This window comes from Bombus vosnesenskii, unplaced genomic scaffold, assembly GCF_011952255.1.
Source record: "Bombus vosnesenskii isolate JDL3184/JDL3185 unplaced genomic scaffold, Bvos_JDL3184-5_v1.1 scf7180000013263, whole genome shotgun sequence".
Taxonomy (NCBI): Eukaryota; Metazoa; Arthropoda; class Insecta; order Hymenoptera; family Apidae; genus Bombus; species Bombus vosnesenskii.
In genome coordinates, this window is record NW_022882923.1 from 7,996,870 (window position 1) to 8,107,481 (window position 110,612).

Here is a 110,612-nt window from a genome sequence, read left to right on the forward strand (position 1 = left end):
CTTTCGATAAAAATGTTGTAAGTTGCGGATAGTACATTTTCAGATCTATTTCGAATTTAACCAATACAATATGTATAATCACGATAGCCGTGTTTCGGTATTATAGCATTTAGGCATTATAATGTTAATGAGTGCTCGGACACTTTTCTGTGCCGCTGTATTTATATGTACATACATATTTGCAATTAAAAATACGGAAGGTCGCCGCTTCCGTAAACGTTAGAAGTTGGACGAGCATTCCTCTGGTATGCCAACCAGTGGTCGGTAACGTCGAATCGCGTGGTTCTCCATGGCGCGGCGCTATTGTCGTAAACGTGGCGAAGCACGCGCTGCGTCAGTATTTCGCGAGCCTCCATCGCGTACCGTCGCAGTTGATCGTAGGGGAAGGAGCTGTCCTGTTCGATAGTGAACTGCGGAGTACGATAAAAAAGTGCCTTTCGTCTAAACTAAGGAAGTACGATCGTAAGGATGGCGGACGACAGCCACGAGAACGGCACGAGCAACGGCGACGTTCCCGAGATCGAGTTGATCATCAAGGTGAGTTTATACTACGCGTGGAACGAAGACGAGGAAGGAGGAAGAGATAGGGAAAAAAGGCGATCGTTTCGTGCACGATATGGGCGTGGATCGAATGACTGGTTTTCTTCCTGTACTTTCTTCTTCTTCCTCCCGAGGTTTCTTCCTCTTCTATCCGGTGACGAGGAGTCGCCGTCGAAACGACCGTTTCCGACCAAGATACGTGTGCATCGTTTATAGTTTATGGTATGGAAAATAGAGAAGCTGCTTCGAGTGAGCATCGACCGTTTACCGAGTAGCGTCGAACCGCTTCTTTTGCCTCTTTGTTTTCTTCACCCTTTCTACAGTTTAGTCAATTAATTGGCTGATCGATAAGATGTGTCGAAAATCGAACGAATGACAATAAATTGAACTTTGCTACGTTACTGGAATATGGTGGCAGAGCGTGAGCTGCGTTATTTCAAAAGCTTTTCGTATTCGTCGATTGCTAGTTGCAAGCACAAGGGACATCTGCGAATATGGTAAGTATACGAAACTATTTCCTGCGACGTAACGCTATGCGAAGAAGTACAGACATAAATACATATGTACGAACGGTGATTCTGGTTGGCCGCGTTTTCTACGTCATTGACTCCTCTCTAGAAAAAGGAAACCCTTGGCTCTTATCTCATACGTACGATACATTTTGACGATAATGTATTTTTCCTTTATTTCTCTCCCTCTCTCTTTCTCTCTTTCTTTTTTCCTCTTTCCTTTTTTCTTTTCTTTCTTTTTTATTTTTTTCTCTTTTTTTTTTTTTTGGAGTCTGTTCGCTTTTAATGGGCGCTTCCAGTGGACCAACTTTTCTTCCTCCCCGCCTCTCCCTTTTTCCCGCCTAATTCGTCAGTCGAAAATGCAAACTCGCTCGACCACGACGACGCATTTGCACCGGCTATATATCAATTTAACGAGATTAGAAGCATTTATATGTATGTAGCCATCGCTATACAAAGGATAAGAAAACAACTGGAAGGTTCCGGTCTATTCTTATACTAATTAGAGTACCGCGAAAATAAAGAATCTTCTACTTTGCGATCTCGATGTCATACTTTTCGTTTACAATCGGTAGATAATATCGAAAGATAACGATCGAAATTAATTTGGCAAATGTGTACGAACGTCAGTGGTAAAGTTATTCGATGACTCGACGATTCTTTTTACCGGTTTCTTGCGTTATTCTATCGCGTTATATCGGCAATATTACATGTAACTGCAAACAATGCGTGTACATATTAAAAGATGAATTTTGTTTCTCGATATGGACAATCGAGGTAGACTCGCGCGGCAATCGATTTAATCGAGAACGAACTCGATTCCATTTCTCGGAATGCTCTTTCACCATATTTTCTAGAAAAACGTCCCCATAGAAGGAAAGAGGCTTCCTTCGATTGTCCAATTACGAATTGTCGATTAAACTTTCGCCGATCGAATCTATCAGTTGGTTATTTCAGGCAATGGGTAACGCTAATCTTATCGTATCTGTTCGATGGGGAGTTTGACGCGAATTTCCTCGTAAACAGCTCTCCTTCTTATCGTTGTCAGCATCTCAATAAATAAATAATCAAGCGAACGTATTGGAATCGATTTCGTCGCACACGTCTCACGAGACAATCGGCGAACAAGATTCGTTACATTTCAATTTTCGAATTTTCATCCGAGATACGACTCTCGTTCTCTTTTCTCGTTTAATGGATCTCTTTCGCGGAATGATTCGAAAGTTTTCATGAATTTAGATTGTCTGAAAGCTTTAGATTAAAGTTCTTTAAATATTTTAGATTAGATTAGATAGATAGATAGATAGATAGATAGATAGATAGATAGATAGATAGATAGATAGATAGATAGATAGATAGAGTGGGGGGGGGGCGAGGTTAGAGTTTAAAGAGATCCGATAGCCGATATCAGAGATTTGGAACGTTCAAGGTTTATAACCTGTTAATCGAATTAAAACCGCTGAAGTAAAAAATTGCACACAACAGAATCTAGTAAGTAATGGAATTTATATCGTAAATATTACAAAAAATTCGTGTTAAAAATTCCTATTATATATATTATGTTATAAGAGTTTAAGAATCCAAATATCTCGATACCTCGTCTTAGCTGGTTAACAGGTATCCAAAAGAAAGATTTTCAAGCTGAATACTCTTCCATGGACCTAATTTTCATGCTTCGAATGCTGTGAATTTTTGTAATTACACACTGACCAAGAGAGAGAGAGAGAGGGGGAGAGAGAGAGAGAGAGAAATAGCGATGCGGATATTTCATTTACCAAGGCTCAAACGAATACGACGGAACAAATGGAACCTAGATTGGGCATAGATTTCTGTTACCTATTAAATGTTATGGCGAGTACGAGTACTACTTTGAATATTTTATCTACTTTTGCACGTTACGAATGTTTCGCGAATATACATATGTCGCGTGCATTGTGCGAAACGTTTTGAAACTTTGTTAGCGCCCCAATGAAACTCGAGTTATCGTAAGTATATCGGTAAAGTGTGAAACGTGTCGGGAAATCCGTTTAACTCAAGTATTCGTTTCTGAAAAATCAAATGTTACGCCGACGATAGTCAGAGGCAACGACATACCATATAAGAATCGCGTCTCTGAGCTAAGATGAAACGCCTAAATGTTTCATAATATAAGCGTAATTGACTTGTACGATGTGTGTTCAAATACCGTGTGTATGTATCCCGTGCGAATCGACACGTTCGAACTTGGACCCGTAAACGCATAAAAATTCACAGTCTAGCGACGAGGGAGCAGAGACGGACAGCCTTATAAGTAGAATCCTACAGGAGCGAGAGCCTACTCGACGACGGCGTTCGTTACAAGAAGAGATTTAATGGTAACTGGCCGACCTTGCACTCGGAAGGCGATCGTGCGAGGTCTTCGTAAAGTGTGTCAAACGGGATGAAACGACGGGGAGCTCGGCGAGGTCCTCGAGATTCTACCGTTAAACGATGAACTCCTTTACCTTCCGCTTTCCTCGCTCTTCTGGCTTTCCCCCGTGCGTAAACACCTCCCCTTCCCTCCTTTTCTCTTTATCGTCCGTCATAGTTCTCTCTTCGCCTTGCTCATCGAACGTTACTTCTCATCGGTCCTCGCGGATCCGCCGCGAATCCTTTAACCGTTAATCCCGTGCCCATCTCGAGGATGAGTCATCTTTGCCTTCTTATTTGCATACAGGGTATCTTGATGCGTGGGCTAAAATGCTCTAATGTGATAAATAAAGTGGGGTAAAATGGTCTGCGTGCAACGTATTCCGTTGTACGTACTGTGCGTCATTATAAAGAATCGATCGGACGTCGCGGCTTCATCTTCCTTTTAAGGTCGTTACGAGGGTTGTCGATGTCAAAAGTAATATATAAAATTCTGTGTAACTGGCGTGTTGGAGCAGGCTCGCCGCCGATCTCTGCACCGAGACCCGGCAGAGATACGTCAATGCAAATTTTCCCACGAAAGAAGAGGAATTTTTATTGAAGCCGATGCGAGAAGCAGCTGAATCCAGCTTAAGCGTTAATCGTTTTACAGTTGATCGTCCATTTTTATTCATAGTGATGCATCAGCTAAAAGGTTGTACTAAAGAGAGAGAGAGAGAGAGAAGAACGATATGACGGTCGTCGTATCCTTAGAATACGGAAAAAACCTACGACATACATAGTATGTGCGTCATACAACTGTATTTATTATGCACGTACATGTACCGCTGTTAGACGTTGGTTCGCGATAGCGAATATTCGCCTATTTACCGTATGCCGTGCATTATACAGCAAGTTGTTCGATGACGTGTTGCATCCGTGAGCATTGTTCCCTTCCTTTTTGCATCTTGTCCTCTTCTATGCCAATATGCCGAAGCCAAGCATTCTAATCGCGTGTGCATCGCAGGTAAAAGCCGCGAGAGAGCATGGAAAACCGCTCGATGCGTTCTATAATTCTGTTCGTCGGTCAAGTTGAAACGGGAATCCCGTGTAGTTGCAGCGATGCGCGTAGAAACGCGCTTATTTCAAAAGAAATGAGGAATTTGCTTCGATAGACTATCGGCACGCGCGTTTCGTGTTCGGCTCGTCCACGTTTCAGGCAGCTTGCTGGGCAAAAATTCGAGGATCGTGTTACCCGAGACTTTGTCGTTGCAAAATGATACGATATATACGATGATAGACGTACCGTGCATCGATCACGATTGAATTTTCAAGCGGCGAGAGCGAGAGAAAGGAAGCAACGGCAGGCACGCGGTCGAGCGAAAGATTACTCTTGCGCGTTCCGATCGAAGACGTTCGATGCCTCGTGACATTTGATTCGGCGTCGACGCTTTCCGCGCCACTGGTATTTCGTGACACGGATACCCACGTTACCCATTTCCAAAGTCGATCGAAATCTAGCTTATGTTTATTCTTCGCCTTTTCTATCCAGAAAATGTCCTTTCTATTATTTTTCAGTACGATTCTTGCGTAATATAATTGGCACGCCTGTTACGTAATCGGCAAGCGATCGGTGTCCGCCGATTCGCTGCTCGTTGTATTCTCGAAAACACGGAACTGACCAGGCACAAAACCGCCGCGTTTTAGCCTTGGCCGAAAAGTTGCCGAGCTTCGAAGATGAGAGGCCACGTTCGTTTCTTGGGAATCGGGATTTCTCGCGTCATTTTCGCTCTTAAAACTCGCGGGTCGAACTTGCGTCATCGTGAAAAAAAGAAAAAAAAGAAAAAAAAGGAAAAGAAAATAATCAGTTTCTTTTTCTCGTTCAACACCAGGCTACCATAGTCGTCGACTAATATCTTGAACAGCCAAAGTGTACGATCAGAGGCTGGAGCGAGATGATCGTTGAAACGAAATGAAAATAGAAACCGTGTTCTTGGTAAAAGCTGGCACGCTGCCCACCTTTAATTTATCCGAAATGCATCGATACCATCGCGCCAATCTTTTTCCCTTCTTTTCTTTTTCTTTTTTTTTCTTTTTTCTAATAATTGAAGCAAACATACACACGCAGAATTCGGGTAGCGAATTTCGTGACAGTTACGATAGATACGTAGATGGAATACGGGTATACTCGAAATAAAACGCGTTTTTGCTCATATGGCTATATACGCGAACCGAAGCTTTTAGTTAGCTGCGAGCGTATCTTTTGGTAAGGAATAAAGCAAGCTGCGTCATCGAGGGAAATAAATAAACCGTGACATGGAGAAAATGAGAGCGGAGCGAGTATGCTAGATATACGTACTCTCGGTTTGCTCGATCAACTGGAGAAAACAGATATCGTTTCGTGTTTGCGTGGCTCGAGGGATTCTTTCGAGTTCGAACAGACTATTTTAGATCAGAGAGACTGTGAAAGTGAGCATCGATTAATTTTTTCTTCGTTACACGCGGCTATCGTGGATTGACGCGCTGTATACGATAAATTGACAATGGGAATATATTTTTGCAGGCATCTACGATCGATGGTCGCCGAAAGGGTGCGTGCCTCTTCTGCCAGGAATACTTTATGGACCTGTATCTCCTCGCCGAATTGAAAACCATCTCTCTAAAAGTGACCACGGTCGACATGCAGAAACCGCCGCCCGATTTCCGTACCAATTTCCAGGCAACGCCGCCGCCGATCCTAATCGATAACGGCGATGCGATATTGGAAAACGAGAAAATCGAACGGCACATAATGAAGAACATTCCCGGTGGACACAATCTCTTCGTGCAGGACAAAGAAGTGGCCACGCTCGTTGAAAACTTGTTCAGTGTATGTATAACTGGTAAAGCCGCTCCGCCGAGAAACCGCTACTTTCTCGCCTCGAGACTAGCCGCTAAGCGGTTTTTAAATACGCTATTTTTGTTCTAGAAATTGAAACTGTTACTACTGAACGCGAAGGATAAGGATAAAGATCCGAAATCATCGTCCCTGATGGCACACTTGCGCAAAATCGACGAGCATCTAGGTCGTAAGGGTACTCGTTTCCTCACAGGCGACACGATGTGCTGTTTCGACTGTGAACTTATGCCACGACTCCAACATATCAGGGTGGCCGGCAAATACTTCGCGGACTTTGAGATTCCGGAGACTTTGGTGCATCTCTGGCGATATATGCACCATATGTACAGGCTGGATGCCTTCTTACAAAGTTGCCCAGCCGATCAGGATATCATCAACCATTACAAATTACAACAGGTCTGATATATACGCTGAAGCAACCAGGCACCTTTTCCTTTCTTTTATTTATTATTCTGTAACACCTTGTCAAAGTTACGTTATCGTTGCAGAGCATGAAAATGAAGAAGCACGAAGAGCTAGAGACCCCGACATTCACCACTAGTATTCCAATCGAGGTCAACGACGACTAGGCTGGACCTCTGCCGTCGGGTCTACGATCTCGTTACTTTGATGCAGAAAAGTCGTCGACATCGCGGTGTAGACACGAGCAGTGTGAACAAAGTGGCACACAGTCGTATACATTTTCGATCAGAGTTTTGTTGGTTCTTCCAATGGACGAGATTCCTTGGGAAAGATTTTCTTTGGGAAAGCGGAGTCCGCTATTTGTAAAAAGCATATAATAGGGTCCGAGTACTCTTGTGAAAAAAATCTCCATCGTCTAGGTTTCACCGCGCCGATCCCGCTACACCGATTTATATAACACTTTTGCTACCTATATTTGACAAATTATCGTCGACGCTTTTATGGCCTAAACCGATGCAGAACAAGTAGCTTTTTTACCGCAGGAGGCAGAAGAAGATACCGTATATGAATGTATTAAGGCTTTCGAGAACGACCTGTAAGCGTATCCAGAAAACTTGAACGATATTTTCCTTTCCTTTCTTTCCATTTTCTTTTTCTCGTTTCTCCGCTACGTATGCGAAACCGTACGTAACCTTCGTTTGAGTAGCATTATTCTTAGAAAAGGCATTTTAATCTTTTACGTATACTTTAGATCGAAGCTAATGTATTTTTTGTTCTCCCCGCCACCCCTCCCCTTTCCTTCTCTTTTTTTTTTCTTCGAGTAAAGAGAAACTAGGTATTCGATCGTCATCTTTCGATGGCGAATGATCTTAACGCAAGTAGAAAATGCAAAAGGGACGTATGCATTTGAATTACGATTAACAATCGATTAGGTTGATATATTTCTTTATTGTTTCTTCTCTTTTTTTCTTTTTTTCTTTCTTTCTTTCTTTCTTTCTTTCTTTCTTTCTTTAAAATCCGTATTGTATTTATCACCCATCTAACGACTAATCAATAAATTGACTTATTGATGGTTATTCTTCAACAGCCACCCGCATTGACCATTATAATCCTCCATTGTATCGAGCTGTCCGAATGTAAGAAAAGATATTCTAGTCTCACGTACCACGTATAATATCAAAGCTCTGAACACTTGCTTCCAAGGTATTTTTTCTATATACAACGGAATCCTAGGAAATCGTAGTGCATACGTTTCTTCCAACCTCTACGTTATAATGAATTCGAACTTGCTTGCAGATGCCGACTTTATAAAGATGGAAAAAACTGGTCGTTCGAAAACAGTGCATATTTTTCATCGATATCGTTCGACGATTTAACAAACTCGGTACTTTGTATTCGTAATTGTATTATGACCATTGTATTGTAAATCGTTATTATTACTGCTATTGTACTATTTTGGTTTACACTTGTAGAGACGAATATATTAATATCTACATTGACTTTTAGATTCGTAGGTGCGTTTGTTCGTCTTATTTCTTATCGGCAAGAATTCGAGAAATATCGAGTTTTCATAAAAATGTCGAGTAGATAAAAATTTGTCGTTGAAACGAGTCTGATAAAAACGAAAAAAAAGTACGCCTCTCTCTCTCTCTCTCGCTCTCTCCCTCCCTCTCTCTCTCTCTCTGCCTTAACGACACCGTTGGTCCATTCTGGCACGAGTTTTAAAATAGCACGCGGATTCCCCTTGCTTGTGATTGCGACTGACTATTACGACGTGTTTTCCATTCATAAATAGGGAAGCACTTGCTGCGTGAGCGGCCATCTTGACTATGTAGTCAATAGAGCTCCTTTTATTTTCATCGTCTAAACCATAAACTATCGTTCGAATCTTCGAGAATGGGTAAATAATTGGTTAGACGGAAATATTTCGAATGCATTGAGGTATTTTTCTAAATAAAATGTACTTGAAAGCATATGTGGTTTCTCTATTGATTAATGTCGTTTCAGTACGCAGTGCACAGCTGATCAGTGGTCTTAGCGGACGGTCGCCGCTTGTTCGTGCTTTAAAATATTGGAAAACGACAGAAAAGTTACTGTTATCCGCGTGTCTATACGGTGGCAGTTGAAATTTCACTTTGCAGCAAATGAATAAAATCGCGACGTTTACCAAGTGTCTTTATCGAGTGCTGGAAGTGAGCTGTTAACTGATTCCTCGTTCGTTGGACGTTTCCAATGGTTGCCGTCCGGTGAGTTTCAAGCTTACGATTTCAAACCGGATTGTACGTTGAGATGGTACGATTGAAATTCGAATAGACTGTGACAAATTCTTGGGTTATGCAAATGTTTTCGATATTGGCACTGTAGAAAGGGTAAAATGAACGGAAACGAAGAGGGAAGTATAGTTGAATTTCTAATTGCATTTACTTCACGCGATACGAAATATATTTACGTGCGAACGTGTTGGAAACTACGATAATACGTTAACGACAGATTTCTATCGATAGATACTGCCGTCGATAGATAAGTAGACGATAGATGGAACAGCGAAATACTTCTCTGTTAACCGCTTTCTATCTTTATCGCGGATTTCTACGTGATTTTCAAGGCGCTGATTTTCAAATCGTGTTACAGTAATGTAGTAATTTTTATACTTTGCCCGACATATATCAGTTGATATCGGTAGTCTAACGTCAATCTTCTTATCGACCGATGTAACATGCATCTCGTTAACTGTTTTTCATCAGACTTCTATTTCTATATGTTATCGCGGTTCTTCTATTTACGTACAGTGTCCTGTGAATCAAAGTTTCCCGTGAACTGATCTTTCTTTATCTCGTATTCAAAGAAGGAAATGTCGTTGCTCCTTTCGGCAAGCTATTGGTATTTTCAAAAGCGAAGGATCTTTGTAGTTTTATTTTTTTGAAGCGTGTCATAGACATAAGAGGAACCAGGGTCAATCGGTGCTACGAATTCTAAACTTTGTCGACGATTTTAGCTGCTCCGACGTGCCTCTCGATTTAAAAACTACGCTAATCAGTTGGAAAGTGTTGTTTCGAGCGGCCATTACGACAGTAAACACTGTATGTGTGTATTTTATTTTTATTCGTAAATATGTACCCTAGGGATAATAAACTTTTGGCCAATACTTTGTCCAACGATTTACTATGTACTTCGAGTTATGTAACTGTTCGTTAATTACCGTCGATCTTTTCTAATTCGATAGGATTTCTCGATGTTAGTTGTCCGATAATTGTGCGGATCATCGAGGCGTTCCAACCGAGAGGTCTACATTCAAATTTTTTGGCACATGCGGAAACAGAATTTAAAGGTCAACGATATTTATAATAGCGTGAAAAAGCTGTTTAGAGAATTAACGACGAACTTTACGGATGCGTGTGAATTATCGAAATCGTAAAGAGAGCTGGCGTCATATCGAGCACATACGCGTGTACAGTGTACGCTGTTAAAGTCACGTTCGTACTGCCGACGACAATCGCGCGTCTCTCTCCGTGTCGTCGCTTCTACCTTGACGAATAGTAAATATATAATAATCCGTGATTGATCTGTGAGACGAATTACCGTGACGAATCATGTGGCAGTCGTCGACCAGTCTTTACTCCTTTAGTCGAAAGGTTTGCACAGTGACGAACGCTGACTGACGTTTCTCTACGCGAAAAATGTGTAACATTATTTTCAGGATAGCGTATATTTTTGCCTGGAGGCGTAACTTATCGTAGCTCTGCTTAACGTTAGCGTCGCGTCCCCGTCAATTATTATTCTTGGTTCCTTATTTTTGTCTGCCACTAGGCTCGACGCGTTTTTCTTCTTTTTTCCTTGCTGTAGTTTCACTTGGCCATGATATTGGGCCGCGGTTTCATGCAGTTTTGAAATATTGCGCGTAAAACGGCGAGTTATCGCCGGTGCCGAGTAGTTTGCATCTGGTGTTCGCGCGAGTGGAAACGTAAATAATTATACCAGCGGAGGAGATCTACCGGCTCTTCTTCTTGCGAACAATATCAATTATCGCTGTTGTTCTATCGTTAGAGATTCGTCGCGTTTTCTTAACGTACTTTACTTACTAACTACTACTAACGTAACGTACGTAGGCGCATTACTTCCGGCCGATGGGTGCGCGCGGCTTTACGAAGCAACAGGTGTCGACTGAACTTAAACGGAATAATTTTCTATATTTCGTATAATATAGTTTAACATTATCGTGTTAGAATGTGATTTTTCTTTTCTTGAAACGTTTAGATCACATGGTGTATGACATTCGGTCGCAGACAGAACCTTTTTATTAATTTACATGTATATTACGGTTATAGGAGGAAGAGGAATCGTTTGGCAGAGTGACGTTCGAGCAAAGTTGTTGGAAGGTTTTCGAACCATGGCGAAACTAGGATGAAAGAATCGGACAGTCGAAAGAGTAATAATAAAGAGTTGAAAATTACTGGAAACGCGTGAAAATTGCCGTGGAATTTACTTTTGCCCGTATTGCCAGGAGTAGACGAAAACGGCCACGCTGTGTCTCCTGGGTATTTCATGACACAAATATCTTCCCGGCATGTTGGAATTCCGCTTTTCCTTTTTCGCCTGTCCCGACGAACGGCGTTCTCGCCGTCGCCCCCTCCCCCTCCCCCTCCCCCTCCCCTCCTCCTCGGCCCGCTCTTAAAATCCCGTCTGTGTCACCGATAGAAACATGCTGCGTGTCTGGTGCAATTAAAAGATGCTGCTCCTTTGCTGTCAGACCGAGGGGAAAGTATATTGGGTCCGCTGGCGATAAGCGACAAGACCGCGAAACCGTCGTATCCATCGGATCGAGTCTAACCGAGTAGTCGCTAATAGCAGCAAGTAGTAAGTAAAGTATCGGTGGTCGAAGAGAATCGCGCGTGTCTCTCTTATTTTGTCGCTTGTTTCGCAGGATTCCGTTTGGCAGAGGGAAGCGAGTTCGCCAGAGATTTGCACAATCCACGGCGGAACAAATTCGATTCGCTGTTACGTTTCCGCATCGAGTACCTGCCCACACACACGTTTATTTGCATTTTCGTCATTTGTGTGTCGAACGGCCGACACCGTTTGGCAGGCACTGCCAGTAGGACCAGTAAAAACTGCCTGTGACAGATTCAGACGGATACAGAGTGGCGCGAAAGTAACTTTGCAACTCTAAGTTTACAACTCTAAGTTTATACCGTCGAAACGGAAATACACTAGGTAAAAGAACGATAAAAGACTATCGCTATTTTGTAACGTCGACGTGCGAATGGAATATTTCATTGCGAATATATTTGATTTTAGTTGCATCGGACGTTTTGTATGACGTTGCGTGCTTCGATCTCGTTGACGAGGAACGCGTCGGATCGTGAGATTTTAAAGCGGTTTAGTTCGTCGTCTCATCCGGGACACGGTCGGCAAAAGACGTCTCATGCGTGAGCGTTAGAAAGTAGCGGCGTTTAAAAGAAGACACGCCGGTTAGGGCGAACGCTCTCTGACCAGTGGCCCGAACGCAGGGCTACGTGCCAATAAACAGTTTTCCCTCTGATTGATGCCTCACTCACCTGACACACCGGGGCCTGCCAGGTGCGAGGCGACGGAAGAAAGAGAGCCGAATTATTAATTCTATCTAGCACTTTATTCTCTCCCATGGCCCGGTGCCAAGTGCGAATTGCACGCGTACAGCTTCTAACCTCTTAGTTTCTTCCGATCGACCGAACGACCCTGTGCTCGCCTCTCTCTTTCTCTCTCTCTCTCTCTCTCTCTCTCTGCTCCCCCTTCCTCTCTACTCTTTTTTTCGATTTTTGTGGATTTTCGACTATCCGGATCTAGACCCGAACGCATCTAGACGTAAAAATGAACAGGAGTTGCTGCGAATCGGACGGTACGTCGATTTCTAAAGTCTCACGATTCTAACCGTGACTCGTAAACGATGGTCGAATTTCGATGCGAATAGAGCATGTCGTCGATGTTTAAATATCGTCTTTTTATATCGTTTTCTTTTTTCTCTTCTCTCGTCTTTCTCCCATACTCGGGCATACAAATGTCGTAACTGTTGTTGGTTTATACGAGAAGGGAGTCGACGGTAGAATCGAAATTGCTAGGAAGTGAATTTTTCCAACTGTCTACTTTGTTTGGGAACTGTGATAAAAGTTGCAAGTTTCTCGATACGACGATACGACGATACGACGATACGACGATACGACGATACGACGATACGACGATACGACGATACGACGATACGATGCAAGGAGGATTGCAGGAGCATAGGCGCATGCGTATACGCGTGGGAGCGTGGCACGCGCAGTGCCGGCTAATTATGTGGCACTCCTACGTGCCACGCGGCACAGGTGTCCACCGTTTCTCTATTCGCTGCCAATTCCCTAACGTAACGGGTGTATCGAAGTTATCGAGCCATGAAACGTTGCGGAGACGCGGCAAGTGGAACGTTAGACACACCGCAAACATCGCACGAACCTGGTGTCTCCGTCCAACTCTAGATTTATTAAAAAATCGGCGACGAACGTAGTTGTGAAAGAATCGAAATCGGATTGCGCCGTGTTATACGATACGATAGCGTAGATCGAAAGCGAAGCAGAAAGTAAAAAAAGTCTAGAAAAATGATAAGATTTCCATGGAACATCGGGTAGGCAGCTATAGACAAATTCATGCGATTTTCGTTTCTCTTGAAAAATGGGTCAAACAGTCGCAGGTTTAAATAAAGAACGTGGTGTCGTGTCGTGTCGTGTCGTGTCGCGTCGTGTCGCGTCTTGTCGCGTTTCTTCCTTTTGCCGCGGTAAAAAGTAGGTGGTCGTGGTGGCCGAGAGGCACGTTGCGAGCGTGGTCGAAACGATGAAAAATAACGACACGATGCAATGATTTAACGGTCGTCCCGTTAGCAGGAAGATTAGCAAAGATGGGAGGAGTGGCGTTCACTGGTCGAAGTTTGGTGTGACCTTCGTTATAATTAAGAGGCCGTAACGCACGATCGCGCGATATTTCAGTGCGTCTGTAACAAGCGAAACGATTTGCCCCACGGCAGGTTCCACGGTCTTTTCCTTTTCATTTTCTCACGACTTTGTCTTCATTAATCGCATCCCCGTCCGCTCATCCGTGGTTGAATAATTTGAAACACTTTCGCGCACCGACACGAAACTGCACGAAACGTCGTATTTGGAGGCCATCCAAATCGTTTATCCACTAAACTACAAAATTTCGACCATCTTGCCGAATTCCTGCTTCTCTCGCTCTCGTTCCGTTCGTCTGCAACACCTCGTGCTCTTTCGGTACTCGCAATCAGACACCGAGAACCGATAACCAACGTCGTTCCGCAGAAAATACGCTGTTCTCATCTTCGCATCTCGCGCTCTGTCTCCATCGACTGACAGCAACGACGATAGTTTATCAGCCGTGGGCGTATTTGTTCTTTCGACCAATCATATTCGATCAAAGGATGGTGTAACGAGAGACCCTGGCACCCACAGGTAGGCCTGCCAGGAGGATGGGGGCCCACGATGGGGGAGTGCCATTGCTCTAACATCGCTATCATGCAGCTGTTCCATGAGCTGAAGCAGCAGTTCCCTGCGCTCCCTGATCACGTCGTTTCCCAGTGCATCGCCCAGGTATAGGTGCTCTTTGTCCGCCAGATATTCTGCTCCTATGCTGGTCTCTCGGAAAATTCGATCTACAGTGCAGTAGCGAAGAGAGTTTGGTAAGATACGGCGTCGTTGGCTGGCACCGCTGTGAAACCACCGCGCTGGATCGAGTTTTCCGAGATGGGCTCCTTGAGTGTGCACACGGTGTGCCGCGTAAACCACTTTACGGAGATTTGTTCTTATCGCTCATCCGTCATGGCTAAAACGATCGTCGCAATAACGACTAACCATTCGCGTACACCACGAGTATACCATAATCTCTGGCATTGCAAATTAACGGCACAGAATTTCTCTCCTCTCTCTCTCTCTCTCTCTCTCTCTCTCATTGCACGAGCGTGGAACCTGTGTGTATAGACGTCCTTTGTGTTGGCCATTTGGTTTTCTTTACTTTTTCTTTTTCCTGTCTTTTATTCCTTTCTTTTTTTTTCCTTTCTGATTGCGCATTCGGAACATGTCCCTTAATCAGCAAAGATTGACCGCACTAAACAATAATATTTACGTTTTGTATCCGCGTTGGGATTTCTGGGTTTTTCCCAGTCACCGTAACAATCATCGTCTTTCCAATTGCGGTGCTCTGCTCTCCTTAGTTCAAACGTTGTCGACAATGTCGAAACCAAGTTTTATCGCTCTTCTTTCTCTTTCTTTTCCTTTTTCTTTTTTCCTTTTTTTGTTTGGCGCCATTTTTGCGTACCTTTGCTCGATCGAAAATATCTAATCGTTGTTTTCTAACTCGTATCAGTATTTACGACAGCGCGTATTTTGTAGCCTGTATAACGCAATATCTGCTTGAAAGGTGAAAAGCCAGGGGAACCTGATACGTGATTTCGACGTGTCTCGAAAGATGAAAATGCACTAGATAAGTGCAAGCGATGACTAAGGAGCCAGTGACATACGTTACGTGCCAGTGACATACAGAGGTTTTCAACGTTTTGTCAGTACGAATAGACTAGAAAGTCCCAGAATTTCACGCTATCCGGCAAAGTACGAAGGATAGGCGGGCGAAAGGCTGGCACTGTTTAACCTTTTGCGGTCTATCGTTCTCGCGCCAGCAAACTCCGCTTACGACGATCTGTACCACGGAATTGAAAAGCAGATGCAAATCCGTCCTTCGTACCTGGGTAACCCAATCGGACCGCAAACGGTTAACTCCTCCTAATCGACTCCTGTCTAATCGACGAATCTGCCAGCAACGTGTAACATCGTGCGTTAGGATCCGGCAGAGGCAAGACAATTTTCCAGTCGAGAAGCAAAAAAAAAAAAAAAAACCGAAAAAAGAAATAGAAACAAAAGGAAAAAAAGAAAAAGAAAGATAACATTTTGAAACGCCCTGCCAGCGGGCTCGCTCGCGATGACCGGAAATCGGCTGACCCAAGGTGCATCTGTGCGTTGCAGAATAGCCACGATCGGGAGACATGCGCGAGAAGCCTTCGTGCCACTCAAGAGTCACGTCAGTCTCCGGGCGCGTTCCCACCGGCGGCACTTTGCGCCATCCTCCAGCAGCAGCAGCAGCAGCAACAGCAACAGCAGCAACATCATCAACATCATCAACGAGCGAACCATCTGGCCACGCAGCAGCAACGTTTCTGCACGATGAGCCAGTTGCAACGCGCCAGCAACAGCACGAACAACAATACGCGACCACACAGACCAGCCTCGCTGGACATTGGTATGGCACGGCGCTGTCCCGTTAGCTGCACACGAGCAGCCGCGATATCAGCCTCGTCGCCGATAGCTGCCGACTCAGCCAGCACCCCTTCTTCAGCGCCTGCCGTCTGCACGACCGCGTCGCGCGGTTTCTTCGACGACTGCACCGGACCGAGCGACGCGAACTGCCTTAACAAAGTCCAGAACGCGGGAAACGAGCCAGCCGGATTCGAGCTGAACGTGAACGTTGCCTGCAGCCCTGCTGGCAATCGCGGTACGCATCTACCTGAGGTTTCGTTGGCCGAGCGACGGGGCAAGTCGAAACGAACGATCGGAATAACGTAATATCACGTAGAAGGATAGGCGCTTCACGGTGAATAGCGGCGGATACTCGTGATGTATTTTTAGTTCCTTATCTTCGATACGACAAAGTAGCAACAAGCATGTACTTGTACGTATGAGAGTATGCATACAGGAAGCAATAATCGCTTCTCGTAGATTCGCTGACGGTAGATCGCAACGTTGTCGCAAAGTGTACGTAGTCTGCGCCGATATCGTCTCTGGATTGCAGCGGTTTCGCGCCTATTATATTCCGACTTTGCTATATTCGGAGAAGAGTTAAACGGGTTCGTTTGCGGGTGCAGCGATGCCAGCAAAATTCAATTTTGATCGTAACGAGCGTAACGCGACGCCGTGGCTCTGTGCGACGGAGATTTATCTGTTTGCCTGTTAGTCGAAAGAAAACGTTTAACCCTTGGTTACGGTGGTTGATTACGGTACCGTCGACTTCTTTTCATTTTGCACGTCGTACCGTCGATCGTCTGATTTATTCCACCTTCGCTCGTTACTTACTCTTAACGGAACACCCATTTTTCTTTTTTATTTCCACCGACGACCGTTTAGACTTTCGAACGGTGCCTACGATCGCTGGTGCCTGTAAACGAAGCGATCTGCTGCTCGACCCACGGACTCATTACGCCGAGCCGTTACTCAACGTGGAGAACACGGGCCCGCAGATCGATCACACTCGAAGCTACACCTCGGTTAGTCTGACGCTGAGGCCGCCATCCTCGGAACCGCAGCCTCCGATCGACATCAGATCTCAGGGCTCGAGCCTGACTTACTCGAGCTCCTCCCTGGATCCCCGGGGCTTTCAAAGCCGTCTTCAGATCAGCATCGGCGCGGGAGCCGTTGGCGGTGTGGCGGCTGCGAGAATCAGACCTCCGATGGGCCCTATCAGACCCAACAGCTTGATACCGCCGGTACAAACCGGTCCTCAGAGACCACCAGGTCTGTATTTCTGTATTTCTGTATTTCTGTATTTCTCTATGCTTTCAACTGTTTCACATCTGTCGTACGTGCAACTGTCGCCTGAGTTTTCAGACTGTGCAACAATTGTGACCTTGGCTCGAGGCGAACGATCAGAGAGATCGGATCGTCTGACTAAAAAAGTGTGAAAGTTGCAGGTCTTCCAGCAGGACCACCTAGTCAGTTACCGAGGCCCACGACGACAATGAGCGCCCCAACCACACCTTCTGTACCATCCACGACAAACATCGCCCCCTCCATTAGCCTTCCGACAACACCGTCAGGACCGACCACGACCTCGCCGCCCTCCAGTCCCATTGGCGAACGAATACCGGCCAATTCCGATCAGAACCGATCGCCGTTGAATCAAGGTGAAGTCCGCCGTCGTGGCTACGTTTCTCGCCGAGCCATGAAAATAACCTTTCAGCCCGGCTATTTTTATTTTTCGCCATATACGTACTCGCTACCGATACCATAAAGGCGGCTCTCGCTTTGTTTTCCCAATTCTCGTATTATAGGAATCGCGTACACGTATATTTACCTGCGAAAACCACTCCGTCGCACATGCTACGCCCACGCATGTAACACTGAGAACGATATTTACGCATTCCTGACCCCACGCTCCGTCTATACATAGCCACGCTTGCGGTTACTCTACGTGGACCACCTGATCCGCTATTCCCTCTCACGAGCAGCCTCGCCTCCATGTTGACGCGTTTCCCGAACGCTACGATTCGCATTTCGTCTTTACCATTTGATCGTTCGCACGCGGTGAAATAATATGTCGACAGGGATCGAGTCGAGTCGACCTAATTTGTACCGATGCATCTCGTGCTTGGTTAACAACGCGTATAACCGTACATTTGTTAAACTACTCGAGAATCCACTAACAAACTTCTTAAATCGAACAACTTCTATTCCATCTACCGATTACATCTATTTATCTCTTATCCGATACGATCAATTAATTACTCGATTGTTGGAACGCAGTGGCGGAGCATCAAAGGGAATTGGTCGCCGAGCAGTTAGCAAGAAAAGATAGACTCGCCAGGGAATTGAGAGCCGAGAAAGGACGACTCGAAGCTATGAAGAAAGAATTGCAGTCCCTCACGAGGCCCTTTGATTCTTCGATGCCTCCTCAGGTATGCCCTGTGTCGGTCATTCGCTCGTTTAACGTGCCATTATAACGTGCCCAACGTAAATAAAATCACGTTATCTAACGACCACTTTGCAGGAACTGAAAAAAAAATTGAGGAGCGAGATCTATCAGCTACAAGTTGAATGCGACAGACTTGCGGATGAGGTAGATCAGTGGTCTGACCCAAGAGGTAATAATTTTATTGCTAGTAAACGATTTCCCTTCCTCGCTCTTCCTCGCACGAAATTCTCTTCTTTCGTTCGTCTTCACAGTACCTTTGGGCGAAACGAACGAAAAGTTTTATCAGCGTATTTACACGGGTCAGCCCCTACCATCGAGATCTGTCAGCGCCGACCCACCGCCTCTGCCGAGTCAGCCACCCGCCTGGCAACCGGAACCGAGCGGTAACAACGTTGATAGAGAGGAACGAGACGGACCTTCTTGGGTCTGTAGAATGTGCACCTTCGACAATCATCCATTGATGAATAAATGCGAACAGTGCGACATGCCGAGGCTGTTGGATCACGGAAACACAGGTACGACTTCTGGAAAATCGATAGACGACCTTACGGCCTCGTTAACACGCTTGAACATCGATTCGTCACCTCCGCCGCCGCCGCCTCCAGCACCTCTGGGAAAATAAAATCCAGTACCTTAACAGCATGTCCCTTTTTTACTATGACGTTTTTGTCAATTGACGAATTTGTTTCGAACAATGATATTTTGTGAAATACCGGATACGTACGGTCCTCTATACTTGACTACTGTGATCGAATGTCTTACAAGAGGTGGCGTTTCTTATTGTAAAATATTTGCTCGTGAGCGAGAAAATTGTTTTACGACCACCGCAAGCATTGATGCGACATCAATAAAACATGACTATCCGACGCACTTAAACGTAACGCATGGACGTCGTGTGCTATCCTCTTCCTTCTTTTTTTTTCTTTTTTTTTCTTTTTTTTTTTTAAATAAACTCAATTGAATTAAACATTCGAATTGATCTTAACCAAAGGCATGTTTAATTTAGCATATGTTACAGTGTCATTTTTCCCTAATTATTAATAGTTTAATCTGTTTAATCGTTTCGACGGGTCGGTAACCGTAAATTGGTAAGTAACTAATATCTTTAAACGTTAAGTAAAATTATGTTGCGAGAAAAAGATTATCCGTAGATAAATACCAGCCATAAATGTATAATGTACGATTTGTAGGCGAAACTCAAGATATTCATATACGAGTTACACATCATCACAACTTCTCTCCGAGCCGTGAGTATATTTCCCTTCGTTTTTATCTTTCTCGGATGCGATTTCTACTACGAGACCAAAGATATCAGACTGTGTGTGATATAAAAAATGTATGCTTCTTTTCAGGGATAGTGCATAGTTGGGTGGTATGATGTGAACTGCGTTAAAAACGTGAAAACTGTATATAAAATCATTATTTAAGTTAAATAAAAAGTAGCAGCCAACAGATCGGGAAAGGAGAACCAGAAATTTAAATAACTCGATTGACTTCAATTTTTCGTTTATTCAAGAGATCAGTGTATAACTCGATTTTTGATAACGATGGATTCAGGTGTAAGATTGGAATACAACGTACCGCAAAATGTACCATTCTCACTTCTGATTACTAAATAATCAACGACTTATCAGTAGTCTGACTTCTATTTGTATGAGTTTTGAAATACTATTTAAAATACAAGATATTTGTAGTAAGTCCTTTAGCACGATATTCACTTATTATATAGCTGTACCCCGTTCCAAGTTTAGCTTCGTTTCGCGCGTATATTCCCCGTAGAACCTCTCTAATTTCTGGTTGAATTTAGCATTGCGTTCGTTGATGTAATCGATGTCAGCGTCGTCATTGTGCATTCTTCTTCTACTATACCTCTCTCTCTTCGCGATCCTGAAAACAGAGACATGCGGAGAATGACGATGCACCGACGATGTAATAAACATTAGGCTGCTAAATACTAACTGTTTCTCCAAGTCTTCCACCATTTTGTCAACAGCTTCTTTCTTATCTTCGTGAAGACCGTGTAATATAGTGTTTCTATCACCGTAGAAGGCCGGGCCTAATTTTTCTTTAGCCTCGTCATACGAATCCATGTTTGGTTTGATATTTTTTACCAGCCTGTTGTATTGCCGAATAGCTGCTTGTTCGTAGTCTGAAAAACCTGGATCTGGATTCTTTCTGTTTTTTTTCTTTCTTGCTATACGTTCTGCCTCTGTCGCATCGATGTGAAGTAATTTCGTTCTCTCGTAGTCTTCTCCCTATAAAACGCACCGTACGTATAAATTTGATCGACACACCCTATAACGTACAACCTGTAAAAATTGTTTTTTTTTATAGATTACCTTCTCTTGAGCAGCTTTTCTCGCAGCTTCGTCCTGTACGATCCATTCGGCTTGCCTTTTACGCGATTCCCAGTTCGAAGGAAGCTTGCTCCTTTTATCTTCCTCTATAACTTCTTTGTGATTTTGCTGTCTGGCCTCGTTCTACGAAATCAACATTCCGTAAGAAACGGCTACATTCGAAAACAAGGAAGAGACAAATTGAAATTACAGGTTAAGGTGGAATTACTCTGTTCTTTTACCGACCCTTTTCACGTGCAGTTCCCGCAAACGTTTCATTCTCTCGGCATGTTTCTCCGCCAATGATTTCTCATTGTTCGCATTCTCGTTATCCATCCCGAGCCTCGATATCAACTCCGATAATTGCCAACGAGTAATTCGGTGTCGATCGCGCTCGTCGAAAGGTTAGAACGCAGTTTGGTGGTGCGACGTTACCGACACGTAGGTCGTGCCCCGTGTAATACGTGTATACCGAAAGCCGCGACAGATGTCAGTAAGCTACGATTCGTCGACGAAAAAGGCGAACTCCGTTTGCCCGACTTCTGTGGGTGGTGGATCGATTGAAATTGATCTGCTCTGTGGAGCGAGCGGAGAGAGAGAGCAATAAACGGATCCTGTCGTTCAATCCTAGGAGCGCGGTGATACCGTGGTGACAGGCATCGAGGGAGAAGTCAGGTGATTTTTCGTCCGCCGGTAGAAGGTTTTGAGAGGCGGTACCGGTCGATCACAACTTGTCGTCGAGTTAGCAGCACTTGTGAAGGTTCGCGTTTGCGCGAACCCCGACGGTGAAACGTGACGCAGAATTGTACGCTGGCGGCGGTTGGGCCGCAGAAGAAAGTTCGCGCTCTGCGGGGCTTTTGGGGATTACCCGCGAAGCGCGGTCACAGGGTGCCGCGAAAGCTCTCCTTGAGGCGATCACGACAAGGATAGAAGAGGCACGCACGCGGCTCCTCACTCGCCACTCACGACATTCTCCCGGACAAATTAATTCTCCCTATACCGTTATGGAGACCCTCGAATCTAGTCGCGTCTGCCGCCTTTGCGGCAAGCAATCCGGTATCTCGATTAATATTTTTGACAAGAATGAGAACCACGTGAAGAAAATCAACGCCATTCTCCCGATCATGGTACGTGTCATATCACTCTTCTCCCTTCTACACTCGTATCGTTTCGTTATGAATTTCACGTGTACCGTGTAAGTATGTATGTACTTGGCTGCTCTTTCCTGACATCATTCACGCCCCCTCCTAAACCACCTTTTTGCCACAAAATCTATTATCAAAACGCAACGATGTTTCCTTTTAATAAAAATTCATTCGTGTACCAGATCCGCGTATTTTTGCACGTATCTTTGTAACTGGTTGTATCACGTTTACCAAAAGTTGAAACTTTTCCGTAAATAGGTTTATTGGTTGTATTTATGATACTAAAAGTGAGGTTATTGTTACTTCGCGCCAATGAGCCTCATAAACACTTTTAACGTATTGCATAACTTTAAATCGTAATCGTTTCTTTTAACTCGTTATTATCGATAAAATCGCGAGTTTAAAGCGAACTATTTCCAAGTAGAATTTCTCTTAGATATGGAAAATAGGGAATATTCCGTCGTGGAAACGAACATTGCTTTAGAGTTTCGTCTCTATTAGCTTCTGCTGTTAGTTAGGAGAGTACGTGATAATTTAAGAGAATTAAATATAATATATATTTAGAACTTTGTATAAATACATGTAACTCGTATTCCAACGATATTAACGGGAATATTATTGTGTAAATAGAAAGAAAGATACCGTACACGCGTTGTTGGGATCGAAATATTGTTTTATTATATAACCTGTTTTCTTTTTTTCAATAGAAAACGCAACTAATCACATTTAAAAACGTTGTCTTACGTTTCGTTCCAACAATGTTATGCAGTTTTTTTGCCATTTTTACTTCGTGCAAAACGTTTTTATGTGTGGAACGTGGATCCCTTGAATTTCTCGCCCTTTAACTTCCTCCGCGTATTTGTAGAGCACGTGTAGTGTGTCCCCACCTCGTATCCTATAAGCGACCACGTGAACTTAACAAACACTGGCATTCGCATCGGCTGTGTATCCTGCAGGTGCACGAAATGGACCTGTTGCCGAAGCACATGTGTCATCGGTGCAGTTACAAGCTAGAGGAGTTTCACAAATTCTACATGGACTGTCTGAAGACAGACGCGGGTTTGAAGAATCAGTTATCATGGATGCGAAAGGAGGACTCGAAGGAGAGTGTCGGTGTGCCGATGGTGCACATAGAGAACATCAAGATCAAAGTAGAGCCACCGGATTACGACCTGTACGACGATAACGACTACATAAATTCGATGAGTTCGGTAACTTATCCGGTGAACAGTGTCCGATCCGATAATATTCCAGATCCTATAACGTATACTTCGTACGCGCGTTGCGGTTGTTACTGTGATAAAGCGGACCAAAGTAATCAAACTGTACCTACGAACTATGGCAACGAAATATCGAGATGTAGTGGAATAAACGCCATGAGGCAGGACAACGACGGCTGCGCTAACGTATCGCCAGCTGTCCAGCAGGGGAATTTGTCGGCGCATCGAGCACTCAGGGAACGATCGAATTTAGTTAAGCTTGTCAACGAGGTTAAAGATTCGCGAAGAACTACTTTTTCGAATTTCAGTCCATCGACGGATAAATCTAGTAGCGGGAAGAAAGAAACTTCGAAAGACGCGATAGTTCGTAATTTGAGGCCTAGAAAAGGTTCTGTAGATTACGCGGGAATTAGGAAAAAGCTTTCCACTCGCTCGTCATTGAACAATGAGAATGGGTCAACGATCGTGGAGACAAAATTCGACGTGTCGCAGATTAAGATTGAGAAATTCGATTTCGAAGGACGCGTCTTAAGACCGAGAAAAGGGACCATTGATTATAGAGAACCAATACGGAAATATTCTAGATCCGCGAATAAGAACCAAAGATCGCAAAGTGATCAACATGGAGCGGATAAGACGAAAGTTTGGAATATTGCAAGCAAATTAAAATTACCGTTGAAAAAGATGTCGAAACAAATGCGAAATAAAGTAAAGTCAGATATAAAGACGGAACAGCTGTCAGATCTCGAGGATCTGGTACTGGACGGATCGGTATCGGCCGCTATGTTATCCCTAACCGATGAGATTGATGCACTGCCTAACAATTACAATGTAAACGTACGAAACGATAGAGTTAATTGCGATGTACGAGTAAACCGTGCGCAGCATACCGATAATTTTAGTATAGCAAATTGGAACCCATTGCGAAATCTATCCAAGGATAAATTCAAGTCGGGGAAAGTCGGTTTGCATCGGATCGGAGGGATAAATTATTCGACGAGATATTTGAGAAGTCAAGACGTTTGTCTGAGAAATGGTAAGATACGAAAACCCGATAGCACGAATGTGTCGATTAAGAAATTGCGAAGAAGTTTTCGAAATTTTATGCACAGAAATAAAACATCTGGTAAAGCTTTAATGAAGGCAATCGGAGGTAGTGTCACAAGCAAAATGTCCGCCGCGATGAAAGTGCTAGATATCAAGCACTACTGCGACGAATGTAACACGAGTTTCGCTAACAAAGAATTATTCAAACTGCACGTGTGCTATGGACATTGATCATTTTACGAAATCGCCGGTAACGTGACATCGCGTAAATTTTTATTTTTTAAGCCTTGAGCAGTCAGTCGCGTTACTTGTATTCGTACCAATACGGCCATGATTACATAGATTTTGTTGATAATTAATCATACATACATACATACATACATACATACATACAAAGTATATGCATACTTTTTTTTTTTTTTAATCTTCTAGGGAAGAACATGTACCTATGAAATTATTTTGAGCATACGCTATTGATACGTTAATATTGTAATACTATTTTTATGAGCGAAAATGTATACAGTATAAATAATGGTCGATTGTTGATAGGGAAAAAGTAATATAAGGCAATGTTGCGATGTACGCTTAAGAATTTATGTAGATAAAGGATTCACGGATCGCCTTCGTATTTTAAAATAAGATGATATATTATGTGTATATATGTATATCTTTTCATATAGAATATATCATATATGTATATCTTTTCATATAGAATATATCATATATGTATATCTTTTCATATAGAATATATCATATATGATCGATATTTCATATAGAATATATATATATATATATACACACACACACACACACATATATATATTTTAACAGATATTAGATATTCATATACACGAAATTGTGATATATAGTTGAAAAGATGTTAGGTTTGTATTCATCTTGTATGTAATTAACTCATCTCTTTTTTTATTTCACGTCTTGCTCTTATAGTGTAATAAATGCCAGTTTTCGTAATCGTTAACATCGATCGAACGAATATGTACGAACGAACATAAACGAATATGTTATTTGCGTTACGATCGACAACGTGATACTGTTGATACTGTTACGAAGAACGATGATTGTTGGATTTGCGCGGAATAATCGTGGATAATGTTTAACGCTTTCTACATTAAAAATGTTATTAAACTTTGATTCTATTATTCATTGTTATTGGATATTAAATGCACTCGTCATCCCTTTGTACAGAATTCTTTATTAAATAAGAAATGTTCTCTACAACTGTCTAACAATTTTAACGATTAAAAAGTTGCAATCGTTGCACAACAATAAAAAAGAAATAAATTCTAAATAGAGAGCAGTAATAAAACGTATTTTCCTATTAATTGCTACCCTGTTATCTCCTTTAACTATTTATTTCATTGTATAATCGTTGCATATTTATCCTCTCTCTCTCTCTCTCTCTTTTTGACGTTTTGAAATTTAAAAAGTACTTTACGTTATTGGATAGGTGAGGTCGCTACGAGACGACCATCGAGCGAGTTAAAATTATCAAACAAACAAAAAGTACGCCAAGTGTCAAACGACTTCGAAAAGATGATTTATTATTTGGATTACATTCTTCAGAGGTGTTATTAGTGAAAAATCCGAATGTCTTCGAACCCTCAAAAGTCCCCTCGTTATGAGGATGTAAGTGTTTAGAATACTTCTCTGTAGTTATGTTAACCTATTTTACTTTCCAAAAGACGTTTTACGGTTTAGTCGTTTTTGGATGATTTATCGGTAAATTCGTGCCAGTTAATGTAATATATTCAAACTAAGAGATTGAAATACGTCAAGTTTTGTGTCTACTTGCATTAATTAAGATCGTATGCATTTTTAATTCATCAACAGTTGATCTCGACCGAAGATGATACTCTGGGTACGTCCATTAGCCTTAGCGTAGGTGAAAATTCAATTAGAATAAAGGAAAAATCCAAGGTGGTTGTTAAAAGATCAGAGCCGGAAGATAAGCACGAAGAGGAGAAATGGTGGTTGAAGAAGCCAGATACTTGGCTGGATATTTCTCGTGCTGTTCCAATAGATGTGAAAACGAAGCAATCTCCATCCCCTTCACCGGATGTTAGTTCCTCGATGAAAGAATTTCTTGAAAAGGAGAAGATGTGCAAGGTAATTACGGTTATCGTATCGATCGTAGAATACATATCTAAGTAACCAATAAGATGTATTTATCTATAATTTGTTCCTTTATTCTGCATAGGCTATGCATAAGAGCGAAGTCGAGACGAAAGACAGGGATGATACTTTGTGCGACATTCTGGCTTCTGCTGCGTTCGATAAATATCCCTCTGATTTTGAAAGTAAGTAAGAATTTTTGTACAAGTTTCTTAGCGCAGCTGAATTAGAATTTTCTTTGTTTCGTGCAGATGCAACCGACGAGGATATAGGTAGTATTTTAGAAGAAATGAGTAAGATAGCTGGGGCTCTTAGTCCTAATTCAGCTACGGATCGTTCAAAGTCTCGCCAAAACTCTGCCAAAAATCCTACAGAGGAGGAGAAATCGGTGGAAGAATTATTAGAGGAGGCTGAGAAACTCGTAAGAAAAAATAGTAATAGTCTATCTAAAAGCGGATCAAAATCTGATACTTTAGTACCTGAGAATATTCCGGAAGATATAGAAAGCTTTAGCAGGGTTAGACAATTAGAAGCTGATATATTTCAACTAATAGAGGAGGAGGTGCACAAAGAGACTGAGAAAATCAAAAAGAGTCCAAAGAATGAAAAGAAGAGAGACGGTAGTCCTGGATTTGAGGTTATATACGAAAATTTGAATGGTCTGAAAGCTCCGAAATCTTTAGAACTTCAGAGAAGAAAATTTGAAGAGCAGAAAGTAGAGGTGTCGAGCAGTTCTGATTTAGACGATCCTATTGAAAGACATTCCAAGTCGGAAGAATTAAAGAGTACAAGAAAACTGGAGTCGGATAAGGATAACTTGCAAAAAGAAATAACGGACGTAGATAAGGATTTTTTTGAAGATTTGCTGAGAAAGTCGAAGGAAAAAGCAGAGGGTGGTGGTATGTCGGGTAGTTCAAGTTTTGGACAGGAAGATTTTTCCCATTTTTTGAAACTCTTGCAAGGACAGTCTAATAAAAAGGAACAAGAATCAAAGCAGTCCAATTCAAAGCCTACAGACGGAAAATTATGTATGTTGGATGGGGAAACCACGAATGACAAAAGTCCTGAATTTCCCGAGAAGGAAATTTCCGATATATTGGAGAAGGAACTACCTCGGACAAATGAAATTATCGGAACGGACACGAGCGACCATAGTGGTGAACAAAAACAATCTGAGAACGTTAATAATAGCGGTAAGAATGAATGTGAGGAAGTATCTGAGAGAACGGATCAAGTATCTCCTAGAAACGTAGCTGTGACAAAGGACGACAAAAAAGCGTTGAATTCTAAGGAAGAACTATATACCGTTGATCTGACACCGAGATTAGAATTATTCGCGGATGCAATCCCGAAGTTATTAGCCGAAAAGTCGACGGAAGATACAACGCAACAAAGCAAAGAACCCACAGACGAATCAAAAGCAGCCGTACATAAAACGATCTCAAGTTCCGAGATTAAATTTAACGTTAATGTTCCAAGTTGTGAACGTAGCAGTGTAGAACGCAAAGCCACTCATCCGTTTAGCGCGTCGAGTAATAAAACGCAAAAGAAAGAATTAAAGTTTTCCAAGTGTAAGAGTTACGACCAGATTTGTAAGCCATTGTCATCTAGAAGTTCTGTAGAAAATCTAAGAGTAAGCAAACCTTCGGATGCAGCGAAGAAACCTAGCAACACCTTGATCGGACGATCGCCAACGTTGAAGCCAAAATTGCAGCCTACGGTTAAACCGATCACGAAAATTCCGCCCAAGACCAAGGCCATAACTTCAAAGCCAAAGAAAAATTCCGTTAAGACTGGTTCCAATCTCACTTTGTCTTCCACGTACAAATCGTACCAAGCTACTAAATCGCCGGACAGTCAGACAAAGACGATGGCCGGCGGTGACACGAAGCAACATGTAACAAAAACAAATTGGGAATTATTATGTCGCGAAGAAAGGCATAAGAACGGTCTTTTGAAACAGCAGCTGGAGTCAGAAGTGAAAATGCACAAGAATCAAATGGACAGTATGCGCGTATCGTTCGAGGAAGAACTGTTCGCGTTAAAGAAGCAGAACATGGTTCTAAAGGCGAAGGTAGACGAGCTTTCGTTAAACGAGAAACGTTCGGAATCACAGCCAAAGAAAGACACGAAGATCGTGCTTCTGGAAAAGGAACTGGAGAGGCAAGAGGATTTAATTCGGGCTTATGAAAGGGAAAACAAAAAGTTGATGCAAGGTACGAAGGAAATGCAAGAAGAAATGAAACAGCTGCAAAAGCAAAAGAGTACAGCATTAGAATCTGGTAAGATACAGGAACTTGCGGATAGAGTTAAGGATCTCGAGGAAGAGACCGTGAAACTGAATCTCGAAGTCTCCGAGCTGCGAGATAAGAACGCAGACTACGCCTTGAAAAACGAAGATCTGATTCAACAGAATAGTCTTTTGAACGACGAATTGGAGATGTTTAAGGAACAGTTGAGAACGAAGAATGACTTTATCACGGATCGATTACAAGCAATGACCACGGCAGAGCTGCAACTGAAGAAGCAAGTGGAGGACTTGACGGTAAAACTAAGCTCTAAAACGGAACAATTACGAATAGCGAAGCAAGAGTTGGACAAGATGCAACAAAACGTTCTGCCGTTGGAGAAAGAATTGTTAGAATTAAGAGTGAAGGAAGGTAATTTGCTGGAGAAATTGCAAATATCTAAGAGTCATGTGGAACGTGAGAAACAGTTAACACAGAAACTGAAGGACCAAGTGATTCTCGATAGTAAAAAGATCACGGACTTGAACAGACAAGTTCGTGAAATGGAGAGGATACTTAAGAGGAAGAATCCTGATTCGGTATCTGCTCTAATATTGACCGCGAATTCTGAACAGGAAAAGGTCGGCGCCGAGAAGGTTAAGCTGTTAGAAGATAGGATCGCGAGCCTGGAAAATGAAATTAAAGCGAAAGATGATTTAGCTCAAGAGAAAATGGTGGAATTCCAGAGGAAGTTCTCGGATATGAGGGAGAAGTATACTAGTCAAGTAATGGAATTGGACGGCAAACTGTTGGAGGCTAACGCGAAGAATCGTAAGATATGCAATGATATGTTTACGCAGACAGCATCGAAACCTGTAGAGAACAAGAGTGTGGAGACTATTAGGAAGGAGGAGAGGGCAGGCTCGTTCGACAAGGAAGATGTAGGGAAGAAAGACATTGGAAAATCTTCTGCGAAAGGTAGTTTGAAATGTCAGAATTCTAAAGAGGACGCTTATCTGATGGCCACGATACGTGGATTGAAACTGGAACTCGCGAACAAAGATAAAACGATTTCGAAGCTGACGAAAGAATTGCAAGATTTACAAAAGACGAACGCAAGACTGCAGAAGGAGAGAGAGAAGTTGTTGAACGATAGGAGATCCGTGAAGACTATGAACTTTGAGAGGAATCGCGGCATGGTATCGTCGGATTCCAAGTTGCTGACTTTGAGGTGTATCGAAGGGAACGATCAGAATTCGAACGTCTACCAAAATGGCCACGTGTCCGACACAAACGCTCAACGATTGTCCGCTTCCGTACAAAAGCTTTACGATCCGATGCAGTACACCGAGAACGGAGATAGTAATCTGGTGAAGAGATTGGCCGATGAGAATGATATTCTGAAAGAGGAACTAAGCAAGATGAACAAGGATTTCATGGCTTTGAAGAACAAACGGCTTCACGATCTGAATCTCTTGCAAGAGGAACATGAACGCGAGATGGCCTCTTTGTTGAAGGAGTATAGCGTGAAATTCGGAGATTCTAAAGTGGTAAAGTTACAGGTTCGTAGTATTACGTGCAGTGTTTATTTCGCTTTCTCGTTTATTTATTAGTAGAGTGCGAATATTTGTCGGTGGAAGATTCGCCTACTAAACATTAGAGGCATGTTCGTCGTGTGTATTTTTTAGCTTGCGATAAATGCGTAAAAGTCCGTAGTCTACCCGTTAGATCAGCATGATAAAGCGTTTGCACGTAGTACTCTCGTCACCTTTCTGCGACCAATCTGATCGATAAAAGCTCTGTTTCTGTCAACAGGGCCAGATAAATACTCAAGTGGCTGTGATATCTCACTTGAAGCAGCAAATTGAGAAGCTTAGAGACTACAAGGAACAGGTGATTGTTCTGCAGGCTGAACGGCAGCATTTGGAGACTAAAGTGAAAACGTTGAATGAAAAAGTGAAGTACTTATCAACACCGGTATGTAATAAGAGATAGGCGTTGCACAGCATTCGTTTTATGCATCTCTTTGCGATCTAATCTGTTTATCTAATCTACTCTGTTTCAGAGTACAGAACAGCTGCAGCTGTTGCAGGATAAGATAACGATTCTCCAACAACGACACGAAAGCCGCGAGATGACGTTGCAGAGTTTAGTGCGCGATTTGCTAAGAAATAGAACCCAGTGCAAAGACTGTAAAAACGAGAAGGGTAAAAATCGACAATTGTGCTATTTCCGACAAGAGCTTGACCATATTCTTGGAATGCTTCAAGAGATCGCCAATGTTCATTGATTCTAGATGAACTAGATTAGATATGCGCGTAAAGTGGTGCTGATGAAATATCGAGAAATCGACGGATTGCAATTTCTCGATTCGATATCGGGCATTGTGATAATTCGCATGTTCGTATCTGTACTGAAACGAATCATAGGTATCTGTTAGGAGAAGCTATCACGTTGTTAGGCACTTTATACATATGTGAGCGAAAGTACAGCCAAAAAGGTTTGGTCGGTGCTTTTTTTTATCGACCTTGCCAGGAACGCGACACGATCAGTTGTTCGTGATCGCGTCTGCAATATATTTAGTTATTCTTGCGTCACAAGATACGGATATTTAGTGAAATCATATCGATCCTGGGGAAGCTCGCGCGTAATGATCGACTGCGATCACTGCCAAAGTTAGAGGAAGAAAAACGAAAAGGAAAGGAAGGAAGGAAGGAAGGAAGGAAGGAAGAAAGAGAGACGGACAAATAACGAAGTTACAGTTTTATCGTAACTTCTCGTCGACGTTCCTTCTTGCCATTGTGCGTGTATTACGCATGGACAACGTCCACAGTCGGAGTAATAAAACTAATAGTGAAATATCAAATGAGAACATAGAGATATTTTGATCTATATTTACTAAAAGCAGACTTTTTATTTATTTAATAACGTAGGTAGTAACGATTGTTGAGGAAAGAAAAGAACCTGTGACTGCTTCCAATTGGGAACTAGCTTTAGCCTTCTATTTGTCGTCGTTCTGGAATTCGAATAAATAGACCATATAAACATAGGGGAAACGTCTTGGGAAAACAAGAGATCTCTTCCAAAGTCGCATAGAAGTTAATTTTTTACACGAGGCTTTTTCAGGATATGCCAAGCGTCTTATTGAATCGTTCGAATAATTGTATTTATTTCCTATTTATATTCACACTCGTTCTTCGCCATCAACGAATCCATCTATAATCGAGTCGTCCACTTGTATAGTACGTATATTTATATACACTTTAGAAATATTCATTAAACGTTTTAGCAATCACAGTTGACACTCTATGCTCTCGCGACTAACTAAGCACACGCATATCGCACAAATTCGACGTGTCCTAGACGTAACGATGTTAAACGACTTTGTTACAGGATGATCGTAGAATACAATTGTTTGCTTTTGTCTGTTTTGTACCTGTTTTTATCAAATTGTTATAATTACACTGAGTACTACGGTTACTTCTTCAAGACTGGATATTAATGTGAAATATAATGTGAAAATCACTGAATTTTTTTATAATTACTTCTAAGCCGTAATGTACAAACCATGAGATTATGACTTTAATAAATCACTTCTCTTCTCTTTGACTTTTCTCTACTCGATATTTTTACTTTTTAACTTAACATTTTGTGTAGTACGATGTATGCTTGTGCTACTGTACGGTATGTGTGCGATGTGCGATGGGAGAGCCGTTTCAGGAAAATATTCATAGCGAGTACACGATGTTTGACTTTCATTTGACCAGTTTATTCAGATAAAATATATCTTTTTAAATACATGCGACAAATTTCTGTCTCTACGCAGGTTACTTTTATCAGCTGTACACCAATATACAGTTTTTTCGTTAAGTACATAGCAAGTAGATGGTATAGTATAGTGGAAGAAAAAATTACACTAGAACAATGACTAAAAGCAGGTGTTGGAAGTAGCGGATCGTTGTTTTTCCTTAGGATAAGAGTCTACCATATAGTAAATTGCGGTCCCTGTCTCACCAAGTTTCTGTAATAAACGGTCGTATTCTATTAATATCATTAATATATATTTCTGTTTTAATTAGGCTACCGATACAAACGATACAGATACGGTATTTGCTTACCTAATGAAAGAGCGTTTCCCGTAGAAAATGGATAATCCGTACATCGTACAAAGTCCAATTGTGAGTGCCTGACGGATAATTTCAAATGTAAACGTGTAATTCACGGAGTTTCGTTGTTTTAGGAAGTCCGTGGCGCCTAAAATGTTCATCCTGGGCATGAAATCATTGCCGCGTGCTTGACTTTTCTCTCGTACCGTTAAGGAACGTGTATTGGCGGGGATCCTCGAAATCCGTTGTTGAGATCGGTCTCTTCTTCGAACAACGGTTGAATCTTGGATCGATTGGCTTCGAGAACGAGAATCTCTATCCGCAGAGCGAATATCCCTTTCCACGGAGCGAGATCGTCCGATATCGTTTATAGATCTATCTGGAGAAATTGCCAGGGCTTTGTCAGCAAATCTTTGTCCCTTCTGGCTAGAGCGAATGTCATTTCCAAGACGAGCAAGCACAGTGCCGGTTTCTTGAGATCTATCGGTGTCGAGCGTCTGTCGTACCGAGCGTCTTGAGTTCAAGTCTCGCCGATCGATTCTCTGCCCTGTGAGACCACGTTCCACGAGTCGACGATCAGCTCTTTGTTTCATAAGTCGACGATCAGTTCCGGTTTCAACGCGGGTTCGAGATGCCATGGACGTGGATCGCCTCTCTACGGCCAGTCGTCGTCGATCAGCCCTTTGTTCAACGAGTCGTGCGTCGGTTCTTCGTTCCACGAGTTGCCGGTCAGCTCTAGCTTCTTCGCGACTTTGAGATTCGATAGACGCGGATCGTCTTTCCCTGTATCGTCGATCGATGTTTCTGGCTTCTTTGCGGAATCGAGATTCGACGGATGTGGATCGCCTTTTCACGACGAGTCGGTTAGTTCCTCGTTCCATATTTTGACGATCAGCTCTAGCTTCTTCGCGGTTTTGGGATTCGATAGACGCGGATCGTCTTTCCCTGTATCGTCGATCGATGGTTCTGGCTTCTGTGCGGAATCGAGATTCAACGGGTGTGGATCGCCTTTCCACGATGAGTCGGTCAGCCCTTTGTTCCATAAGTTGACGATCAGTTCTAGCTTCTTCACGGTTCTGGGATTCGATAGACGCGGATCGTCTTTCCCTGTGTCGTTGATCGGTGATTCTGGATTCTTTGCGGAATCGAGATTCAACGGGTGTGGATCGCCTTTCCACGACGAGTCGATCAGTCCTTTGTTCCGTGAGATATCGGTTAGTTCTTCGTTGCAATTTTTGTCGATCAGCTCTAGCTCCTTCACGATTTTGAGATTCGATAGAAGCGGATCGCCTTTCCCTGTGTCGTCGATCGATGGTTCTGGCTTCTTTGCGGAATCGAGATTCGACGGATGTGGATCGCCTTTCCACGACGAGTCGGTTAGTTCCTCGTTCCATAATTTGACGATCAGCTCTAGCTTCTTCGCGGTTCTGGGATTCGATAGACGCGGATCGCTTTTCCCTGTGTCGTCGATCGGTGGTTCTGGCTTCTGCGCGGAATCGAGATTCGACGGGCGTGGATCGCCTTTCCACGACGAGTCGGTCGACTCTTTGTTCCATGAGACGTCGGTTGGTTTCTCGTTCCATAAGTTGACGATCAGTTCTAGCTCCTTCACGATTCTGAGATTCGATAGACGCGGATCGCCTTTCCCTGTGTCGTCGATCGATGGTTCTGGCTTCTTTGCGGAATCGAGATTCGACGGGCGTGGATCGCCTTTTCACGACGAGTCGGTCAGCCCTTTGTTCCATAAGTTGACGATCAGCTCTAGCTTCTTCGCGGTTCTGGGATTCGATAGACGCGGATCGCCTTTCCCTGTGTCGTTGATCGGTGATTCTGGCTTCTTTGCGGATTCGAGATTCGACGGACGTGGATCGCCTTTCCACGACGAGTCGGTCGACTCTTTGTTCCATGAGACGTCGGTCGGTTCTTCGTTCCATGAGTCGACGTTCGGCTGTTCGGTCTGCGAGACGACGGTGAACCCTTTCTTCGCTAAGTCTACGATCTACACGTTGATGGACGACACGATTATCCCTCCGTTCCACGAGTCTGGGATCGGCTCTACCTTCTACACGGTTTTCAGATTCGACGGACGCAGATCGCCTTTCTGAGTTTCTTCTAGAATCCACGAATGACCGACGTTCTGATCTTCGATCGTTGGACAAAGCCCCAACTCGTCGTTCCTTTAAGTAATTGCTGGTAATTTCAGATGCCCTGACAGGCGAAGATTCACGTCGTTCGCGAGCCAAGTTCAGTCTGTTGTTTCTCTCTCGATCGAAATTGTCCACGGAACGTCTTAACGACGTAACGAAAGAACGTTGTCGTTCGTTTGTCCCCGCATTCGCACGACCATCCGATCGACTAACACTTTGTCGTTCGTCGGTCGTTTCGCGTTGTTCCATTCTGGTAAAAAATCTGCGATCTCGATGCAGTCTAGAGTCGCGTCTGATCGTCGTTTGGATACGATTTCGTCTATCCACGTTCCTCGGAGATGCTTGGTTCCTTTCTCGATGGGAATCGGCGGTAAAAGTCAGTCGTTCCATAGAGCGTACAAGGTTTTCACGTTCTTGGGAATCGATTACTCGCCTATTTACTTGACGACGCCTATCGGTGTCGGTAGACCTTTCGAGCAATCTTCGTTCAGCAAGATCCTGCGTAGTTCTGGAGTTGAGCGATCGAGCGATCTGCAGTCGGCTTGCAGAATCAGATACGCGTTTTGTACGATCTTGGATTCTATGTCTCGGTTCCGCGGTACGTCTAGAATCGTATTCGATATTGCTTCTCTGCCTGCCCTGTCTCTCCATTGTTCTCGCAAAGTCAGCTCGAGATTGAGACCGTATCCTGGAGGCACGATCCAAGCTTCGAGATCGGGACAGTCTGAGATCGGTTGGTACGAGGGAAATTCCGTAGTCTCTAGTTTGTTTGGTCGTCTTCGAAATCCTGGTCTGGTTTTGCTCGAAATTCGAGCAAGAAGGCATCTTGGTGAAAAGGCTCGAGTTCGGGCAGGCATCCACTCTGCGAGGAAAACGACAGATTTGGCGCAGTGTGTTTTACGATTCCAATAAGTTGGATGCTACGATCTACGATCGAAAATCGTAACAGACCGAATTCCAAGTTCTAAGATTCGAATAAACTAAATTTGAAATTTCTAATAAATTAAATTGCAAATCTAACAAGGTAAAAATCGAATGAGCTAACTTTTAAGACTCTAATACGATAAATCGCAGATTTTTCAAAAATTCTAGTAAGCGAAACTTTACTCGTGAGGAGCTTGATGTTTTAATTCGGGTCCCGCCAGGCTTCCTGCTCGGCCCTCCTTATCCCTGGAGACGAGACCTAGCGTCAGGCAGGCGAGGGATACCACCAGAAGGCCGACATACTGCCAAGCTCGTACCGGTAATGCAACGTACCTCGTACGCCGCATTCTTAACGTCGAAAGAAATTTTTCAACTTTAAAGAGGTTTCGAACGCTTATACTCGCGATTCCATCTACATCCTACTTACTTGACTCTCGTTTTCGTAGTAGCCGGTTTGTACTGCTGGTTCGTACGAACTTTTCGTTTGGAGCGGCCAGCGAAGTGTTCCTCGGAGGACTCCTCGTATTCTTCCTTAGAGAGCTCCAGAGAGCTACTGATGTCCTGTGCCCCGAGGAGCCGAGCTTTTATACTCGCAGAAATCCGCCACAATTCGATATCGGTGCAATTCAATGCTTATCAGCACCGACCACATGGGACCTCGTGGGACATGGGTATCCCGATAGGTGAAAATCACCGTGAATGAAATCGGGTCGAGAACTATTGCAGACGCCTCCGTAATTGGTTAACCATCTAGAAAATTGCGAGCCCGGACACCTGCGTGGTAGCTGATATATCGGTTACCCGGTTGCCTTGTGGCTGAGCTTCAAAGCAGTCGCTACATCGATCACCAACAGTTTGAATCTCTCTTTACTCCGGCGAAATGTAGCCGGACTAAGCGACAGGGGATGTTCGACAGCTTGGAAATTTCGAAAAATTTCGATTTCTGCATCAACTACGTTACTCTACCGATACAACTAATTAACGAAATTATCTTTTCTTCCGATAAGCAAACGGTTTTACAACGGTGAAATCACTCCTCGAAGCATTCGCGAATGTCCATATTGTTGCAAGTAGCCACATATCTATGAAACTCTGCAAGTTATGGAAAGTATTCAATTGGAAGTTTTATGGTTTCCGACACTCCGTACATTGTAGCGGTAAGAATATTTCCGTAGAGCCTTTTCTTTTTCTCTACTGTAATTATACTATACTATATTTCTCTTTTTTTTTAACTCGTATTCGTCGCCGCTCGAGGTTTTACTAATAATTTTTTAATAAAAGGGGATGGCAGTCGACGACGATACGCACAATGGTACAGTTTCTACAGACTGGTTTATTTTTTTTATACAAAATTCATATAAAATAGAGGGGAAAGGCTTGTAGCGCGAATACCTTATAAATAAGTGGATGGTATATTTACATTACATTACATTATACATATATATTATATTATATTATATTTTTGTGCGTGTGTGGGCGTGTGTATACACATATACGTACACACCATACACACGCACACGCGCGCGCGCGCACATACATACACACACACGCACGCACACACACATATGTTGGGCGGTGAAATTTTTTTCAAAATCTTGCCCTATCTATCCCTGCAGGTAGAGATATATCGGCCTCGTAAATTATTGTTGGACGATATCGCTCGTTTCTAGCCTGTTTCGAACAGTGGCGATTTGTAAGCGAGACGAATAAGAGACGGATACGTTTGACCGTAGAATCAACGACGATCAAACAACGGACAATCAAACGTCTAATACGTATTTGACTTTAATTTTAGGAAACAACGATCGTCGTAACGAGAATCGTGAGAAGCGGCACGATGTCAAAGTACAAGGTCCTCGATGCACTGGATAGCATTGCCATTTCGCTGCACGTGGTTTCGTTCGTTTCTGGCAGTGCTGTGTAGTTTGGGAATGTTTGTATGTCAGCCGGCTGCAAAGAACGTGTTACGACGAATGTCATAAATTTCACCTTTGAAAACTGTTCCTTGGATGGATGGATTTTATTCTATTTTATTATATCGTTGAAGAACGTTTTATAGAATAGAGGCAGGTTGCTTGTACCGCTGAGATATCGAAGGAGAAGATACGAGAAGGGATAAAAATTGGACGTACCAGAGCAAGCTTATCGTCCCTCTTTCTGCAAAATGTCATGTGCCTGCCATGATACAGACTCTGTTCGATGGATCTAGCAAGAAGTTCTTCCGTCCAGGGTAGAGCCAGCATATGTTCGGCCAAAGTTCGACCTATCGAGACACGTGATTATCGTAGTCTTATATCGGTTATCCGGTCACGATGATTGTCAGTTTGCTGGGAATAGGCGTTCGTATCGTTTACCTCTGAACTCTTCGGGTTCTTCGATGATCAACCGAGAGAAGACGTTATCGTTCTCGTTTTCCACCGTGTAATCCCTCATAGCCATCAAGGCAGACTTTGCCTCCCTTATAAGTTCCTCGTCAATTTCTTCGCTAGGCCTTGTGGCAGGGTAAATCGGAAGCTGTTGTTGACCAGTGGAAGGAATAGTCACGGCATCGGTCCTGCGACAAACAAGCAAACGTAACGGATAAGAAGGTACGTAGAATATACGTTGTGCGCGTCGTACGCACAAACTTTTACCTTTTGCTTACCTAGTTGTTAGGAAAAGCTTCTCCAGGTGATCCATAGTGACGCCTTTGAAGCTGTACACGCCGAGAGTCTTGAACAGATGTTTCACCGGCGTCATACTGTAACAAGCTGCTAGTGGTGTTCTCGGATAATGTACCACGAAGGCCAGACACATTTCCTGAGATGCCGCGTATCCTCCCAAAGTAGGTTTCGTCCTGTCCAACGTACCGTAAACACACTCGGCCAGCAATTCGTCTCCTGGAAGGACTTTCACCTCCTTCTCCAGAGTATGAGACTGTTGATACTCGAAATCAAAGTGGTTATCCTCGACTATTCTGGGTAATTCTTTGCCTTGGCGAATGTGTTTCAGACTCAAACGACGACCGGCCAAGTGAGAATGCAAGACCACCGAAACGATGTTCACTCCGCCTTCAGGGAACATCTGTATGTTTAAAAGTTTAAAAGTTTAAAAGTTTAGAAACGAACGGATGGAAGAAGCGGGTTGCAGTTGTCGAAAGAGCGGCGTTTACGCACAGTGTTGGTACAATGAGGAGTACAGTAACCCGCCGTGGCGTATTCCTTTTGTTTCGGTGGAATCAGGTGAAGAGGACTAACAGCCACGCCAGCAACGAGAATTCCCGCTTCCTGAGGACGTAGGTTCGCAGTCAAGTGTAGACGTACTCCGCTGCTGTCTACCACCTTCTTCATATCCGGATTATTATAGTGCACTTCTAACATGTAATAAGAGCCTTCGGGATGTTCCGCGATGGGAATACCGACGTGTTCCGGAAGCCATTCGCCTGTGCCAAGACACATCGTATCTCTATACCATACTATCTCGCTACTACTATACGTAATCTCTATACTAATCGCTATCTCGTCATATTCGTTCTACTTGTCATTGTGTCATTAAATAATCGTGCCTCGAGAAAAGTCTGTATCGACATTGGCGAGAAGAATCGCCGTGCTGTGCTTCTGATAATGGTAAAGACGATAATTTACAAGTTGTCGTGGTTTCGAGTAATTGGTAATATTTGATAATTCCGGTTCTATCTAAATTACCGACTGTTAAATCTACACTCGCGAGTCAAACAATCGAAATTGTCAAATAAATCTTATGCTCTTTCCTCTGGTGTACCTGTACTACCACGTGCCCAGGCGAGCACCGGCTGCAAACAGGATTCCCATTCTCGCGGCATCGTAGGACTGTAACACGGAGCTCCGACGATTCTCGCGTGTTGTCCCAAGATCGACAAAGTGGAGGCGCACTCGTACAATATAATATGATGAACCAAATCTTCGTTCTCCTTTTCCACGAGTGGCGTGTACTGAAATCGCAAGATGAATCAATCGTTGCTCGATGCTTGGCGCGTATCGTCCTATAGTCGGTGTTTGTATCTGATATATCGACGACGGTATATGGTCGAGAGGATTCGAAGAAGCAGAAGAATCAATCGCGTGGCCAGACAGTTTCGGAATATCGGATCGAACCGCGTGTTCTTCTGCCGAGAAATCTTCTCAAGCGGATTCAATTGGCAATCGGGCAACGTTTCGGCCACGGAATGACATCATTCCGAGGCCCTTCTTTATTCTAATGACGTCCATCGACACGGTGCCATGTCCGGCACGGATGACCGTGATTCGTGAAGCACATACGGAATCAGGCCCAACCTTACGACATTCCTCGGTACTCGCGTCGCGCATCAAATTTATTCCGAAACGAACACATATTTCGATAAATTTCGACGAATTTCAATTACTTACCCCGATCATATGGTGTTTCTCTTTGTGAGGTGCCTTGAAGATCTTGCACCAATAGGTGGTGTCTACGCTGTCTGAAACCGGAGGCTATGTATCAAGAAGAACACACGATTAATCACGATACAGGCGTTCCGTTGCTAGGCAACGATTAATAATTAAGCTATCGATCGTTTCGCATTGAGCGTTTCCGCGTAGCGACGCTTGTGCGAAGCGAGCAGCGCGAGAAACGCGGCAGCTAAACGTCTTCTTTATTTATCGTTGTGTATCGAGAATTCTTCTTTGTCGAGAGGACAAAGTTAATAAGAAATACAATTGTAAGTTAAACACGATTGCCAGATTCCGCTTACTTGGTTCAATTTCACGTCCCAATGCTTGATATCCCGAGTATGACGGGGAGGTGCATGAGGGGCCGCGGTCTTGAGTCTCAAAGCTCTACCTCCGCGCTTGTCACCGGGCCAAACGGCGGTATTTAGCTCAGGATCGCTGGAATGAAGCGCCCAGAGGACTCGAATCGTGTCTCCCTGCGATAGCAAGCGATAATTACTTTTTCATAATGGTTCTGCTGCGGTTGGAACTGAAAGAGAGGCTCGGATATGGGAAATAGGCTGGTTAAGAAATATTTCGATGGGCTGGACGGCACGCTGGTTAGTCCCGCGCTGCGGATCGAGAATGGGAATCGCGGAGGAGACGCACGAGGGCCGCGGACGGCATGCTAAACGCCTAAATATCGCCGCGGGAATTCGACGTACCGTGGTCTAAGGGCCTGTTAAAGTCGCGGGCTGCCTTCGTGCCGGGCATAAATCGAGAAAGAGAGGAGGCTCTCTCCGCGAATTCTACCAGCGCTCTTGTCTCTACGTTGTAAATCTTCTCGGCTATTCCCGGTTCCCAGGCTCCGTCAGGTGGAATCGAATATCGGACGATTCGTTCTCCCGCCACTTGTAATTGCTCGATGCGCGGTTACGAGGCAACTCGATCCTCCTTTATCTCGGATATTTGATTTTATTCCCATATTGCCATATACACCAGCCTTAACCCCGTGCTCGTTGCCGCTTACCGCTGAATTTGCTTAGTCGAGATGCGTTTCGATCGCAACGATTGTATATCTTTGAACGATGGACCGACGAAGCAGTGGTCCGCGTTCGAATACGATCGTTTAGAGTACGATCGTTGCCATCGAAATTAATCGAATTAATCGGTACCCGGTGGATCTTTTGATCTCGCTGATGTCTAGATTTTGATTAACCGTATACTCGTGTCCAGGTGGCGTAGCTGCGATCGAGGACAAGGAAAACAACGTAAAGGAAGGGTATCGTTTCTACGAATAGCAGAAAGAAACGAGGTACGATCGGGGGAAGAAAACGATAAATCGAATATTCTGGTAAATCGTAAGATCGTGACGCTGTTGGTGCTTGCAGCCTTACCGTGAGCCGATGATCCTGAGGGTCGCAGGTCTGCCAGTTTCGCGAGAAGATCACGCTCGTGTGAGTTTCGTTTTGCGAGCCACCCAACACTTTGACATCCTGCGACGTGTCCGTGACCAGGGCCGCCTCCGGACCTTCGATCCCGTGCGAGTCCTGAAACGCGAAAAGAAATTTGATTTGCCGACGGAACGAGACGAAGAAGTTTATCGGGTCGGGTGAGCGCCAGGTGTTTACACTGGACGACGAATCGAAGCTTTTTGTCAGGCTCGATTCGTTCCTCTCCGCTTTCCGCGCTTTCTCCTTTACTCTCCGCAGAGATACTCCTCCGCGGAGTATCGCGTTTACTCTTCGATGTGTACTCGATAATCGATGATGTAACAACGTTTATCGGTCTGTCAGATTCAAGCGACGTTCCGTTAAGTTAACGACATTCCGATGCGTCGGATGCGCTCGAAGGAAACAACACCGTCAGCCGTGACGCTGACAACAATCGGAAGGGTGGCCGCGAGCGTTTGGGTCCGTTGGATTCCGATTATGGTTGGGCGGTAAAGTTTGTAAGAGGCCGAAGGGAAGTCCCCTTCCTGCTCTTAATGAATCGAAATAATTGGCCGAGCATCGTCACGCTCGTTGCGTATTTTGTAACGAGCACGTGCAAAGAGGAAGCGATAATAAAGTGGCGCGTCTCTCGAAAGAAAAAAGAAACAGGCCACCCGAATAGAGAACGCAGCCTCGTTGGTTCGCAGTGGCTCACGTTCGTAAGATGGTTGTTCGTGCTCTACGCTAATTATTATATCGTACGTATCATTTAACGGTAGTTTGGCGCGTCTATAAAAATTTGATGCCGCGAAGATGAAACGCGTTAGCTGCTAACGGAGAGGCAAACTGAAAATCTCGGTTTAAAATCGCGAGATTCGGTTTAAAGTCGCGTTCGGCGTGAATCCGAACGATCGATTACGAGCGTCTACTTTGGATTTGAACGAACTCGCCTGCTACCGATTTCCGATTAATCGTAATTATTAGCGGCTGCGATTCGCCGTTGGGGCTGGCTTTCTGGGGTTAGCGCGCGTTCTCACGAGATTCGCCGCTCGGGGTTTTCTCATGGCAGCCGGATATTCTCATCGTCGTCGGGCTAATTAGCACGTAGCGTCGTCGTCCGTGGCATTGCTAGACGGTGATTAAAAAAAGTCGACGATTCCTCGGCGGTCTCTCGATTCAATGGATCGTGCCTGTCGGTCAACGGGAAAAGCGTCTTCTTTTTCGACGTGGACCGTGTTTAACGGGCGGTACGGTTTGATCGTCGATCAGGAAAATTATGCAAACGGTTATAGAAGCTCGTGCCAACACCTGGCACTCGAGCGATTTCTAAGGTAGGATCTCCGAGTATAGATCGAACGATATCGACGCGTACCATCGAACGTCTAACTACTTGCGTTAGCGTCGTTAGCGCCGTAACAACGACAACGACGACTTGATAACGATCGTCCGCTTCTATAGAGTGTTTTAGAGGGTTCCGGAGGCGTTTGAATATTTTCGCCAACCGTTCCTATCGCTCTGTGCGTACTACCGTACGATACGCTATTGGCTTGTACTTGAAATCACGGTGGTTGTTTCAGACCGAAGGAAACGCAACGGAGGATGAGAGAGAAAGGGCGAAAAGTTGGCTGGCTGGTTGGTTCCGTTCCAGTCTTTCGAAAGAGTGGAATCGAGTCACCGATGCGTGGGAAAAGAGGCACACGTGCGTGGATGCGGAAAATTAATTCGGCGGATGTGACGTCATGGATCGGTACTCGCGTTTCCCGTGGCAGTCTTCCGAGAAACTTGGACGTTTCGGTACGTTGGAAAGTACATTTGTTCTCGAACGACGAATGTTCGTTAAAAACGCGTTTCGCCGAACGGGCAACCAACGGGAACCAGAAACGAAGAATCGGCGTCGTTTATCCGTACGATGATCTATCTGGAGAAAGATAGTTTCCGATCTATATACGCGTGGCGAAAAAGAAACGGTTGCCTTTGTGCCCCCGGAGGAGTTGCGACGCGGAGGACCGCGCTGGTTCCCATGGGCCGACAATTCCGAAGAAAAAGAGGCGCCACTAGAAGGACGATGCTTGCCAGGTGTTTTGGACGTACAGTCCTCCCTCCTTTTTCTCTCCCTTTCTTCCCTCTTCTTTCACACACCGTTTCACCGATGTTCCCCTTTCCCTTTTTTCCCCTCCGTCCTTCTTGCTCTTACTTACTCTTACTTTTACCGCCCTCTATACTTTTCTCCCTCCAACGCTTTTCCATCTCGTTTCGATACTCTTACGCTGTCTCGCTTTCTCCTCCTTCCTTCCCTCTCGTCTTCCAGCTTCCCCTCGTTCTTTCTCTCTCCGTGTCGCTGCGCGGATTACCTTTCCTTTTCGTATAGCGGCTCTCCTTCCTTTTTACCACCTGGCAGAGCAGCAGCTGGTAGCGCAAAGACGATCCCTCGACGGGGATAAAGGGCCTTCCTATCGTTCTTAGGCAACTGCGAACAACCACCTACCGGTCTCTAAACAGACACGATCAACGGAACAGACAAAACAACGACGCGTCTCTTCGTTACCGCGAGTAAACAGTTTCCTCGAACGCTCGACGCTTGTACGGTCGATGAAAATGTGGTCGTTGTCGGATAAGTGAATTTCGACGAAATCGATTCGAAGCTGGGATACGGTTTCGCGGTATCAGCTAATTAGAAAATTGGACGATTCTGTTTGGAAAGTCGAAGCAAATATAGAAACGGCGGATTCTTCTTTGGTCGCTGCTTTACTTTTTAAAGAAAATGTCATAACCAGTTTGGTTTGGATCGCCGTATCTAGATATTTATGGAAAAATTAGAGTCAGAGCGCTATTCGTCGCGGAATAGCAAAAGTCTCGAGTTTTCCGCTTCGCCGTTTAACCGGTCCAGAATTCTCTCTCGCAAGATGGAAACAGATGGAAACTCGCGAGAGGCAAAGAGCTTCCGTAAATTCCATCGAACGACGTCGAATCGAGTTTTTGCTGGCGACGTTGGCTCGGAATTTATTCTCGTAAAAACTGACAGCGGGGAAATAATAAAAGACGAAAAGCTCTTGAAAGCTGGAACGAGATGGAGCAAAGTTTTCCCGTGGCGCAGGTAGCCAGTTTGCAACGTGTCGCAGTCACGGTACGAGCCGATCCGGTTCTCACGTGTCTTGGTCTTGGGAAGAACACGCTGTTACGCGCAATTACGCTCGATGACGCGTTATAACTCGTCGTGTTTCTCTTTACGCGCCTATCCGCGTGTAATGATAATCGGCGAACGAAAACACCGTCAGGGGCGAGAATGTTCTTCTCTCTCGTTCTTGCCGTTGATCGATGCCGAATTCGCGTTTGTATCTTTCGATCGATCGGACACTCGCACAGTCGCAACAGATTTCCAGCCATGAAAATAGACAAAATGAGAAATATACCCATTTCTTGGAATTTGTTCGCCTGGTTTGTCATCTTTCCGAATTAATTGCGATTCGGATAGCTGAAAAGTATCATGCTATCTTTTATTTTGTTTATAAGGGGAATTGGAATCATGGAAGGGGTTCATAAACGCAAATCGAGTTTCATGAAAATTCGTGCTTCGAAGTTTCTTTCGATCGCCTGTGGCAAGAAAGGCAGCCTCGTGCTGGAAGAGGATCGTTAAAGAGGTGAAAAGCGGCGACAAAAGGAGAATCACCTACGAACTTTGCTTTACGTCATTGCGTCATATTGCGTGATATTGCGTCGTATGCGGTGGATCGATCCGTAAAATATTCTCCATATGCTCGGTTAAAATCCCACTTGGCTACTCGACGGCGAGAGTAGAGCGACGATTCGCTTCTCGGTCGAGACAAAGCGGTAAAACCAAAGGCAACGAAATACGACTGTAAACGATAGGTACCTCGCGCTACTTTCTCCGAGTTTAACGAGTTTTTCGTCCATTTGTTGGACCTGGATGCCCTTTCTTGCATAAGAATCTGTTGATCGACGATATCGGTCGCGATCAATCGGTTGCGAACAAGTTACTCGTTATAGATTCGGCTTGGGTTTTAATTTCTACGATTTTCTCGTTTTCCCAGAGTCGAGCGGAATAGTTGGATAATTTGTAACAATTGTAACAACTCGTAACGATCGTAACACGACGTATTCGTCGTGATTCGATGACCACGAGGAGCTATAATTACGAAACGCCGATACTTTCTCGTCTTATTTGCGTACACGGGTCTACGAAGCTGTGGAGCGGCAGAGCTCGAAGACGAAGAAGTTGGATCGGAAACAAACGAAAACTGGTTGGCGGCGGGTGAAAAAAGACGAGCAGGATATGTCGAAGATAATGAGAAAAAGATCACGGCGAGAGAGGAGAATGTGTGCGTCCGTCTATGCACCGAGTTGGTCTCAGGCTGGACCTGTTGCACCACGAGATGGACGGATCGCGGATTACCTGCGTTTCGGATTCACTTTGCGAAACGTGCTTCCCCGTCTCTAATAAATTACCATCGTAATCGTCGTACGTGCACACACGCCGTGGCTCGCGGTGAATAATTTAGCGATCGTCGAATTTTCTCCAGTTTCGTCCTTTCTCGAAACAGTCCCTCTCTGCGATCTCGATCGCGTTCCAACGTACGATACGAGGAGCAGACGAGACGAACAAAAGTCGACCGAACTTCGTTGTACTAAAATTCGAAATAGCAGACGCTTAATACGCGTAGTACTGCGTAATAAGGAGATGGAGTGAAAGGATCAATTATCGTGGCCATTGTTTCTCGGTGAACGAAAGCTGCAGCTTTTTTCTTCTCTTCTAAAGAAATACCGCTCGAAGGAAATGTAAAGCCGCTGCGCTGTCCGTGTTGCCGCAAATCCGCCGTTTCTAAGAGTTAGAAGGCAAAGAGAGCAGGTTCGATCTGTTTCTCGTAGCTTATTCGTTCGTTTTTCTTATCGTTGCAGAAAGTTACACGCGTTCGAAGATTCGAGGGGCGAGAGGTATCGCGCGTCGGCCGATTCGTTCGAGCCAGCCAGCACCGCTGGTCTCTTCGTCTTTCTTTGCAACGATGCTCAAAGATTCGCGTAGCCTCCCCCCGCCGATGTCTGGAGGCCTTGACTGGGGGACCCTTTGGAACCAACTGCCAGGACACGACATACCTATGCCCCCTGAGAAGGGGCCTCTTCTTACACACCTTCGTGCTTCCTCGTGTGTTCGTCGCGTATTCAGTCACGCAACCTTTCGCACACTTTCACCTCCCGCCTGTACCCAGCGTATACGTGTTTCTCTTTCTGCATCCGTGTATTCCGTATCGGCCGTGTACCATTGCCTGTGGCACGATTTGCCTGCGGGCTGTTGGCGTGTTCGAATTTACGCGGGCTTGATTTTGTATCTGCCGCGTGAGAGACGGTGCTCGGTTCTGAACAAACGGCAATTATTTATTTAAATATTTGCCGGCGGAAGAAGTTGCCGATAAACTTCGACTAGATCGCCTCTGATAATTTGCTAATACGATCGGCGTCTGTTGGTATCGTCAAACGTTTCGTCTGTATCCGCGAATGTTTTAACAGCTCTCTGGATATCACTTTTATAAATCGAAAAATACAGGAAAATCATAACGTTTCCAAACTTTATCGATATACGAGCGATATCGTCGCGCCTCGATGTATGGGAAATTTGTTTATTCGTCCAATTCTTTCTTGGTTTTCAGATATTCCCATCGAAATTCGTCGAGTCATGGAATTGACAGGCGGTCAGGTTCGCCGGTGGATTTCGAATTCGTCAAGGTGGAAGAGGCGAGAGAAGGCGAATCGAAGAGAGGAAGAGAGAGAGAGAGAGAGAGAGAGCGGACAGAAAGGCCTCTCGCTGCCCTCGCCGGACGTAAATTTATCACGACTTTATCTCGTCCGGCGGAACCACGTTCGTTAATTTTCTAGCAACGGCGTGCCGTTCAGACTGCTGCGTCTGTCCCACCTGCTTGGTTGCGTTTTGCCCGTTTCTTCTCACTTTGGGCCTCGCCTTGGTTCTCGCGGATAAATATCGAGTAAATGGAGCCGAAAAATTCCACTTTTCCGCCGGGCCATTCTTACGAATACGAATACGATACGATGTGGAAGATCGCGAGGGCAGGTTCGCGTGGCCGCGCTCGAACCAACGTCGTAGCACACCTCGGAGAATGGATATAAATTTAATTAAGATTAGGAATTCGAAGAAGCCGCGCAAAGGGAGAAAAAAGGGTGGAGCAGGTTTCGATAACCAGTTTCTTTTTAATCCCTTCGTTGCGTGGTTCTCCGAATGGAAACTCCAATGTTCGTCGGAGTGTGGATACTTGAAATTACAAGAGAGAGTAAGCAAAGTCCGTGTAAGAGAGTTGTTTCGAACGGTAATTTGCGCGTAGATGTGACGCTATTTCCGAAGCGAAGGTACCATGTGCCGCGATCCAAAGGGAAAAGAGAAATGGAAACGGAAACGAAAAGGAAAACGAAAAGGAAAACGAAAACGAAAACGAAAAGAAAAGTGGAAAGTCTTACGATTAGCGCGAATATCGTGTTCGTTGGTTTTTCCAGGCGCTGTTACGGATCGCGAGGAGAGAAGGCGATCGACCGGAATCTCCCATGACGCGTTAATTAAACGAACCTCGTTAATACGGATCGTGCGACTAAAACGAAACCACGAGCAAGGGGATCCCTTCGCAGAAGGGTTCGGTGGTTTGGACGGGAGGGAGGAGAGGCGAGAGGCCGATACCTCGGCTCGCGATACCCCCTTTTGCTGCTTCTTTTTCTCCTCGTCCTTCTCTCAGCTTGGCAGATCTTTCGGACTGCTGTTTCGACCCTCCCCCTCTTAATCTTCCTTTAATTTCCTAGCTTTTCGTTTCTTCCCTTCCTTTTTTACCTGCCTTCGTCCTTTTACTTTTCCTTTCTTCCCTTCCTCTCGCTCCTCCGGTTCGTCGTCATCGTCGTCGTCGTCGTCGTTCTTTCATTCGCCAGCTCTCGATTCACACGGCTGATACGAAAACTTTTAACGTTTGTCGGTATTTGCAACGACGATTTACTCGATCCGTTTGATCGATCGCGGAAGCGCCGTTTCGAAAGCGCGGCGAAAATAGAAATCTAGGATCGCGTTCCGATAAGAAGAAAACGAGTTCTTCCCACACGGCTAGCGCCGACGTTCGCAGACTTTCCCGTTGGCCGCTCGACTATTCTCACGCGTCCTAATCACCGTCTTGCTATGCCGATCGATCGTTGGAAGCACGATCGCGCAAAGGCTACGGGATAAGAAGGAAGAGGGGACGCGGGTAAAAGGAAGATCGGAGATCGGGGACGATCGATCACGGGTCCGAATACCTTTGGCGATGACCGATGATCGAGATGGGACGCGGCAGCGCACTCACCAGCAGATTGACGGTGCCCGTGTGATCGTCCACCCAAGCCAGCAGAATATCAGCTCCCTTCATGTGGTTTTTCTCGTTGAATCCGATGCCGACGTATCCCAAGGTCTTGGCGATCACCTTGAAGGTGACCATCTGCTCGTCCGAAGGATCCCACTCGAGGATAACTTCTCCGTCGTCGTCGAGTATCTCGCGTCTGGTGAACCTCGGTTGTTCGATGCTTCTTCGGGGTCGATCGTCCGTCGTCTCTTCGGCGCCGGTATACTTGGACGCGCGTAACAGCTTCGCCAATTTGTCCATCGGTGGTACGTACTTCTTCGGAACTCGACTGTCTCGCGACTTTGGACTTCTCTTCGAGATAGGATCGTCGAAGAGGTTGTTCGCTCCGCCGGCGCCGATTTCCTCCATCGTCTCGAATCGAGAATTCTCGTCCGTTTCGACGTCGTCCTGCAAATCCACGGTCCGAGTGGTCTCCTCCCGAGATTCCGCCTTCGGATTCTCGTCGTCGATTTGTTGTCGTTTGTCGAACGGCGCTGTATCGTTGCCGGACGACCGCGTCGATTCTCCGTTAGAGACGTCGATGTCGAACGCGTTCGCGGTTTCCTTGATCTCCAGCGTGGACGCGATCGTCGTTTCTTCGGATTCTCCGGCGACGCCGAGTATCCGACTGGCGTTGTTCACCAACTCGTGTTGATCCGGGTCCGGGTTTTCCTCCCTCGAATTGGCAAAGTCCAGCCCGTCCTCCTTGTAAGGGAGGATCTTCCTCCTCGCCTTCCATCGCGCGTACCACTCTTTATCCACGTCCAGCCGTTGTTTCTTAAACGTGCCTACTCTGAGAAGCGCCTGCTCCTCTCCGAGACTTCTCTTTATCCTCGATACGACGTCCTTCGAACGATGCCTGTTCCTGTAGGCCAAGGTCCTCATGGTCTCGTCCATGTGCTGCACGTACAGGTCCAACAAATCGCACCTGGCCATCCAGCAGAGGCTCGACACCGCGATTAGCCTAAGTATCAGCATCTTCCTTCGTTTCCTCTTCTTCTTCGTTCGCTCGCCTCTCTGTGAACCTTCATACGATCGTCGAATGCCCCCGCGTTCCCTCTCGATCTTCTCTAGCCTCTAGCTTCTTCGCGATCTCCCGCCCATACGAGGCTTCCTTCTCGTTCAAATTCGCTCGGTCAATTAGCGACCGCGCATCGTCGATCGTAGTCGCAAACTTTCCAATTTCCAGAGTGCTTTCAAATTCTAGCGTGCGATCGCGAAGCTCAGGATCGTCGAATCTCACACCTCCAACTCCCTTTCAATGTTCCACGTTTTTCGCATTCACCGACATATCCAAACACCAGCCAGTCCGTTTCTCTTCAAAAATTCGTCGCTCCAAACCACGCTCTTGCGAAACGCACGACCGAAGAATTCTCTCTCCTCGCTTTGGTGTTACGCGAACGACAGTTGTGCCGGGACTAATTTAAGCGCGCGGCTGCTGTTGCCCCTGCGGACGCTTGCAGCTGCTTACCTGAGCCGGTCCCCTTCCTGGGGCCCTTATTCAGGCCCGTACTACCGTTTCTCCCGACCCCTTCCCTCGTCGTCGTTCCTAACTCGCCAAGCCGCACTTTCGATTTCCAATTCGCGTCGCGTTTCCGCTTTTTTCCGCCAATTTGTTAGGCCGGCAGATCAGCGGATCGCGGAAGACCGGCGTCAAAGAATAACGCGTCAAAGTACGCGTGTTCGCAGCCAGAACCGATGGCGTGTGACGGTCTTTAAACGGTTCCACGACGGCCTTAAGAAGACGCTGGGAAAAAGCAAGAGGAGCTTCTCCTCTTCTTCTTCTTCCTCCTCCTCCTCCTCCTCCTCCTCCTCCTCTTCGACTAGACAATTTCTCGAGAAACGTTCATTCCATCGGCGATGGAAGAAGCGGTAAAGACGAGTTTCGGTAAAAGTGGACATTTTTCTAGAAACGTTCCCCTTCTGGCTTCCTCCTTCCGTTCGAGGGCTTTCGGCTCGAAACTTTCGAGCGATCGCTTTCCAGCTATCGCTTTCGAGCGATTACTTTCGGCCGATTTCTTTCGAGTCGACGAGACAGGAAACGGGAAGATGGCGATGGCGAGGTCTGCCACTGCTTCCTGCGGAAGTCTTTTTTCTCAAACCGGAGACGCGTTTATCGGTGGTGGTGTTCCAGAAAGAAACCGGAGGGGGGGAGGGGGATGCGAAAACAACTGCGGCAGATGTGAACTCGTGGCACGCGCCCTTCTGTTTTACAGTGGTGCTCACCCTGTTCCCATAGAAATTTCCCCGAGTTTCCAAGCTTTACTACGATGACATTTTTCTATCGCGATATTTTTCTCACGTGCTGCGCTGTACGCTATCCAATTGGTCGATACTCGTCGGTCGGGGAACGCTTTTTCTTCGTCCCGTAAGCGGCTAACGTCACCGATGATATTCTTTATAAAGGTAATCCATTAAACGTAATATTTCCGTCCTTCCGCTTTAGTTACGTTAGGCGTGTCGGATGCCGATTTAAGATAGCTCGTCTACTTATCAACGAGCGTATAAAAGGCATTGTGATTTGCAAAGCGTGCGCACGCGCGTCCCAAGCCAACTGTATCAACTTACTATTTCCTGCCACTGACATTGAAACTTTATACTCGACGGAAGACACGAGAGAAGGAAGGGTTACCGATCTTGTCCGTTGGTCGGATCGGTTCCACGCTCTTCGTCGCCAAAACCACCTACGCGGTCTACGTAAATTAAATTACATCCAAATTACACGCGCAACTGGCAATTGGCTAATTGGCTGCGAAGAAAACGCAACACGAATCGTCGCTCGATCGAATTCCGCTTTTCTTCCACGCGGCTCTTCGATTCGACATTTGGGGGCGGGAAATCGGCGGAGCAATCGGTCTTCGGTTTTCCCGGAATTTCTATCGGTCAGGTATCGTTTATTGTAACGAGGAATTCCTTTGTGCGAAAAAGGATGCGACGCCACTCTGACTGCGCGTTATTTCTTTGTTCGCGGGAATCCGAGGATCGATTGGGATCCCTGCCAAAAGGAACCTTTCGTTTTCTATAAGGATAAATCGCGAATTCTCGTTGTCCGACGACAAGAGGATGCTCTCCGCGTCGCAAGACGAATCAGAGTTTAGAGAATCGAGGAGCTGTTGAGCGCGCGACGGAGAATTAAAGTTGGATGAACGGCTGCCACTTTCTATTTTGTATTCCACCGGCGAATTTACTCCTCCGAGTCGTCCTCCACGTGGATTATTTACGAAAGGAGACGCGGTATCGGGTCGGAAATCTCGTCGTCCTGGGAAAAACCGATGCCTCGCGATATGTACCGAGCATAAGAAGCGACCTCCGCGCCTCTGTTCGCGATACAAGCTCGATCCATCGCCGATTCTCGGCTCGTTTCTTTCTTCCCATTGAGATTCGCATCGGCAATCGCTCGGAAACCTTTTACAGTTACTATCGATAACTCATAGATAACGACCATTTCATTCAGTTTCGCGCTGTTCACATCGTCGTTTCTTCATCCTTCCACTCTGTCTTCCGCTCTGATATCGTCGACCCTTAAAACTTGAGATACACCAGCAGAGGTACGCGCGATCGCCACGTTCACCTGTCGCGTGCCAAGCTACGCACCTGCTTAACTAACTTTCCTTCTCTTCGTGTTCTCGCCATCTGCTCTTTTTTCTTTTCTTTTTTTCTTTTTTTTTTTTTCGAGTTTCAGTGACCGATCGGCAGATGCCACGGTTTAACGCTTTTAAATAATTTTATCCTAATTACGTGACCCCGTTTCCATCGTTCTACGTTTCTCGAGGTAGCGCTAACCGTGGAAAACCTCGCGGAATGGACGATCGATGATTTCAGAGTATTTATTCCGGTCTTGCACGCGCCGTGTCTCACGCTTACGGTACGTACGTGCACGCGTATGGCCGATGCCTCGGCATGCGAACTTTGTCTAAATCCAGCTGGGAATTCCTCTGAATAACGAACCATCCGTTTCGAGATTTTGCTCGTTTAATCCCAACGGCGATCCCGATAAAACGTTTCTTCCCAGCTCTCTTACTTGTTGCTCTTTACTTCGCGTTTCGATTCTTCGTTTCGTTTAATTGATCAGACACGCATAGACGCAACAAAGTATCGAGCATAACGGATAATACAACTGACATATGTGGTCGATGTTTAATATCTAATCCAACGTATATGCGTATGTGCGTATTGTCGGTCGTTTTATATGACGGATACGTAAATTTATCCTAGACACGAACCTTGAGCTGGCCACCTATCGAGACTGTTTTGCCGTACCGAGCAAGTGTAGTTTCTGATTTTAGTTCATCTCCTCGTTGTTAATGTGCAAACGAGTAGTGGCAGCACCTGTACGACAAGGGGAACTTGGCTGCGCGTTTGTAAACGAAAGTAATTTTCTCTTCTATTTTCCGACGAAATTAGAAAAACATCGCTATAAATGCTCGCCTATTAAAAATATTTACATTCCCAAACAGAATCTTCCGGCTGTTGAGCAGCATCGTCGATCATGGTTCGAAGTAGCGACAAGTAAGTGACAACCTTTCGACTCGACTACGTTTCTAGGTTAATTTTCTTACCTTTCCGTTATAAACTACGAATTTCGTTCGATCGATACTAATTATTCGTCCGGTTTGTGATATTCGACTTGTTCGCGTTCCAGGGACAGGCATCACAGAAGGCGATCTAGATCGCGATCCAGATCGCGATCCGCCACACCGGAGAAGAAACGACGGCGGTCTAGGAGTCGTGATAGGGATAGAGAACGAGATAAAGGTCGGCACAGGGAAAGAAGGAGCCGTTCCAGAGACCGTGACAGAGATAGAAGAGATCGCTCCGAAAGAGACAGAGACCGTGACAGGAAACGGTGTGTACACATAATTTATAATTTATAATTAAAAATATCTTACGCTGGAAAATATTTTCTTCCCAACTTCGTGCGTTTCGTGTAGGAATGGATAGATGGATTCGTTAACGTTGTAACTTTCTCAAAAAGCGTTTCCAGATTACCGGGGAAACTATGCTAGCGTATCGTGTTTGCTTTTAATTATCTCGTGATGTATACAACAATGAAGTAACGTGCTGATATTGATTGTTCTCGGTATACTAGCGGCGACAGTAAAGAAAAGCGTCTTACAGGCTCAAAGTCTTCGCGTTCAGGCAAAGATCGGTCGAATAGATCGAGATCGAGAGAGAGAAAGGAGAAAGAGAAGGGTGACAGCGATGAACTGCCGTTCGATCATACAAAGTTGGACAAGGTAATTTATATTATTCGAGCAATTTGATTACCACTCGTCGTTAAAAAATGATTTTTCTCGAAAATGGTGTGTTTGTCAGGAGGAAGAGCAGAAAAGATTGGAATTGGAAATGCAAAAGAGGAGAGAAAGAATAGAGAGGTGGCGCGCTGAAAGGAAAAAGAAAGAGTTGGAGGCAACGAAGAAAGACGGTAAGGCATCCATTTTAGCAAACCTACAGTTGCCTATGAAAAAGTGGTCCCTCGAGGATGACAGTGATGAAGAAACGCCTGTTGTCCAAAATAGCAACAAGGAATGCAAAGAAGACGGAGAAACGAAAGAGCAAGTGGAACAAGTTAAGGAAGAAGCTAAATGCGACGAAGAAGAAGTCGATCCCCTTGATGCCTTTATGGCAGAAGTATGTATACGTATACCGGGTTAAGCCACGTGTACATTGCACGTGTATGCGTTGCGGGCAAAAGGTTTGCAAATGATTTTGTTCGAACAGGTTCAAGAGGAAGTTCGTAAGGTGAACAAACTCGATAGCAAAGGTGGAAAGAACGCGAATAACGGCACAGGGACGGGAGGTACTCAGAGCGGTGGCGTTGTTATCGTCACCGGTGTAGCCAAAAAGAAAGTGCAGAAGCAAAAGGGTGAACTGATCGAACAGAATCAAGACGGTCTTGAATATTCCAGCGAAGAGGAAGGCGAAAATCTTCACGAAACAGCTGCTGGCATCGCGAACAAACAGAAGCGAGAATTAGCCAAAGTTGATCATGCAACGACCGAGTATCAACCGTTCAGAAAATCATTCTACGTTGAAGTACCTGAGATCGGTAAGATCGACTACCTGTTGGGATATTGTTTGCGTGACATTCGATCTTTCATTAATGATTCGCGTTTAATTTATTTAGCGAGAATGACGTCGGAAGAAGTGGAAGCGTACAAAGAGGAGTTAGAAGGTATTCGCGTGAAAGGCAAAGGTTGTCCGAAGCCCATTAAATCATGGGCACAGTGTGGCGTCACGAAGAAAGAGTTGGAGGTGTTGAAGAAACTCGGTTACGAGAAACCAACCCCTATTCAATGTCAAGCCATTCCGGCGATCATGTCTGGCCGTGATTTGATAGGTATAGCAAAGACAGGCAGTGGGAAAACGTTAGCCTTCTTGCTACCAATGTTCAGGCATATTCTCGATCAGCCTCCATTGGCAGACGGTGATGGTCCGATCGCGTTGATCATGACGCCAACTAGAGAATTATGCATGCAAATCGGTAGAGACTCGAAAAAGTTCACAAAGTCTCTGGGGCTGTCCCATGTCTGCGTTTACGGTGGAACCGGTATATCGGAACAGATAGCCGAGCTAAAGAGAGGCGCCGAAATAATCGTTTGTACGCCAGGTAGAATGATCGATATGCTAGCCGCTAACAGCGGAAGGGTGACAAACCTACGCAGAGTAACGTACGTGGTTCTTGACGAAGCGGATAGAATGTTCGACATGGGTTTCGAGCCGCAGGTCATGCGTATTATGGAAAACGTTCGGCCAGATCGGCAAACTGTACTGTTCAGCGCGACATTCCCTCGACAAATGGAAGCATTAGCAAGAAGAATTCTAACCAGACCTGTAGAGGTTCAGGTCGGAGGACGATCGATCGTTTGTAAGGATGTCGAACAGCACGTGGTAGTTCTCGAGGAAGATCAAAAGTTTTACAAGTTACTTGAAATCCTTGGTCACTATCAAGATAAAGGTTCCGCTATAATATTCGTCGACAAGCAGGAGAACGCAGACACCTTACTCAAGGATCTAATGAAAGCCTCTTATTCCTGTATGTCGCTTCACGGAGGTATCGACCAGTGCGATAGAGACTCGACTATATTGGATTTCAAGGCTGGCAGGACAAAGTTATTAGTCGCAACGTCAGTGGCGGCCAGAGGTCTGGACGTGAAGCATCTCGTACTCGTGGTGAATTACGACTGCCCGAATCACTACGAGGATTACGTGCACAGATGTGGAAGAACAGGAAGAGCTGGGAACAAGGGGTAAGTTCTCTGTACTCATCCAGCTGTAACATTTATGTTATTTATCGTTCGAACGATAAACAAACGGAGGATTACCTTTTGTCTACAGGTACGCGTACACTTTTATCACATCGGAGCAAGAACGTTACGCGGGTGATATTTTACGTGCTCACGAATTAGCGGGTGTCCCCGTTCCGGAACCGTTGCGTCAACTATGGGAGGGATACAAAGCTCGACAAGCGGCAGACGGGAAGAAGGTTCACACAGGAGGCGGTTTCAGTGGTAAAGGATTCAAATTTGACGAATCGGAGGCAGCGTTGGCCAACGAAAAGAAGAAGTTCCAAAAGGCAGCTCTGGGATTACAAGATTCCGATGACGAGGACATAGAGAACGACATCGATCAACAAATAGAGAGCATGCTTGCTCCAAAGAGGACGGTTCGTGAAATCGCCAGACCTTCCGCCACCAATATCGCGGTTCCTGGTCAGCCTGTAGCTAGCGCGACTGACAAGTTGGAGTTGGCTAGGCGACTGGCGTCTAAGATCAACATTGCGAAGAATCTAGGTGCCGAGGCGAAGGGTGCAACACAGCAAGCAGCCGAAGCTATACTTAAAGGCGCTGGCCCCACCAATCTTATTACAGCGAAAACGGTTGCCGAACAGCTGGCTGCCAAGTTGAACACGAAATTGAATTACCAACCTCGCGAAGAGGATCTAGTGGAAAGCGACGCAGAGGCTGGCGAACAAACGTTCCGCAAATACGAGGAAGAATTGGAGATCAATGACTTCCCGCAGCAGGCTAGGTGGCGAGTTACAAGCAAGGAAGCTCTTGCTCAGATCTCGGAGTACTCCGAAGCAGGTCTCACGGTTAGAGGGACTTACATCGCACCCGGTAAAGCACCACCGGAAGGAGAGAGGAAGTTGTACCTCGCCATCGAATCTACCAGCGAGCTAGCAGTCAGCAAGGCCAAAGCAGAAGTTTCGCGTTTGATCAAGGAAGAGCTGATCAAGTTACAGGCGTCCGGAGCGCATACCGCATCTCGCGGTCGTTACAAGGTTTTGTAAAAATGGAAAAGTGGAATGTCTTTCGTTGTACATGCGATGCACGGGATCCTACGCACTGTAGCATATACGCAACTTCGACGAATAACGTGCGAGTAAAATTAGAGATTTATTAAACTTACAGAAAGTCTCTGCGAAACACTTTGTATTTAACGGTACAATAATGTTCAAAAGAGCTGCTTGACGGTTTACGGAGTACCGAAAGTATTTGCCAGCGGTCCAAATTGATTAACCATCGTAATTAAATAATTAAGATTTTCGAACAAAAGGCACGCGAAACTCACATTGTGGGACAAGAGAATAAATAATTTGGGCCGCCCGACAGACTTGACCTTTTTTATCCATTGTATTATTGTATTCACGGAGAATATAACGTAACGATCAATCGCCACTTTGTTTTGGTAACTTAAGTCAGGACTGAAACTTTATTTACAGCTTACAACGGCCAGCATAATCATCCTTTAACGATCGTTTAGCGGCGTATTCCTGCCTGGGTAATTATGTGTCTTTGTACATGTTCCACGTACTCCGTTTTCTTTGGCAATATTAAAAGATAGACGAAAAATACACGCTACTTTTCTGTACGTTACGTTAGGCACTAGAGGAATCACAGTCATGGACTCGACGATACCGCGACGAACGGTAACGCCGCTAGGTAAAAGAAATGCTTTAACGCGTTTGAAAAATGCGACGAACGAATCGGCCGTTTATCGCGATCAGCCGACGTGTCTCCTATACGCTTGTACGTTTCCGTATGTGTCTCGGTTGTCACGAAACTATAGCGTAAAGGAGAATTGCAAGTAAGAGCCGCGCAACGTTTCCCCCGATGGTCATGGCACTTGATATGTAGCTATGAGCAATTTCCGCTCTGGTGAGCGCGCCTAACAGTACTTCCGTCGTGATCCTGGGGCTCCTCTCCGAAATTCTGGTAACTAGTTTCTCAGTCTCAGCCACGCAAGCTCGTAGCTGCAGCGGCGATGGTCTCTTCGACGTAGGCTGTACTATAACGAATATGTCGAGGTCTGGCGTCATCATGCCTCGAAGAACGCACTGTGCCACTTGAATCTGTCGTGCTAGAGCTGACAAGAGGACCTCGAGCGCGACCGAATCTTTGTCCACGTCCTCGTCCATCGTGTAGTATATCCTATCCAACTGAAAATGAACAAAAATCGGAGAATAAGAATGGTGGCTACTTGGCGTTGCGCAACGCTATGTGTAAAAGGTAAAAAGGGAGAGGGAGAGAGAATAACGTACCTGTTTTTTAGAATAAAAGAGCTTAGCCGCCCCACCGCAGACAGGACAACAGGCACCGGGGGGTGTGACTCCAACGCAGTATGGCTCGATCAATCGAGGACATTGTACTAAATCGCCGCAACGAGGCTTGGCTTGATCACCTATCAACCCGACAGCCACGCAACGACCAAAGTAATCCACCACCGTCCTTTCCGCCCACGCTGCGCACTCGTTCGCGTAGATCTCTCCGTTGGTACCGCAAACGGGACCACGTAAGCTACACCCTTCTAGACAATGTCCTCTGTAGCCCAAACTGGCCCCAGATCGAATCATGGCGCACATGGAGCGATGTTGGCGGTTTTCCTTGTCGCAAACCGGACCGTTGGCCTCGTCTCGGGGATCGCAATCGAGAGGTACGCATTCGTATTGGCGACAAGATTTCTGGAGCCTGGACAAGCACACTCTGGTTCTCGGGACGCATTTTTCCGTGCTGTCGCAAGGATTGGACGCGCACGGGTCGCGAGAGGAACAGCTACCGAATTCTACTTCGTTCGCGGACATCTCGGAACACTTTGCCAGACAACCGGATGCAAAAGTGAAGCCTAATCTTCCACAAACGGGGACGTAATGAGCCGGACAGTCACAGGGCAACGAAGGTACGCGTATCTCGCCGCAATTCTTCTTCGAACACGTGAACTCGCCCTCGAAACAGTGACAGGGATTACATTCCAGATAGAAGTTGGCTTTGTGAGCGACGAAACGGTCGTGCACCCAACAAGAGTTGAATTTGTAGCAGTTTAAGGTTCTGCATTTCTCCAAACCGTGGACCGTGCATTGGCAGATTCGCAGACAACCCTGTTGGTCGTACCTTGGTATCTGTACCCAGGATCCCACGGGTACCAACTGTTTCGACATTTCTCCGAGAGAACAAGCTGGTAGACAACGGTACGCCTGTCGGGTGAAATGAAGCAGCTGGCAGATTTCACCGTGAGCGCAAGGATTACTCCTACAAGGAGTGACGATGTCCTCCTCGAGGCGAATCACCGACTCGTTATCCTGGGCATCCTCTAAAAAGGGTCTCAGAGAAACGCAAGAGGCATCGGATCTAGCTGGTGAGAGCTTGGCGCACAATGTGGCTGCCGTATGGGGACCGTTAATGGCCGACCAGTCCACGCAACTGGCCATCAGTTCGAGGCAATCTTCTCGACAAAGTCTCGTCTCGTGGATTCTGGCTTCGCACGGTCTCAGCTGCAATAAGCACGCGGCTGCGCGTAAAGTTTCCGGCGGGCAGGAAGCGGCGGCTCGAACAGGCACACCTAATCCACGAACGATTCCACCTCTGGCCCAGTGATCAGCTTCCAATTTAGCTGCCTCGTCAGCCGCGGCCGAACAACTCCTACGGAGCAACGAAAAGGAGGAAATAGAGGATAGAAGTGGAATAAGAATAGCAGTGGGACAAAGCAATGGAAGCAGGTTTGGCCGCGGTCCAAACCGAAACGCGCCGAGTTCCTACCTAAAGAGTGTCGTCGACCTGTCGTTGAATCGGGTGCAATAGGACAGCCCGGAGCAGCCCATTTCGCACGGATCGTCGGTATCCTCGAGACACCGTCTCAGTTCTCCTTCCAGGCTGGACGACAGGCACTCTGCGTCGAGTTGAAGCCACGCGGACTCCCAGTCCGCTTGGAACGCTCTCCAGCACAGATTCTGGCACGATGGCTTGGTTGCTTTGGTGCAGCACGACAATTTGCCCGCATCTAGAGGTAGGCGAGCTGGCTTCGACGAGCCAGACTTGAGCAGGCAACTCCAAAACGGCGACTGAGGTAGAACCGGTCTGCACTTGTCCGTCAACGCATCCATGATCTCTTGGTCGGTCGTCGCCGTATGCAGGATCTTCCTGCACGTTTCGAGACAGGCTGGGCTGCTAGCCACGTTGCAGCAATGCAGATCTATAGTGTCAACGTGTCGAGACGATTGGCGGATTCAGAGTTACAAGAGAGAGAGAGAGAGAGAGAGAGACGAGACGAGACGAGACGAGACTTAATAATCGTCAACTTCTACTTACGTTGTTTCGGATCTTCGGCGTGTTTCGCCTCGGCCACGGTTTTCAAGCACCTTGGAATCTGATGGAAGCATCCCTTGCTACTGTACAACTTGAGATTTGAAATCTTTCCGGGCTTGTAGAACAAATCCTGGCAAATTGTTCTGCAGGTGTCGTCGGATACGTTGCTGCAACAGTGTTCAGCTTCCTCTCGCTTTTCCAAACAGGAGAAGAATTCAGGCTCGTCGCTCGGCCGGCAGGATACGTTCAGATCCCTTCTGGATCCGGAGAGAGCGCACGTTGATCGGCATATTGGATTCAGCGCTAAGTGACAGCAACCCCTGCCAGTCCAATTCTCGTATCTCTTTACCTCTGTCGGGACAAAACTAGTTAACAATTTTGCGTTGCTGCGAAACGGATGTTAGCAAGATCGAGTCGAGATACTCTCACCGTTCAGAGTCATGTTGACGCAGCCCCAGAATACCATCTGAAAGGAAGAATAAGGAAAAGTTGAAGCTGAGGGACTAATCCACACAGAGAGAGAGAGAGAGAGAGAGAGAGAAGAAAAAAAGAGAGAAAAGAAAGAAAATGAAAACCGAGTGGAGAAACGTAAGGAGAAGGTAAGCGTATCGCCAGAGTCTTTTGTAACGCGAATCTGTCCATCTCTTGCAGTCCCGCGTCCCTTTTCTCTCGAATCGCTAACGCTAACGTATTGTCGCGGGCATCGTTTCAGATTCGACACCGTCTCCGACTGTCGGCTATGGATTAAAAGGATCGATTAAACACACGGCTTACCAGCTCGAGGGAACAGAACTCCAGCAAGCGTTGCGTCGCGTTCTCCCTTGCCTCTGCTTCTGCTCCCAACGCCACCAGCGAGATCTGAAAGCACCGCTGCCGTCAACGTTCTCCTCTTCCTTTCTTTTCTTTTTTTTTTCTCCAATTTTTGTTCGAACGTCTATCGTACAGAGATGGATGGGAAAAAATTGGAAGGATTCGTGGGAAGTGGAAAGGAAGAAAAAACGGGACAGCTGTATATCTATCGATGGGAATTTCCGCGATTACGAATGCAAGGTACGACGCGTTAGAAGTTATTAAGAATCAAGGACACGAGTACGCTTCGGTCGCCACGATTTCCTGTTGCTGGTCACTGAATGACAATAGACCACCGCACGGATATCGACTGTTGTACCATTTAGGCGTTCATTCGGAATTCAATCGACGTAGATCGTACGAGGACGCGCGGATCTATCCCGCAGTCTTGTCACGGTTACAAGTTACGACTATCCATCGGCGTGTGGTGGGTCCTGTTAGGACTTGGCCGCCTGTATTTTAATATAATTCGTCGTTTAAATCGATCGTTGTTTTTCCTTCCTGTCTCTTCGTCGACGATCCTTTACGAAAGGACTTATTAGCGATAGAGATATTTTAATTCGCGATGATCGAGCAATCGAGGGTTTTAAATAGAGCTTTCCAGTCGAACTACGTTGCAAACGTTAAGGGCGTAAACGATAGCGAACCGGAGACGACGCACGTATTTCTGTCGCGGTATATTCTGGGAGCTATGCACAGCTTAGCCTCGTCGCCATTTCGAAGGGGGTGCGTTTTTCTCGCCAAACTTTTCCACCATAGCTAGATGCCAGGCATTCTGATCGCCGTTATAAATTACGTACAAAGCGTAGCATGTAAAGCTCGCGAAACTATGCCTCTTTCGGATCTAGTTTCGTCAATCTGGTTTGATCAATCAAATTCCGCAATTTTTACATTTCTCCGATGAAATTGTTAACGATTTTTTTTTTAAAAGAATCTCTGCGGCCAATATCTACCTATATAAATATCTTTTACACGTATAAATACGTTTTCCGATCCGCGATAGTCGAACGAACGTGTGTCGTAACGGTGCCGATGAAATTTCAAAATATATCACACAACGCACATAATAGTACAGAAAGTCGCGTAATTCGCGTCATTTGAAATTACAAGAAAATGTCTATAACTGTTTGGAACAGTTTGGCTATCGCGATGTACGATTTATCGAAATGCAAGTTGCGGTTTTATTAACTTTGATTCAACTATTATCGGCGGGGGGAGGGGGGAGGGGGGCGGGAGTAGGGGGTAAAAACATGCCTGGATATAAATAACCGCAGGCATCGCACGATGCATGATCGTACGATGATGTTAGAGTTTGCGGCCGTTTGCGGCCGTTTCCGGCCATGTCCGGCGGATGCTACTGCTAAATCTATTAATCGATCGCTTCGCGTTTATTCGTCGGTGCGCGCATTAGTTGAGAAAAGCAGTTGAAATGTTTATCGACTGTTGTCGTTATCGTTATCGTTATCGTTATCGACCACCCTTAAATCTAAAGCGCATAGAATTGTACGGAGAAGAGGAGCCGCGTTTCGCGTTGCTAGACGCGAAAGAGAAGCGATGCGGAGAATACTCGGTTTCGCGGGTACAAATTGCGGGGAAACACGATATCATTGATAGCGTGTCTGGTGGAGGATGCGGAGCGCGTCGATTCGTAATATTTGCGTATGAATGAGCTGACCGGGACCCCGAGGGGGGTCGTGCGTAAATCTCTCAGCGGGCCCCAGTGTCCCCGATATTATCTCGGAAGGGGCCCTCTGCAGCCACTTTTAAAGAAGCTACAAGCACGTGTGCGCCCCGCGTAGCGTCGCGTCGCGTCGCGTCGCTCCGAACCGGAGCCCTGTCGAAAAACCACCGTGCCTTTCCTCTTTTTCTCCTTTCACCTTTCTACCGTCACGCTTCGTCCTTCTCGCGCAGTTTCCTTTTTATTCCCGGCAGATCCTAATATATCCGTGGACGCGGCATATTTTCTACCCTCTATCGTGCCGGGGTCGGGCCACCGATATTTATCAGCCGGCCAGCGATATCGCATTCGCCCCGTGAAATTATATTCCTCGGAATTATCTTTTTCACATTCCCACGGAGATCTTTCGCGCGCATAATTAATAGACGCGGTAGAACGTTCGGACGAATTTTATGCTGCTTGCTCGCTGCGTTCGCCGACGAATCGCGAATAGAATTTGTAAGACATTCTTCTCCGAAATACGTTTACGTTGACGAATTTGATCGATTTTCTTTTTTTTTTTTTTTCTTTTTTTTTTTCACTGTAAAATAAACAACGTTTCATACGTGTGACGACAATTATAAGGAAGAAATAAGGCGTGTATATAAAATGTTTGTCCGAGAAGATATTTGTCGGAAAAAAGTCACATAGAACGGGGGATGAAATATTTCTGAAAATCTTGCGGCTACGGTTTCGCGCGTACGTTTGCTGGTGAAGCACGCGGCACCTTTGCGCAATTCACCGGAACCGTACCGCGTGTGTTTCTTTAGGATCGCGAGTGCATAATGAAAAATTGAGAGAAAAGGAGGTACCTTGGAGCAGACATTGCGACAAGATCCGGTAGCCAAAGAACAGCAGGACATCTCTGGAACAAATAAGGCATAGAGGCAAGTCAGATCTTTTCGGTAGACGCAAAAACACATGGCAACGATCCATGGAGAGGATCCGTGGAAAGGTCGCGTATTACGATCCTTTCTCCGCTTTTCCTTAAACACGAAACAGACGCGTGTCCTGCGTTACGTCAGTTGGAAAGAGAAAGGATCCGCCTTTATGGTGCCGGATGAGGGTAAGCGGGACACGTCAAGACCGAACGACCCTTGGAAAAGGCACGGACGATTACCGAAAGTCTCGAGTATTTGAAAAAGCTGTCACTTTTATACGTGTTAAGTACATTAGAATACGTATTTTCTAATTATATCGTTTTACTCCGCCATCCTTTGCGAACGCATCGAGAAATTGAACTTGTGCCGGCGACAATTTCTTTCAACGATCGCAAAGTGCGATCCGAGAAAGAAATCTGTCGTCTAATGCGAACAATTTCTCTGTGAAGCAGTCGTTACTGCCTTTGAACGATACGATTACGGATAATGAGCACGTGCAGTTGGATACGAGTAACGTTGCTACGATATCCCTCGAAGCGTCGAGATCTTTACTTCGTTATCGTGCAATTTCCATTCTTCTCGCGACACGAACGTTATTTTTATTAAATGATCTCACGGTGAGAACGTAGACGCGTGGTGAGCGATGCCTCGGTGCCGGCAGTGGCGCGTAACTCGCGTCGTAAGTCGTAAGTGATCTTTTACGACTTTACGGATATAATATGCGGGTCCGGTCTCCGGTGGAATTGACTTTTGAACGAGGACCGAAATCGTGGATACCGGCCACGCTATAAACGATGCACACGAGGCACGGAGAGCCTGGAGACAAGAAGAGGGTTCGAAGCGTGTTACACAATTAAGTTAATAGATAGCAGTCAGACAGAAATTGCGGCTAACTATGTTTGTCCGCGTGACTCGCTTCGTATATCGTGTACTCTTCGTCGTCAGCAGCCTATTTCTCTTTCCTCGTTTTCTCTTCTATCTTCTTTCTTTTTTCTTTTTTCTTTTTATTCGTTTATTTCAGGCAGTACGTAGGAGCGTAGGAACGTAGGAACGTTTAACACGCGACAAGTTTGTGCAGCTGATGAAATAGGAAAAGCGAGGTTAAGGTTCCCCGTTTTCGTCAGAGAAATAACAGCTGGGGCCTGTCGAATATCGATTTCACGAGGGACGCGCAAGTTGTCTCGATATGTCTGAGAAATCACCGCGTAATCTAATTGCTAAAAATAATCGAAGAATCGTTAACCTATTTCGAAAGGTTAGAGAGGAAAGATAGGAAAATGGCGTTTGATGTCGGTGGCTAAATTGGTGGTGGAGTTGTGAAATTCGCCGTGGCAAGTGCGTCCCCTGAAATCGTAACGGGTTTGTGGCTTCTCTCGAGGAACGACACAAAAATAGCCAACGTCGTTTGCGGCCATTCGACTTCCAGCCCGATCTAAGCTGCGAAAGTCCCCTTAATTTTATCCAGCCGGATGAAATGGAACGAGCAAAACCTCTGTCTCTTTGAACTTAGTGTTGAAGTTTAAAAACGGCTCTGAGAAAGTTTTCAGAATCTTCTTTGAAATCTCTCAGACCTCCCCTCCTCTCTCTCTCTCTCTCTCTCTTTCTGTCTGTCTCTCTCGATATCGCTCAATCAGGCGTCGAGATTCTCTTTCTTTCTGTTTTCTTCTTTTCTCAACGGTTAGAAAAAACGCGATGGCTCGTTGTTTCAATGCAAAATCGAAAGAAACGTGTCAACGTGAATGTCTTGGCGTATGCCACGCGTATCGCGTATGTGGGTGAGAGCGCGGTATAGTTGCATATAAAAGGGCCATGCCTATTCTCGCAGCTGCGCCTTCCATCGCCGTATCGTGCGCGAATGGTGACATCCACGTCGTTGCACTCGTAAAACTCGCACGATTCTCCCACGCCTAACGATGATAATCCTTCCAGCAGATGTAAGATAAGCCAGGAAGTGGGAAAACCTTGCGCGAATTTGCATACGAACCGACGACTCGCATACATTCGAAACAACATTTATTCCAGAATCGTAGGTATGTCGCGTTTAAAATTCCATCGATCCCATTTTTATTTGCCGATTTAGTGGCAAAGTTAGAGAATAAACGTTTTCTTGGTATAGGCGTAACAAAGATCGATCAACGATCATTGTTGACTCGTTGAACCGGCTGGCCTAATTAGCTCGTTCGTGTACATTAGTACGCGGTATACGACGAGTCCGTCTTCCGTTTTCGTCTTCCGAAGGATCCCCGTTTCGTCGCACTAGGCGCGAGTTACATCGCCGGCGTAAACGCGCTTGCTCGCTAGCTGAATGGAAATATTACGATTGCACGCAATAGGGGACTGCGGAAAGGGTGGAAGAAATTGATACAGTCGTCCAACTTGTCAACGTTTATCGAAGCGAACGGAGAGGAAGAGGATCGATCGAATATAGACGAATGATTTCGTAGAATTTTGTCGAAGGGTGGGAGAAAGAGAGAAAGGAGAGAAAGAAGAGAAAGGAGAGATAAAAAGGAGCGAATCGAGATACTATATACCGAGTGTCTCTCGACGTGTTTTTATCCGGCGTGAAGCTGTCACAGGGGTTTTATGCGTTTATTTATCTCCGCACTCTCCCGACACGCCATCGACATGTATCGAAAGGCGGAGTATGTCTCTATACTCTGCACTCTACACACTCTATGCTGCACATACACGCTGCTGGCTGGTGGACCGTGTCAGGGCCCTGCCGATCGCAAGTCGCGTTCTCCTTTAACCCCTTCGTTTCGGCGCGGCGCAGCGTGCTCGTTCCTTTTTTCAGCAACGCGTTTCGCGACAACCGGTCCAAAGAAATCGTTGCCCCGGAATCTCCGTCGCGACAGCACCGACGTAAATCTTTCAGGAAGTTCCGACTGTTCGTCTAATTGCGGACACTGTTGCGAAAATCATGTAACGGGACGCGTCTCCTGGCTGTCGAACCTGGCTGTCACCGACGGTGATTTAATTGCCGCTAAAGGATTGCTACAGCGCTGAGAAATTGAAAATCGAGACGCGGATAAATCAGCGATCCTCTGCAAACCATCCTCTGATATCGTTATGTTACGTACTAAACGATCCGGTTGGTGAAGATCTTGTCCTTTACGGAGAAACGAGCGGATCGTTGGACCAAAGTCGCTCGCCGGTTGCTCGTAAAAGATCGGAGAACAAAAGTTGCAAGAACGTTAATCGTCTATCGCGACGATATACAGTCGTTTACGAAAATATCGCAAAGTTTGCAGGGTACAGTATGATATGATCATTGGTAAAATACGAAGGCAAGAGAAAAGAAAAACAGTTTGATGATTACTCAGACTGATTTCAAATTTGATCGATGTAATCACGATAGTCGTGTCTCCTCGGTCGTTGATTGGAAATCAAAGATCGATAAGAACTGTTTCCGTCTTTACCGTCTTTTCGATTTTCACGTCGCTTTATGACGAGAGGAAGCTAACGATAAGCGAGGAATCCGCTTCGAATCCGCTTCGAATCGATCGGCCCGATCAAATGGAAATCGATTGTTTGAGTAGGGAATAGTCGATGTAATCGGTCAGGAAATTGAAAAATTGCTCGTCATCTTATTTGTAGATTCTGCTTTCACGGCCGTCTGATCGAGCTGTCCCGTTACGAAGACTTTCTGACGACGATCGCGTATGACAAAACGAAGAAGGAACGAGGAGCGAGGAGGAGCAAGTCGGAAAGATTTCGACGAGTAAAGATCCGTTTGGCGAGTGATCAACGACGAATCGAGTCGAAGAGGCATTAATCGATAAGTTGGATCGGTCGATCGATGTATTCGGAGTAGCGTTGCCATAAATCGCTTGCGCAACGTCGCGTTCCAATTTCCAGCTGAAAGACAGGCGAAATTGCACGCGCGGCATAGAAAGGATTTACGCGCAAACAGGCACGCGTTAAAATTACTATGATCCGGCTGGTTTTGCGTACTAACGCGGCCAAAAGCCAGCGGCGCAACGCTGAAGCGGGACAACGTTCCTCTTATCCCTTCTTTTTTCCTCCCTTCTGTCTCGTTCATCGCGCAACCAGATATTATTTCATGGCCCTTCGCTGATGGCGCATCCAGCCTGAAATTACTGCAATCGAATGACACCTTAACGATGTTTTATCGCGACTACCACAGCGGGTCGAACGAACGACGAGAACTTTGACGCGTGATTTATAGGAGGAGCTTGGCCATGGCGCAAAGTCTTGCCTAGGTGTGTATCGTTGATAGAAATAAGCGGCGAGTTAAACAGCGAGTTAAACGGCGACTCTCAACAGCGGAACAAACGCCTGCTCTACCGAAACGACGGCTTTCGATCGTCGATAAAACCGACAGTCAGAGCTTGTCCAGCGCATTAGCGTTGCATGGCATAAATATCGGTGCTGGTTGTTAGAAACTACGTTCGTTGCTACACAGTGCGAGGAGTACGCTGACTGATGGACGTTTACCGCACGGAGATATAAACGTCGCCTTCGCTTCGAACCGAGAGAGAGAGAGAGAGAGAGAGAGAGAGAGAGAGAGAGAGAGAAGGTTCGGCGTAGAATTTACGAGATATCAATTAGCACGAAATCATTCTAGTCGCGTGCGCACTCAACGGATAACGCGATATTAAGTCACGGTGACGCGACGCACGGAGCGGAGGAAACACGCGTGCAGCGAAAAGGTGAGAGGATCGGAGAAATGCGCGACGCGTTATCACCTCGCGAACTCTATACGAACGCGAACCTATACGAATACGTATCCACCTATACGCCTATGTCATGTGCACATACATACATATACATATACATATTTATATATACACACGCATATAGGAGAATACGCGACCGCCAATGGCTCTCTGCTTATGTATGTAAGTACGTATGTATGTATGTGACTCTCTTTCCTCTTATTGTACAAGAGGCGTTCGAACCGAGTTGAAGAGAGGCAGGGGCGAAGGACCGTTAGCGACAGCTCGTTCACACGCACGTGCACCATGTAAATTTCGAGACAGAAAGAGATTAAAGATCGGCAGACGGGCGACGAAACGCGGAACGAGCATTTTTTAAGAAATTCCACGAATCGCTAGTGTTTCGTTGATGGTGGCGTGTACGTTCGTTTCGATCGTTTCGATCGTTTCGATCGTTTCGATCGTTTCGATCGTTTCGAACGATCGACGAATGCAGTGGCAGTTTTAATCAGCGAGGAAAAATTGCGGAAGGCGGCCCAAAGCGAGCAGCGCTTTTTGTCGCGTCGATTCGCCCGAGAAGCGAAGAGTTTCCGTCGACACTTGAGCGTACTTAGCCACACGGCACCTAGATAAACAAATGGCTGGCCGCTTCTCGAGCATGTCGACGATAAAGTCGAAGAAGGGAGAGCGTTAAGATGACCGCGCGAATCGAACGGCGCAAGAGGCTGAAAAAAGTAAAGGCTGACAAAAGCGGCGAGAATTAATACGGAAGGAGAAGCGAAGAGGGGAAAGAAAGGAAGGCAAGTGCGCACATGTGGCCAGAAGTTGTGGCCGATATCGTCTCCGACGAGAAAGATGACAAAGATTCGCTGAATTTGTATTTTAGCGGAGTCGCGACCGAGACCGACCACGAGTTGACACGAGCTATTTTAAAAATAATCGCCGTTCATCCGACGCTACGATAACGCGGCTAGCGGCACGACCAAGCGAGTTGGACCAACCAATGTTTCGTTTCGACCAACCGGTGTTTCCCAGAGTCGGAAGCTCGAGTTGTCCGGCCAGGCGACGGTCGCCGAATCGCGCAACTGAAATAAAGATGAAATAGAAAATTACCTTGTACAGCGTCGAGAAAAGGAGTGGCGACGACGATGACCGTCAACATCACCGTCGACAACCCGATCACCAGCATCGTTGAATATCGCGCGTTTCCATGAAATCGCGGTCGAGTCTCGAGATCCATGACGATCACTGACACCATCGGCGCATCTTAAAACACAACTGGCGCGCGAAATCTACGAACGATTGCGAACGACAGCGACAGAGTTGGCATGTCGGCGAGAAGCGGACTCGCGCGAAAACCAAGTGCACTGGAGCGCAGTCCGCGAGCGACTGAGCTTTTCGTCGCACTCGTGGCCTCGGCTCTTCGCTTCGGTAAGCTTTTTACTCGACCGAGTGGGTGAGAGGAAGAAGGAGACCAGACATCTAAAGAGAGAAAGAGAGAGAGAGAGAGAGAGAGAGAGGACAGGCCTGAACGAGAGATAGAGACGGAGGGATTGCGTGTGGGAGGAGGGAAAAGACGCGTGGCGCGTTGTCGTTGTCACGCAGTGCAACTGCTATTGTGATCGTGACATCTTCAGGCTGTACCTACACGACCCTTGGTATGCATTTTTTCGCCGTTCGTTTCAAGAAGCCTCGTGACTCGTTCTCTCTTTCTTTCTCTCTCTCTCTCTCTCTCTCTCTCTCTCACGCACACTCTCGATTGTCCCAAGTTATCGTTGCATATCTTCGTATTTAAAAGTTGAGTTAATGTTGCGCGTTGTTGGAGACAAGATTCGAGTCGTACAGCTGGTATCGATCGTTGGTCGATTTCGTTATCTCCAGGCAAACGGATTATCACCGTTCTGAGCGAACGTTGACTGTACGTCGAAGCGAGATCTCATCGAAAGTCGTAAATTCGAAGGGACCAGCTCGGCCCGTGGCGTGGGTTAGAAAGCCACATTCCTGCACCGGGTAAACTGATAACCCGCGCTTGTACTTCCTCTGATAGCGATTGAGACGTATTACGAGCGAGCATTCGTTCGTCGTCGACTATCGTCGAAACGCGGATACCGTTCGTTCTACTAAGATGTTTGACAGAATGTGATTCACTTTGGCAATCGCAAGCTATTATCTCTGATAACTGCGCTCTTTATACGGTACCGTTTTCAGTCGCTCGACGTACCTATGTATCTAAGTAAGATTTAATATGAAATAAAGAGATCAAGTTGCCTTTGCGTGGGCGTGCGAGCTAATTACGATGGCAAAACGCGATATCCCGTATCGATGCGATGGAAAGTGGAAATAGAAGTTGCGCGGTAGAATAATCTCGAGATTCATTCACTGAATTTCCACTCGGATGCGTCGCTGTGGGACGCGGCTTCCGTTCGAACCCCTCGTGAAGGCAATCGACTCGATGGTCGAGTAATTTATTAATTTATTCCGCCGATAAATCCGTTTCAATCCGCACGTAGGCTGCGGACGGATTGTTCCTTCTCGACTCTCTTTCTCTCTGTTCCTTTGCATCTCTGTCCACTTTATCCCTTAGAGCAGGCTTGCTGTTTCATCGTGGACGCGCGCACCAAACGCATCGGACCGTTATTTGCGATAACAATTTTATCGTCGGTAATCATACGATTCGTACGGTCGTATAATTACAATTCGCGAGGCGAGATGGCCGCGTGGCCTTGCAGGAAAATACGAAAGCTCGGCAAGGGAAATTCGTAGTCCATAGACGGGAGGAAAAAAGACCCGTGGATGAAACCAGTTCCAAGTCGAACACGGATAAATACTCGCAAAGTTTCTGCAAATGTGTACCGGTTTGCGTCGCAGGATCGTCGCCGCTTTGTACGCTATAAAGACCATTATTAATGTAACTTGGTACGCTCGGCGACTAATTTGCAAAATGAACGGTTGATGGCATTATCTTGGCGATGCTCGCGAGTCAGTCCCAGCACTTTCAACCATTAACCACGACATTCGCGGTTACGGAACGTCGTACAATTTCCTCACCGAACATCTACTTTAACCCAAATGCTGTCCCTTTCAAGAATATTAAGCTACAATTGTCAACTTACTACGATACCTAGCTGTAGAAATAATCGACGATCGTGCGATTAATGAACAAGAATTTAATTCTGCCGGCACATTCGGCGATTGGTAATCGAATTGGTTCGTAACAGAAATGGGCAATCGCTTGTCTTTTCTTTTTTGCTTATTCCCTATAATTCCATTCCCTGTAACGATTGTATTTGTAGAATCGTTTAATTTGTCTGATTTTCGTTCGACGTTCGAAAATTTGATGGAAAAATTTAACACGACTTTTTCTTTTTTTTTTTTATTATAATCTCGTCAATGTTGGGTGCTACGTATATTCTCAATCAATATCAAGTAGTCAAGTAGTACACAAAGGTTTTTCCAGTTGTTTTAGGAACGAGGCTGGTCTTAACGTATTCCATCGATGGGAGATCGTGCCAGAAACGTTTTTGCAATGCGGACTTTGCTCGGCTCGGTTTAACTCACTTAAGTAGTCGCAGTGGTTATTAATTATCCAGTGGCGAGCATTAATTGGACGGTATGTTATGCATCTATCGGAGCACCAGTGACGATGAATTCCAATTTCCTATTGCTATAGGCTACATGCTACTGCATACTATCACGATCTATGATCTTTAGACGACATTCTAGAGTCTAGAGAAGTTGCAAAGTAAAAGTAAAGCAAAGGAGTAAGGGTAAAACGTGTCGAAAGTATTGAGCGATCGTAGTTCGATGGCCGAGAACTGTATACGGTACGAAAGACCGATTTTTCAATGAAAAATTGGCCAAATCGAAATTCCTGGTAATCGAATCGATCGTCGTGCAGAATCGAAAAGGTGTCCAATAAATTTGCCGGCGATTTACTTTCCGTGCATGCGCGCTTCAAGTATTTGACTCACGCACCCTTCGAACGAGCGAAAGGAAGAAGGAGGGATAGGGCGAGCGCGTGACCAAGGGGAAAGACCAAATAGTTCTGTGAACATTGCATCCTCCGTCAATCGTCGGCTGCATGTCAATGAACCAGCATCGACCATCGGACAGAAATCGAGGACCAGCTTGCTCCTTGCTAGCCATCGTGAGAAATCGAGTTTCTCGCGTAAATTTGTCGCGCGTTTTCTACCGTGCCAAAGGAATGTCTTAAGCACGATCAGAATTCCCAATGTTTACCTCCCATTTGATCACGTTACGAACAAGCATACGAACAACCGCGATCCCAGTTCCATCTTTCTTCCATTCGTTGCATCGCAAGCGTAACGTTCGCCTAACGAAGCTTCTCCTTTGGCCTTCCATAGAAACGAACGATCGATTGGACTCTTCGAATCGTCGAAATACCAGCGCTTTCAAATCACTCGCCAAAATGAACTCACCATTGAAAGCTGATTGCGTTCTGCCATTCGGATAATGCACCGTGTCGAGACCGTTTGCCGACTTGTCATTATGGAAAACCTCGTCGTAGAGTCGCAGACGAACAATAGGGAATACAATGAGAGAAATTGGAACGCATTGGAGCCGGCAATAAGAACTCGCGCGTAGAAAAATGTCTCGGGTGAACGAAAAGGTCAAAAGGAAAGAGCGGAAAGAAACTGATAGTTTTTAGGCAGGTTAGATTCTACGTACGTCTTGGTTATCGGAGATATACGATTTCTCGCGATGGTTGGATTTCAGGTAGCCTTTCGGGCTAACATTTTCAAGATCTCGTTATTTGCACAATCAGCGAGTTAGCTGAAAATACCGGTTACAAGCTGAAAGCCGTAACGCGGAAACATAGACGCCGAGTATCATAAATAAGATTCAAATATCTCGAGCCTGCGCGCTAAAAGTGCCTCCATTGAACGCGTTGTCATCGTAACCCGATATACATGCTATTTGTTGTCGTGGAAATTTGCCTCGCTGCGCGACGCAAGTCTCCGTCGCTTCGCCGATTCCAGTAGATCCGATTCGAAGTGAATCTAAGCGAAACTATACGACAGCGGAAATTCCGCTCGAGCCGGCGAATCAAACAGATGACATTAAAAACTATTAAAAAATAATTACATCGAGGCCACGTTCCGATAAGATTGTAAGCAATGTTCTAAATTTGCCTGATTAAACGTTCGTTCGTAAACGAGATCGGGAAGAAATTTAAGGGAGAAAAGCGGGGAAAGGTTTACCGACCGCGTGCGACGTCGGGTGGTTCGAGGGTGGCGCCGTCGGCCAGCGCCTTCCGCTCTACAGAAACGCAACCCTTCGGACAAGCGAGTGGCGGAGAATCGACGCGGTGGGGTGGTGGAACGATAAACTCTTCCCGTGAAGGTGTCGGGGTGGATTGGCGCTGTCATATGGAGGCAAATGAGGCGCCGTGTTAGGCACTGTGGCCTGCACGGACGCCTTGCTGCGTGTAAAACAAGCGTGGAAAAAAAGTGTGGATTGCAATTGGTTCGCGCGCTCAAATAGATGCTATTAATCGGGTGAGTGCGAGGGTATCGGATATCAAGGAAGCGTTAGAGGCACGAGTGCGAGAGTACACGCGTTAACCGCGACCTCAAATGGGTCAACCCAACCCAGCAACCTAACGTGTACTCGTTTCTTCTTGCGATTCACTGGTTGGCCTAGTTTCCTCGGGAGCGAGCGAGCGAGCGAGCGAGCGAGCGAAAAGATACGCGACCTCCGCTTGGTTGGAAAAACGACATCGAAAGTGTGCACTCCTCTTGATCCTCTGTGACTCTCTTTGGCCGTTGTGGCCGTGGTCGTTGACGTCGCCATCGTCGTCGCGATTCTCTCTCGTCGAAGCTTTCTTGTTTGCGGAACGAGAGCCATGGGATTCTCGCCGACCACGGAAATGCATTGATTGACACGCGAACACGGCAGCGAGAAACGGATTCAGGTGATAAAGCAGAGGTGAGAGATCGCGTTGCGTTTCCTCTTACACGCGGAACTGCGATTCAACGAACGCGGACCGTCCTATGTACTGGAAAACGTCTTCCATTCGTGGATATCGTTGCATCACGGATGTGCTGTGCGGGCTTTTGCCTCTACTAAATCAGCTGACACGGTGCGTCGGAAACGAGCCTGTACGCTAGTTTTGCTCGTGTTATGGTGTTTTCGTGTGCTGCCGCTTGAACAAATCTCGCGTTCGCGAGAAACCTGACGGCTAACCACGGTACAATCGCTTGTACGCGACCCTGAATTCAATTATCGATTCACCGAGGAAAATACTCGACAGTGCAGTTTTCATGTACCGTCGCGGGTTACTTTGTCTAAACCGTTGCTTAAATTCTTCTGCTATTCGTTTCGTCGAAAAGCGCACCGTCCGCTGCGATGTTTCAATGGCAACGTTTCTCTGACCATTGTCACAAAGTTAGTTGGATCGTTTAAAGGTTGACTCGTTATACGATACGGCTGTTTAAATAGTCGAGTTATCGGATGTTAAGACTCGATTCAACACGGACGCACGATTCCATGCACGTTGATTAGGATCTTGCACGAGCGATTTCAATAAACGACAGTTTAATAATATGCATTTTTATTTTTATTATAGGCCAGCGAGTGATTTGATTGCATGTAATAAAAATGGCGACCAGTAAACCACCGGAAATGAATTACACATGCGAAATTTGCGGCCTGGAAGGTTTCAATGACGAAGAGATGAGATCTCATATGGTTTTCTACCACCTTCAAGGAGCCGCAAATTGCCCCTTTTGCGATTTAGGCGAAATTTCGCCGACGGAAATGTTGACCCACGTTAACAGTGCCCATCTCGATTATCTAACACCAAGGTATATATGGTGCAATTATCCTTTTAATCTTGCATATATGATTTTCTTCACAAATATCCTTCAAATACATCATAAAGCGTTCAAACTGTTCTGATTGCGAGGAGAAATGGCGGCAAAAATGGGCCTTAGATGTCGCGCTACTACATATATGTATACATTCTGTATTCCGTCGTACAAAGTTTCTGAATTCGTTGCGAGCGTACTTGTCTACGGGCTTATCCGGTTTGTTTACTAGTTAATTAACCATAGATGAATTGACACCGCCGAAGAAGCATTAAATTACCCCATTAATCCTAGTTACTTCTTCTAATATTTTTCTTGTTACACGTAGTTATGTCCAAGTCCCTTCGTCCTAGTCTTTATTCGACTATCGTTTGTCAAGTATATAGTGGCCATGTGTAGACAGTGCTATAGATTCAAATGAATCGTATGAAACATGATAAAAGACTACAAAGGGGAAACAGCATGTGAATTAGATATTCGTCGTAAAAAGTAATAAATACTTGACTCTTTTTATGTACATACAAGTACCGCTTACAATCAGTGTATATCTAAAGTATCTGTGTATGGTGATAACTACTTATCTCAATTGTTACAGTACTCCAGAGAATGACATGATGGCATTTATCGATGACGATTCGTTAGTGGATGATAGAAGAGACGACGAATGTCGCGGTCCATGTCCTTCTCCAACTATGTCCCCAAGTCCTCCGCTTCTTCAAAATGGTTGGAGCAGTTCGTTCAGTCCACGTGTTAAGCAGCAGCAAGAAATACCAAAAGTGGAACCACAGATTCCTAGTGCAAATGTGAATAATAATAATAACAATAATAACATTGGAAATGTTAATAACGGTACTAAGAAGTTTTATCAAGTATCATCTGGTATAGCTCGAGTTACTGATGCGACACATAATCCACAATATCCTTTCAGTTATCGAAGGTGCAGCTGGACACGGGTCTCCGCTGCGTTCAGGCCTAAATTTGCAACTACGTTCCCATGCTTCGCCAAAACTTCCAGTACAAGAATGTCCTATGTGTCCTTACAGTTCTGATAGTCCACTAAGGTTAGAAGAGCATATCAACAGACAACATTTTGATCTCACGTCGCCGTCCTTTCCACCTGAATCTCCACCATCGCGTGATGGTGTCTTCAACTGCCCACTCTGCGTCACGTCTTTCCCAAATTCTTCTGATCTTGAGCTACACGTTAACATAGAACATAAAGACATCTTGAGGTAATGTAAGATTTATATGTATTGCATGCATAACAATCAGTTGTGTCTATAGTAAATTGGCATGATTTGAAAACCAAAATTATTGTATTTCTTTTACAAAGCCCTGCGAATGGTGCAGCTTCCCAGTCAGCTCAAGCAACCGTTGGTAGTGATACACCTGCGTGTCCAGTTTGCTTCAGTACCTCGTTTAAAAGCAACGACGAATTAACTGCACACATTGAAGAACATTTCAGTAAAAAGTGCACTCCATCTCCTATAACTCCAGACTTGTCTACCGACAGAATGTTAGCAAAGGATATGGAAAGACTTGAGAAGGAGCTTAGAAAATTACGCGAACAACGTGAATTTGAGATGTTAAGGGCGCAATATGGAATGGACAATCAAGGGAATTTTAGAGAACAAAGCGTCACCAATATGCAGCGGGCTGTGTATTCCGGCGAAATGACGATTGCTGATTATTACGAAAGACAAACCGAGCTCAGAGTAGCTGAAAGCAGCGGCATCGACGATGGCAGTTCTTGTACACGCGGTTATAATCTTTTTTTTCCACATCTATTTACTCATAACGTTACGAATACTTTTTATTACTTCATCGATTCTTTATAGGGCTAGTTTCCAAGATACGGGCTGTCAGTCAAGCGTGTAGTAATGTATTAAGCACCTGGATGTGTTCTACCGTAGACCATTATGCAACTACCTATGGGGACAAAGGATGGGGATGTGGTTATAGAAATTTGCAGATGTTAATTTCGTCACTTTTGCAACATACAGGGTACAACGAGTTAGTTTATAAAGCGTGGAATTCTGGTTTGGGTAGCGGTAGTTCTACCAAGAATCCACTACGAAGTTCTATACCGTCGATCTCTAGACTTCAAAAGATGATAGAGTGGGCTTGGGCCCAAGGTTTCGATACTCAAGGAGCTGAACAGTTGGGAGGAAAATTGGTGAACACCAGAAAATGGATTGGTCCCACCGAAGTAGTCATACTGTTGTCTAGTTTAAGAATAAAGTATGTCCTTTAATTTCTATCATCTTTTTTTAGAGTCACATTATACATCGTGTTTCTATCACAGGTGTCAGCTGGTAGATTTTTATACACCAACTAATTCTGATGGCGGACACCCTGAAATGTTTAATTGGGTTTTACAATACTTCCAGCGGTGCGATGATTTCAAGCCACCTCTTTATTTGCAGCATCAAGGTAAAGGCTAACAACGGAATTAAGAAAGCGAGGATAAAGAGGAAATTAGGAAAGACAACTACATTTTATTATTTGTAGGTCATAGTAGAACAATAATAGGAGTAGAACAGTTGAGAGATGGTTCAATAACAATGTTAGTACTCGATCCAAGCCATAGTCCAGCACAAATGGCACAATTTAACAGTACAAGTAGTGCACTTGGTGCGATGCGTTTGGTACGCAAGTCGATTGCAGCGATGAAAGCCAGACAGTATCAAGTCGTTGCTGTTACCGGTATCATGGAAACCGACTTAGAGTATCACGTAAGCTTTCATATATTTATTCGTTTATTGTTTATCTTTTCGCTTATTTGCTATAGATGTGATTATTTATTGCAAGAAGGGCTAATTAAATTAAATTACAATCATTTCTAACTTCAGGAAAGCAAAGTATTACGTTTGATTCGGTTGCCACAAGATAGGTGAGATTTACTGGCCTGGAAAGGAATTAAATCTTTTGGGAAGACGATAGACTGCCTCAAACCAATTTTCTCCAGCATCCTTAAAGTTACATGACCGCAATGTTCTAGGTTTTATCATTAGGAGGTTTGCTCCACCGTAGTAGTTGCAGAAGTATTATTTAACGATATATTCCTGCATATTTTCGCCGTCATTCGTTGGCTCCTCAAATCACGTGTATCTAATAAGCCTGCGTCGTGGTTCAGAATTTTTGCAGTTAAAATTGACCGACGAACCTATAAAAGTTGTACTTTCTAAGAAAAAAAAAAAAAAAAAGAAAAAGAAAAAAAGGGGAGGGGTGTCTATATGTTACGCGTACCGATCATTTTTTAATTCAGACTCAGCCTTGAAAATATTGTATTAGGGGATGTGTGCTTGGAAAGGAAAGTTACAGTCACGATGAATTTGAAGGACAGAATCAATTCGGTCGCCATTCCTTGGTCATAATGCTCTGCTCAATTTTCGTCGCACCGAACAGGCTGTGCTAACTTTTAGTCGACCAATCGTCCTATGCCGATCGGTGGCATCAGCGGAAAAAGCCATGGCAGATCTTGGAGAACGAGACTCTTTCGTAGCTGTGATGCTGTTATCGATTTAATGCTAATCACCGATTCTAAATATTTTTGAAGACACTCCACGTGATCAGAACGTTAAAGAAAGCATTGTCCGTGTTTTAACTTCTCTTTCACTTGTACTTTACATTTCTATGAACGTTGTTGTCAAAATGTTGTCAATTTTTAGTCAATAAAAGTATCAATACAACAACATATTGCAATACGCGTGGCGATAACAAATTTTATATACCGTCAAAGATTATTATTCTCTAATCAACTTTTATTCTCATTGCTTCATTTTTTTGGAGTGTCTACAAGAATAGACGACATATTTCCATATATTATATATACATTTATCTATATACATATACACATTCTTGCACACACTCTTCGTTGTATTACACTTCTTTCACTCATACATAAAGTACAACTACTTTCATACTACTTTCGGATATTCTATTTAATTATTGGATTACATTAAGGCTACTCATATGTTAATTTATAAGTTAAGAACAACGTTGCGAGAGAAGATCAGAGAGCAAGACAGTCCATTAATTTGTTATTTATATTACACGATTAAACGAGTTACATTGTTTCCATTATTATATTTATAATCGTCTGCGTTATTACTGTTATTATCATTACACTTATTGTATATTATAAATTGTATTGATACGCATATGATCATTGATACATATTTGTTATTTTCAAGAAATTTGGAAACTATCAAAAAATTCGATGTTTGTTATTGTGAAAGGTATTATAAGAAGAAAATGTATTATTATTTTATAGCTTTGATAATTTATAAAATGCACTAATTGAGTGAACATTTGTCTTTCTACTCACTAGAACCAGATGCAATAATTATGACTGACAGCAAAGATATGGTTATTACTTGCATTATATTTTTTCATACGCTCATTAAGAATATGTTCAATATTTTGGAATGTTCAGGCAAAGCAAGCTATGGAATTGTTAAGCAAGTGTAAAAAGAACTTTAAATTACTCACATGTCAAATTAAAATATATGCTTTGTTAGAATTCCCAATTTATGTGTGATTGTTTTACACCATTAAAAGAAAAAATACTTTCTCAATTTCCATATCCGATATTATATATTGCTCACACAGCTAAGGAAATTTAAATAAACAGTACATCCGATACAAATAAAATAACTTGTTTATTTCTAAACAAATTGCTTAGTATGTTAACATTGTTTTGAGAAATACTAAATCAGTTACACGAAGTAAACGCTGTTTACTTCATTTTTCGTTCAAAATGCAACCTGAGCATGTTATATAATAATTATAATATATAGCTAATTTATATTTATATGTTAAATCCTAATGACCGCATACAAGTTTTATGCGCTTCTATCAAATCTTTACAGTTTTCTTCACCTAGTAGGATAATGCTGAAAAAGAATTAATGTTTTTGAATACAATTGTACTAAAAGATGTGTTTCAAGATGAGGTTATGTATTAATTCGCAAATAAAAGCATACTAATTCAGCTACACAGATTTCGTTAACAAATTCTTTTACTTGTTACTTCTAAATGTTCGAACTTAATTTAAAGACACTTGAAGTGAAAACATTATTTTCTCGAATATTTAAATATATTTGCGTACCAATCGTCCCTTGCCTTCTTCGTTTCAGGACAAGCGCAGCAAGGTTTCAATGGTTTGTCAGATTTTTGCACCTCCCTCGATTCCGCATTAACGGTTTGATTCGGTTTGTCATTTATAATACCCATTGTCATATATCGAGTACAATATTTTTCACTACATAAAGCTCTTCTAAAACCGCTCACATGCGCCTAAGATCATCGACAAACTGCACCGGCTTCAGCGCCTCCACCCCTAGTTTCTTGAAATTCAAAGTGCAGCTAAAATATCTTCGGCGAATAACATTAGTTAATAGTGTAGAAAACTTAATAGCAATTATTATGTACATATACTAGAAAACAATGTCTATAATTATTTTCTTTATTCGTTGAATTAACGTTTATTTTCACAATTTAAATTGATGTAAAATTGTACTATATTTCAAATCTCTTAAAAGAGTTGCCAGTTTCTTCTAATTTAAAATTTTTCTCGAGACAAAGAAGTGAATTATTTGTTATAGTCGTAAAATAAAATGTATGTCTCTTTTTTAATATGGACACCCCCAAGAAAGCGAGACTCGGGGCTATAGCATGGCCATAACACTGATGTGTGTTCAATGTGAGAATATCGCCTAGGGTCTGGAGCGATAGAGCAATTAACGTATCCCAGAAATCATTTATTTATGCCCGCATAGCAAGTTATCTTACGCCGAGCAAAAACCAAAACATTGAACATTTCTTATATCATTTAGTTGCAAGGTTCCTATAGTTTGTTGATCGAGATATGGATAATTCTGTGACGCATGTGAAATTTCGGTTTCCCGTAAAGCGTAATTGTTACAATTAGTGGAAAGGCGAGGGGGGTTAGGTTGTGGGTGTTACCTTACCTCCCCACTACATTAGAAATTCGGTAGTTCTGCCGCGAGATAGGGACATTTTTGTGTCGAAAGTCCCGCGACTTTCCTAACTCCGCAGTTAGGACGTATTGCTTTGTTCGCTGGGTAAATCGGAGCGCGGGGTGCCCGTTTGTTGTGGACAATCAGTGCGATTAGACGTATATCCAACCGTGTCTTTGGTACTTTGGTAGACATTTTTCTACCGTTCGAACCCACGCTATCGTTATTTTCATTTAATTGTACGTTCTTCCTCAATACATCGTTGTAATCAATTATTTAATTATTTTCTTTTCTTCGATTGTCTTTTTCGTTGCCCAATTTGGCGGTAGTGCAATGAGTTTTCAAAATGTAGCTTGATCATGATCATTGTTTCATTTTCAAATAATTTGTACCTTTTATACATTTGTTCTAATATTTTGCTCTTCTTTTTGTCCCGATTACAATTATTTCATTGCGAGAGAAGCCATTCCAAGTATTAGAGGCATGCTGCGGTATTCGAAAGGATGAGATGAAAGTCAAAAGGACGCCATGGTGATTAAAGATAGATTTTATAACTTTTTGTCGAAATGTAGTAATATTTTATTCATTTCAAGGAAGGCAAACGTATTTATACGTTTGTTTTCTCTGTTTAATTGGATAATTGGCAATATTTATCCAGTATTCAATTGAATTCGTTTCTCGCAAATATTTCGTGATATTAATGTAATTTAATATGTAATACGACAAATTCTAAATTCACGGTTTATTAAAAATATCAATATGAAAGAGGCAATATTAAAGAAACTACTTCTTTATTTATTTCGAATACATTAACATTAGTTTGAAGTAGATTATCTTGATTCTGTTTCATTTGAGTAAAAAATTCAAATAACTTTTTCATTTTTCTTCATTATTCGTAAATTGTCTGTGATAATATTGTTATTTCGACTTTTTCAATAATTTCTATTACATTCGAGAAAGTGCCTTATCACAGACAGGTTTGAACAGATTCTGCGCATCGCCTTTTTTTTCGTATTGCGCAGCTTTGTTTAAACAGCCAGAAAAAGGGCGCCATGTTTTATTAGAACGAAGTCACGTAATACGCGAAGTATTTGAATCTGTAATGGCAAACATTTACTTTGGCGGATAATTTTTACAAATCAATCGTATTATGAAATATTCATATAGTATATATTTGACAATAATAGAAAATACTTTACATGAAAAATATTTCTAATGAAATATACTAACTATATATCTTTTTTCGTATTCTTGGCATAAAATTTATATTTTCGTACTCTTGATATGATATAGGATACTATCTGTGGTAAATGAATAGTAATTGATTCATAGTTTAAAAAGAAGCAGTATTTTCGTAAACAAGCACTCGACAGCAAAAAAAGAAGAAAAAGAGTATTTTAGCAAAAAAGAAAGAAAGAGTAATTTATTTCCTTCCCCTACCCTCTATCCACTAATGCAAATTTACTTTCAGAAAATTTTTGCAGCCTCGTCTTCGGTAACACACAGTATAATTTCTAGAATCAGTTATATTGCATTCATTAAACTATCCGTTAACGTGCAGTGTAGAGATAGACATTTTGTAACATTAGGAAATTCGTTGATTCGATACGATCGACTTGCCACGATATAAACACACATCCCCACTCGTAGGATATTTGAGGCACGAACGGGCCGCGGAGAGTGTCATACAGTGCCGAAAGTCGTCGCGCAAGGACCTGTCAATTTTCATTGTTCGCAATACATTAATTAATTGCATAGTATCCGCTTTTATTCCGTTGCCTTCGTACGCTATTATTAGGTTTGTGTTATTAACAGTCGTTCGCTTATTAATTTATTATACATTATTGTAACAAAATTAAATAGTATCTGAAATTCTTTTTCGTTCTTTTTTCTCGATCGTGTATTTGTTTGTCAGAGTTATCGGCAGTTTGTATTATTAGCTTCCGAGTTAGAATTTGAAGCCGATTATTGTTTCTGTTTCATTTTGATTATAATGTTATACATTCGTTTTAAATTGGTGATTTTCTTTTCTGCAGGTACTCGATCATAGCGGGACGATAACTGGGAATTCAAAATAGTGTTGTTCGGACGCCATGATGATTGACAGTCGATTTGTCAGCTTCTCATGGAGATTGGGTTAGGTTTGTTAGAATGGCAGACTTATGCATACGTTTATATTATCTTTTCATCGGATCATTGGTAATACAATTACGTATTTATTTTATAATACATATTTGATACGTACCTTTGCACTATATAATTGATATGTAATATAATTAATTTCTTATTTGAGAATACTAAGATGAAATCGGAAAAGATTATAGAATTCACTTTGCTAGTTCGAATATATTAAGTTATTCCTTCGTTCCGAGAAAAATTTAAACGAATTATTTCATTGTTGCTATCTATATATATCTTAAATATAATTCTGAACGGTTAAAACGTATACATAGATCTTTCTATTTATTTCCTACTGTTTCTTTAATAGACTGGTAATAAACCTTTTTTAGTAGATTTTTTTATTTTGACTTAATTTAAAGTCGATTGACTTGATTTTATTGTATGTATATATGTAATCTCCTTTAAGAGATTGCAATCAGTCATACTTTGTTGCATTTCCCGCGTGAATTTTCTATAGTATCGCCATCTCACGACTTTTGTCAATAATTTCTATTGTTTCTAAAGAAGACGCCATTACAAGTTTAGCTTTTGGCGCGTAATATCATCGTGTTCTTGAAGCAATTATTTTTCTAAGAAATTTTTTACTCGTTGCAAAGATTTTCGAGTATTTATAAAATGTAATGTAGTTTATTACTAGAGGACATTTTTCAGAGTTCGGTATAGTCTCTAAAATCAGTTATATTGCATTTAGAGTATTCGTTAATGTCCAGTGTAGAACATTTTATAACATTCGTAAATAATATTATACGCTTTTCCAAACATCGTTTTAACATCTGTAACATCGTTTACAACAGCTGTAAACAGCAGTAAACAGCAGTAAACTGCAGTACAAGTTTCAAAACAAACGCTCTAATTTTTCTACGACACCCCCCTCCCCCCTTCTCCTAACACAGTTTGTCTTTCAGAGAACGTTTTTGTGATCGCGTGCAATGCGATTAGTAGAGTCAGTGCTTATTTCGTTATCGTAATTTCAATATTTCTCAGAGCAAAATAGCTCTTATTAATATTAATTGTAATAGTTATACGCGAAATTAGAGTGAGTGGTTGTTCGTCTATTTGTTTATCGGGCGCGTTGGTAATTTTTTGTTTCTCTTTTTGTATATTACTTTTTTTTTTAAATATTCGTTTTCGGTATTCGAGTCAGTACTCAAGAGGATAAAACCTCTCCTGGAGCTTAGCAACGTAAGTACTTTTGCACATTATTCATTAATTTAGTTTATTCTTTGTATATTGCTTAAATTATTGTAATATCTATTGGAATGAAGACTCAGAGTATTGAATCATAATACAATATTGAATCATAAAATCTAAATTTCAAATTGCTCTATTAGAGTTTCAATTCTTATAGTAATTACAGTTTATTAGAATTTCAATTTTTATTATTATTAAAGTTCTAAATTTAATAGAATTTCATGTTTTGTTATCTCGGACTTTTAAAACAATCAACACTTTGGTCTTAAGAGTAAATTATAATGTTACATATTTTGTTACAGCTTTGCCACAGTCTCCACTTCCTTCTGTTCTCTGGATAGGATCTTATGGTGCTTCGAATGCAAAGAACGTAAGTATTGTACTTTAGTTGATTCCATTTCTTTCATTTTGTTCTTAATGATAATTAGTTAACGAAGAAATAAGATTTGCTGAAAATTTGTATTTTTGCTTATTATATTAATAAACTATAAAATGTTGTCTTCAACAATAGATTATATATATATCGTTCCATGTTTTGTTACAGATATTTCACAGCCTGTACTTCTACCGTAAGGTCTGATGATTCTTCCAGGATGACGGCGTTCGTGATGATTTCTTCTAAGCTACGTCACATTGTCCACATCGTTCTTCGTATGTACTGTGAGTCGCATGCTTTTTGTCCCTCCGGTCACTCAATCATGTCGTAGGATGAAAGGTCCGAATCGACACGGGTGATTGGTTGTATACGTAGAATTTTTGACGAGTATAGTGACCGCGGGTATTTATTATAACCGCGAGTAGTAACATTTTTTTGTCTATATTTTATTTATTAGATCAGGATAGGTTTTCTTGCACACCGCGTTTTTAAATGTTGATCATAATACATATAATATATATATATATATATATGAGTATGATATTTACGTATTACAATATAAAGTATTTTGTATTACATTACTATGTAATGCTGTTAATAATATAATGATATATTATATTATTAGATGTAGTTAGTATATATATGCATATGATTGAAAATTACACAATACGTTTATTATAATTATCTATAAATTCAAATTATATTCAATATTATTATATATTCATAAAGATCAAGTATCCATATGAGCATATATATGAGTATTGAAATAAACGACGAAATGACTTGGTTTAAGTATTTTGTAGTGAAGAAGTCTGCTGGCCTCAGACTTCGTTAATATGAAAATGCAATTATGATTAAAGTTATTATAATGCTGATAAAGATTAGAAATGATATTTATTTTGATCTTCTACTTTACGATGATATGGAGCAGTTTTATTATTTGAATATACAAATTATGATCACAGTAAAATTCGGAATATGGAATATGAAAGTATATGTTAAAGTCTAACTTTGTCGGTCTTTGTTCTGACGGATGCTATCAAATTTCACGTGCAAGAAAACACTTCGCGACAGGCAGATTTCAGAATCAAAACAAGTTTTGAACGTTCCTTTGTGTTTTCAATGATGTGTTTTGATAAAGATATCGCCTGAGGATATTTCGAGTATTAGAGTTCATTTAGAGTCCATCGTTATTCGTTATATATATATTACTTGCATTTAATAATATTTTATGTTTAATAAATATGTGTATTCTTCGTCAATTTCCTTTATTCCAGTTTAATAGTTTAATCGTTCATTAAAATAATAAAGCAAAATAAAGTATAAAATTATTAAAATTTAAAGTGAAATTAGATTGGAAAATCGAAGAATATTAGCCCGTTAGATACAAAATAGATAGACTAATCATATTTTTAGCATAGGATTTTCAGGTTTAACCCCTTCCATGTTCATTGTCAGAATCTCACTCACGTGCCCAGGTGCTTCTTGGGTGGGACGAAGGCAATGGGCATGATGAGTAGTCTATAAGCTTAACAATTTTTTTTAGCGACTGACGTTGCGTTAGCGTATCGTGCACGACGTATTTTCCACTGTGTGTGTATGTGGTTAGGCTGTGGAATTGCGTCGTTTTTGCTATTCATTATAATCTTGAAATAGTTATGGATTCAGAAATATGAATCCAATCGCCATTGGAAATAACAGTGTTAATAAATAGGATTAATATAGCGGATTGCAAATAGCGATATTATTAATCTCAGTATCGTATCAAACTGCAATGATAATTACATTGATTAAAATACGATGATCTGTTCTAGTCGAATTATTTCTTTAGATGATATACATCATACGTAACCGTACATGATTACGAGTATTTCATTAAAATTGAAATTTAAATATATTTGGATAATTAAGGTTGAGATATACGTAATGGTCGCTAGCCATCGTCAGTCGATTTCAGGAAAATGGTACGTACATTAGAGTGTGAAAGTTGTATGCGAAACTCGGGTGTCGGAGGCGTCCCGGGACATCTCTCTAGTGTAGGCTTTTGCGCCCGGGTTATGTGTGAGAACCGTGGAGCGAATGTGTTGGTGTGCTTGTTTTGCCATTTTTTCAATTTTAAATATAGGTTTCCGGGTAGGATAGGTAGCATATTTTCTGGCATGAGTGTTAACTGTAAGTAGGTAGGGCCGGACAGGTTGGCACAGTCTTTCGTCGGGTAGGCGCGTTTTCGCGTGTCCAACCTGTTTCAGGAAATTTGATTTGAAAAATTGACGGTGAAGCTGGCATCACGAATGGAGTATACCATTTGTCTTGAGCCTTGCCTATCGATTTTTCGAATATCGCGGTCGTGATCACGAGTACGCAGTGGGTTCCGAAACGAACGTTTATCGCTCGAGCTAGCACATGCGAACGGACAGCGATCGCTACGATCGTTGGTCGTCCATGTGCACTGGGAATAGCATCCGCGATTTATCTTTTTATTTTACCTTTATAAGTTATTTTTTATTTTGCGATTAGAAAGACTCGAGCCTAGATTTAAGTTTCAGCGGGCATTGCGCCCGAAGAAAGAAGAGGCTATGAGCCGAAGAGGCCCGGCAAACTGCCACTCAAGAGGGCAACTACTAATGGCTCCCCATCCTCTGGGTCATCCAGAGCATGGGAAGTCATTATTGTTACTACTTTGTCACTATGCTCGATTTTAGTACTTGTAGTAGTAGTAGTAGTTTGCTTTTTTGACCGATGTATATATCGGTCCATCGTCCCATTGGGCAAATCGCGATTTTTCTTATTAGTGTCACGAGAGATTAATTACGGTTTGAGTTAGAGTTGCGATAAAATTTTAATCGCGTTTGCTTTAGAGTTGCGAATTACGATACCGCGATTGTCTTTTGCTATTTTTATTATGAATTTTTGGAACTTTTTAGAAAATTGTACCTATCAGAATTTATCCTGTTTTCTATTGTTTAAAATTAGATTATAAAAATGTTAATTTTCAATCAATTTTATAGCATTGCAAGTTGCAATATCAGAATATTTAAAGTAGCTTTTTCATATAGTAAATTGTAATTTTCATTAAATTCACTATAAGAGTTAGCGTTGCGATATTGTTACATCGCGAGTTCTACTTATTTTTCCTTTTAGCGTTGCGATAATGAATGATCGCGTTTTTTAAAGTAGCGTTGCGTTTATATTATGCCCAATCTTCTTCCACTAGACTGTGGAAGCACGTCCCTGCTCCGGGAACATCAGATGCAGTTTCACCAGTAGCCTCTTATATGGCTACGCCGGTGGACCGTTACTAGTGTTGCGAATATTTAAATTTGAGTGCATAGATTAATAGATATTAGTGTTGCGCAAATAATTCACACGGAAATATTTTTTCCTTCTTTTCTTTTCCTTTTTTTTTTTTTTTTGCCAATAGTTAATTAGATAATATTGCAAATATGATGAAGCACTTATCGCGATTTGATTTTGAGATCTTTCTATTTTATAACTACATATAGTAAATTAAAGTTTGCCGAATAATAGAATGAATATTCCACTCACGGTTTATTGTCGGGGATTGTATTGAGTGGATACTTTGATAGCCCTTCTGGCTTTTAGAGTCATTTCTTTTTTCAGCGTCCTCTATTACTAGAGTGCTTGTGATTGAAAATACTGCCACGATGTTTGCTCAGTAATAATGAATATTTTTGCCCAGGAATAGTATTATTCTTGAATGATGTTATTATATATAAAAATGTGAAAAAGATGTGGCGAAATATTTGAATATCATTTCCGTGCACTATTGCATTATTAATTTCATTGAAAGATATATCTAAGAATTTATAATTTATCAACTGATATGAATTGGTTGGTGACTAAAGTTATTACAAGCTCTTTATCAAATAAAAGATCGTTTGATCAGAATCGCTCTTTTTTTATCGTAGTACTTCAATTCAATTTTTTAAATTTCCAGATTTTTAAGTTCAAATTGAGGTTTTGATTATTTGATATTTCCTTGTGCCTGATATGTCCTTCTTTCAGCGGTATCCAATTGTTACGTCCGATGACTTTCTACAGAGACCAGGTCCCACACCGCAGGCAAGATGTTAAGGTCTTTCAGACCAAACAAGTATCTTTTTACTTCGAGCGTTCCTTAAATTTATTGTGAACTCTGGGCAGGTAGGGGAAACTTGGTTTTTCTCGCGTACGGTCTCCCGCTAGCAACTTTCTCTCGGGGGCGGCTAAAATCCTTCCTTGCCCACCAACCTTTTTCTCATCCAATCAGAAGCAATGACTATTACCCTCGCTTTCCTAGCCAAAATTGTCGTCAACAAATCCGATGGTCCCGTGCGCTAGACACACCCATCGATAGCTTTCCTCCGCCACAGTATCGTCACCGAACTTTCCCGATTTTCCATCCTTCGATCAGTCATCTATTTAACTTATATCTATAATATAACCACCTCTATTGTCCTAAACGAAATAGGGGATCGATCACTTAGTGGCGTCGATTATCTAGTCGTAACGGGAATTTACGACTCTCGTTCGCGTCTCTCCGCGAACGGTCGAACGCCAATAATTAAGTACGTTCCAGATTTATTAACCTGTAGAAAGTGTAAATTATACACATGGAATTGGAATCTCCTCGATTGGTAATTAATTGCATCTATGTCATAGGATTGATTTAACTTTTTTGTGGTTTGGGTCTGCTTCAGGATTCATCGTGTGAGATCTGCTGAAGAAGAATTACATCGTGTGTCCCACACAATGCTCTAAACGATTTTCCGTTCCTTGCCTTTGTGACATTTAAATCTTTGTGTAGATAGGTTTCTTTTATATGAGATCCCTATAAATAGGCTTGGAAATTTGTCTAGTCAGAACTCGTAGAAAAACAGTTGAGAATTCTGACGGTTAGGATAAATAAAAGGACCTTTAGATTTCTGATGAGTAGGGTCTAAAGAGATCTCTAGATTCGTGGTAGGTGGGTTCCTACATCTAAAGATCCTTGTACACCCTGATAGGTGGAGCATGCATAAACAAAATTGTTTATCTTGTTTTAATCGATTTAAATTCAAGTTTGTTTCAGAAATGTCTACAGGAACAGTGGGAAGAGGAGATAACAAAGTATTTCAAGATACGAATATACGATACGCTTTGAAGGAATCGTTTCATAAAATAGCCCTTCTCCCAGCCCCTTTATTATATTAAGATATTTGTGTAGTTAGAACTCACGAGAGCTTTGGGTTTTTACTAGGTTGGTACTGCAGTAAGAAAACAAGTTGACTATTTGTTTAATAACCAGTGGATTAATAACGAGGAAGAATCTGTTTCGTCTAAAATTTAAAGTTACTTCCTCCACCCCTCTATTACCCCGAGAGAGTACAAATTGAAATATGTGTATAAAGTCATTTTATCATATGAAAATAAGATACGTCGGAAATCCTCTTTATCGTATGCCGAATATACCAAGTTCTTCTTAAGCACAGACGAGTATCATACTTCTATTCACAGAGGGCTCTGTAATAAGCGGAATTTTCCCCGCTTTATATGCGTGTGCGTGCGTGTGTATACACACGTGTATAGTAAAGTAACATACGTAACATATCCACACATAAATAATCTTTGTTCATTACGCTTTGTAATTTTCATTCGATTCTAATCTTTTTTACACAATTCTTACAAAATTCTTACAAATACTTTCAAAGTCTCTTCTTAAACGCCACATTGTATAAAAAGTATGTACAAAATGTATTATCATTAATGGATCATTTGTTGTATCAGATCGAGTGTTTGAAATTCAGAGGAACATTACACCAAAGTACAGTACGTTCCATCGAATTTTACATAGATAAGAGTAAAATATATCGATCATTTTTCGGTATAGTAATTTGTTTTGACGAAGGGTATTTTTGCGATGGTTGCCTTGTACGTTTTCCCTCGAACTTGTACCAGTATTCCACCACCGTAGTGAGCTAATTCCGATGGCACGTATCCCATGGCGATGGAACGTCCAAGGGTGGGACTAGGTCCACCGGAAGTGACTTTGCCAACGCTTTCACCTTCTGGAGTCAATATACACGCTCCTTCTCTCACTGGCGGACCATGCACTACCGTTAATCCTATTCGTTTTTTCTCGGTTCCTGATTTGATTTGCGAAAGTATCCTCTTTGCACCTGGGAAGTTTCCTTCTGCTCGCCTTCTTTTAGCTGTGGCAGAAGTGAAAGAAATTAAGCGTTTATGGTTAGTCACCAGCGTATCTTATTACCGTCTATTATTTAAAAAAATAAACATCGTGCAAGTAGAGATTCGTCGTATCTATCGAATGCTGCAACGAATACTGTACTTTGCATATTTTATATACGTTTGTATGTTAGGTGCATTTTGTTCCCTGGATATTTGTATATCTGTCTTTGCCATATTGAAATTGAAATTTCCCATAAATGCACAAATATCCGCAGCCTGTCTGCCAGGCTATTACTAACCTACTAGCCAGGTAAGTGCCGCTTCGACTGGTGTAGTTTCTTCGTCGATGTCATGCCCGTAGAGGCAAAGGCCAGCTTCTAACCTGAAAGTAATCAAACGAAATACCGATGTTAAACGTGCAAATGTATAATTGGAAATTAATCGGAAATTATTATTTGGCAATCGAGTACCTTAAACTGTCCCTGGCTCCCAAACCAGCCAGTTTCGTGTCAGGCGTGTCTAAGATCGCTTCTACCAAGGTTCGCGCAATTTTGGCTGGCATGGAAATTTCGAAACCATCCTCTCCTGTATATCCGCATCGAGTTACCCTGATTCGGCTTCCAAATACCGTAGTTTCTACGCTGTTCATAAATGTTAGATTTTTCAAGTTGATTTTTACAATGGATCGAAGAACCGACGCGGCCGTAGGACCTTGTAACGCGACGAGACTCTGTTCCAAAGGATCCAGGAATCGCAATTGTATCGATTTTCCCTGGCGTTTGAAGTTTTCCTAAAATTAAGAATCAGGCCGATGAGCCACGAGTCGTATGTGACGACGTCGTGTTTATAACGATGTTGCAGCATTTTATAGCGATCGAAATAAATAAAAATGGATAAACTGGATGACGTGATAATTGCCAATTATACTCTTTTATTCTGTCGAACGTTATTGAATCTGAGCTGTGTATGACCGAGCAATTGTTCATTAACACTATGAAACGGAATGTTTCCGACTCGTTGTCATCGATGGTTTCCATCGTTAGGCAGAATTTTTCTACCATTGATAATTATTACCGATCGTACTTTTATCGTCGACAGCTATCGCGTTTGGTTTTACTTTTGAAATTTCAAACGCAACAAAGACGTCTAATAGAGACATACGTAAAATTCCATTGTCTACCTGTTGTTGGAGGAGCAATTGAGAATCTTGATTTCTTCTTGCAGCATTAGACACCAGAAAGTATTTATCGTCGTCGTCCTTTGTAATTATCAAGTCGTCGAGAATGCCTCCATTCTCGTTGGTAAACACCGTAAGAATCGCGCTGCCTTTGCTCAAGTTCTTCAGATCGCCGGTCGTCAAAGATTCCAAAAGCTCGGTTGCATCCTTTCCAAAAACTAGCGTTTGCATCATATGACCGACATCGAAGAGCGACGCAAAAGTTCTGGTATGTTGATGAGACGCGGCTATTGCCTCTTGATATTGTACCGGTAGTAACCAGCCGGAAAAGTTGATTATTTTACCTAAAAGAAAGTGTCACGTTGATACCTTTTTTTTTATCAGCTTTAACATTTCATTTTCATAATATCAAATTTTGTCGTTGTCATATGAAAGCATTACCGAATGATGCGAAATTTAATATTCTCACAATCAATTGGACACTAATTAATTAGCGTAGAAACGTTTTAATAAATACAATGGCGTAGAAATACTCTTTGTAGCGTATCCATGTATATGCAAGATGAACGCCTTTGAACGGCCTTTGCAACGCTTATTTAGGAGGAGGACAAGAAATTAGACAACTTTTCTCGCTAATTTTGCAAACTAGCAAGCCTAATACTGTTATGCATTACGTAATATAATTACCTCTATTTTCCACATGAAGATCGTACAAGCAGGTTTTCCTTGGCTGTGGCGTCGGCGTCGTGACAGTCGACGTCGATGTCGGCGTCGATGTCGGCGTCGTTGACGAGAAACGGTGGCCTTCGGTTCCGTTTGACCGCGTTTCGGAATCGATCAAACATCTTAAACGCGACTTTGATACCGTATGTCTCGAGCTGTTCTTAAAAATCGTGCAAGACTCGCGGACACTGTTTAACGTCTCGATACGTTTGTCGAAAGTCTCGAAGCAAACCGATCTTCCACGAACGCTAAAACGAAGCATCGTGTTTCCTCCGTGGCAATTGGCCGTCCACTGATCGTCGAATGCAGGCTGGAGGCATCGGCGCGTCCCTCCGTCGTTGACCCCGTTGACACGAGGCATCTTTCAGAGTCGGACATGGCATGGAAAATCCATCGATGCCGTTTACGCCGTAAATACGATTTCGCGTTCCTCGAACAGCCGCTTCTTATTTTTCGACGTTTATCGGCGCGCGTGTTTCGATAAATGACGTATTTCGGTGGCGAGGTAAGCGAGGTCGGAACATAGTTTCGAGTTTCGAAAACTCGCGTATTCTAAAATCACTTTGGAAAACTTGGCTTCCTCGGACATTCCATACTATAGCTTTTTAAACGAGACTTTTCTCACAACTTACGAACAGTTGGGGATATTTATCTGTTTATCATTGCCCGAACAAAGGGATGTTTGATCGTGATTTCCTGATATTTTTGTCTGTTTACCGACAGATTGCGTCGCCTTGTGTCCGAAGATGGTACACGAATGTGTCATGCGTGTTGAAATGGAAGAAAGATAAAGAAAGACCTTGAGATAAATTAGTATTTTCTTGTACGATACAAGCCGGGAATAGCCAATGTCGATATCGTTATTTTCATGCTCAAGAGAGGTCAGCATGCTGTTAAAATCGGGAAAGATAGGAGAACTAGAAACGCGCGCATATCGTAGTCTGTATTTCGTGTGGATTTAGAGGGAGAGATGGTAGTAGTCACGAGACTCGTGCGCATCGGATGCTTATTAAATTTTTATTGTACCACGTAATAATAATAATAATAATAATAATAATAATAATAATAATAATAATAATAGTCGTAATAATTAATAATCGTAATAATTAATAATAATAATAATAATAATAATAATAGTAATAATAATAATGACAATAGTAATAATCGCAATAATCATCATCGCAATAATAAATCGTGATAATAATGTCAATAATAAATGTTAATAATAATAATAATAATAATAATCATTCGTCACAATAATAATAGCAATAGTTTCGTGATAATAATGACAATTCATCGTCGTCGGTAATAATCCAATGACAAATGTCAATAGTCATATAGTAGCGTGTCGAACGGAGAAACGACCTTAAAAAACGAAGACAGTATCAATTGTTTGTTCGTACATTTTGTTTTTTTTTTATCTCTTAGCTTCCGTCGTCTTACTCTTCTCGCTCGCGCTTTTTTCATTTTTTTTAGTCTCTTCTTACCTCTCGCTCTCGCTCTTCCACACGCGCATTCTCTCTCTCTCGACGCATTTTTTTTTTTTTGAGTTTTCTTTCTCTCACACACACGCACACTTTCTCCCTCTGTCTCGTGTTTACACAATTGATGCAAAATGTCCCTACACAGTCCGACGAATGTGTGTGTGTGTACGTTTTTCCGATCGATCGATTTTTTTCTTCCTCCGAGTCGTAGTGTGTTTGCTCGACGCTTTCTCTATGATATTACTTTTGCTTTTTCCGCCTTTATCCTCTTTGAAATCCGCTATTTTCCCTTGTAGCACGTGTTGACACATTCACTCACATTGGTTAATCGGTTTGCTAGTGGAGGGACTAGGGTGGTAATGTGAGGGGGTGTGCAGTTGGTGGAAGATTATCAGTGAGGAGTGCGTAGGGGGGGGGGAGAGGTAGGGAAGGTAAGGTACAAAGGTGGGGGTTGGGTGTGGATGACGTACGGGTGTTGGGAAAAGGATTCGGGAAAAGGAGGCGTGTTAAGGTGTCGCGAATTAATCAATCGGGAACGCTCACGAGGAAAATGGATTATGCTGCGGTGAAAACAGAAGGCGCTATAAAATTTAGGCCCCACCGGTCAACGGATCTACTTTGTTCTGTCTTTTTGTTTTGCCAATTTTATATCCGATCTTTTGCAGTGTTTACTTCGATTCATTGTTCGAAAGGAATTGGACAGGATTGTCAGAAAAGTCGACAGATACGATTTTTATTTGACGAAAGTTGGACGAAAGTTGGACGAAAATTGGACGAAAATTGGACGAACCGCGTGAAAAATGGTGTGAAAATTCGTCGACCGAGGGACATTTCCGCGGGTGCCGAGAGCGTCGAAAGTCGATAACAGTCGCCTACGATCGCGAGGGGAAACCAAAGTTGTTCGATCGAAGGATGGCTGCGATCGGCAAAGTATACTGCCTCGTTTCCGCGACTTCTCGTATCGCGCTCGTCCTACGCGTTTTATCGAGCTCTGTTATTTTTTTCTCTTTTTTTTCTTTTTTTCATTTTTTACCTCTGTCGCCTCTCCTCCTCTGCTCATCCTGGAACGCGACAATGTGCCCCTTTGCGATTTCGAATGTTTTATGTGCTCGTTGGGTGTGTTTCCGTCTCGTGGTCTAGAGGAGAAAAAGGCGTGGAAACAAAAACCGGGGGTTAGGTTGAGAATTAGGGCGTGGGGATTTCGTCGGAAATGGAAGTTGTTTGATCGGGCTACATTGTCACGAACGAGGAAGCACATCGCGTACGCGTTCGCGTTTCTTTCTTTTTTGTTTCGTTTGTTGCACTGGTTGTACGTATGCGTGCGTACATACATACATATATGTATATCTCTATATATAGATATATAATGTTTCGTTATATCACGGACTATTTCTTCTCTGTTTTGGTCGTCGTACAAAAGAAACGAGGATTGAGTCGTTTTCTACCAAAAGTTTCCTGTGCTTTGAAAACCGGAAGTAAAGAAAATGATGGCAGCGAACCCAAACTATTGCCTGCTATTGTTTCTTCTATTATTCGTTGGTATCTCGAAATGTGTGTATTTTCTATGAATTTTGTTTTACGCATGTGCTCTCTACCTTTCCTCTTTCTCCTTCCTTTCGTTTGGCCGTGACGTGTGCTCTTTTCTTCTTTTTCTTTTTCTTTTCCTTTCGTTTCGTTTTCGCTCGTTTTCGCTCGTCTTCGCTCGAGGGGAGGGGGACTTTTTTGCTTTGCCGACATTACAGTGTGCAATCACCGTCAAAAAAAAATGTTTTTCTCTCAACTCTCGCATTCTCTCTCTTTCTCTCGCTTTCTCTCACTATTTGCGCTCCCTATATACTTCGAGTTCGATAATTTCGTCTAAAATTCCACTTTCGCCTTAACTATACACAATAATCATAATATATAATAATAATAATAATAATAATAATCACGACTCGAATACATCATCGATCACCTCCGAATATAGATACAATAATTTGTTTCTTCTCCGTCTTCTTCATCCTCTTCAACTTGTTTCCGCCTTTCTCTCGCGTTACATCTCACGATAATGATCGTTTAGGTCGTCGTATATCTATACATATACATATACATATACATATACATATACATATATATATATATAATTTATAAAATGAAAATAGGTACAATTTTGGACGCTTTTCTTCGTCGAAAAAACGCTCCGAAAATTTCATTTTCGCTTAATAATGCCCATCGGTTGCGATTCTAGTCCACTTGGTAGTAAAATTTTGTTTAATTGTCACTCTACCATTCGTACACGTTCTCTCCTTTTCATTCTCTCGTCGTCGTTCGTTCATCCTTTGAAAGCATTCGCACGCACGATTCTCTCGTCAACGCAGCTTCGCACTCGTCTTTCCATGCTCTCGTTAATTTTTTTCTTCCACACTCAGACCTCGGTATCCTTTCATACAGAAATTTCAGCGATAATCGCTCTCGCGATACATCAGCCTTTTTTCGCCTTCGATTTCGAAACACATGAAATTTTAGGCTGGCCAATCGCGTGCTTCCGGAATCGACGAGCTTCCAACGGCGCTCGCAACCAGAACAAAATTTCACCGTGAAATACGCGCTTAATTTTCTAATCTACCTCACGTTATAGTATATTTACAGTCGTTCGATTATGACGTCAAGTTTGTTCTCAAGTGTCTGGAAACTCGATTTTCGAACGGCTTTAATTCTGAGTCAGCTCTCGCATACAAGCTCGTCCGAACAAAAGTTTCACGACTTTGCACAATTTTCATCGCATTTCGATTATTTCTTTCTGCTTCGTACACTTTTGCACCTTTTTATTTTGCGTAGAAAGAATTTCGTGCTACGCCAACTGCAACGATCGGCTTGGCGATTCCAGAATCGTGAATCGTGTACCGTGAACGCTGAACGTTGAACCCTGAACCCTGAACGTTGAACCCTGAACCCTGAACCCTGAATCCTGAAGCCTGAACCCTGAATCCTGAACCCTGAACCATAAACCGCGAACGTGAATCGTGAATCGTGAATCGTGAATCTTGTATTGGGATAATAAAACTGTTATGACGCGGTATCGACCTCGTCGTCCCGTGGAACTTTGTCGAAACGAACTGGTATGCTTTATACTTTTTTTTTTTTTTTTTTTTAATAGGAAGCCCGAAAGACGCTTTATACATAACATTTGTTTGCTTTCTGCATTCGCATTTACACTATAACTCGCGAAACATTAATTTGCAGTGTTCAATGGTATCTACTTGCAAGTATCTGAAACACTGCACATGGATTTGACGCTTTCTCATACTTTTCAAGAGTTGCACATTCTCTTATTGCTAAATCGTCGTCGTCGAAAATAATATATTCCTTTCTCTTTTGTTTGTTTCGCAATGGCGTCAAGTTACATGGTTTTGATATGTCTAATTAAGAAACGGAAGTCCTGTTTCAGATAGCTTCTTTCTTTCTGTCGCCCCAAGTATCAAAATTAAATTTAAGCGTCTTTTTACGCGGTTTCGAGAGACAGCCGTCGAATTTCTTTTACCATCAGAGTTCTATTTTAAAGGAGAAACTACGATGAAACAGAATTCCGTCGAGTACAAACGATACTCGAAACAAATGTTTGATACGAGTTTGCAAGAAACGATCTTCGGTCGAAGAGTAGGAATTTTTACGCGATCAAAAAGACAAAGTCGCGTATCGGTAAAAACGACGCGAACGTTGAATCGAACGGAAGATCATCTCTAGAAACGTTCCCTTTCGCCAATCGTCGTCCATCTATCCTTTTATTGGTCGGACTCGATGGTCCAATCGCTTGGATAAATTGGCCACCAATTGTTCGATTCCCGATACCACAGTAGCTGATCTCATCGAACACTGCCCGCGAACGTCACAAAGGATGACGTGAATGGCGCGGGGAAAAAAGTTGAATTTCCAATTTTCTTCCGCGAAGAAAAAAGTTCTTCCGCGTGTGCCCGGAAGTTGTTCCGTCGCACGGAAGCACTCGTTGACGAATAATAACGATCCGTAAAGAAGGAAAAAGAACAATTGCTCGATCCTAGACGGATATCTATTTGTTTTTGCTTCGTGTTACGCAAAAAGGCTCTCGCGATTTCAAAAATTTTCCCTTTGTTCATCTCATCGTTTCTCGCAATCATCGAAAACGTTGCTCTTTCTCCTAGATATTGCATCACATGTATCATCATACATATAGAACCATTTATGAGAAATCCTACACAATGCGGAACTTGCTCGTAACCGAAAGAGACTGCTGAATTATTATCGTGTTCAACGTACGGTTTTCACCTTTTTACGCTTCTCGCTATTCCCCTGTTTTCTTTTTTCTCTCGCTCGCTCCCTCTCTTCTATCTCGCTATCTTCTATCATTTTTCGCTCTCCCTTTTCAGGATATATCACCTAGATTTAATATTATTTTCTATTCTTTTCTTTTCTTTTTTGCGCGTCGACCATTTCCGAAATTCGAAATTCTAAACGCTGCTCAACTACGTACGCGGCGCTTCGAGGATTCATGTATATACGGCTGTTTCGAACGTGTTGTACGCGTTTCCAACGACAACGGCGTCGAAGTAAACGCCGACGCGTGAAACATGGGCGCGTATTCGACGACGTCGTTCTGGATCGCATAGAAATTTTGTGTTTTTTAGCTCGTTATCGCACTCTGGATGTCAACCATTCTTCGCAATACTCTTAATCGCACGTTCTCCTTCTCGTCTCGACTGGTCGCTAGTTTTCGAGTCAGCGCTGTCCGAACCTCGACTCGACTCTTCTCGAGTTGCACTCGATCGATCGATCGATCAATTTTTTCCAGCCTGCATGTTCGATCATTCGCAGTCGCGTCAGGACAGCGCGTACACAGTTTCGCGAAAAGAGACGAGAAGCGATCGAAACGGTTACCTCGCTCGCCGATCGACGGTAGGCTCGCATCAAGAATCGATGGCGATAACTAATAATAGTGGTAATAATAGCAATAGCTGTAACTAATGTTAATTTTTAGCGATAACTGATAGGGGCTGGAAGCAATTGGAAGTGCGATCTTTTTGGTCAACGATGGACAAACCAGCGTAGCTTGGAACGATCTGTCATTTGCTATGTCGCCTTGGATTTGACGAAATGTCAAAAAACGCGAAGAAGATTGTCTATCGGTGGAATCTGCACTTCCAACGTTTCGTCGACGGAACAATAGGTAACGATAATATTTAATAAACGCACATGTCCTAAATTTCGTGTGACAATCGTCAGCGTATTTCAGAGATTTGTCAATCGCTATTCATCCCATTTCACGTGGGAGCAAAAGTTCTCGTCGGACCGTCGACAGCGAACCTCGACGTTAAGGAACCACATTCACGAGATAAATTGATCTAAGGAAAAGGAAAAAGTAAATAACGATGATCGAACTGCAAGGAAAACAAGTGGACGTTTTTAACTTGACGTGATTTACAATGATGGTGCCGATGTGCATTGGGTGCGTGATATCGTGATGATGACGGTGTTGGTGACAATAAGTAATAATTAAATTAGACGTAATTACGGTAATAATAGATAACTAATAGTATCTACGAAAATCAAAAGCAATAGAAACGTTAAACTAATGTGTTTCCTAACGGTCACGGTAGTAGCAGTAGTAGCAATAGTAATAGTAATAGTAGTAGTGGTAGTGGTAGTGGTAGTAGTAGTAGTGGTAGTAGTAGTAGTGGTAGTAGTAGTAGTAGGTAGTAGTAGTAGTAGTAGTAGCGGTAGTAGTGATGGTGTTGGTGATGGTAGTAGTAGTAATAATAATAATGATGATGATGATGATGATGACAATGATAATGATGACGACGATAATAATAAAAATAATAATAATAATAATAATAATAATAATAATAATAATAATAATCATAATAATAATAATAAAAATAATAATAATAATAATAGTAGTAGTAGTAGTAGTAGTAGTAGTAGTAGTAGTAGTAGCAATAGTAGTAGTAGCAGCAGTAACACCGGTTACAATAGTCAGAACAACGCTAGAGATAGAAGAACTAAAAAGAAGAAGAAAAAATAAAGAAACTTATTAAATTGGATACAAAATAGACGAAAGTACTGTCTATATAAACTTGACGTGTACGAACAATAAATTGTAACAAATTTTTGTTAATAAAGCCGGCGACTCGGCACGCCATTTCTACGCGAATAGTAACTAAAGAACCGTAGTTTTGTATACGCTTGACGCGAGTGTGCGTGTACGTTTCGTTCTGTTCTTACTTTAAGCTTTAAGGACGCGTATGGCTCGAGAATCATCGGAGCCGTGTCACTAAACCACTAATTACACGATAAAACGATGAATCAATATGTAGTAACTAATCGTAAACTCTCTAGTTTGTTGCTCCATTCTTCGTTTTAACCAATTCTGACTAGCAAACATAACTCGACGCGGTGTTTGTATTCACCGATCTTTAACCTTCACTTTCCTTTAATGATAATTTTGACCGCTAGTTTGTCCTAAATCCCCCTTTCCCCCCGTATTTCGTGTATTCTGTATTCTCTCTCTCTTTCTTTCTTTCTTTCTTTCTTTCTTTCTTTCTTTCTTTCTTTCTTTCTTTCTTTCTTCTCCTGCACCTCAAAATAGGAACTCGAATAGAGATCAGATGCAACGATACGATCTGTCCCTCGGTTCGTACGTACACGACGATCGGTGAATAAAAACGTCGCAAAGTGCAGTTGAAAAGTACGCAGGAGAATGCTTACCGTTCGAATGAATAAAACGATCGAATGTCAGTGTTCTCGTTTGAGGATGAATTAAAAAGTTTTACGTAAACGAGAATGTTTTTTGTGCTATCTCCCGATTCAGGACACTGAGACTCGATTGACGAAAGTTGAATCGACGCAAAACGCTGCTGATTATTTTTAGTTTTCCAAAGAGAAGAATGAAAATCGAGATGCTACGCTTCGAAATGCTGTTTCGTTTTCTCCCGGTACTCTTCGAACTCCAACGAGGACAATATGTACGATATACATAAAAGAGACAAAAAGGAACGTATAACGCACGTGATAATGTATTTTTTGTCCAACTCCTCGATCGACTAACGCGCGTGATTATTCTTTAAAGAAGAAAAAAAAAAAAGTAGAAGAAAAGGACAAAGCGAGGATTTCTTTTCACGCTAAAAAGTAATAGAAATAAAGCTTAACAAACGACGCGAGTTGCCAGTGGCATATAATTCTCAGTCGTGCGCGATGCTACGCGTTAAAATGAAAGATCGTTAAAATTAAAGGGAAGACATGGAAATCAAGATGAATTTTCTACTCAATTTTTCTTCGCATTTACGTAATTCCAACTGTTTTGCGAATTAATTACGAGTTAATTACGAATAAAACAGCGAGAAAGACTGAGAATTTGATTGTTTAAAACGCGTTCCTTCTACACCCTACGTACAACTTTTACGTACCGGCTTCCTTCATGTATAAATAATAAGTCTACTACAAATAACATATAATATTTAACGAGTATAACTCTTTTTCTCTCTCTCTCTCCCTCTTTTTATATATATATATATATATATATAACATAAATATATATGCGTGTGTTCGTGTATACATACAAGTATGCATTTGTATATGTATGTTGGTATAAAAAAACGTAATAAGGAAAACTAAAGAGAAAAAAAAGGAGAATCTCGAAACATGACTACTATTCTTTTGCTACCGATTCTTCGTCGATTCGCTTCTTTCATTTTAATGTTTTTTTTCTTTTTTTTTTTTTCTTTTTCGTTTTTCTTTCAAGATTGTAATCGATCGACAGTGAGTGTAACATTTATGGCTTGGATGATTCGAGCGAACTTGAACCGAGCTCGCGCTCTCTTTCTCGTTTCTCTCTAAAAAATACGCCTCCAATTGCCCTTTAGCAATTTTTTCGTTATAATCAACTAATCGTTATAAACTAGTAGCGGTAATAATAGCGATAATTATAATAATAATAGCGGTAATAATAGCGATGATAATAATAATAATAATAATAGTAGTGGATTAATCGCGGTATCAAAATGCTGGAACAGTGTGGCAGACCTTCGTGTCGCGTTTTATTGTCCCTTCTTACCAGCGAAATAGGAACTGTCGTTGTCCGTCTCAAAAGGAGAAAGAGAGAATCGACGCAACTCGTGGATGATATTTAAAACGCGAACGAGGATCCGCCTAGTGTTCCTGGCTGAAAAGCGTGGATGGGCAGGCATTTTGCAGAATAAAAAAAGAAAGTAAAATACGAATGAGCAATAACAATTTTTATCATCGAAGCTTTCGAAATATTCATTCGCACCGTACATCCATTTTCTAGGATTTTGAAAGTGTGTCGTTTTTGCTTATACAAGGATCGATCGGACTTTGGCCGACTTTTGATACAACGAAAAGAGGCTACTTGCTTTTGTCAACAACGCGGATATTTTTCCAGTATACGGTCCCACTGGCCCATTTCTTTTTCAGAATTCGTCCTCGGAATTTCATCGAAAAGATTTGTTTTCCCCCCCTACGCCAATTTCGATCGACAGGCCGCCGAGGTTCTCCGAGCTTCTCCGAGCTCCGATCTTTCGTACCATTTTTCCACGAGCCTCGTACCGATCGATTTCGATTCGACCCGGTTTTTCCTCGCGCTCGAACAACTCGCGATAAATAAGTACCGATCTTTTTTGCCAAACGAGAGTCAACTCGTTTACGGCTTTGTACCCTTTTTTGACTAGAATTGAATTTCGAATTGATGATCCGGACGAAAGCAGGCTCTTTCTTAATCCCTTTCTCCGATCGTCTGAATTTGGACGGGCCGGTGGAACCGGAAGTGCGTCGATATAATTTGCCCAAAAGGGGACTTCGACCAAACTCAATCGATACCATTAAACCCGAGCACGCACATTTTCGTCGCATCGCGCTAGACCGCCGTTTTACCATCAATTGCTTCGCGGCATCTCCGTAAGTTGTTCCCATCGGAGACGAATAGAAACGCGACGAAAACGGGCGCCGAAAATTAACAATAATCTGCGCTGTGTTACTTGATAACAAACTGTACGTAAAATGTCTGACATTTGAAACTTAACTCGTTTGCTTTTCATCGATAATCGACGCCAGCCGTGTGCCGCCGTATTTCTCGCATTTTTCGAAATTTATTTACTCCGAACTTGAACCGATCAAGCGACGATATCTCTAAAGTGTTCGCTTTTGTAAAGATTTCTTTTTGTCATCTTGGATAATGTGTTTTCACGTTTTAATCACAACGAGAACGAATCGCAACGAATACTGCGTTTCGTTATATCGAATTTTGTGAGAAAATTTGTCTCGAAATGGAACGAGCTTTAGTTAATGAAGAAGAGAACGCGGTATACGGGCTGACGTCGCGTGAAACTCGTAACTGAGACGTGGCGAACAAATTTGAAACAATGCGTACACGTGAAACTGGGGGTTGGCACTGAGAGGATTACCCGTGGGTTGAGGATACGGTGAATGGGTTTGATCTGTAAGGATGGGTGGCGGGGTGTTTTGTATTGTGTTGAAAGCAACGTCATAAGTGAAGTAACTGAACGCTGCACTTGAAAGACTAATGAAAAACGGGGGAAACTTGAACGCGCGTAGCTTCGCGTTTCTTTCACCAACAAGCCGCTAAGATTCCGATGTTTCCCGTTTTTTCTCTGTTTCTCTGTTTCTCTGTTTCTCTGTTTCTCTGTTCGTCCGTTTCCAGGATATTTTCCGAGTGCCGCTTCAGAGATCTAAAGATTTTCGACAGTTTCTCGTTGATAATACTGTACGCGTCGCGACGCTCGTTCAAGCACCTTCCGATCCGCGTCCGAGTCCCACAGTCCTTCGATTCATTTCCGTAGTGAGTGCCTGCGCGATTTATCGAATAAATGCGACGACGCTGTGTGCGGTCGCTGCTGTCCTTAGAATATAGAGTCGAGTACGTTTAATTAATAATTATGCGTGTATGCGTTACGGTTAACTGTTAATTAACTTGACTTGACAAATGGTTACGGTACTGTAATTAATTAATTATTATCTGTTAGTTTAAATATGTGTGACTCCACCGTACAATCGTCTCCCTTTCGCGCTCTCGCTTTCGCTCTCTCGGTTATCTTTCTCTCTCACCTATTCGGAGCATACAACGTACACGTTGCCTAAACTACGAACACTTAGTACACTTAGTAGCATATTTATTCTGTTAAATACTGATTGGATTTTGAGGAGAGGAATCGGCGGGGGGTTGAGGAAACGAACGGCGGTCGGGTCGAACGGGTAAAACGTCGTGGGTCGCTCGTCTTGCCGATTGGGGAATATCTTCTTCAGGATAATTTCGAATGTAATTTCCTTGAGTTACGTTATGGACCGCACGTTCATTCGAATTCCAGAAATGTTTTCAACGTCGAAAAGTTTGCGGGAAACCGCGTTTTCATGTCGGATGTTGAGGGATGTTCCGGGGCCGGAGGAAATTGCGTACGAAATGAATCCGGTATTTCCGGTCGTTCCACTACGCGATTGGCGGTGGTGTACGACGAGATTGTAGACACTGAAAAGACCATGTGCTTCCTGTATACTTACTTAGTTAACTGTTTATTGCGGTACACTGTAATAACTGTTCTACCATAGTACTACTAGTTGTGAGTTATACTTGAAACGTCTGTTTAACTGTAACAGAAAACCCTGACGAAGGCACCCACTAAGCGGACTTTTACCGTTTTCCATATTATCCTCGAAATTTCTCCCTACGTACATTCTATCCTATCCTTTGTAATTACCTTTTTATACTTGAAAGCGTGGAGTACGAGTTTTCGTAAAATTTTCTGCGTTCAAAAACAAAGAAGCTTCGGACTCGGTTTTTCTCCTCGGACGCGTATACGGCGGGTTGTTATATGGGGTTAGGGTAAAGAAAACACATTCTCGTGAACAAAAATTTGGAGAATATTTTGAAAAGAGTATCGACTCGTCGTGAAAACCGAGAGGCGTCGAGGCTTCCTCGGATCGCCACGACGAGCCAGCACGGTGGGTTCGCACGTTCGTCGTCGACGATTCTTTTACCGATTGACGTCTCGATCGATGAAATTCGCGGCACGTTACTACTCTGCTGGAGTTTCAGCATATTCGTAAGAAGATGTTGTCCCGTCGTCTTTCCTTTTGAAATAGTTCCGTTCAGTTTCGTCCCGATACGTTGATCAAAGTGCCTGAAGATGATGAAGAAGACGACGACGGACAAGAAAATTTCGCTATACTTTGTCGTTTTCCCGTGATAAATTGAACACGAAGTTTTCGAGGTTGCCAGAACCTGTGGAATACTCGTACGTACTTTTGTTTAAGCTCGTGTAAAAGAATGCAAGAGATTTTGGCTTTCAACATGGAACTCCGGGGGATGGTATCGCAGCCTCCATTTCTTATTCGCACTATTAGAGTTCGTCCGTCAAAAACGCATCGTGCTGCGACAAATATTATTATTATATTATCTCGTGGACGAAGCGGGACGAACGACTCGCGAAGGGCGAACGGCGAACGGCGAACGGCGAACGGCGAACGCAAACCCACCGTCTTATCAGCTATGCCTCTTCATTTATATAGTGGACATTGAAACAACTTATTCCGGTTTTTAATCACGGAGGCTCGGTCAGGGACATCGCGTGAAAACGCAAATGCCGCCGAGGCGCTCGCACTGCTAGACTGTCGGTTTTATCATATGCTGCGCACTTACGATACACACTGCCACGAATATACACATACGTCTTTGCCCCATCTTCTCGCATGGATCGATTAGCGCGCGACCGTACGTGGTATATTCGTTGTGAGATTATTTCATTAAAAAATTAAAACCCGATCGAAAACAAATCAACGGTTTTTGCTTGTAAAGCCGCGAATTCGAACAACGGCTCTCCTAATGCCGTTGCTACTTGCTAGGATGGTTATTACACTGGTTTCTGTACGTGGGACAGGCGTGTTTCTCTCCTTTTCTACCTAGTATACCGATACCTAGGTATACTCGAGGCGCGCCATCTTTTCCCTTTGACGTCTATCTCTTGGGACGTTTTTTTACACTTTGTTTGTTCGTTTGTTGGCTGGTTGGTTGGTTGGTTGGTTGGTTGGTTGGTTGGTTGGTTGGTTGATCGATTGGTTGGTTTTCATCGTTTCTTCTTTACTACCAAACATCATGGTCGGTTCGTATGGTGGCCCGCCTCGATTGCCAGCCTGCCCACTTGGTTCTTTGATTTTCTTTGACATTCTTCAACGAAGGATATGTCACGTCACATTCGGGTTTATTAACGTCAATTCCGGGATGCATGGTGTGACGTCAGCGTACGAGACGCAAACGCCGTTTCATCATCGGTTCTGCATCCAAACGTATGCCAAAGGCCGCGAATTTTGCTTCGGTTTTCGTGCTCATTTTTCTACCATTTTCTTTTTTTTCTCTGTTTTCTTTTATTCCGTATGTCTTTTGAATCAATTGCTTTTTTTCTATATATCAACCGTAAATCCTCGTTCACTTGCGCTCGAAACGATTCCTTTCCGCTTGAAAAGCGAGAACGGATCGCAGACGATCCTCGCGTGGATCTTTTCAAACGGATCGGTAGTAAACGTTGTAACATTTTTTTGGTTTCCGCAATGCGTTTGAAATATTTTTTAACGTTCGTGGAAAGAGTACCGTAAAAGGCCGAATCGTTCTGGTTTTTTGAATGTCTGCTGCTTTTTTTCGACAATTTACAAAATCAATTGGCTTTACATATCCGTAGCGTGTGTAATCAAGTGTACAAAGTGTAGAGAGTGTAAAGAGTGTAACGTGTGTAGAAGGTGTACGAATTGGTGCATGCGCCAGGCGCAAGTGTGTCGGCCGTACTATCGGCAACGGACGTGCACGATTGTACAACCTGTGTATGGAACGTGTGTGAGCGCGCGGGGTTGCACGCTCGAGAACCAGGGCAACTTTGATTTTACTCGTGTATTGGCCGAGATCGCGGATCCTCCGCGACGATTCATTCCCGACGTGGCGTCACGGTGAAACGCGGGCCTCGGTTTTGTCTTCATCTTGTCGTGTGCTTGTCTGTGATTCTGTCAATTGTGCAATTGTAAACTGTTTGCTCCTTGGCGAGAATACCAATTTTACCGCGTGCCATCCATCGAAGAGCTGGCGACGCGGATTTTGCGTTTGATTCGTGAGGTCGAGTCGTATTTGTGAGTGTGTATGCACTGGGAGTATACACCAGCGCATCCGGGCTATGGCATTTTTTTTAGATTATTTAAACATTTAGCAAATTTACATGAAAGAGATTAAGATTATGGGTAAGGGCTGGTTTTGCAGACTACGTGCTTCCCCCTGCTCGTTGATTTTCATTTCACCAGTTTTCTCCTCAACGTTTTACCGCTTTTTCTGTCGCGTTTAACACTTACGGTTCGTCTACTCGTCGTGCCATTTTCTTCTCCTTTCTTCCCTATTAATCACACTTTCGATCGCCCATCGTTCGCTCTGCCACAGCTTTGTAACGCTGTTCTCGTGACGCGGCGTGTCGAGAGCCGGCCACTTGCACGACTAGTTGCTTTTCCTTTTCCTTTTCCTTTTCCTTTTCCATTGCCTTTTCCTTTGTCGAGTCGGACTCGTTTCTTCTATCTTCTTTCTTCTCTCTCTTCTTCGCTGTGTCCCTCTCTCTCTCTCTCTCTCTCTCCCTCGCTCGCTCTGTGTGTGTGTGTGTTGCGACGCGACACGTCCTATCGCGTAGCGACAGTGATTATAGCGACATCGATAATAGCGACAGTGGTAATAGCGACAGTGGTAAGCTTGGTTGAAAATCCGGCAAAGGTAGACGCGTTGCGCCACCGGCCCGCTTACGAGTTACGGGCATATGTAAATCAATATATTTGTAAATTATTTTTTTGTGCTTTTTTTGCCGGCACGCCTACGACGGCGAGCACGCCATTTTTTTTTTTATTTCGTTATCTTTGCTTATCATTCTTCGATTACAGAACATACACTACTAGAGCTATTGTAACTTGCTGTGTGTTTTGTTTAATTTTTAATAATTATGGTACACGTTCGCGGGGCACGGGCCGGCGCCTCGGGAATAATTCCTCCTTCTCGCGCGGGGATGTGATGTGTGCGGGGGAGTTGAGTCGGCTGCCCCTTTTTCTCTTCTACCGATTCTGCATCGTTTACTCTCTTTTTTTTTCTTTCTTCTTTCTTTTCTCTCCTATCAACCTTCTACGTTTACCATTCTTTCTTTCGTTGTTTCACGTTCAATGAAAAAGCAACCCTCGGCGCACGGCAGGATGCACCGGTGAAAAGCTTGTCGCCTCGGAATCCTTTCATGACTACCATCACGAAGGATCTCGACGTTGTGCTCTGCTGCTTGTGTTTATTTATGTATTGTTGTTGTTGTTAACATTTTCTTACTTTTGATAATGGCGATAGTGATGGTGAAAAGTGGTGATGCTGTTGCTTTTTTTAAATCTCTTCGTATCATCTCCTCCGCTCCTATTTTCGTGCACCATTATTTTTTTTGATGATTTTTCTTTTGTTTTTTTTTTCCTTTTTGCTGTTTGCTTGTTTCGTCGAGGGACCGTAGAATCGTCTTTTTATCTTTATTTTATACCTCTTCGTTTGTTCTGCAAAGATGATCCGCTGCATAAATTTTTCCATCAATCTCCTCTTCTCCTTCCTGTCTGTCTCTTTGTTTTAACGGCGTTTTTAAATCGCGTTTTGCTTTTTCGTTAGATGATTACCAAACGTGCCTGATCTTTGCCTAATTTCGAATTTCCATCGTGTAGCCGCGAAATGTCCGACTTTTGTCCGCACGTTCCACTTGACTTTGTAACCGAATGTCGCGATATCTGTAGTTTCGATAGTGGCGCCGCACCTTTGCCGAAACAAACGAATCGTTCGCGCCGGAAACGTTGAATACCTTTGGAAAAAAGTGTTGTTCGCGTTCTCCTACGTATATGGTTAAGAAAATTTGTCGGAAAAATTGTGTTCGCCAAACGTTTGGTCCCTGTCTTAATTTGGAGGCTAGTCGGTGCCGGTGGTGCGAGTGTGTGAAGAATTGTGTTGAGGCTTACTTATCTATCCTATCGTAGCTGTACAATCCATCGCAATGCTGTGTGTATGTGAGCGTGTACGTGTAACTGTGTGGGTGTATCAGTGTCGAGAAAAAAAAATTTCCCGATCAGCGACGCCCATTTTGGAGAACGTTCTTGCTCAAACCCGCCCCCTTCTTCTGCATGTTGATTTTCGCCGACGGTATCGTTTGGCGAACGGGTTGTACAAGGGCGATCACCAACGACCAGGCGTACACCGATGACGAACAGAAGCATTGGTTCGATAAAAACGATTATCGTTGGTTGCGTGAACGAGGTGTATGCACTCGTCCAGCTTTAGGTATTTACATAGAAACTAACCCTATTTCGCATTATGTACTTGATTTAAGTTTACCAGTAAATTCTCAGTTTATGCTTGTGATATCAAGGTGTATTTACATACTACTTAATCCGAGGAAAAAACGCCCTGTAACGTAAAAATTGTTGTAATAAGAACGATCAATGATCGACCCACGTGCACGCTACCAAGAACTCGAGGTGACCTTTTCCTCCTTCCTTTTTCGTCTTCCCTTTCTCCTTCTTTCTCTTTTTCTTTCTCTTTCTCTTTCTCTTTCTCTTTCTCTTTCCTTCTCTCGCACATTCCAAAGACACAGGTACGTAGTCGTTTTTGATTTGCTTGTTTGTTCCATTTGCACTACCATCTCGTATCAGATTCGAATCGTACGGAGGAAATAGTTGGCTTGGGATTGCGCTTTTCAAAGCTTTCGAGACGATCGTGTTTCTCGAATGGCGCAACCGGTGGCAGATCC

General features: G+C 43.4%; 12 protein-coding genes across 23 annotated transcripts; 6 read left to right on the forward strand and 6 right to left on the reverse strand.

Annotated features, from left to right (window-relative positions):
* Window positions 1-292: 292 nt before the first annotated feature.
* Window positions 293-8,222, forward strand: LOC117233638 (chloride intracellular channel exc-4). Its single transcript, XM_033494126.1, has 4 exons — window positions 293-537; window positions 5,980-6,285; window positions 6,385-6,711; window positions 6,804-8,222. Exons 1-4 carry the CDS (start codon window positions 469-471, stop codon window positions 6,882-6,884), a joined length of 783 nt encoding a protein of 260 aa, XP_033350017.1. The 5' UTR covers window positions 293-468; the 3' UTR covers window positions 6,885-8,222.
* Window positions 8,223-8,688: 466 nt separating this feature from the next.
* LOC117233585 (TGF-beta-activated kinase 1 and MAP3K7-binding protein 2) lies at window positions 8,689-20,171 on the forward strand. Of its 5 annotated transcripts, XR_004493352.1 has the most exons (12): window positions 8,691-8,963; window positions 9,653-9,797; window positions 14,193-14,330; window positions 15,756-16,281; window positions 16,911-17,297; window positions 17,468-17,686; window positions 18,306-18,457; window positions 18,550-18,643; window positions 18,726-18,989; window positions 19,519-19,562; window positions 19,665-19,721; window positions 19,827-20,171. XR_004493352.1 is itself a non-coding variant. In XM_033494060.1 (11 exons), the coding sequence occupies exons 1-11, from the start codon at window positions 8,950-8,952 to the stop codon at window positions 19,850-19,852; spliced, it is 2,010 nt and encodes a 669-aa protein (XP_033349951.1). In that variant the 5' UTR covers window positions 8,690-8,949; the 3' UTR covers window positions 19,853-20,171. The 5 variants fall into 5 exon arrangements, 4 of the variants coding, with proteins under 4 accessions (XP_033349921.1, XP_033349951.1, XP_033349931.1 ...); XM_033494060.1 differs by lacking the exon at window positions 19,519-19,562 and having other exon boundaries at window positions 8,690-8,963; window positions 19,677-19,721; XM_033494040.1 differs by lacking the exon at window positions 19,519-19,562 and having other exon boundaries at window positions 8,692-8,963.
* On the reverse strand, window positions 19,964-21,175 carry LOC117233645 (pre-mRNA-splicing factor Syf2). The gene is made up of 4 exons (XM_033494139.1): window positions 21,057-21,175; window positions 20,814-20,954; window positions 20,434-20,729; window positions 19,964-20,361 (listed from the first exon to the last, which is right to left on the reverse strand). The coding sequence occupies exons 1-4, from the start codon at window positions 21,144-21,146 to the stop codon at window positions 20,196-20,198; spliced, it is 693 nt and encodes a 230-aa protein (XP_033350030.1). The 5' UTR covers window positions 21,147-21,175; the 3' UTR covers window positions 19,964-20,195.
* A 210-nt stretch (window positions 21,176-21,385) lies between these two features.
* On the forward strand, window positions 21,386-24,598 carry LOC117233616. Its single transcript, XM_033494093.1, has 2 exons — window positions 21,386-21,937; window positions 22,912-24,598. The coding sequence occupies exons 1-2, from the start codon at window positions 21,815-21,817 to the stop codon at window positions 24,451-24,453; spliced, it is 1,665 nt and encodes a 554-aa protein (XP_033349984.1). The 5' UTR covers window positions 21,386-21,814; the 3' UTR covers window positions 24,454-24,598.
* Window positions 24,599-25,647: 1,049 nt separating this feature from the next.
* Window positions 25,648-32,192, forward strand: LOC117231837 (centrosomal protein of 162 kDa-like). Of its 3 annotated transcripts, none has more exons than XM_033490697.1 (6): window positions 25,648-25,869; window positions 26,074-26,349; window positions 26,441-26,540; window positions 26,607-30,145; window positions 30,399-30,539; window positions 30,649-32,192. In XM_033490697.1, the coding sequence occupies exons 1-6, from the start codon at window positions 25,831-25,833 to the stop codon at window positions 30,871-30,873; spliced, it is 4,320 nt and encodes a 1,439-aa protein (XP_033346588.1). In that variant the 5' UTR covers window positions 25,648-25,830; the 3' UTR covers window positions 30,874-32,192. The 3 variants fall into 3 exon arrangements, with proteins under 3 accessions (XP_033346588.1, XP_033346580.1, XP_033346570.1); XM_033490689.1 differs by having other exon boundaries at window positions 26,607-30,133; window positions 30,399-30,560; XM_033490679.1 differs by having other exon boundaries at window positions 25,649-25,869; window positions 30,399-30,560.
* Window positions 32,193-32,330: 138 nt separating this feature from the next.
* On the reverse strand, window positions 32,331-36,108 carry LOC117231854 (zinc finger CCCH domain-containing protein 13-like). 2 transcript variants are annotated; one of them, XM_033490718.1, is made up of 4 exons: window positions 35,944-36,108; window positions 34,493-35,698; window positions 32,702-34,399; window positions 32,331-32,604 (listed from the first exon to the last, which is right to left on the reverse strand). In XM_033490718.1, the coding sequence occupies exons 1-4, from the start codon at window positions 36,105-36,107 to the stop codon at window positions 32,565-32,567; spliced, it is 3,108 nt and encodes a 1,035-aa protein (XP_033346609.1). In that variant the 5' UTR covers window position 36,108; the 3' UTR covers window positions 32,331-32,564. The 2 variants fall into 2 exon arrangements, with proteins under 2 accessions (XP_033346609.1, XP_033346601.1); XM_033490710.1 differs by having other exon boundaries at window positions 32,702-35,698.
* Window positions 36,109-37,353: 1,245 nt separating this feature from the next.
* Window positions 37,354-50,507, reverse strand: LOC117231865 (MOXD1 homolog 1). The gene is made up of 10 exons (XM_033490730.1): window positions 48,940-50,507; window positions 41,564-41,716; window positions 40,490-40,663; window positions 40,146-40,229; window positions 39,520-39,709; window positions 38,916-39,181; window positions 38,405-38,823; window positions 38,115-38,314; window positions 37,893-38,023; window positions 37,354-37,710 (listed from the first exon to the last, which is right to left on the reverse strand). Exons 1-10 carry the CDS (start codon window positions 49,951-49,953, stop codon window positions 37,552-37,554), a joined length of 2,790 nt encoding a protein of 929 aa, XP_033346621.1. The 5' UTR covers window positions 49,954-50,507; the 3' UTR covers window positions 37,354-37,551.
* Window positions 50,508-53,264: 2,757 nt separating this feature from the next.
* LOC117234147 (probable ATP-dependent RNA helicase DDX46) lies at window positions 53,265-57,278 on the forward strand. 2 transcript variants are annotated; one of them, XM_033495090.1, is made up of 8 exons: window positions 53,286-53,346; window positions 53,433-53,484; window positions 53,618-53,821; window positions 54,065-54,212; window positions 54,292-54,606; window positions 54,697-55,024; window positions 55,103-56,225; window positions 56,314-57,278. In XM_033495090.1, exons 2-8 carry the CDS (start codon window positions 53,465-53,467, stop codon window positions 57,266-57,268), a joined length of 3,093 nt encoding a protein of 1,030 aa, XP_033350981.1. In that variant the 5' UTR covers window positions 53,286-53,346; window positions 53,433-53,464; the 3' UTR covers window positions 57,269-57,278. The 2 variants fall into 2 exon arrangements, with proteins under 2 accessions (XP_033350972.1, XP_033350981.1); XM_033495081.1 differs by having other exon boundaries at window positions 53,265-53,484; window positions 54,094-54,212.
* A 344-nt stretch (window positions 57,279-57,622) lies between these two features.
* Window positions 57,623-70,071, reverse strand: LOC117234161 (reversion-inducing cysteine-rich protein with Kazal motifs). Its single transcript, XM_033495103.1, has 8 exons — window positions 69,797-70,071; window positions 63,936-63,988; window positions 61,332-61,415; window positions 60,987-61,023; window positions 60,561-60,908; window positions 60,012-60,444; window positions 58,520-59,894; window positions 57,623-58,417 (listed from the first exon to the last, which is right to left on the reverse strand). Exons 1-8 carry the CDS (start codon window positions 69,939-69,941, stop codon window positions 58,034-58,036), a joined length of 2,859 nt encoding a protein of 952 aa, XP_033350994.1. The 5' UTR covers window positions 69,942-70,071; the 3' UTR covers window positions 57,623-58,033.
* LOC117234167 (zinc finger-containing ubiquitin peptidase 1-like) lies at window positions 61,462-80,045 on the forward strand. 4 transcript variants are annotated; one of them, XM_033495115.1, is made up of 9 exons: window positions 61,462-61,607; window positions 75,273-75,510; window positions 76,109-76,362; window positions 76,442-76,745; window positions 76,847-77,274; window positions 77,352-77,754; window positions 77,819-77,946; window positions 78,025-78,248; window positions 78,366-78,505. In XM_033495115.1, exons 2-9 carry the CDS (start codon window positions 75,305-75,307, stop codon window positions 78,408-78,410), a joined length of 1,992 nt encoding a protein of 663 aa, XP_033351006.1. In that variant the 5' UTR covers window positions 61,462-61,607; window positions 75,273-75,304; the 3' UTR covers window positions 78,411-78,505. The 4 variants fall into 4 exon arrangements, with proteins under 4 accessions (XP_033351006.1, XP_033351016.1, XP_033351026.1 ...); XM_033495125.1 differs by lacking the exon at window positions 61,462-61,607 and adding an exon at window positions 70,322-70,341; XM_033495135.1 differs by lacking the exon at window positions 61,462-61,607 and adding an exon at window positions 73,899-74,632 and having other exon boundaries at window positions 78,366-80,045.
* A 113-nt stretch (window positions 80,046-80,158) lies between these two features.
* Window positions 80,159-80,876, reverse strand: LOC117234177 (cytochrome c oxidase copper chaperone). The gene is made up of 2 exons (XM_033495157.1): window positions 80,627-80,876; window positions 80,159-80,411 (listed from the first exon to the last, which is right to left on the reverse strand). Exons 1-2 carry the CDS (start codon window positions 80,755-80,757, stop codon window positions 80,327-80,329), a joined length of 216 nt encoding a protein of 71 aa, XP_033351048.1. The 5' UTR covers window positions 80,758-80,876; the 3' UTR covers window positions 80,159-80,326.
* A 9,993-nt stretch (window positions 80,877-90,869) lies between these two features.
* On the reverse strand, window positions 90,870-93,689 carry LOC117232872 (aminomethyltransferase, mitochondrial). Its single transcript, XM_033492595.1, has 5 exons — window positions 93,278-93,689; window positions 92,594-92,934; window positions 91,884-92,203; window positions 91,713-91,795; window positions 90,870-91,436 (listed from the first exon to the last, which is right to left on the reverse strand). Exons 1-5 carry the CDS (start codon window positions 93,672-93,674, stop codon window positions 91,099-91,101), a joined length of 1,479 nt encoding a protein of 492 aa, XP_033348486.1. The 5' UTR covers window positions 93,675-93,689; the 3' UTR covers window positions 90,870-91,098.
* Window positions 93,690-110,612: the final 16,923 nt, after the last annotated feature.

Excerpts from the sequence above, each read along its gene's own strand:
- LOC117233645 (XM_033494139.1), bottom strand. The coding sequence starts at position 21,146 with ATGGATAACGAGAATGCGAACAATGAGAAATCATTGGCGGAGAAACAT. Across the intron at positions 20,730-20,813 it reads GAAAAGCTGCTCAAGAGAAG|GGAGAAGACTACGAGAGAAC; the intron begins GTAATCTATAAA and ends TGCGTTTTATAG. Across the intron at positions 20,362-20,433 it reads GTGGAAGACTTGGAGAAACA|GATCGCGAAGAGAGAGAGGT; the intron begins GTTAGTATTTAG and ends CTCTGTTTTCAG.
- LOC117231854 (XM_033490710.1), bottom strand. The coding sequence starts at position 36,107 with ATGCGGCGTACGAGGTACGTTGCATTACCGGTACGAGCTTGGCAGTAT. Across the intron at positions 35,699-35,943 it reads AAACATCAAGCTCCTCACGA|AGTGGATGCCTGCCCGAACT; the intron begins GTAAAGTTTCGC and ends TTTTCCTCGCAG. Across the intron at positions 32,605-32,701 it reads GGGAAACGCTCTTTCATTAG|AAACTTGGTGAGACAGGGAC; the intron begins GTAAGCAAATAC and ends CGTTTATTACAG.
- LOC117234161 (XM_033495103.1), bottom strand. The coding sequence starts at position 69,941 with ATGGTGTCAGTGATCGTCATGGATCTCGAGACTCGACCGCGATTTCAT. Across the intron at positions 60,445-60,560 it reads CGCCGAAGATCCGAAACAAC|ATCTGCATTGCTGCAACGTG; the intron begins GTAAGTAGAAGT and ends TTGACACTATAG. Across the intron at positions 59,895-60,011 it reads AGGTCGACGACACTCTTTAG|GAGTTGTTCGGCCGCGGCTG; the intron begins GTAGGAACTCGG and ends GTTGCTCCGTAG.
- LOC117232872 (XM_033492595.1), bottom strand. The coding sequence starts at position 93,674 with ATGCCTCGTGTCAACGGGGTCAACGACGGAGGGACGCGCCGATGCCTC. Across the intron at positions 91,796-91,883 it reads GGAGCCAGGGACAGTTTAAG|GTTAGAAGCTGGCCTTTGCC; the intron begins GTACTCGATTGC and ends GATTACTTTCAG. Across the intron at positions 91,437-91,712 it reads GGCACTTACCTGGCTAGTAG|CTAAAAGAAGGCGAGCAGAA; the intron begins GTTAGTAATAGC and ends CTTCTGCCACAG.
- LOC117233638 (XM_033494126.1), top strand. The coding sequence starts at position 469 with ATGGCGGACGACAGCCACGAGAACGGCACGAGCAACGGCGACGTTCCC. Across the intron at positions 538-5,979 it reads AGATCGAGTTGATCATCAAG|GCATCTACGATCGATGGTCG; the intron begins GTGAGTTTATAC and ends ATATTTTTGCAG. Across the intron at positions 6,712-6,803 it reads ACCATTACAAATTACAACAG|AGCATGAAAATGAAGAAGCA; the intron begins GTCTGATATATA and ends TTATCGTTGCAG.
- LOC117233616 (XM_033494093.1), top strand. The coding sequence starts at position 21,815 with ATGGAGACCCTCGAATCTAGTCGCGTCTGCCGCCTTTGCGGCAAGCAA. Across the intron at positions 21,938-22,911 it reads ACGCCATTCTCCCGATCATG|GTGCACGAAATGGACCTGTT; the intron begins GTACGTGTCATA and ends TGTATCCTGCAG.
- LOC117234147 (XM_033495081.1), top strand. The coding sequence starts at position 53,280 with ATGTGCAAACGAGTAGTGGCAGCACCTGTACGACAAGGGGAACTTGGC. Across the intron at positions 54,213-54,291 it reads ATCATACAAAGTTGGACAAG|GAGGAAGAGCAGAAAAGATT; the intron begins GTAATTTATATT and ends TGTGTTTGTCAG. Across the intron at positions 54,607-54,696 it reads TTGATGCCTTTATGGCAGAA|GTTCAAGAGGAAGTTCGTAA; the intron begins GTATGTATACGT and ends TTGTTCGAACAG.
- LOC117234177 (XM_033495157.1), bottom strand. The coding sequence starts at position 80,757 with ATGACAATGGGTATTATAAATGACAAACCGAATCAAACCGTTAATGCG. Across the intron at positions 80,412-80,626 it reads AAGAAGGCAAGGGACGATTG|CATTATCCTACTAGGTGAAG; the intron begins GTACGCAAATAT and ends ATTCTTTTTCAG.
- LOC117234167 (XM_033495115.1), top strand. The coding sequence starts at position 75,305 with ATGGCGACCAGTAAACCACCGGAAATGAATTACACATGCGAAATTTGC. Across the intron at positions 75,511-76,108 it reads CTCGATTATCTAACACCAAG|TACTCCAGAGAATGACATGA; the intron begins GTATATATGGTG and ends CAATTGTTACAG. Across the intron at positions 77,275-77,351 it reads TGGCAGTTCTTGTACACGCG|GGCTAGTTTCCAAGATACGG; the intron begins GTTATAATCTTT and ends GATTCTTTATAG.
- LOC117233585 (XM_033494030.1), top strand. Across the intron at positions 9,798-14,192 it reads CCATTACGACAGTAAACACT|GTAGGCCTGCCAGGAGGATG; the intron begins GTATGTGTGTAT and ends TGGCACCCACAG. Across the intron at positions 17,687-18,305 it reads CCGATCGCCGTTGAATCAAG|TGGCGGAGCATCAAAGGGAA; the intron begins GTGAAGTCCGCC and ends GTTGGAACGCAG.
- LOC117231837 (XM_033490679.1), top strand. The coding sequence starts at position 25,831 with ATGTCTTCGAACCCTCAAAAGTCCCCTCGTTATGAGGAT. Across the intron at positions 26,350-26,440 it reads AAAAGGAGAAGATGTGCAAG|GCTATGCATAAGAGCGAAGT; the intron begins GTAATTACGGTT and ends TATTCTGCATAG. Across the intron at positions 26,541-26,606 it reads ATATCCCTCTGATTTTGAAA|ATGCAACCGACGAGGATATA; the intron begins GTAAGTAAGAAT and ends TGTTTCGTGCAG.
- LOC117231865 (XM_033490730.1), bottom strand. The coding sequence starts at position 49,953 with ATGCTGATACTTAGGCTAATCGCGGTGTCGAGCCTCTGCTGGATGGCC. Across the intron at positions 40,664-41,563 it reads CTCAGGATCATCGGCTCACG|GGAGACACGATTCGAGTCCT; the intron begins GTAAGGCTGCAA and ends TTGCTATCGCAG. Across the intron at positions 38,824-38,915 it reads CTCCTCATTGTACCAACACT|ATGTTCCCTGAAGGCGGAGT; the intron begins GTGCGTAAACGC and ends TTAAACATACAG.